Here is a 115,092-nt window from a genome sequence, read left to right on the forward strand (position 1 = left end):
GATAACACCTGAGCATATCCGTCGACGGTTCAGAGCCCTAAAGTGGAAACCGGATGTGGCATTTTCCTGACACGCCTATCACATTGAAAAAAATTGGGATGCCTGGATGTCAGGAGCAAGCGTTAAATCTCTGGAATATCTGTCTTTTCTAATGCAAATGGAGCAGTTCCTAGAAGGTGTTCCTGAGGAAATAGAAAGGTGTATCCTAGATGGGAAGCCCAAAACTGTAATTGAGGCAGGGGAGATTGGAGCCAAATGGGTAGAGGTGGCAGAAAAGAAAAAAACTAGTAGCAGTTGGAGCAGATATCAGAAGGGGCAACCCAAAACAAAACCCTATCACCGGGGACAACCCAAGGCCCCACCTACATCCCAAGGAAAGCCCCAGACATCTTATCGTCCCACCACACCAGTCTCCAGCAACCCACCTCGCCCCAGTGACCAGTCAGCTGGGCAATGTTTTAAATGTAATGAGCGGGAGCATTTGAAGGCCAACTGCCCCAAGAACCCCAACAGACTGCAGTTCATTTCACCGGAGTCACACCCAAGGTCCTCAGGCCCAGATGCCTCTCAGGTACCCTGAGAGCAAAGGCAAACTATGAGTGTGGGCAGGAAGAAGGTGACAGCATGGAGGGACACTGGAGCACAGGTGTCAGCTTTCCACCAATCCTTAGTGGACCCCAAATTCGTCAGCCCAGAGGTCCAAGTGACGATTCAACTATTCATGTCAAAATCTTTAAACTTGCCTACAGCTGAGTTCCTGTCCAGTACAAGGGCTGGTCAGGAATATGGACTTTTGCACTCTATGATGATGATCCCATTCCCATGCTGCTGGGGAAAGATTTGGCCAACCATGGGAAGCTAGCCAAGAGGGTGGGAACGGTCACCCGCAGCCAGGCTAATCAAGCTTCCACACCTATCCCTGTTCCTGAGCCTTCCACCAGGGCCCCGTCTGTGTTACCAGAGACCCAGACAGAGCCAGTCCCAAAAACAGACCTGGCGAAGCAACCAGCCCCAGAACCATTGCCAGCACTGAGTCCAGTGCTTGCAAACCCATCTACAACTTCAACACCAGAGGGCACCACCAAGCCTGCACTGGCAGCAGCAGCAGATAACTGTATGCAAGAAGCTCAGCCAGAGCCTGAAATACCACATTGTGCACCAGCAGAGAGCGGTTCACAGTCAACGAAAACAGCCCCATCACCTGCATTGCTTCCAGAGGGACCAAGCCCAGGTCCACAATCCAGTGAGGAACTGATGTCTCCAGCATCAAGGGAACAGTTCCAGGTGAACAGGAAGCAGATGAAAGCCTCCAGGGAGCTTGGATGGCGGCATGGAGCAACCCACCACCTCTCAGCTCATCTAATCAATCCTAGAAAAAGGACTTTTATACAAGGAAACTCTTTCTGGTGGGCATCAGGAAGATTGGCATCCTCAGAGACAGTTGGTAGTTCCAACTAAGTACTGGGTAAAGCTCTTGAGCTTAGCCCACTATCATCCTAGTGGCCATGCTGGGGTGAACAGGACCAAAGACCGTTTGGGGAGGTCATTCCACTGGGAGGGAATGGGCAAGGCTGTTTCTACTTATGTCCGGTCTTGTGAGGTGTGCCAAAGAGTGGGAAAGCCCCTCGACCAAGTCAAAGCCCCTCTCCAGCCACTCCCCATAATTGAGGTCTCATTTCAGCGAGTAGCTGTGGCTATTATGGGTCCTTTCCCAAAGAACACACCCAGAGGAAAGCAGTACATACTGACTTTCATGGATTTTGCTACCTGATGGCCGGAAGCAGTAGCTCTAAGCAACACCAGGGCTAAAAGTGTGTGCCAGGCACTAACAGACATTTTTGCCAAGGTAGGTTGGCCCTTTGACATCCTTACGGATTCAGGAACTAATTTCCTGGCAGGGACCATGAAAAGCCTGTGGGAGGCTCATGGGGTGAACCACTTGGTTGCCACCCCTTACCACCATCAAACAAACGGCCTGGTGGAGAAGTTTAATGGAACTTTGGGGGACATGATATGTAAATTCGTAAATGAGCACTCCAATGATTGGGACCTAATGTTTCAGCAGTTGCTCTTTGCCTACAGAGCTGTACCGCCTCCCAGTTTAGGGTTTTCACCATTTGAACTTGTGTATGGCTGCGAGGTTAAGGGGCCATTATAGTTGGTGAAGCAGCAATGGGAGGGTTCTATGCTTTCTCCAGGAACTAACATTCTGGACTTTGTAAGCAACCTACAAAACACCCTCCGAGACTCTTTAGCCCTTGCTAGAGAAAACCTAAAAAAGGCTCAGGAAGAGAGAAAAGCCTGGTATGATAAACATGCCAGAGAGCGTTCCTTCAAAGTAGGGGACCAGGTTATGGTCTCGAAGGCTCTCCAGACCCATAAGATGGAAGCGTCATGGGAAGGGCCATTCACAGTCCAAGAGCGCCTGGGAACTGTTAACTATTTCATAGCATCCCCACCTCAAACCTAAAGCCTAAAGTGTACCATGTTAATTCTCTAAAGCCCTTTTATTCCAGAGAATTAAAGGTTTGTCAGTTTACAGCCCAGGGAGGAGATGACGCTGAGTGGCCTGAAGGTGTCTACTATGAAGGAAAAAGTGATGGTGGTGTGGAAGAGGTGAACCTCTCCATGACCCTTGGACGTATGCAGCGACAGCAAATCAAGGAGCTGTGTACTAGCTTCGCGCCGATATTCTCAGCCACCCCAGGATGGTCCGAATGGGCATACCATTCCACTGACATAGGAAATGCTCACCCAATTAGAGCCCAACCTTACAGGCTGTCTCCTCATGTCAAACTGCTATAGAATGAGAAATCAAGGATATGCTACAGAGGGGTGTAATCTGCTTCTCTGACAGTTCATGGGCATCTACAGTCAGGGCCGGTGCAAGGATATTTTGCACCCTAGTTGAAACTTCCACCTTGCGCCACCCCTCCCCCCCCGATAACATCGGTTCATTGAGGGACAAGTCCCAACGAGCCTTTATAGACCCCAGGGGCCAGCCTGCCCAGGGGTCAGCTATGCCCAGAGGCTGCTCCCCAGACCAGGTTCCCCCACCCCCTGAACTCCCCTGGAGGGTGCACAGCCCCGCCACCATGAGCCCTCCCTTCCCCACCCCGGCGGCCCCCACCCCTAATCTGCTCACTGGTTTTGCTGGGCTTGGGCCGCTGCAGCAGCTCGGCACAGAGGAGCTGCCTTCTGGGAGCTCCTGCAGCGGATGCATGCTGGCAGAGGCCCCTGTGCGCCCCCCCCCAGCTTCCCCCTTTGCCACGCTCGGGCTCTGTGGCTCCTGGGAGTGTGAGCCGCTGCCCCTCCCGGAGCAGGATCAGGGCCCCTTCCCCGGCAGTGACTCACATGTCCAAGAGCCACAGAGCTCAAGTGTGGTGAGGGGGCAGCTGGGGGGCGCACGGGGGCCTCTGCCCACATGCATCTGCTGGAGCCTGCAGGAGCCCCCCAGGGGGGCGCCAGGCCGCAGCCTGGGCAGGAGGGGCGGGGGGCATGGCTGCTCCCTGTTAGCGGCGCTGCCGCCTTTGCAGGGTTCCTGCCCCCCTGTGCTGGCCCGGCTCCTCCATGGCTGGGGCTCACCACCCCCTGCAGGCCGACACTCTGGCTCTCCGGTACCTTTGAAAGGCAGCTCCTCCCTGTGGAGCAGGGCCGCCCTTAGGATTTATGGGGCTCTATGCAGTATTATTAAACTGGTGCCCCTATGCCCGATGGCAGCCTGAGCTTGCAGCCCGGCGGGGGGTGGAGGGACAAAGCAGAAAAAATGACAAGATGCCCAGCCCACCTCACGGTGGCGGAGAGTCACAGTTCCCCGCAGAGACCACTGTACCCTCCCCCTCACACGGAATGGACATGTAGAAGGTACCTAATTAAAACCACTAAACTTAATAAAAATGTCAGTCACAGGTTTCTTGATATGCCCTGAAGTTTGTCAGACATTTATTTGCAAAAACTTTGTGGTAAGGGTGAGTCAGCTGTCTTGCTGAATACAAAATTAAATATTATGGAATACATGATGCAGCTCTTCTCTGTTTTCCAGATTACTACATAATTAACTCACTGAAACAGACATTAATTTAAATTAATCAGTTACAGAGATTTAGTGTGTTCATAACAATGTTCATTGCTTTTAGAAAAAGGGAACACTAATTTACTGTGTGTGATCTCCATAACAATACTCATGTTTATGAAATTTCACCAACTTTAAAAAATATGTTTCCAAAGATTTTAGGCATAACAAAGGATTTTATATCATACTAAGGTACTGATTTTGCTTAAAGCTAGTTCATCAAATAGTCAAGTAAAGAAAGGGAAACTCTTTGTCCAGCTATTTGGAAGCAAAGGGCTGTTGCTTCCTTCACTAGGGGGTGAAGGGAGAAATGGGTGGACAGAAAGGACAGGAAGACTTTGGAAGTAAGTTTTTTTTACTATAGTAATTAAAATATGTATTTTAGATAAGGGTGGCCTTTTGAAGAATTTATTTAAAAAACCATATGTCTGAAGATCCAAGCCTTTAAGGCTAAAGATGATTGTGCATCTAAAAATCTATGCAAGGTGTGCAGATGTGATTTTATAATCTTCACCAACTCACTAATGAAATATTTTTAAAGCAAATTTTAAACTAAGGTCCTGTAGACTGACATGTTCTGAGTAAATATTACAGTCGTGCACAACTGTTTGTAGTACATTCAGAAATTGACAGAAGATAACTGGGGGTTGCCAAATGCCTGTTAAATGTCTTCATTACCCCTTGAATGGCTCTTCAACAGTTTGTGTTGTACTAATAGGTCTGGCAGGCTGGAGACTTTTTCTCAATTTTAACTACAGGAAGACTCAGAGCCTGCAGTATGTGATGGGCTCTCTCTCCCTGGTATGTAGGTGACCTACCTGTGCACTTTCCTTTGACAGCCTCCTGCTTTTTATGTACTTATAAACCATTTAACTTGTTCCTTTTGCTCACACCCCCTCATTTTGTGCCTTTACCTTCCTGACGTCACTTCTGAACCTCTCTACTCTTTGCAATTCCCTTTCCCCATTATTTTATATCTACTGTTCCTTTTTTCAGTGTCAGGGCTCTAAAGTGCTTCTGGTGAAGTCACACTGCGCTTTCCCAGGTGCAGAAGGAGAGAGCTGTCTCAGGGGTGTCAAAAGAACTGCCGTCCCAAGTCTGTATAGTCAACTACCTGATAAACCTGGAGAGGGAGAAGGATGTCCCAGAGTCACTGACTAGGATGGCTCTGCCTCAGGTGTGCAGGGGAGAACTGAAGAGTGCATTGTCCCAGGTGTGAAGAGAAGCCACCTCAGAAACAAGAGGGGGAATCACTCCAGAATGGAAAGGCGATATCCTTTCCCATATACTTTACAAGTGGTTTTCCTTCTCTGTGGTTATGAGCACTTCCTTGGCTGATGGGCATGAGATCCTGTATTCTGCTTCGGGGCTCTCCAATGGTTCAGACGCTCTAGCCCAGTGCTTCTTTGGCTGAGGCAAGTCCTCCGCTGGGGAAGTAAGTTGCTTTAGCCTCTGCAGCGAGACAGGCAGACAGAGGGAATCTCTGTTAATTAAACTGATAAACAAACTGACACCCAATAGCAATCCACAGTAATTGCTGTGGGCAAAGGCATTTCAGAGAGCTAATCCTCTCCACTTTCCATTCCTCCCTCCCTCCCACCCACACAGGCTCTAGTTTTTTTGCTACCCCAAGCAAAAACATTTTTGCCTGCCCTCCCCCACTTGTATTGGCTTTTACATGTTTGCACTTTGCAGTTTTGTTTTGACTGTTTAAACTTTTAAAAAAATGAAAACAGAATTTGTAGTTAGTGAAATAAAACAATTTACTAGTGTAATTTTAACAAAAATACAATTACAAACAATTTGAGTTCAGCTATATACTGTAATGAAAAACATTAGTGTCTTCCAGTTTCTCATAAATTAAAAGAATTTATATGAACTGATTTTTTCTGGTTTTTATACTTGTGCAGTATTTTAACAAGTCAGTGAAATTAAATTTTTTTGCAAAAGTCCTGACATACGATTTTGAGACATGGTGGACCTCAAATAATTTAGTAATCTCAATTTTGAGAAACCGTGCTCACCAGAAGCCACTGATACTGGTAATGTTAAAAGAATGCGTAATGCTATAGCAGTATTTGGAGTGAAAAAATCATTTCTTGCTATAAATTCTAATACTTTTAGAGGAGAAGTTTTAGGACTTATTAGCTCAGATAAAGCTATTAATTCATCATACAATTCTACTGTATCAATGTCAGCAGCGTTATCAGTACTGAGCACTAAATGTAGGTCTTGGCACTGCTTCATGAGGTCTTCTTTGGAAAACTGATTTTTAATATTTCCAATATCGTATAAAAATTCAAAAGTTTCACAATGACCATGCAACTGACAATCTTTCTTCAATGGAAGTTATAGCTACATACAAAATACAACAGAAACATTCAATTTTAAACCTTTTGTTTGGATTGAGAATAGGATCATCATGAGCCTCAGAACAAAACTGTCTTGTTTTTTCCTCGAGGACGAATGAGTTGTTGAGGTGCAAACATTGGTTCAAAATTAACATCCTCTGCTATTGTTGTTGCTTCTTTGACAGTTTCTTCAAATCCTTCATCTGAATGGTACTTTTTAAAATATTCCAGCATTTTATTCAAAATCGTCTTTGTCTCGGATATGTCTATGGTTATGTTCTGCATAACTTTGCTGGTCAAATTAATTTGATTTAGAATATTGTGCCAAATAACCTTGCAACATGAAAATTGAAACGGCATCATTTTTTGAGCCAATGTTTCAGCTTTATGTAGAAATGAAGGTTCATATGACAAGTCCTGGCTTATTTCGAATAGTGCATCGTAAATCTCTCCTGATGAATATCGGAATGGTCTAATAGCGTCTATCCTGCTTTCCCATCTAGTTTGACTTAGAGGTTTAAGTATGAGTTTTTGTTCAAGATGCTTCTTCAAGACTACCCAACGGTGTGTGGAAGCACTAAAAAAGTTGTCAATTGCTTGCACTTTGGTAAGATATGAAAAACGGCATCTTTATATGATTTGGCGGCATCACTGACAACTAGATTGAGCGAATGCGCACGGCAAGGAATGAAAAAAGCTCTATTGTTTAAATTCAATATTCTTTGCTGTACACGTGCATGTCATCCTTGCATGTTTTAAGCTGTTATCATATCCTTGGCTGTGCATATTTTCTAAAGGTATTCCATAGTGTTCCAGTTTCTGTAGAATTACATCTGTGAGGGCTTTCCCAGGAGTTTCATTCACTGGTATAAATTCTAGAAAGTGTTCACAAATTTTCACTTCTGCATTTTCATCAATTTTCAGAAATTGTAAAACTATTGACATTTGCTCAGTTTTGCTCAGATCTTGAGTACAATCAACTATAATTGAGTAATATTTGGCATGTTTCAAATTCGATAAACTTCATTATGCACTCCATTAGAAATTAATTCTATTATCTCATTTTGTATATTTTTACCCAAAAATGGGTGTGACTCTCTCCATCTTTCACTCTTCGAACATGCTCAGCCATAACATTATCAAATTTTGCCAATAACTCAACCAATTTTAAGAAATTTCCATTGTTATTCTCATTTAAAATATCCAAGGATCCACGGAATGCGAGGCACTGTTCGGCTAGGAAATTAATGATTGCCAGTAAATGTTCCAATATCACTTGCCAACGTTGAATTTCTGAATTTAGCTGATGTTGCTGTACCGCATCGATTGTTGTACTGGAATGTAATCTGTTTGACAGCTCAATACAATTTGTCAATGAGCGTAAATGATTTTTTCATGTTCTTTCAAATGCCGATGCAAATTTCGCTAGTCATTAAAACCTGCAGTTGCCAGAAGAATGTCCAAGTTACAGAACAGTTTGCAGCAAAAACAGAAAACTACATCTTTGGTCTGTGAATACACTAACCACGATCTATTAATCTGTTCCCTATTTTTCATTTTTTTCTTCATACTGAATGGCATAAATCGACGATTCGACTCATTCAATGGATATTCAAATGTAGGATCTAGTTTTGAAGGACCTTTTTTCATAATAAGTCGCACTGTATCAGTAATTGTTGGCCATGTACTTGGATCTGATCCTATGTCAGTCTCTCCACCTTCCAATAATTGTTCTTCAGTTTTAGATTTGGATAACAGTTCTTGATTTCTGGACTCTTCAGCTGAAGTAGTAAATCTTTGGATGGATTGTGATTGTTCGTCTTTATCGGTTAGTGAAGATAATCTTTGGTCAGATTGTTGTTCATCTTTATCAGTTGATAAAGGTAATCTTTGGTTTGATTGGTCTTCATCAGTTGATGAATAATCACTTTCAATGAATTGCTTAGAGCTTTCTCCTTGATTGACTTTTTTAAAATACTTTTTTGAAGTACAAGATAGTTTTTCTAATTCTTTTTGCTGTTTCTCTCTCTGTTGCTGGTAAGCAGCACCGGAAAGTCATTTTTGTTTTTGTCCTGGCACTTTAGCCCTATAACCACTGGCACTGACATGAAATGGAAATTAGCGCAAATGGCACTGATAGGGCAGCACAGTACACACACGTAATCATGATTTGAGTGACCGTGTCACAACATGACATTTTTCACATCACACTCCGATTGCTCTACTGTACTTGCTATAGGTAAGGTGCTAGTCATTGGGGAGAGAGAGCTCCCCACGAGCTCGGATACACATTGGACCCAGCCCTGCTGACATTTTCCCAGTGCTGAGACTACCCAGCTGGGAGCCCGAGGGGCATGCAATGGAGAGAGCTCTGGGGCTGGAGGAGCCAAGGAAGAGGTGCTGGGCTTGCTGGACAGATGCTGCCCCTCTCTGCCAGATCACTCACCCTCTGCAGGAGGGGAGGCAGAAGGAGACTCCAGGCACTGGAGTGCTGTGAGGGGTTGGGGAGGGAGGCAGCAGCCTCTGGGGCTCCAGCAGGCAGAAGCTCCCCAGGGGTCCCAGGGACCCTCCCACCCAGCCCAACTCTTACCTTGCTGTGGATCTGGCCTGAGGAGGATTCATCTCCCATCACCAACACTCCCAGGGCCAGGGATTGGGACTGCTGCTGGATCCCAGCCCCACTCATCCTTGGCCCCAGCCAGGACCGGCGCTAGGGGTTTGAGCGCCCTAGGCGGATGGCAATTTCGGCGCTCCGCGCGCTGGTCCCGCAGCTCCGGTAGAGCTGCCGCAGTGGTGCCTGTGGGAGGTCCACTGGAGCCGTGCGAGCAGCCGACCGTCCGTTCGCAGGCGCGACTGTGGCAGCTCCACTGGAGCCGCGGACCAGCGGACCCTCTGCAGGCACCACTGCGGCAGCTCCACCAGAGCCGCCTGCCACCCCCTCCGGCAAAACGGCGCCCACCAATTATTCTGGCGCCCTAGGCGATTCCCTAGGCCGCCTAAATGGTAGCGCTGGCCCTGGCCCCGGCACAAGCTGGGCTCAGCCCAGGCTGCCGCTCTGCTCCCCTATTCCCTCCCCTGGCAGGAGGCAGCGCAGAGGGGATGAGGAGGAGGCAGAGGCAGGGACAAGCCAAGAAGGAGCAGCCTGCCCGGGTGCCATGTTCCCCTGTCCTCTGCAGCCGGAGCAGGGCCGTGATACCGGCTCCCGCCTGAGGGATGGGGGGTGGCTGCTGACCGCGGGAAAGCAGTGTGAACAAGCTGAGGAGCGACCCGTCCTCTGCAGCTGGGGCAGGGCTGCGCTATTGGCTCCTGCCTGAGGGGTCGGGGATGGCTGCTGCCCATAGGAGAGCAGCAGGGATATGCTCCCCACTTAGCCGGCTCCCTGCCCCGCCTCACCCAGTGACAGAACAACAGGCTGGTTTCTGCCCATGGGACGGTCAGGATCCTGCCCAGGATGCCACTTCAGGTATAAGCTGGGGCCCCAGCATTATACCGCTCCGTATATTTTGCTGCCCTAGGCACCTGCTTGTTTAGCTGGTGCCTAGGGCCGCCGCTGCTCGCGCACTCTCTCTCTCTCCTTTTCTTTATCTTTAGCCAGTTCTCATCCATGATTATTCAACATCCAGGCTTACAATGTTACTATTTGTTTACATTTTGGGACACGTATCACAAGGCACATTAGAGATGTATTTATGGGAGGAGGGACGATCTTCTGTTTAAGGCACAGGAGTGGGAATCAGTACACAAGGGTTCTATTCCTGGTTCTGCCTCACATCTCCAGTGGCCTCAGACAAGCCCCTTGTGACTTAATTTGTGGTGCAGAGTAGTCACACCTTCCGCTGCCTTCAATGGGAGTTGTGGCTCCTCTGAACTCATCCGATTCGGAGGGCTGATAATAAAGAAGTGCTGCTTAGTTCCAGTTCCAGTTCATGTCAATAGAAAAATCAGCATCTTCAGCTCTTTGTACCCGTGTCATCAACTGTAAAACAGGGTTACTAATACTGCCCTCCTTACAGGGGTCCTGGGTGGCTTTCATTAGAGGCTGTGCCATGCTTTGTGATCATTGGATGGAAAACGCTAGGTAATATTATCATCCCACTGCACACACCTACCCACAGAGTAGTGCCATAGAGAGAGATGCTTTTAGCTATAGATCTCTCCCACTTCCATGTTTCTAGCATTTGTCTCACACCCTATACCCTCCTAAGACCCTGCACTCCCTGGGACTACCACAAAGTGGTTTTCAGACTCATTGAGCATCAAAACACTTCTCTAACAGACATTGAAATTCATAGCTACATGTGTCTTTCTACTCAGACTGTCTGGCTCAGCACACACCACTCATCTGATCACATGCTTACAGACTACATCACAAACAAGGCCGAGCAATTACCTCATTTATATAATTAATTTTCAAGTATCAGAGGGGTAGCTGTGTTAGTCTGGATTTGTAAAAGCAGCAGAGAGTCCTGTGGCACCTTATAGACTAAGAGACATATTGGAGCATGAGCTGTCGTGGGTGCATCTGACGAAGTGGGTATTCACACATGAAAGCTCATAAGCCAATATGTCTGTTAGTCTATAAGGTGCCATAGGACTCTTCGCTGCTATAACTAATTTTGACTCTCTCTCTCACTTTCTGTTTGTGAATTGCCTGCCAACAGATTGTCTTCTCTAATTTATTCAAAAATATTCATCCAGTAATTTCTGGCATAGTTCTTGGCCAGTAGCTTGTTTGTGATTCCATGTTTGGAATTTGAGCTGTTTTTAACTGGACACATAATGTAACAATGTTTGTGTTTATTGATTGGCCCAATAGAATTTTGGGAGTCAGCTTGCTGGTGTGAATAGTCACAATTACCAATTAGAAATGTGCTTTCCATGAATATACTGCAATATTCACTTTAAATACAGCATGCTGTTCCTTGGAGCTTTGCTGCCAGTACATGCATTGCTTAAAATATTCATAGGCAGTGAATGAAAGAGGGGCACAAGCACACTCAGGGAGACTCTGTTTCAAAATCAGAACAAATATTCATTGAGGACTTTTCTTTGTGTGTATGGGAGGGAGATGGGGGTGGACAGACCCCTTCCTGTATTTCTAATCCATGTCCTTGGAAGCTTCTTTATAAAGAGAAAGTTAAAAAGTCCATGGAAGTTATGTCTGACATTTTATAAAGTGAGAGGTAAACAAAATAATCCCTTAGCTGTACTTGACTAAATCAGTCACTTGAGCACACTACAAATTAGCACTAACACATCATAATAAAATATTTGGCACCTACAGGAACTTTTTGGCTGTAGATCTCAAAATGCTTACCAAAGGTGGATAAGTATCATTCCCATTTTACAGCTAGGAAAGTTAAGTCACAAAGGTCCCCATCTGCTTTTAAGAGCAGATAGTTTAACCTCTTTCAGCTGTGTAAGCTGGTTGTGTTCTAGACTAGGTAGCTGAAGTCTTGTCTACACACAAGTTCTACCACTTTAATTATATCGGTCTCATTAATGCAATAACCACTCCTCCAGTGTGAGGCCAGCTATAGTTTCCCCAGCGACTGCACCTTGATGTGATGTGTATGCTTGTGTGCTCCCAATACCCTGAGAGTTATGTTGGCAGGTGTAGAACTCCTGGTAGGGTCATCCAAGACAGAAAGGTCAAAGGGTAGGAGTCAAATTAAAGGCAGTGCACTGGTCTCACAAAAATGCTCTCCGTTACAGAAACATCTCGGAGACATGATGAATCTATCACAGATTTGCAAATACAAATATCAACTGTGGATAACCATCATGTGCTGGATGTAAGACAAAATAGTACTTATCAACCAGCAAATCCGTCTGACATTCTGATGCTGGAGAATCAAATCCGCAAGGAAGTTGTTAATCTGAAATGGGGTATTTTCACAGCTAAAACTAAGTCAAGAATTGGAAGTTGAAATGGTAGATCACTTCAGAGCACAGGCAGACTGACACAAGTTATCAGAGAAATGAAAATCTCTGGTCCAAGTATACTTGGACTGACTGAGATGAGGTGGACTGGACCCATCTAATTATCACTGGAAGGCATGATTGAAGAGAAGATTATAAACATTGGGAAGGTTAAATCTAGCAAGGAAGCTACTACAGCACTGAAGGAATGAGTATCTGCACGTTCAAGAATACTGACCACTTGTTTTATGACGAACCAAGCAAAAGTCACACTTGTTCAGTGTTACGTACTTAACAAATGATTGCGATGAACAAGGCAAAGATTGTTTCTATTAAAGGTGCAGAGCGTCCTTGGCAAGATCAATAAATATGATATTATCTCTATGGGAGATCTAAATACACAGGCTGGCGATGCTAATACTGGATCTGAGCACATTATGGGCAGAAATGGCATATTAGAACAGACTGACAATGGAAAATGTTTTTATAATTCTGTGTCCTATGCAGTCTATGCATTTTCACACAAGGAAAGACAAACTGACGTGGAGATGAAATGATGGCTTCACCCAGAAACAGCTTGATCATGTTGCCTTTAGCAGGTGCTAGAGAAGATCATAGTTGAACACCAGGCTGTATAGGAGTGCTAGTATCAGAAGTGACCACCATCTTGTTTTTGGGACAATCAAAATAAAACAATAACAAAACAAAACAAAAAAAACACACTCAAGGCAGAAGGAATGTGATACTAGAAAGTTAGGAGATCCAACAGTGAAGGCACATTTCAAGATGCAATTTAGCAATAGATTTGAAGAGATAAAGACACAGATGGATGACAGAAAAACAATGGGAGTTTTTCAAAGAGGCAAGTGAGGATGCATCCAGGACTACCATGTGGGATGAGACTATCTAAGAAAGAAGAATGGCTCCAACCAAATACGTGGAAGCTAGTTGAAGAGGGAAAGAATTAAAGAAGAGAAAGCAACAAGAACGAGACAGCAGTAAAAGAACTATTCTGCAACAAGAATATGTGGACAGAGACAAGGAAGGTAAAAGATTAGCCAGTAGAGATCTTAGAGAACGGATGGAAAATAAAGCAAGAGACACTGTGGAGGCACATAGGAGAGAGGATTCTAAAAATCTCTCTCTAATATCTAAACAATTGACATCACAATGCTCTAACCTTTGTAGAATTGTGTAGAAAAGCTCAAGATTGTACAATTTCAACCACAAAGGATGGACAGAGTGCCCATTGGATGGTACATTTCCAGGCTGTGCTAAACCAGCCAGAACCATTAACACATACTAAGAAATGTGAAGACATAGTGGTCTTATCTATATCATTACAAGTAATTGCCTCGGAGGAAGGAACTAAGGCTATGAACCAGCTGAAGAGAGTTAAAGCACCAGGGTAGGATAAAACAAATGCTGAAATGTTAAATGCTGAGTAGGAAATAATGGTGAATTACACGCACAGGCAGTTGGAGTGGTCTGGAGATGGGACACCCGTCCAAAGGTTGGAGAAGAGGTTTTATCTGCAAAATCCCTGAAAAGGTAGAACAGCTTATTTGTGATAACTAGAGAAGGGTGATACTCCTAGCTGTACCTGGGAAAGTTTTTTGTATTATCATTTTGAATGGGATGAAAACTGCTATTGATAAAGTATTCAGAGAAGAACAGGCTGGATTTCAATCTGGTAGGTCATGTTCGGAACAGATTTTCACCTTGAGAAGACTCAGTGAGAGAGGCTTAGAATACCAGAAGAATGTAGTTTTAAACATCCTTGATTTTACTGAAGTATTTGATAGCATGCACAGAGATGCCCTCTGGAACATCTTGAGACACTATGAAGTTCCAGCAACGACTGTTAATTTGATAAAAGCTTTGTATGATGAGATTGCATCAGGACCAAAAGTAGAGACACAGAATGGTTTAAGAGTGTTACTGGTGTAAGGCAAGGTTGCATATTTTCTCTACTTGGCTTCTGTATTGTCATAGATTTTTTGATGATAAGACTGATAGCTAATGGCGAGAACACTGGTATTGTTTAGGCAAGAAATAGGCTGCAAGACTTAGATTTTGCAGACAATATAATAAGACTGGATACCAACCGGGATGGAATGAAAGGACTCTTTATGAATCTAAAAGCAGAAGCAGCCAAATTGGGACTTTGTATCTGTATACTGAAGACCAAAATCATGGAGATAGGAGAGAATGCTATCAACACGGGCAGATGTGTGATTGATGGATAAGAGTACAAAAGAATTAATGACTTATTCTATTTTGGAAGTACAATATCTGCTAATGCCCATCTCACTAAAGATGTGAAGGTAAGAACTGGCAAAACTAGTGGATCATTTTCCCATGCGTCAAACATCTGGAAGAGTAAGACACATCTACACACAAAAATGAGATTGTATAGTTCTATTGTGCGCCCAGGAACATGGCAGATGGCAGAAGTACGCAAGAGGATGCTGAAAGCATTCCACAAGCATTGCTTAAAAAGAATTTAAGAAACTCACTAGAAAGATCATGTAACCAATGTGGAAGTGAGGAGTCAGTGATTCATAGATGCCAAGGGCAGAAGAGACTATTGTGATCATCTAATCTGACTTCCTGTATAACACAGGCCATAGAACTTATATTTTAGAAAAACATCCAATCTTGAATTAAAAATTGTCAATGATGGAGAATCCACCAGGACCTTTGTGATCAGACAAAGACAGCTACGGTGGTTTGGCCTTACCATCAGGTAACCCCGTGGCATAAGCGCAAGGTATGTCTTAAATTGAATTCTTCCTGGGGAAAAAGAAGGCACAGAGGACAATGAATGACTTATTGCAGGATGACTGAAAATGATGTTGCCATCATGGAGACTACAAACATCTTGCTCTGGACAGACGGCAGTGGGGAAAATGAGTTGCCTCATGCGTCACTAGGCTCAGGAGATTCCACAACTAAAAGCTAAGAACAGTTCCACTAGTATAAAAGTGCTTATACCAGTCTATCTTATTCCAGTGTGGGAAGGGGATTAAGGTATACCCACAAAAGGCAACTTTATACCAATATAACTGCATCCACATTAAGGGTTGTACCAGTATAACCATTCCAGTTAAAAACAACAACCCTAACTAAAATAGCAATACTGCCTACAAAATCAGTGTAGACTAGGCCCAGGTGTTAAGGACCTTTCCAACTGCATAAAGCTGGTCCAGCTGATAAAAGCACCTTTTCCCCTGTGCAGAGAGGGCCAGTAAGGCCAAGTCACTTGCCTAAGAGCACAGATGTAGTCAATACTAGAAGGCAGGTCTCCTGACTCCCAGTGCTGTTTCCAACCCAGAGGCTGCATTCCTTGACTTCCTCCCTTCCCCATTTGCTCAAGGCTTTTCTCCCCCTCTCCTCTGAATGGGGCTTTGCCTTGCAACTCATTAGGCACCTGAGGTGGGCACTAATCAGCACTCCACACAGCCTGTCACTTCTAATTAAGTTAGAGTTCCTAGCCAGGAAATAAGAGCCTCATGGGCACAGACTCACTTTCCCTGAGGTGGCGGAGCTGGAAAGGACATTGTGAGTCCAGTTTTTTCCCTGATGCAATAGTACTGCAGGGTTCTCCTCTCCACTCATCTCATGGAGCGAGATTTGAATAACTCCCCCCAGCTCCCTAGAGTTACATTCCACCCTCCCCAATTCATTTACGTTTCCATCAGCCTGAGCTGTCATTCAAACTGGGACAAATGGGGAGAGATTGTGCTTCCCCAGGTCTATACAAGGAAGTAACCCAGTGTGTGTGTGGGCCTTGGAATGGGGGTGGCCACCTGCATGGTCCCATTCCCCCCCTTCCCCGCCCTCACAGACATCTTAGAACCTTGCATAAGGCTCTCCACAGGTTTAGGATCCCTGTGGTGGAAGAAGAGGGGACTAGGCAGTGAAAAGGCAGCTTTGTATAGACTGGGAGCAAGTCATATGTCCTGCCCATACTGACCCTGGTGAGACTGCCTAGCCCAGGGCAGGGTTAGGTAATACACCTTGTGAAGAGTTATCTGGGGTAGCCCTGGCCAGGGGAGACACTGGTAAGAAGAAAGGGGAAGATAGAGGTAAAGAACCAGTGTCTGATCCAGGACTTGCATTTGGCACAATTCAGGAAGGTGCTTTATGCACCTTCACTCCCTCAGTCCTGGAGGCAGCTAATCTCCATTGGAAATTAAGCCCACAAGCCTGTGTCTCATAGACTTTAAGGTCAGAAGGGACCATTATGATCATCTAGTCTGACCCCATGCACAATGCAGGCCACAGAAACTAACCCATCCACTTCTAAAACAAACCCCTAACCTGAGTTACTGAAGTCCTCAAATTGTGGTTTGAAGACCTCGAGCTGCAAAGAATCCTCCTTCAAGTGACCCGTGCCCCATGCTGCAGGGGAAGGTGAAAAACCTCCAGGGCCTCTGCCAATCTGGCCTGGAGGAAAATTCCTTCCCGACTCCAAATATGGTGATCATTTAAACCCTGCGCATGTGGGCAAGACTCACCAGCCAGCACCCAGGAAAGAATTCTCTGTAGTAACTCAGATCCCATCCCGTCACAGACTACTGGGCATACTTACTTGCTGATAATCAAAGATCAATTGCCAAATTAATTGCCAAAATTAGGCTATCCCATCATACCATCCCTTCCATAAACTTATTAAGCTTAGTCTTAAAGCCAGATATGTCTTCTGCCCTCACTACTCCCCTTGGAAGGCTGTAACTTCACTCCTCTAATGGTTAGAAACCTTCATCTAATTTCAAGTCTAAACTTCCTAGTGTCCAGTTTTTATCCATTTGTTCTTGTGTCCACATTGGTACTAAGCTTAAATAATTCCTCTCTCCCCCTAATATTTATCCCTCTGATATATTTATAAAGAGCAATCATATCCCCTCTCAACCTTCTTTTGGTTAGGCTAAACAAGCCAAGCTCTTTGAGTCTCAGGGGGCCTTTCTGAGAGCCAGAGATTGACAGAGTATAGAGTTGCCTCAGTCAAACTCCCTTTTCCATCGACACTCTCTGCACCAGGGAGTGAGAGAGAGGTAGAGAGAGATGCTGGTATGAGAGTGCCACATTGGGGAAATCCTCCACTAGCTCGTTAAGTCAGCATTATGGTTGTCTTACATCATCATAGTCATGCATATCAGTTGCACATAGAACTGCAGATCTGGCCCGCTCCAGGAAGGCCAAGGTGCTTGTTGGTCCCCTGGGAGCTGAGCAAATTCGCGAGAACCTTCCCAGTGTAGCGACGGCCGCTGCAGGTCATTCTGCAGTAGGCAAATGCCAGGCCACCCAGACCGAATGATCAGGGGAGGACTTAGCCAAGGAGGTCCTCACTGAGATGTCCTCCTCTAAGCCCCATCCTGTGAGAGGCGATCCTGACCATTGACCATGGATTCATAACTCCTTATACAGGCATATCTTCCAATGAAGTCACTGGGAGTTTTGCCTGAGTAAGGGCTTCAGGATTTGGACTCCCATAAACTGGCAGCTACCAAATTAAGGTACCTTTGTTCCACAAAGCCTCAACACATCACCTTCAGCCACAGCTTAAAATGACCCTGCTGCTTCCCCATTTTCTCCAGCATCCAGTCCAAAACGTTCCTCTTTCTTTTTAAAACTCTCCATGGACTTGTTCCACTCAAATGCACAATTCCGGTTTCTCTCTGCACTCCTTCCAAATCCCTCCATTGATCTACACTGGCCTCTTCCCTACCCTTTCATGGTCTCAAATGATATTGCCGAGAGAGCCTTCTCTTACACAGCTCCTTCCATTCTCATCACATCACAACACTCAGCTAGAGAATAAAGGGCTGACAGGAAAAGGGATGCATTGGAAAGAACTGACAGATATGGTCACGTGCCTGTAGAGGAGAGGTAGATGACAGGAGACATTTCTACTTGGTCACACCATTGATTCACTATATTCTTTTGGAAGCACTTCCAAACAGTTTGGGCCAGATTCTCCATTTCCCTGCATCTCGGTCATCATTTTACACTACTGCAAATTGCTCCCATTCTAACTTATGCTGACTCTACACAGATGTAACCAACGAACATGGTGCCAGGCCTCACTGAACCAGGCCCTCCTCCATGGCTAGCTCTTTAAAGAAATGCTACTCATTGAATTGTTTGAATGACATTCACTATCATGAAAACTGCTGTACTGACAGTGCCACAGATCAAGGACAGCACGGACAGCATAAGGACTATCTTCATCCACTGTCCCAGTCATGTGTCTCAAATGTGATCCACAGTGTCCACCTCGGGGAGCAGGAAGGTACTTTATTCTCCACACCTCTATTCATCTGTGGCCTCTCTTCTAAGCCTCTCCAATAAGAGGTTCAATTATGGCCAGTTGCAGAGATGGTTTCATACTAGTAGAGTAGAACCTCAGAGTTACGGACATCAGAGTTATGAACTGACTGGTCAACTACACACCTCATTTGGAACGGGAAGTATGCAAACAGGCATCAGCAGAGACAAAAAAACCAAAACCCAAATACAGTGCAGTTCTGTGCTAAATGTAAACTACTAAAAAAAATAAAGGGAAAGCAGCATTCTTCTTCTGTATTAAGTGAACGTTAATTCTAATCTTTTGAAAGAACCATGCTTTGTTCAAAGTTACAAATGTTCTCAGAGTTATGAACAACCACCATTCCCAAGGGTTCATAACTCTGAGGTTCTGTTGCACTGGATGGAGACCATCTATTCATTTCACACAAGCCAATGGGAAGCACTCACACAGTGTTTAGTCACTGATGACCTGGGCTGGATTTGAATTTGGGACCTAGAAGTTCTAGGCCTTCTTTTACCTTCTTTAGTGATCCTCCGGTTTTCAGCAGAATGAAAATGATGTAGAGTGGAATGCAGATCATGGAAGAGAGAGCCATCAACCAGCCCAGAATGTAGCCCCAGGGAGAGTACACGTACCAGTTGTTGTATTTGAGGGGGGTGTACTTGATCAGTGAAAATAGGAAGGTCGCCCGAGGAATGAAGAACATAAAAGTCAGAATAGCAGGTGGGTACATGGTGAGTCAGAAACAGATGGTGAGAGACAGTTCCTGACAAGGGATGTATAAGCAGTAGAAGATTTGTGATCTCCTCACTTAGTTATATACTTGTTCCTAAGTGTTTGGGGGTTGGAAATATTGTGATGGGTATGTACACTGCTGTTACTTACCAGCCTTAACTGAGTTTTGAAACATTTTTTGATTTTGGAATTTTCCCTTCCCCCTGTGCTGTTTTCCATTCACCAACCCCCCCACTGCCCTGAACCTTTAGGATGTGAGTCTCAGTGCTCTTCTACCTCCTATCCCCCACCTTTCCAGCCCCTACCCAGATCCTTACCTCGCCTTGCCCTCTCCAACATGGATCCTTTAAACTTTCAGGAAATTCCCTCTCTCTCCAATGTATGTGTAGGAGGAAGGTCCTTATTTGTAAGCTCTCTGGAGCAGCCAATCAGGGGCTGCAGTTTGGGCACCTTTTCTGGTGATTCCTGACTTAGTCATGCCTCTGACAGGACTGACTTTTCAGCTCTGGGAACAGCCCTGGGGCAGTCAAGGCCCCCTCTGAAAATATTCATTGAAAGATGCTCTCTCAGCCTGCACCCAGCCCTATAGAGCACTCAAACCATTGCGCTCTCAGCAACTCATGCATGACCAAGCAGCAGCTCTGAAAACTCCCTGATTGTTTTCAACTCCCATTGGAGCCCTTAGGTGGCAGCTGCAAAAGCTATTTGTGCCTATCCAAGCTGTTGAAGATTTTGGTCATAGTGCCTGATCCTGATCCCATTGAGGTCAATGGCAAACAAATGTCATGACGGTCACGGGAGCAGGATTAGGCCCATACCATCTGCTGAAATCAATGGAAACAGAACTGGGCACGAGACAAAAATAGTTAATATCTTTCCTTAATTACAAACTGTTTTCTTCAAACATAGTCGGTGGGTGCATTTTCAAGGTGATTTGACTTTATGGAAAGCAAGGGGCAGAAACAAGATGTTTTTGAACTAGCAGGAGTCATAGAAATGTAGACAGAAGAGAACATTTCAGAACAAGGGTAATTCTTTAATGGGCTGAAATTCAAAAATGATTTGATCAATTCCCTTCAGGCTTTGCAGATACATTCTCCTTTGCCTGCAGAATAAATATGCCAATTTTCAGGCTAAATGAAATTTCCAGACCTAAGACAAGGCTTTACAATGGAAATTGATTCCAGTTTCAACTATGGAGAAGCTACTGCTCCTCCACAGCAATTCTATGAAACACTAGTGCCCCTCTCAAATTCTCTTCTTCACTCAGATTCTAGGATCCCTGTACAAACATGCCTCACCATAGTTTGTACCTACCAGGCAAACATCAGGGGTGACAACCTGCCAACACATCTTAAACAGCGGCCATTGCCGATAACCAATCATGTCCTCAATGTTGTTATAGAAACGGTCCGCACCTTGACCATCAGAGGAAGGGACAGAGAAAGAGAGAGGTAAAGGGGGCGGGGGGAGAATTTTTGTTCTTCAGAAATTACTCATGCCAAGTCCAGGTTTAGTTAGGCTTTACAAAAATGGAAGCTGTAATTCTATACAGCAGGGATGTATTTGATCCTCCAGGTGCTCAGAATTTCTGGAATTCAGGCCACTTATTTAGATGCCTAAATATAGAGAGAGGTGCAGGAGCGTTATTTGCTATGGGGCAAGAGGGGCAGTCATCCCTTGCTAGACCTTGGTTTTCACCCTCACCCATGCTCCATTATGTCTTCCTCTTTTTGCCCTCCCCTTCTCTCCCCCTCGCCTTGGGATGTGGTCATCAGGAAAGCACATTTTGCCTGCCTGAATTTTTCTGAAATGACCCCTATGGCTAGGTGTCTCACTTTAGGCACCCACTCTTAACAATTTGGGACTAAAAGAACTCCCTAACCTGGCTGACACCTCCCCCGCCCCCAGAATAAACCTGTGGGTATACATAGGCTTTGTAATGTGCTCCGTAGGTCAACAAGAGACAGTTCTGTTACATTAATTGTGTGGCTGTGGGTGGAGGGGCTCTCTGAAGAATATTCTGCCCTAGTAACCAGATGGATCCATCTGCAGCTTTCAGCTTAATTGTCCTAGCTGATATCTAGGGCTAATCCAATATTTTCCCTCAAAATGTTTAAGACAAATTGGGTTTTTGACAAAGCAAAATTTTCCATGAAGTGTCAATTTTCCATAGAAAACTTTGACCTTTTTTGTTTAAAATTTGAAAGCTTGGAAATCAAAACTTTTTGCTGAAATAAAAAAAAATTCAATTTGCAAATGCTGACATGGTGCTTAATGGGAGTTGAAGTGGAGGGTCATGCCCGCATTCTCTGTGGCTGGGTTCCTCAGCTGTATTACATCTTCCATGGTGCACCACATCCATGTGATTCCCATGATGCACTGCAGTGGCTCAGTAAACACGGGAGATTGGGGGCATATCAAGGGATATATAGTCTGGCCAGGGAGCCCACTGTCTACCCCTAGAGGACTTTGGACATAAGGCACCAGAAAACTTCCATGAGGCAGCATTTCTGAATTTCTGACTTTGGCTAGAAATATTCAGTGTGGTGGGTTTCTTTTTTCTTCTGAAAAGCTGAAATTTTCCATACTGGGGAAAAAGCGTTTTTTGGACCAGCTTTACTGATATCACTTTCCAGGTTCCAACAGGCCCATGGAATAGTCTGTGTGACATTGCACAATCTTTCCAAAGGAACATATTGTGATGTTAAATACAGCATGGGCAAATTCATCCCTGGTGTAAATCTGCTGAAGTCAATAGAGTATCATGAACATAACATAAGAACAGCCATACTGGGTCAGACCAAAGGTCCATCTAGCCCAGTACCCTGTCTTCTGACAGTGACCAATGCCATGTGACTCTGAGGGAATGAACAGAACAGGTAATCATCAAGTGGATCCATCCCATCACCCATTCCCAGCTTCTGGCAAACAGAGTCTAGGCCAGTGGTCCCTAACCTTTTTGTGGCCAGTAGCACATTCATGTTTTCAGAAGAGTGTGGCAGGCACCAACAATTTTTCAAGGCTTATTTTGTATTTGTACATTAAATAATATGAAAATCATCATATTTAATATTACATAATATATGAATCCATATGATAAAAAGGGTAATTTGCTCTTTTTTTATCTACCTGTAAGAAAAATTGAGTTTTTACAAAATAAATCTCATAACCAGTTTTCATGTTATTTATTTTTAAAAAGTAAAACATTGTTGAACTGCTGGTCCAAATATATTTTTTATTCTTACTTTAACATAGAATGAAGCCTGCAGCCCCGGAGTTCTCTGTCTCCGGCAGGCGCAGGGCCACAGTTTCTCTCCGGCTTAAGCCACAGCCTGACGCCTACCGGGGACCAAGAACAATGGTGCCCGCAGCCTGCGGCACCAGAGAAGCTGGAGAGAAGCCACAGTCCTGTGCCTGTCAGAGACAGAGAACACCGGTGCCCGCATCCTGCAGCCCCGGAGTTCTCTGTCCCCAGCAGGTGCGGGGCCCCAGCTTCTCTCCCCTGCTGGGCACTAGGCGGGCCCCGCGCCTGCTGGGGACAGAAAACATGGTGCCTGCAGCCCACAGCCTGCAGCCCCAGTGTTCTCTGTCCCTGACCGTGACTTCTCTCCGGCTTAAGCTGTGGCTTCTCTCCGGCTTAAGCCACGGCCCTGCGCCTGCCGGGGACCGAGAACATCGGTGTCCGCAGCCTGCAGCCTCGGAGTTCTCTGTCTCCAGCGGGGCAAGAGGCGGGCACATATAAATGCCCTAGCAGGTGCCACATTGGAGACCTCTGGTCTAGGGACACCATCCCTGCACATCCTGGCTAAAAGCCATTGATGGACCTATCCTCCATGAATTTATCTAGTTCTTTTTTGAACTCTGTTATAGTCTTGGCCTTCTCAACATCTGCTGGCAAAGAGTTCCACACACTGTGCATTGCGTGAAGAAAAACTTTCATCCTGGATTTCTCTACAGGATCAAGTGCAAGGGAAATCCTGGATGACTGGGGAAAGAGCTCTTTTTTAAAAGCAAATATACCAAACAATAGCAAGGAGAACACAGAAGACACCTCTGCACAGGAATCCATATTCTACTAATTATATTTAGTAGCAGTATCATTAATGTTTCCTTTTCCAAATGTGTTCCAGATAAACACCATTTTCTGTGGTTCCAGCACGCCCATTGCAAGCAGTGGATGATGTAGTGGAACACGGTGGGACCTGACATGAATGGATTCAGCGTGCCCTTGAACATGATCTACTTTTCACAAGCAAATGACAAAGTACTCAGGCTGAAGAAGTTATCAGTTCCACCCAGTCACCATTGCTTTCTAGCTAAGAAGAAGCTAGAGGCACAGCATGTGTTGCCCTTTCTCCCCACTACAGATTTGGAAGGATTATATGCATTACGGGAAGGAATGCCTTAAAGATTTCCCCAGAGCGATCTTTGCTGGAAGGAACAGACGTGTCTGCTTTTATCCTGCTCATCCTAAGAGTTGCCATACTGGAACAAAACAATAGTCCATGAATCCTAATATCTCCTCTGCAAGTGACCCTGTCATAAACAGATTGCTAAGGGTTAATGTCTCTTGTACCTGTAAAGGGTTACAAGCAGGGAACTGGACACCTAATCAGAAGACAAGATACTTTTAAATTTGGGTAGACGGAAGCTTTTGTGTGTGTTTTTTTGTCCGTTGTGTGGTGTTCTCTCAGAGGGTCTGACAGAGACCAGACATTACTACAGGCTCTCTAAGTTTCTTTTCAAATAGTAAGTAAAAACAGGTGGGTTAGGCTTTTTGATTGTTTTACTCTATTTGCAATTGTGGATCTGGCTGGTTAACTTTTATATGTGTAGTTGCTGGGAATATTTTGATCTGTATTGGTACTGGGGGGAAGTCTCTTTCTGGTGTCTGTAAGCTATAGGACCCTGTAATATTTACATCTTGAAGTTACAGAGATAATTCTTTACTTTTTCCTTTCTTTTATTAAAAGGTTTCTTTTTAGAGAACCTGATTGATTTTTTTTCTTGTCTCCTTTGTTTTATTCCAGTGGATTGGGATAACTCACCAGGACGGGTGGGGGAGACGGGAGTGGGAGAGAGAGAATCTCTCTCTGTTTTCCTTGAATCTGTTTGCCTCTTTGTGGAAGGTAAGGGAGATGCTTCTCTGTATGGTGATTTAGAGGTTGGATCAGTATCTCTCAGGATAGCCCAGAGAGGGAAATTCTGAGAGGGGGAAAGGTGGGGGGAATGGTTTATTTCTCCTTGTTTTAAGAACCCAAGGGATCTGGATTCTTGGGGTCCCCAGGGAAGGTTGGGGAGGTCAGAGTGCCCCAAAACACTATATTTTTGGGTGGTGGCAGTGCTATTAGATCTAAGTTGGTAATTAAGCTTAGAGGATTCAGGCGCTAGTATCTCATTTTCTGAACTCTAAGGTTCAGATCTGAGAAGGAATGCTATGACAGACCCATGTTGGATGTTTTAGAAGACATAAAAACCCCATTGACAGTTCCTCTAATTTTGCAAACCTATACCCAGAGAGGAAGTTTCTTTCTGAACCCAACTGGAGATCTGTTTATGCCCTGAAGCATCAGGATGTAGAGCCCTTATAATGATTTATCTAGCCTATAAGAACTGCAAATGCTATTAAAGTTCAAATGTGTCTAATCCATTTTTGAAGTTATTAAATTTTGGTTTTCTCAAGACTATCTAGCAATGGTGAGTTCCTCAGGTTAATTATACAGTGCATGAGGGAAAAAAAGATTTTCTTCAATCCATTTTACATTTGTTGCTCTCTGTCTCCCCTTGTTCTTGTATTATGAGAAAAGATTAAAAGGTGCAATTGGTCTACTCATACAGTAACTACCATCCTCAGTTTGATTGCCCTTCTTTCTCTAATTTGAGATGAACTCACCAAAGCCGAAAGCAGAATTCAACTATACAACCCATTCATAGGGTAGCATAATGGTCATTTGCAGCCCTATAGAACCTTGCATTTGAGGATCTCAAAGCACTTTACAGAAGTAGATATTATTGTCCCTATTCTACCGAGGAGTGAGCTGAGGCACAGAGAGGCTAAGTAACTTGTCCAAGATCTGCTCAGCTAAGCAATAAGAAAGCCCAGAATGGAAACCATGGCCCACATCCTTAGCTGGTGCACACTGGCATAGCTCCAGTTGAGGATCTGGCCCAAGTTCTTCAGACTCTCAGTTCTCTGAGCTATCCACTAAACAGCAGTGTTGTCTGTTTTATTCTCTTTTCTTAATGCAGCCTCAATCGCATCGTCAACTAGTTCCACACACTGAGCAGACATCTTCACTGACCTGACCATAGCGATACCTAGATCTCTTTTTTGAGAGGATGAAACAAATTCAGAAGCCATCAGAACATGTGTGTTGTGATGGGTTGGATCACAGAACCCCCCTGGGAGCTGCCACCCTATGTGCCACGACTACTTCTATTCTTGTTTTCCCTGCCAGCTCAGGACTCCAGCAACCTGTCTTGCTGAGCCAGACATTCATGTCTGCTCCAACACAGACCCAGGGTCTGAACAGGTACTTGTGATTTCCCTGCCGCCCACTCCCATAAAAGGATCTCCTCTCCTCTCTCCCTCTTACTAAAAAGGGAATGGATCTGGGGCCCAATCCCTGTGTGACTCTGTATCTCCACCAGGAAAAGGTCTGTTTGAGGGATGCATCCTAAAGGTGAAGCTCCCCAGGTGATCTTGTGGAAGAAAACCGAGGCTGTGTTTAAATTCTAGGAGGGAGGATTCCATTCATTTTATGGCAATGAGATTTCATTCCCCCTATTGCAGGTCTTCTCAAACACTGCCAGGGCATGGACGACATTTACAGACAGAGGGCCTCGAGCATCACGCCTTCCTGTTCACAATTGCACAGGCCACATCCCTTCCCAACTGTGATCATATAACATCCTGGTGACAACCTCACCGATTGCTCATGTAGAAAAGAATTACTAGCAATGAAGTCAGTGCACTCTTAGCTGTTTGTAATGGGACATAGCAGCTGGGAACAAAGAAGAAAGCCAGCCCTGTTGGGAGCCCCTATCCTGCTGAGTGTTAGCATGCATGCTTATTCATAGATATGTGAGGTGGGAAGGGACTTCAAGAGGTCATCAAGTTCAGCCCCTGCTCAGTGGCAGGACCAAGTGAACCTAGACCATCCCTAATAGGTGTTTATCTAACCTGTTTTTAACCTCCAGTGATAGGGATTCCACAACCTCCCTTGGAAGACTATTCCAGTGCTTAACTACTATTTATAGTTAGACAGTATTTACTCATATCTAACCCAAATCTCCCTTATTTTACATTAAGCCAATTATGTCTTGTCCGACCTTCAGTGGACCTGGAGAACAATTGATCCTCAACTTCTTTAGAACAGCCCTTAATATATTTGAAGACTTCTCATCCTTCCCCCATCTTCTGTTCTCAAGACTAAACATGCCCAGTTTTGTTCTGTTTTTTTTTAACATTTCCTCATAGGTCAGGACAGGACAATACATGTTGTGATTGTAATGGCTTTACTCTAATTTGCACTTGCTGGCTTCATTTCTAAGAGTGTTGAAATAGAGTCAGTAGAAAAAAATGGGGGAGTTAGTTAAAAAAAAGTGACTAATGCCAGTTAATGGATTTTCCCCTTCCTATGGGTTGGCAGCACTGATTCTCTGGCTTACACTGCAAAATATTACAGCAGTGGCACTGGCACTAACACAAACACTCATTCCAAGCTTCCCTATTGCCAGCAATTATGATGCCATCCACCACTAGGTAGCTTACTCCTGCCTGTCAGCAAGACATTGTTACAAGGATTTCAGATTTCCGGTGCACAGCTTTAGTCCTGTAAACAGACCAGGCTGCGTCAAACCCACTGATGGCATTTGCCAAAGGGGAAGCACTAATGTAATTTTTTCCCAGCTCTGAAAATCGAGTGTAGAATAAACTGATAAGTTTTCAGAGCTCTGGATTTGCAGGCTGATGCCCCAATAACATGCTGCAGGGAGCATTCTCCAAACAACAGCGTACACACCAGGATTAACTGCTCCAGAAGAGCACTCACATACAGTCCTCTCGCTGCATCAGAGCTGAGATTGAAACCATGAGGACTGTTTTAGATAACCAGAGCAGATACAAGATGAAGTGATGCCCTAAGGCAGTATTTTGGGTGGTCCTGCAATGAATCCATGCTCTGTTTTTTGCATTTGTATAAATCTCTCTCACACAGACACATGCACACACAGAGGGAGCAGGCACAAGAAATTTGTGCTTTTGGGGTCCAACCTTGCTCCTCTTGAAGTCATTGGGAGTCTTGCTATTGATTTCACTGGCCACTAGATCAGCCTTTAATTTCATTTGTAACTGTGGCCAGACACTATGCAAATGAGTTTTATTCACAGCATGTATGTATATGGAATTTTAGATTAAATAAATTGTCAGGATTAAATTAACAGAAAGATGGAGGGAGATCACATGACAGATCAGCCATAAAATGGCAGCCAGTGCCACTCCTATGTGGAGAATCCTCTTCTGCTCTAAATGAGCATAGTCTGTGTCAGCCAGAAAGGACTAGAGGTCCACTGGTAGAACAGCACAGTGCATGGGAGACAGAACCTCTGCCTGAATGAGCAGGAACACTGAATTCACTTCTGTTCCTGGGAAAATCCCTTTCAAAGCAGAGATAAGAATCATTCCCACACAGTGTATGGGGACTGAGGAATCCCGTGGGTGAACAGATTAAATCAGTAGCACAGGCACTCATGCTTTTCCCTGGGGCTGACATGGCTATTCCCATCTCTCCCATAGCAGCCTGGGTCCTTGTGTTCCACTTACCATATACCCAGCCAACACAGATGGCTTCAAAGATGGCCAGGAACAGTAGGCATGTACCACTGGCAGCATAATAATCAAACAGCTGGAAGATGTACATTCCACCCTGTGTCAAGCAGAGAAAGGGGAGACATGGAGGGCTCAGCAAAAGGGTATGTGCAAGAGAAAATGGCTCAGCTGGAATTTGGACAAATACAAAAACAAGGCTGAGGGAGGGGGGAACTGCACACAGAGCCAAGTGGCATAGGAGGAGGGATCTCTCTCTAGGCCTGTCCACACTAGGAAATTATACTAGGTACCAACTTGCACTAAAATGATTGTCAGGCATGGGGCCAGGATGATATTTGAAATCATGCTATGAAATGATTGTGAGGGTCCACAGCGACCAGGGATTTGGGTTTTTTTAAACGCTGCTATAGACCATTCTCCCTAGCAAGTTTCTAGCATTGTTTCTGAATGTGGTCCTTGGCTATGTTGAGCTTTGAGCATAAGCCGTAAAGTTTAGATCCAGGTGTGAACTACCCTGAAGTTCAGTATGTTTAGATGCTGGGTTTCTAGATCAAGCCCATCTCTACATGTTGCAAGGGTCCCAAGCATAGTTGGAAGCCCTAGGGGGGCAACGGTCTTTGACTCTCTGTTGTGCAATGACAGTACAATGGACTGAGCATTTGTTCTACTCTCAGGAGAGCTATTTGTACAATCTGACTCTCTCTTGTGTTCTCACAACTTGTCTTGATAAGACAATAGCACCTCCAAGAAAAGAAAAAAGTGGAGCAGATACATTGAAAAATTATTCAACCCCTTGAATGGCCCTGAGACAGAAGAAAAACTTTCCTATTAATCCCACCAAACACTCAGCCAGATTTGTGCAGTGTTTAGATTATCCCGCAGATGATGGGCAATGTATAAAAGCCCCAGGGATGTTAGATAGGTCCTGAAGTCCTAATGCAGTTTTCACCCAGTTCTTACTCAGGCAAAGCTCCTATTGCCTTCTGTGGGAATTCTCCCAAGTAAAATCTGAGCAAGGACCTCTGACTTTTCAGATGACTGCAGGAATGCCAACTAAGAGAGGTTAAGGGTTGTATCAGATAGCAAGATCCTGCTGTCTCCAGAGTGTGGGGAGCAGCTATCAATGACTTCTTTCCTCTAAATCAGTCATTCTCAATCAGGGGTACATGAACCTCTGGGATACTCCAAGGTTTTCCATGGGGTGCATCAACTCATCTCGATATTTGCCTAGTTTTACAACAGGCTACATAAAAAGCACTAGCGAAGTCAGTACAAATTAAAATTTCATACAGACAATTACTTGTTTATATTGTCCTATATACTACACACTGAAATGTAAGTACGATATTTATATTCTCATTAATTTATTTTATAATTACATGGTAAAAATAAGAACATAAGCCATTTTTTCAGTAACAGCATGCTGCGACACTTGTGTAATTTTATGTCTGATTTTGTAAGCAAGTTGTTTTTAAGTGAGGTGAAACTTGGGGGTACACAAGACAAATCAGACTCCTGAAAAGGGTACAGTAGACTGGAAAAGTTGAAAGCCACTGGTCTAACTTAGTCTAGGACCTGCTATCAACAGCCTTCATACCCCCAGTCCTGTTTTCCACAGATGACAGGCAGCCAACTGTGCCTTCCCTTGGAAGGCCTTCACCATGGCAAAGACTGGCTGCATTCACATCTCATGTGTAGCTCCTCTACTTTTGACCTGAGAGCCATCAAGACTGGAGTTTGGACAGAAAGTTCCTTTCAGGTGGCCCTTCCCTGGTGCTAGGTTCAGGAGTAGGCAACCTAGGGCACATGTGCCAAAGGCAGCACGAGAGCTGATTTTCAGTGGCACTCAAACTGCCTGGGTCCCGGCCACCGGTATGGGGGGCTCTGCATTTTAACTTAATTTTAAATGAAGCTTCTTAAACATTTTAAAAATCTTATTTACCTTACATACAACAATAGTTTAGCTGTATATTATAGAACAAGACCTTCTAAAAACATTAAATTGTATCACTGGCCTGCAAAACCTCAAGTTACAGTGAATAAATGTAGACTCAGCACACCACTGCTGAAAGGTTGCTGGCTCCTGTGCTAGGTTCTCTCTGAGGCATACCCCAGAGGAAGGCTCAGCTATACAGTATGACAACAACTCACCTGGCACTATATAAGAAAGAACTACTGGTTCTGATATGCAGCAGCTAATAAACTAAGCTAAAGAGAGAGAGAATAGCTAACAGTGTGAGATACAAACTTGCTGCAGATAATACTGCTCCAAATGAGTCTATATCCCTCTCCCCCACCATGTACTTCCCTTCTTACCTCAGTGACTAGCATCAGCCCAAGCAGGTAGCATATGACTGCAATGACCAGGGTCAGCAGCTCCCGGTGCCCTTTCCTCTGGAGAACTTTTGGGTACATGTCGACAATGGTCGTCACTAGGCTCTCAAAGCAGACGAACTGCAGAAGAATTCATGTCAAGAAACCAAAGACCTAATGTCTCTCTTTTCCTACCCATCCTCTTTCCCAATTCCATTCTTCCACTCAGTCCCTCTCCTCTTTTTCCTACACCTGAATCATGAACTGCCTGGAAACAGGGAGGTGTAGCTGCATCCGAGTCCCAAAGGAAGTGGCGTTACCACTAGTGCAACAACAAGAATTGAGCACGCTGGAGGAGTGACTGGAACCACATCTGGAACTGAGTGAGATTATCACAAGCCTTGCACCTAGAGTAGGGAGGATGTTCAGGTACAACAGAAATGACACAAGAAACATGGAGACAATAAGGGAATTGCATCTCATCCAAGGCTGGCTTTAGGCCAATTCCGCCAATTCCCCCGAAGCGGGTCCCGCCCCTAAGAGGGCCCCAACCCCAGTGAGAATCTCTTCCCTGGCTAGAGGCGCCTTTTTAATTTTTACTCACCTAGCAGCGCTCCCGGTCTTTGGCAGCACTTCAGCGGTGGGTCCTTCATTTGTTCTGGGTCTTCGCCGGCAGGTCCTTCAGTGCCGCCGAAGATCTGGAGCGAGTGAAGGACCTGCTGCCAAAGTGCCACCAAAGACTTGGAGCACTGCCCAGTGAGTACAAGCCCCATGTGTTTTTTTTACTTTTTTTTTTTTTCTTCCCTGCCGGGATCCCGTCAAAACTGTTCAAATTGGGCCCCGCACTTCCTAAAGCCGGCCCTGACCTCACCACAAAGGATTATCAAGAAATAAATTGTGTGTCACAAGGAACCACTGTGGTATAAAAGAAGTTACTGCCAGGAAGCAGCTACTCTGGAGCCAGGAAACAGTGAGGGTCACAAGTCACACTTGGAATCAAGAACACTCGTAGTACAGTCAGAGCTGCCACCAAACTACAGTTACATATGGGGCTTGTCACAATACAAAGGGAGTCCTAGTGAACTTAGAGGAGATTACTACACATTTTGTGTCAAAGTGCCTGGTTCATGAGGGATGACTACTAGCCCCTAAGGGCTGACTTGGTGGGAAGGACAAAGAAGTGTGGCTGCTGATTGTCACTGGATTGTCAGAGACTTATGCTGGAAAGTACAGGTGTTTCAGGTCACTGTTAAGGAGTAACACCTAACACCAGCTGGCTGCTGGGATGTACTGGCCAGCTCTAAGTATTATCATTCTGAAGTAGTAACATGGATGTGTGACAGGTGTTCCAGATGGCTGAGACACACATCACCGTTTCCCACCCAGAGCCAGCTCTAGCTTCTTTGCCACCTCAAGCAAAAAAAAAATTGGCTGCCCCCTTCCCCACCCTTTTTTGGCTTTTACACGTTTACACTTTGCAACTTTTTTTTGTTTTGTTTTTGATGGTTTAAAATTTAAAAAAAGATGAAAACAGAGAATTTGTAGTTAGTGAAATAAAACAATTTCCTACTAGTGTACTCATTTACTCACTAGGCCAGCCATGGAGTGAGCTGGGCTGTGTTTGCCTGGGCAGAGTTAGGGCTGCCCCTGTGTCGGAGGCCTTGGCATAGGCAGGAAGTCAGCACCGACCCCATGTGGTCCGTGCGGGTCAGATCAAGCCATGCTGCTGGCGGGCTATGCAGCCTGGCTGTCACTGCCGAGTAGCCCCAGAGGGGCCCGGAGCTGCGTGGGAGACACTGAACAGCTCTGCCTCCTGTCTGTCCTTCCCCTCGAGCACGCTCGGGGGCTTGGCGCTGCCCTCTGGACCTGGGCGTCACAGCCCTGTGCCAGTGCCAGCAGGAGCAAGCAGCAGGTGTGTGGGGGTGGGGGTGGGGGCTGCCTGGTCCCTCCAGCCACGGCACAATCACCTCCGCTCCCCCGGCACCAATCCCAGTCTGAAATGGCTGTAGCAGCCTCGCCCACAGTCCCATGTCTTACTATGCAGCGCGGGGAGGGGAGGAGGCTCTGAGAGCAGACCTGCGGCCAGGCTTCCACACTGGCCTAGGGCCCCCGTGGCTGGAGGGGCAGCCAACCCCGGGAAGCCTGGCTTGGGCCAGCCTCAGCAACACTCCAGAGTCCTGGGCGGTCACCCTGCAGCGTGGCTGGGAACAGAGCCAGCTGGCCGGGGGACATGGCCTGTAGCTCTCACGAGGAGCGAGCTGAGGCGGCTGCAGGGTTCAGCTGATGGGGCCCGGGTCAGAGCAGCCAGTGGCTGGTGACGGCATGGCAGCATGCCTGTGCCTCCCGCTCCCTGGGACCCCCACGAGCCGGCTGTGGGCTTGGCCTGAGCAGCGGCACGAGCTTGGCTCAGCCCGGACTGCCACTCCACTCCCCTCCCTGGGCAGGAGGTGATGCAGGGAGGAGGAGGAGGAGGTGGCAGTGGAGGTGGAGGTGGGGACAAGCCTAGGAGGAGCCCGCAGCTGGTGCTGGAGGAGCGGCTCCCCCACCGCCACGTTCTGCCGCCACCCCCTGTGCTCCGCGGGGCAGGGCTGCACTACTGGCTCCTGCCTGAGGGGGGCTGGCCGCTGCCCGTAGGAGAGCAGCAGGGACACACTCCCCCCCGAGCTGGCTCACCCTACCCCTCCGCACAGCCCCAGTGGCACCCAGTCAGAGAGCAACAGGGCGGTCAGGATCCAGTCCAGGACACTGCTTCAGGTCAGAGCTGGGGCCCCACTGTTATGATGCCCCTGGTAATTTGCCTCCCCAAGCACCTACTTGTTTTGCTGCTGCCTAGAGCTGCCCCTGTTCCCACCCACGAGTTATGATCTACATGAGGCTCTCAAACATGTGACAGACACCTTGGAGTTTGAGGGAAAGAGGAGCGTTATTTACTGTACCTGGCTGTCCAGTCCCAGGAAGATCAGCATAAGGAAGAATAGGCAGGACCAGACCTGAGACACACCGTTACAGCCTTTGGATATGCAGTGAATGGTAGGCCAGCACCTGCCAGTCAGAGAGCTGAGTAAGGATGAGGTTTCCCCAACACAACCCAGCAACACAGAGACCAGTTTGATGTACTGTTCAAAAAACTTAGCCTGCCAAGACCTCGCTTTCCCAGAATGTATTGTGCAATGGTCACTGACACAGGATAATAACTGCTGACATGAGCTGAGCAGCTGGTTTTGGAAAGAAGAATCAGGGATTTCAAAACAAGGGGGAATGCAGCTCTGCTTCTGGACAGTGGCACTAAGTACATCAGGATAGCAGAGAATCCTGATAGCAGGTTCTGGACGACAGGGCCTCTGAGTCAACAGAATAGGCAGAGGCTGTTCTGGGCAACTGGACTGGGAAGACAAGCAATTACAGAGGATGTAGGATTGGTTCAAGGTAGCAGCTCTGCTAACCTCATGGGCTGGCTTCATATTCAAAGGTGTCAGTTCCTAAAAAGTCCACCCATGCTTTAAGTTTTCTTTTTGGCCCTACCACATTTAGAAAGCACCTACCTGACTCACCCACTTCTGAAATGGGCACACCCTGTTCTTGTGCCATGAAGCCCAGCACAGAGAAGATAGCAAAGCCGGCCACAAAGCTGGTGGCACTATTCAGGAAACATAGCATGAAGCAGTCCCTGTTGGGGCAGAACCAAAGAGAGAGAGCGAGCGCGAACATTATTTTCCTCTGCAAATTTACCACTCTGGGCAATTGCTTTATGCTCAGCTTTCTGAATGGGACATGAATCCATGCACTTGCTTACACTAACACTAGCCTGAGACTCCTACAGAGGCCATCAGCCCAAAACAAAACTCGGCAGCCTACGGCCTTGAACCCGGCACCACAAGAACTATACGATTATATTTGGCAATAAAAATGACTAGGGGCTGCAGCCATATATTGTAAGCAGGATGCCTCAGTGAAGGCACTAGGGACTTGGCACAACAAGGGGCAACAGGAATCATCATATGAGGGTAGAGCAATAGAACAAATATTGAGAGAAAAAGGATCTTAAATCACAAGGGACCTGATCCAAAGCACTCTGAAACCAATCGAAAGACTCCCATTGACTTGAATGGGCTGGGGATCAGGCCTGAGAGGAAAAGAGAACTAGAAGCAATAAGCACTGGATGAAAAAGAACCTGTCATGCCAGACAAACCTTTCTGTTGTCCGTTCGGATTGAATTAAAACACACGCAGGGCGCACTAAAGGGGCTGGGATTTTAATAAGGCATTTGATGCCATGGGGCAGATTCTCCTCTTCTTTAGATCACTGTGAATCTGGCTAATTCCCCTGAGATCAGACCTAGGTAACTGAACTGAATTTGGCCACATGCATTACTAAATCTTATTTCCATATCAGGTAACATTTACAATACCCACATCAACTCAACAGTGGCACTTCCAGGAGTCCCATGCCCCCTCTCCCTGTCCAGGTGGCAGAGTGCCACCAGCAGAGCCACTAAGGGCATTTCTTGTAGCCCCTGGGTTTTCCGGGGTAGTCTCCTACCCAGTCGCTGAGCCCTGCTTAGCTTGTAAGAGCTGCCAAGAGCATAGGATAAAATGACATGGGCCCCACGTGTGATTTCGAAGCAGTGAGTGCCACAGCTCCAACTACATTCTGCTCACCTGCCCACACGGCCCTCAGCCGGATGTGAGAAAGAGAGAGAGGCCCAGGCTGCTCCTACCTGTAACAGTTGTTATTGTACTTGTTGTAGCTGCCCAAAGCTGTCAGGCACCCCTGGCAGATAGCATAAGAGAAGAAGATCTGAGTGCCTGCATCCATCCACACCTAGAACAGAAAAGGACAGTGATTTCCAGCCATGGCTAAGGAAATAAATGGTAAAGTCCTGTCAGGGTACACACACTTTGGGGCGGCAGCTTGTCAGTCATGGAGAAATCCACATCAGGCAGAGAAGGGAAGAATCCATACAGGGTGTGACATGTCTTTGGATTGATTGTCCCAACTTGGGGGACTGGAGTGAAGATTCCACCATGAAAAAGGAGGGTGCATGGGGATCTGGCATGGTATAAAGACTGTACCAGCACAGGTTGGAGATCACGTAGCCACTTGGTAGTGAAAAAACTATGAGTATCTCACAAAGCCATCCAAAACAAGTGCCAATAAAACCTCTATATGACACCACGCAGCCTCATATTCCCTACACATGAGGATGGAGGAAGATCAGGACAACGGGAACAGCCAGGAGATGTTGGGTTCATAGTATCTCATCATCACCGTGGTTTTCATTAACTCATCCCGGCACCCATTGAGAGCAGCAGAGTTTGTTGTTTATTTCAGCCTTCAGCCACTGGCTCCTCCTCCACTGTGGTGGATAGTGATGCTAGAATGCTAGTATACAGAGCCACAAGAGATGGGCTGCAGTGCTCTAAATCTTCCACACAGCCAGGGAAGGATATTAGTAGCAAGTTAACAGCCAGGAAGGAACACCTTGTCCACTATCCTTGCTGTCCCCTAAATGGTGCCCAGCAGGCTTCCAAGTGGCTGCAAATTGGCAGGCCTTCAAATACATGCAGCCAGCCACTGCTGTTTGGATTAACTGAGATCCCTCATGGATCCAGACCTACAGATTCACCCAGATTCACCCCTGCTTCTCTTCTCCCCCACCCCCCACATTATAATCAAGGTCCAAACTTCTCCACAGCAAACTGGACTCAAATTCCGCAGCAAGATGTCTGGCTCCTGCATTTCTCCCACGTGGCAGACCAGAAATTCCATATCAACTTCATTTAGATTAGAAAATGGAGGTTTTTAATGAATGAACACAAATAAAACACTCAGCCCGTGTTGTTTATTTTCATATTAAAATTCCATTTAACTTAAGCTGTCTCCATGTTTTCAACATATCACCAATTTTTGTGTTGACAAAACGTAACTGTATCTGAAAGTCATTGAGGGAAGCTGGAGGTGTTAGCAGCTGGGTAGGGAGCAGTTGGGCCTTTCGCCATCCAGGAAGATGTGGGAGACAGTTTGAGATTGTGGGAAAAGCACATTAGCTGATTGCTTCTGCTACAATAATCAGCAGTGAAATAATTAACATTTAAATACTCTTCGTTAGGTCTCAGAATTAACACCCTATTGGGATGCATGGAACAATAGTTTGGAGATCTGCAAACTCAGGGAACTAACACTGAATGCAAGTTACACAGTGCAAAGCTTTTACCCCTCATACAGATAAGGGCTAGAAACAATGTTTTTTAAATTAAAGCTAAGATTTTGGAGTACAATTCTGTAAGAAGGTGCTGCTTTTACAGCAAATTCCAGAAATGCCAAATCTCAGAATAAAGGGGCTCCTGTTTATAAAAACTGGCCATTTGTAGCTCCAATAGTTACTTACACACCTACTACAGTTTGTCTTATACTAGGAAACTCGTCTCCCTGAGGAAGATCCAGCCTCTTCCAAGAAAAGCTCAAGCTGGGCCAGAGAGCATGAAGAGAGAGGCTTTTTCTCCTTTTGTTCATCATCATTTCACTTAAGGCTCAACAAAACCATCTATCATACACTGAATATTTAATAGATGCTTCTGCATTTGCCAAGCCCCTAAATGGCAATGACCTAACACATCCATATGTTTAAAATACACTGACAAAAAAGGCTATATTTGTGCTGGGCTGAGATTCCCCCATCAACCCTTTTAAAGAGGCCTCAGTATTTTGTCGGTCTCTTAGGGGAGGGAAGTCCAACCTGATTTAGATAACAGTCAATTAAGGCCTGATCCTGCAAGGTGCTGAACCTCTGCTTTTCCGGTCACCACTTTGTTGGAGTCTCTCCACTCCTCACAGTATCAGGCTGTATTCACTCACTTGTGGGTCTGCAAGCCTGGAAATGTCTGGCTTCAGGTAGAACGTGATCCCCTCAGCAGCAGAGGGTGACCCCTCTAATCAGCAAGACAAAAAGCATCAAGCAGGGAAATGTGGCAGTGAAGTAAACAACCTGGAAGCAGAGAGAAGGATAAAAAGGAAATGTTGTCACCCTATAGATTATACATCCAAAGCAAATCCTCTATTATTAACAACTGAGTCTTTAAATCCCCAAAGCCTCTGCTTTCACTGAATTCTAATTAAAGGTCACAAAAATATTTCTGTTCATGACCAACATTTCCAAAAGTGAGCAGTGAATTTGAGGGAGGCAAGGTAGCAATTTGAGACACCCGGCAGAGGCCTGATTTTCAAAGAGTGATTGCTCAACACACTGAAAAATTCAGCCTCTTTAAGGCATCTCAACTTGAATCTGAGAGCTCCAAAAATCTTGATGTATTTTTGAAAGCCTTGACCACAGTTTTTGTAAAGCTCTCCTGTCCTCTCTTTTGTGTGGGAAACTAAATGTATTGTGATTGGTCAAATAAGTCAGATGGTGCTGTTTCTGTTCCCTGATTGGAGGAGCACACAAGCACTTCTGGCACTAAAATTTGTCTCTGAAATTCACTTTTTTGAACATTTATGCTAGTAAACCAGATTTATTTGAACTATGAGGATAGTGAACACAAAAGGAACACAAATGTGGCCAAAGTGAACTGGTTTTAAAAAACTACTCATTCAGACTTTTCATATGAATTATTCTCCCAGATCTGGTATGTGGTACCGGGCCTTTAAATATTGACTATTAAAAATTAACTTTCAGTCAAGAGTTGACTTCCTGTTAACTACAAAGTGATGGGAGCTTCATGGATGGAGAGAGAGCAAATCGTGGGAAACATCTTTTATGGAAGAAGGGGATTGAAGAAACTGGCCACTCACCCCTCAGCAATTGTCACAGGTCCTCAAGAAATGTGCAAGACTAACCCTGAGTTGTATAACACCCCCAAGCAGCAGCTAGGGTGGGTTATACTCCAGCCCTGCACCACTGAAGCCTGAGTGGCTTCTTTAAGCCTCCTATGTGAAATGTTATGCTCATCCAATCCAGGAATAGAAACAGTAACATGTGACTTATGCAATCACAACCAGCCAGCCCAGCTCACATTTTCAGTATTGAGTGTAGAAGGCTCACAGCAGCGCCCTGTTTGTGAGCAATCCATTGGGTTAAAGAAAAAAGACAGAAAACCGCCAAACTGAGCAATTACAAATAATGAGGAAGTGGGAGGTAACCGCGATGAACCCCCTAAGGAGATTATTTCTAGTGGGATAATCACTCAGCTCTGGTGTTTAATTATTATTGGTGACTGGAGATTTGACACTAAAACAGGCCAATGTTGCAAAAGTCACCAGACCACTTGGGGACTGTGCATCAGCAACTGGATGATTGTGTGTTGCTAATGGTGAAGCAGTGTTTTTCACAAGGTTTCCCTATTACAGTGGGCCATGCTGGTCTAGGGCTTCACCATTTCCTCTAAGATCTTTTCCTTGTCTCCCCTCTGATTGACTTTCTTTGCTCTTCTCATAATGGACTAAATTCAGACCCAGCGTAAGCAGCTGTGACTTCAATGCAGTTGCACCCACCCATGCCAATCTGAGTACAGCCCTATGTCTTGTGTGTTCCCTGCCTCCTTTCTTCTTCTCCTCTCTCTGTAGCATGGAGAAGGCTAAGAAGGTGGAAAAGAGATATAATGGCAGCTAGGAGGAGGTTTAGGGACTAAGGATGCAGAGTTTGCTCTTACTTTGCCTGTGGACTTGACTCCTTTCCAGATGCAGAAGTAGCAGATGACCCAGGCGAACAGGAGGCAGAGAGCCAGCTCCCAGCGCACAGTGCCCAGATTGTGAATACCGTCTGTGAGTCCCAGGACTCGCTTCCTGACAGTGCAGGAGGTGAGAGAGGTTAACATCCCAGACTTGACTCTTCCAGCCGCCCCTCGCACAGAGTTTTCATACACATCCCATAGCACAGCTGCTCAATCTCCCCCATCACTCCTGCTTCCAGTCACCCTAGTCCTGACAGCAATACTGTCTTCTTGGTCACCATAATGCCTTAGATGTCTCTGGGATCCCCTCACAGCCTGGCCCCTGCAGTTCCACCTCACCCTTTAATCAGTCTGGGCTCTCCAACTCTCCCAAAGCCCTCAATATCCCCACTGCAGCCCCCAATCATTCACAGCACAGTCACTCCCGATCTCACATCACTGCCATCCCTTTGGCTGCCTCACAGGCCACACTCCATCAGCAGCTGCCACTACAGCCCTCCCGGTAGCATCAAAAGCTTCTAATCACCTGCTGGCTACTTTGTTTCCTCCAACCACCCCATGTTCTATGGCTCTCTCCGGGAACTGTTATGGTTATGGCCCTCATTCATCCCTACAGGTTCCCTTCAGCACCCAGTGCTCCCTAAGGCTAGGTCTACATGATGAGTAGGGGAGGGAGGGGGTGATTCCCACTTCACCCAGCCATACTCGCCCTCCCCCTCACCTGAGTTAGCATACTGACAATAGCAGTGTAGTCATGGTAGCATGGGCAGACGTGGCTTGTGCTAGCAGCCCCCACTACGTGGCCATGGAGTTTAGGAGGGATTGTACTCAGGGCATCCAGCACGGTGCTGTCTGTGCCCATACTACCATGGCTACACTGCTATTTCTACTCTTTTAAGCATGCTAGCTCAGATGAGAGCTGGCATCAGTATATTTACAAGAGCTGGGATCACACACTCACATTCATAGTGTAGACTTAGTGTAACAGGGACCATGTGAGCCTGCAGCCTAATATCTATGACAACTCTATGTCCTCCCGGCCAAACCTCCCCCCAGAACTCTAGGGGCTCCCTTGTAGCCAGCAATGTTGTACTGAAATCACAATGGTTTTGGTAGCTATTGGTGGATGGGCCCAGGGAATGGGAGCCTGACACAGCTCTTCCTCTGACTCATCCTGTGGCATTCTATAAGTCACTTCACCAATGGGGAAGCTGAGACACAGCAAAGAAAAACCCACAGCTGGCCTGTGCCAGCTGAGTCAGGCTCGTGGCGGGTGGGCTGTGGGGCTTTTTCATTGCAATGTAGATTCCTGAGCTTGGGCTGGAGCCCAGAATCAGGGACCCTCCCACCCGGAACGGTTCTAGACGTCCAGGCTTGGGCTGGAGCCTGGCTTCTACACAGCAATGAAACAGACCCGCAAGCCCGAGTCTCCTGGCACAGGCCAGCCGTGAGTGTCTAGTTGCTGTGTAGACATACCCAGGTAGGCTGAGTGGGATAATGGATACTGATCACCTTTGCAAAGCACTTTGAAAGCAATGGATGAAAACATGCTATTGTGATTGAGCCCCTGATTCCCACTTGCTTCCTGTCACTTCCCTAGATTGGGAGGGGGCACGGTTGTGAGTGCCAGTCCTTAGAATTACAACTCCCATATTGTTCAAGCCCCCTAAGGGCCGGTACTGGACGATTCCCTACAGTGTATTCTGCAGCATTACTCGTGTTAGCACTGCTGTTTGCCTTCTGGGTGTTTTCATGGGGTGCATAGGTGCCCAGCAGTAAAGAATCACAGAAAAAGTTGCTTTCCTCTAACACTGAACAAGGAACTGAATTAGAATAAGGGGAAAAGCTACTTTGTCTCTTCCTGCTTCACCGCAGAGCATCTTTGCAGAATCTCTTCCAGCCCCCTCCCACCTGGCCTCCTGCTCTAGATAGATCATCACACTTGGTGTGCGTACATGCGTGCCCGCTAGGTGTCTGCAGGGTAGCCCTGCCAACATGTGTTCAGGCCCTGTGTATCCACAGCCTGCGGGTGCTGAGTGCATCTGCCATGTCAGAAAGAAGTGTCTGTGTGCGTACATGCATGTGTTCTCAGTAAGGGTCAATGTCCAACCTCTGGGGCTCTGTGGTGCATGGGGTGAGACAGCTTGTGTCTTGAGAGTGCCCATGTGCCCCATGGATTTCTGTCAGTTAGTGTGCCCCGTCAGTATGCAAGTTTGCATGTGCAGGGCATGTGCTCATATGCCCCATAATGTGCGATGTGCCACAGTCCTGGGCTCCGAGATATGGCCTTTCAGAGACTCCATTTGGAGTATTCACACACTGCAGTGACCTCTCGAGAAGAAAAGAGTCTGAAACTGGGGTACGTACTCCGAGAACTCAGTAATGGGGGAGGTGGCATTAGCAGGTGCTGTCCAGTTCTCCATGTTAGAGTGATTCAGAAAGTCCACGCAGCGATCTACAGAGGAGGAAGCAAGTCGGTGAGCCTGGAGAATTCTCGTGCTTCTCAGCCTTTGTGCTCCCTCCCGCCTCCTCCCTGTTCACTCCAGCTGCAAACAAACACTTCATGTTGCCCTGTAAAACATCACTCTCCTCCTACCCCTGCCAGAATCCTAGGCCAGGAACAGTAAGAGGGATGGGGAAAGTCGAGGCTTCTTACTGAATAGAACCCAGATGGCTGTGGAATGCAGGGTACTGTGGGGCAGCGACGATGGTTACCCAGGCTGGGAAGTTACTTCATGTTAAGAGATAGCTCAGAGAGGAGTTTCCCTGGCTTTCCCCACAGATAAAGCTCTGCTTGTGAAGCTGTGAGAGTCGGATCCTCCTTTGGGGAAGGCAGTGACCCTTGTCAGGGGTATGGCAAGGGAAGGACTGTGAGTCGACTGAACATGGAGAAGGGAACTTTCATAAATCCACAGATTCCATGGGCAGAAGGGACCACTGCGACCATCCAGTCTGGCCTCCTGGATGGCACAGGCCATAGACTGTCCCCAAAATAATCCCCAGAGCAAATCTTTCAGAAAAACATCCAACCTTGATTTGAGACTAAGAGTTTTGCCAGGAAAGCTTATTTTACTCAGGGAACAAGGAGTGGAATAAGCGATAATGGACAAAGCACAATTTTGCCAGTATAAGCTGCAACCACATGAGATGTGCTTTGCCTGTACAGTACACTGGTGCAGCTATACCGACCATGGACTCCTAGCAGAGACCTGGCCTGAGTAAGCCAAAGACTGACTGAACAAACAGTTCTCTGCTGTGACGGAGGCTGGCCCAGATGCTTGAGGGTCTGAGGTGCAGTGAGTGGTTTGTGCTGTACCCCATTACACTAGATAAGGGCAGTGCCAGCTCCAGTGAAAAGCTCCTTCCATGGCTTAGAGTGAGGTGAGGACTCCAGACTAAAGCTGGTCTGAAAATGGGTTTTTGCTGCTGAAAAGTTTTGAATTTCCCATGAAAAATCAAAACCCAAAACATTTTGGTTCAGAAATGCTGCCATAGGAGCAGGGGCGACTCTAGGTATTTTGCTGCCCCAAGCATGGCAGGCAGGCTGCCTTTGGTGGCTTGCCTGCGGGAGGTCCCAGGTCCCGCAGATTTGGCGGCAGTCTGTGGTAGGGCCACTGAAGCTGTGGGACCAGCGGACCCTCCGCAGGCAGGCTGCCGAAGGCAGCCTGCCTGCTGCCCTTGTGGCAACCAGCAGAGCGCCCCCCATGGCTTGCTGCCCTAGGCACACGCTTGGCGTGCTGGTGCTTGAAGCTGTCCCTGCATAGGAGTTGTAGTTTGGCTGCCACACGCTCCCACTATGAGCTGAGTTCCCCAGTCTGACTGCCTGACTCATGATGCACCATGGTCTCTCCTCATGGTGGCAGGAGGCTGTTGCATCCTGGCCATGGTGCATCATGAGAGAAGTAGTCTAGCTGGGTGTCATAACTGTCCTACTCAGATCTGAACCTTAGAGTTCAGAACATGAGAAGCTAGCATGAAACCTCCAAAGCTTAATTACCAGCTTAGATCTGATAGCGCTGCCACCAATCAGGAATTTTAGGGCCTGATACCCTCTGGTCCCCCCAAACCTTCCCAGGGGACCCCAAGACCCAGATTCCTTGAGTCTCACAACAAAGGGGAATAAACCATTTCCCTTCCCCCTCTTTACCTCCTCCCAGATTTCCCCGCCCTGGGGACCCTAGGATACTCCCTGCTTCAAGTCCTTGAAACACAAGTACGGAGAGATCAAATCTCTCTCTCCCCTCACCCAGAGGGTATGCAAAGTCAGGCTTTGTAACTCTAACACAAAGAGATGTTCCCCCTCCCTTCGTTTCTTAGCCTTAACCAGTGAAAAACACTTAAACAGGTCTTAAAAAGAAAGCTTTATATAAAAAGAAAGAAAAAGACATAAAATGGTCTCTGTATCAAGGTGACAATATACAGGGTCAATTGCTTAAAGGACAAAAATGAATAAACAGCCTTATCCAAAAAGAATACAATTTAACACATTCCAGCAACTACACACATGTAAATACAAAAAAACCCAATATAAACCTATTGTCTTACTATCCTTGTACTTACAACTTGGAAACAGAAGATTAGAAAGCATGGAGATTCCCGGGGTCACTCTCAGAGCCCAGAAAGAGAACAGACCAAGAGCAAAGGACTCACACCCAAAACTTCCCTCCACCCAGATTTGAAAAAGTCTTGTTTCCTGATTGGTCCTCTGGTCAGGTGTTTGGTTCCCTTTGTTAACCCTTTACAGGTAAAAGAACATTAATCCTTAGCTATCTGTTTATGACACTGGGGAGCCCAGCCCATAGAGAAGAATGGGCACATGAGCAGGGCTAGATTTCCCATTAGGCTCAGTAGGCACATAACTAGGGATGCCTAAAAATTAAATTTTTATCACTCCCAGGTCCCAGCATGGGTGGGGCCAGAGTTGGCTGAGCGAGAGACAGCCATGCAGCTCTGCTGGATCACTCCTCACTCAGCCCAGCAGACACAGTCACCTCCTAGTGGGGCTGGTGAGTGCAGTCGGGGGGCAGAGCAGGTCTCTGGGGGGTCGTGGAGAGGCTCTGGGTAGTGGGGGGATTGTGGAGGGGCGCTGGGCAGTGGGAGGGTGAGGGAGGTATGTATGTGTTGGGGCAGTGCGGGGTCTGTGGTGGAGGGATGCCTAAAAGTTAAAGTGACAATACCCTCACTGCCCACAATGGTTAGGCGCTCCAAGCCACTGTGGGGGTACCCCACAGTTCCCATCTGCTGCCAAGCAGTGGGGACCCCTGGAGCTCCCGCCCAGAAGTGGATAAGGGGTTTGTGGGGCTATGGGCCAGAGCAAGTGGGGGATACGCCCCACCCCTTACACCTGCAGTCCCTCCCACTCCCACCCCTGCACTCCTGCTGGGGAAATGGGGTCAGAGTACAGGGACTTACCCCGCTACTCCTGTTGGGGAGAGGGGTCAGGATGCAGGGGGCTTCTCTTGCTCCCCATCAAGAGCACCAGCTGGGTACAGGGAGTGGGTCAAGCCCCTGCGCCCTGACCCGGCTCCCGGGCAGGAGCGCCGGGGCAGGCAGCAGAACAGGTCAGGGCACCGGAGTACCCATTTTTCCGGGGGCCCCCAGTTGATCAGCACCCCTGGACATGGGTCCCGTTGGCCCAGTGGCTGATCTGCCACAGCTCCCAGCTGCCGCGGGTTGCTGGGGATCACCCCACAGCTCCCAGGTGCTGCCTGACAATGGGGGCTTTCCCCGCCTCCCCCCGCCTCGCTACTCCTGCTGGGGAGAGGAGTCTGGGTGCAGGGGGCTTCTCTCACTCCCCATAAAGAGTGCTGGGTGGGTGGGGGCAGTGGGGCAAGCCCCTGCGCCCTGACCCCACTCCCGGGCAGGAATGCTGGGGCAGGCATTAGAACAGGTCAGGGCACCGGAATGCCCATTTTTCCAGGGGCCCCCAGTTGATCAGGACCCCTGGACATGGGTCCCGTAGGCCCAATAGCTAATTTGCCACAGCTTCCAACTGCTGCGGGTGGCTGGGAATCACCCCACAGCTCCCAGATTCTTCCTGGCAATGGGGGCTCCGGATCTCCGAGCTGCCACAAATGGTTAGGGGACCCTGCTGCTCCTGGCTGCCATGGGGGGGGCGCTGGGGTACCCCAGAGGGCCAAGTCCTGGGTGGCAGGAGACTCTGGAGCTCCAAGCCCCTGCAGGCAGGGGTAGGGAGCTTGGAGCTAGGGGGACCCGCAGCTGCCTAGACACCAGGGAAGGTGTGCAGACCCTGCCTAGGGACATGCAAGGTGTAAATCCAGCCCTGCACATGAGGAAACCAAACAACACCCATTTGGCCCACAACTGCATATTGAAATCAAAATATTGTAGTTTTCAGTTGAATATTTCAATGAAAATTCAAAATTTTCCACATAAAGCAAACAGTGCAAAAAAATACATTTAGTCAAATACCCAATTTTCTGTCAAAAAGCAGTTTTGATGGAAAGTTTTCAAACCCAGATCCTCTTTCCAGAAGCAGACTAGCTGAAGCTGTACCTGAGTTCCAAGGATTATTACAAGTGGCCCAGGGAAGCACAGCAGTAAAGGAGCTGAACAGGTAGAAGATAGCCCAGGATGACGATGTAGTAGATATTCAGATAGGATTCGATGACTTGTGAGGCGTATCCAATTCCTAAGAGGAAAAGGGAAATGGCCCCAGGCTAGCCCCAAATAGATCAGACTTTAGCTTCAAATAGTGCCATAGGCCATCCCACTGGAGTTGCAGGCGGGGCAGATTAATGAGCAATTTGGTTCATCAAAGAATCCTGTAAGACTCAGGTTGAGGGTGGGCGATCCAGATGTGGTTCATCATCATGGAGAAATCAGAAATAAAAAGGGTTTTCACTGCTAATTACATCCCATGCCCAAACAGTGGGGCCAGAGCAAAAGCATAGGGGTCAGGAAGATGGTGGAATCTCCATCCTTATTGTTTTTTAAGGCCCAGCTTGACAAACCCCTGGCTGGGATGATTTAGCTGGGGTCGGTCCTGCTTTGAGCAGGGGGTTGGACTAGATGACTTCCTGAGGTCCCTTCCAACCCTAATCTTCTATGATTCTAGGAGGTAGCTTCTAATCCTGGCTCTGCCAATATCAGCAAATGCCACTCTGAGCAAATTACTTAATCTTTCTGTGCCTCAGTTTCCCTCTCTGTAAAATGGAGATCATAAAACTTCAGGATAGTTGTGATATTAATTGTCTGCAGTTTTAAAGTAGAGCTGTCCAGAAAACAAGAATTCCATTTCACAAAAAAAGTCCAGGTTTTATCATTTGTTTTTGTTCTGCTTCAGAACAAGAAATAGATGTTTTGAAATTTTTCACACAAAAACCCATGAGACCCAGAAATTCCATCGTGGACCCGAGAAACCCATTCATTGACTCACCTTCAAAGAGAGGGCAGATCTTCCGCCAGGCGGTGACCCCTCCCTGGCTGGTGTACTGTCCTAGCGCTGTCTCCAGGAAGAACACTGGGATCCCACAGGGGAGAGGAAGATGAGATAGAGATAGGGGATGAAGAAGGCACCTGCAGAGAGAGAGAGAGAGAGAGAGAGAGGGTAGCAAATGGAGGAATCTTTACTACTCGACATTATCATAATCACCCATTACCAGGCACACTAAGAAGCGAGATGTACCATCAAGGCTCAGGTAAACACCCTTCAATGTAAATGCCTATCCGAACTAAATGGACCTGGCGGGCCTGCAAAACTGTGCAGATCTTGCAAGAGAACAGCCTCTCGGCTTTCTTCTTCTTGTCCTGGAAATACCCCATCATCCCTGTTCTCATGCTATTTCAGCAGTGCCACATCTGGTCCTGGCCAAAACCTGGAAGAGGAGAACGGCAAGAAGACCAAAAAAGCCACAGAAAATAAATGTTAACTATATTTTTCAGCCTTTAAAACCAGTTTGAGCAAAGACTTGGGAAGATAAGAGGAAATCTTATTGTATCCAAACTGGGTCCTCCTTACCAAGCCGTCACAGGACAGCTCTCTCCAGTTGATTCTAAACCGCTGCCAGGATCTCGTTTAAACTCCAGCCTTTCCTTCGCCCATCTCCTAATTTGCCTTTCCAAAGAGAGCAGCTGGACTCCACACTTCAGACCCTACCCACCCCAGTCTAATGGCAGATATACGGCAAGCAAATGCCATTCTCCTCCTGGTTGAAACAACAGCCCTCAGGGCCTCAGACACAAGGAACAAGTGATAAGTGAATATATTCTCATCCTTTGCCCCAGTCCTCTGACAAAATCACAGATGTTTGGAATAAAGATTTGGGCTCCTTCTCTCAAAAGCAAATCTGGTTCTTCTTAGATCTGTTTCTCCCTTGTCAAAAACAGTCATGGAGACCCACATTCCTTCCCATGAAGGATAATTAACAATTGGGTCTAAATAAAGAACATTTCTCCTTGTTCTTATGCCAGTAATGTTAAAATAAAGAGCAACATCAAAATGTTCCCTAAACACGGATGTATTATAGTTGCAGGGGATGTAGGGCCAGTAGATCCTTCATATCTAGGATCAGTTCAAGTTCATGAAGTAGGAAACATAGATCCTGTACGTATTCAGCTAAAGGCAGCTGCTCCTTTTACAGCCACATAAAAGACCTTCAGTCAGAGTTCTTTGGAGACAACAGTATTATCCAGTAGTTGATTAGATGAATCCTTCGGGAGATCCCATACCCTGTGTTCTGATTCTGATCGTCCTAGTGGTGGATCAATTTAATCAATAATCATTTCTAAGAGTGCCATCTTACATTTATAAAGCTTCTTTCTGTTCTGAAGTTCCTAAAGTGCTAGCCAGGATACCAGGGTTAACATCTATTTTTGAAAAAAATGACATGGAAGCTTTCGTGACTGTACAAGTGATCAGCCGCCCCCTCAACACAGTTCTGAGCCATTGGTTCTCAACGAGAAGGGTGCTTTGTACTAGAACATGAAAACCACTTTCTGTAGCTTCTTGAATTTTCTGTGGTAGTCTCCCAGCCAAATTTTGCCCAGACCTAGCTGTGGCCAGCTTGAGAGATCTAACAAGATCACAGCCTGATATGTTACAGCTATATTAGAAATAACCATTGAGGCAAATAATTTAATAATTTTTAATGCAACAGAATGTATGCAAGTAGCTTTTTCAGTTACACTGGTCAGGATAGAGACTGCAAGGATTATCAGTCCTGATACTCCTGCTTCATCTGGCAGAAGAGACCCAAATGCAAGGTCACTGTAACCTGGCCTTTACTGAATGGGAAGTCAAAGGGGGAGTGGTATATAGGACTGTAAACATTATCTCAGGACCTGCCCATGGAATGGGAGAACAAGGTGTGCTCCTAATACCTTGCAGGACTATATTATTTTAGTTTTTCTTAATAAACCAAAGTCCAACCATTTTTATAAACAAACTCGTGATGTTCAGTTATCTCCCCCTCACTCTGTTTCATTTTACGGTCACTAGAAAATCTCATTTTTAACCATGTAAAAGAACTTACTGCAGTTTTACTGGAATAAGGAATTAAGCAAGTCACACTAGGAGCAGCAGTAAAGGGGGATGGACTCTCTCTGTGGGAATTGGTTTCAGAGTGGTAGCTGTGTTAGTCTGCATCTGCAAAAAGAACAGGAGTACTTGTTCTTAGAGACTAACCTTAGAGACTAACAAATTAATTTGAGCATAAGCTCATCCGATGAAGTGAGTTTTAGCCCATGAAAGCTTATGCTCAAATAAATCTGTTAGTCTCTAAGGTGCCACAAGTACTCCTGTTCTTTTTCTGTAGGAATGTTCCCCTGGCCAGGGGTTAGCTACTTATAGATCTATCATTGGGGAAGAGGTAGAGGTAGTGCTGTCCTTTCCTTTCTCATCCTCCCAGGCACACCCTCCTGAAGCTCCTCAAATTCATCTTTATCCCCAGGACAAGTGCCTTGCCCTTTAGCTTTGAAAATCCAGTGACCTTACTCCGCTTTAGAATTCACTGGGGACAACATACCTCTGTTTGGATAAGTTTTTCCTGATCCCTGATTACCAGAAATACCAAAGTACTGGGAGAAAGGCTACAATCATGGGCCAGTCAGGCCTGAAGGGTGAGTTTAGTGTGGACGGGAGCATCACCTGGGTCACAGAACATACAGGATAGGGGGCAGTTGTCCAGGTGCCCTTGAGGAGGAGCCCAAGCCCTGAAAGAGATCATAGAATATCAGAGATGGAAGGGACCTAAGGAGGTCATCTAGTCCAACCCCCTGCTCAAAGCTGGACACATCCCAACTAAATCATCCCAGCCAGGGCTTTATCAAGCCTAGTTGAAAGCAGCTATCCAGATCCCCCCTCATTCTTCTCTTTTGCAGACTAAACAATCCCAGTTCCCTCAGCCTCTCCTCATAAGCCATGTGCTCCAGCCCCCTAATCATTTTTGTTGCTCTCCGCTGGATTCTTTCCAATTTTTCCACATCCTTCTTGTAGTGTAGGGCCCAAAACTGGACATGGTACTTCAGATGAGGCCTCATCAACGTTGAAAAGAAGGGTACGATCACATCTCTCGATCTGCGGGCAATGCCCCTTCTTATACAGCCCAAAATGCAGTTAGCCTTCTTGGCAACAAGGGCACACTGTTGACTCATATCCAGCTTCTCATCCACTGTAACCCCTAGGTCCTTTTCTGCGGAACTGCTATTAGCTATTTGGTCCCTAGTCTGTAGCAGTGCATGGGATTCTTCTGTCCTAAGTGCAAGACTCTGCACTTGTCCTTGTTAATAACAGCAAGGAAGTGTTTTCTCCTGCCAGAAGATCAGCTGTGATCAGAGAGAGCTTGGGAATAGCTGGGAGGAGGAGGAGGAGGAATGGAGGCTGGGGAGGAAGGGTCCCAGGGACTGTTGGGTGGGGGAACTGACAGAGTGGGTTCCCTGGCGGAGGGAGCCCCCAAAGGTCCTGATAATTCAGCTGTGTTTTAGATAAGCATCTCACCTGTTGGCTGCCTATACAAATGGTAAACCTAGAGGTTCATCCATTATTAAAATGGGAAGCCTACTGAAAGCTGGAATGCTCCTCTCCATCCAGCAGAGCTACTCTGAGCATCCACTCTGAGTGAGATTGTCTCCCACAGTCCAGCTTAACTCACTGTGTGATTGCTTCACTGGAGGTATGAGGGGTGGACGTGCTCTCTATGTATGGATGTGTATATATGAACGGATGAAAGTGCCTGCTCTGGTGCTCATATTCCTGGGCCAACATCTCACACAGCCGGGGCTTTATGGACTAACCACCTCCATTTTTGTAACAGAGATAAGGGAATCTCCAGACATTGCCCAGGCTGATGATCTCCCCAGCCATGGAGAGCATAAACTCCATTTTATTACTCCACTGGCCTCTTGGCTCCATTTCCGGCTTCTCCTTTTTGAGCAGCACCATGCAGCCATTGGGATCAGCCTCCACAGGTGCTTTACTCTCCGTGGCCCAACGCAGCAGGGAAAACAGAGCACAGACTGTAAAAAGCTGTTAAAAGACACACAGGAGTAGTATATCCCTCGATAATATTCATCACTGTGCATTTTGACAGGTTTCCACGCCCTATTTGGGACTTTTGTCCTGCCTTCCCACCCCATTTCCATTGGCACTGAAGTTTGGCAGTTGGCCATTTTGAAATTTGCGTGTGTGCGTGTGAATAGGGGAAGTGCTGTGTATGTTTGTGTTGGAAACATTGAGAGAAAAAGGTTGAAAGACTAGAGTGAGAGACTTTAAAGATAAAAAAGAAAGTTTGAAAGAAGAGAGGTAAGTTATTCAAGAAAAGAGATGATGGTAAAGGCCTAGTTTGGTATGCTATTAAAGAATAGAAAATTTTGAGATAAATATAAAAGGTGTATTAACTATCAGGGTGGATTAAGAAAAAAGTTTAAAAAAACATTGAAAACTAGGTTTAAAAAGGAAATTTACTAAGGCAAAGCCTGTTTAGTAAGCACCTGGTAAAAACTATAAAGAGTGACTAAGAAAAACACAATTAAACTATGTACTATTAGAGTAGGTTAAGAAAAAAGCCTTTAAAACATTAAATAATATTAAAAAAAATAAAATAGGTTTTAAAAGGGAATTTACTAAGGCAAAGTCTGGTAAAGTCAAAGCACCTGGTAAAAAAAGTGAATTAAAAAAAAAAAGCATTCAATACCAATGTAGGTTAAAAAAAGCATTTAAAAACAACATTAAAAATTAGATTTAAAAAGAAAATGTACTAGGGCGAAGCCTGTTTAGTAAGCACATGGTAAAAACTATCAAGGTGGCTAAGAAAAAAACACTGCTAAAAAAAGGAAATTTACAAAGGCAGAGCCTGTTTAGTAAGCACATGGTAAAAAGAAGTGACTAAAAAAGCACTCAATACCAGTGTAGGTATTTAAAAAAAAAAGGTAAGAGAGAGAAAGAACAGGGCAAGAAAAGGGAAAAGAAATCCCCCTTTGCAAAGGGCAAAGATTGAGAGCACATGGTTGAATCAGAGAGAGACAGAATCTTTAGCTTTCCTGTCTTTCTGTAGAATGAGGCAACTACTCAGTTCAGAAACTTTCAGGCTTGTTATCAGCGCCATTGGATTGGACCAATCAGAGTTTGTTCTACAGCAGCCTCATATAATTCATTTTCCTGAACCAATCCTATAGTCCCAAGATTTTAAACAAGAGCCAACTCTCTTCTCTCCCCCTCCCCTCCCCTCCCCTGTGTCTTATTCTTATCTAAAGAAACAGACCCCTCAGCATTTTTTTCACCATGTAGCCCTTTTACATTGGGCTTTTTATAAAAGTTAAAACCATAAGCTTTTAGTAACAGACAATTTTTAAAAGTTTTCCTGTAGACACATCCCTTTTGCATGTGTTTCAATAAAAAATCATGCAGAAGCACCTCAGGTTTAAAGCCACAGGTTTTTAGTGACAGTTTATATTTTCCTTATTTTGTAAAACACTGGATCAGAGAGAAGAAGTTTGTTGTCCATCCCCCCCCCCTTTTTTTTTCTTAACAAATAGAGGTGAAAGTTTTGGAAAGGAATAAACACTTGAAAAGACAAGCCTATCTGAAGACACATTCCTTTGTATAAGTGTTTTAATAACATGTTAGTTTGCAGAAACAGTCCAGGGTTAAAAACAGAAAGCCTGTTTATAAAAGTAATGTATAGTCATAACGTTTTTCCCTAGGTTTTAGACTAACGTGGTTATTTTTTAGTAAGTCCAATATGAAACAACAGGCTTTTTCAGCAAAGCCATTGTTAGCAAAAACAACCTCTGTGATTAGAGATAAGAAGGCCAGAACATAACAAGAAAGCCCTAGGCCTGCTTTTAAAACAAAATTATACCAAAAACTTGTACTAAAAAGAATAGTAACTTTAACTGTAAATAAGCTTACTATATAAAATAAAAACTTTTTACAATAAATGTTTTAAAAAGCTAAAGTATGTAGCTAGAGGCCCTTTGTGTTTTTTTCAGGAAAAGCCCCCCTGCTTTGTTCTTATCTAAACAACGAGGACCCTGTAACAAAAGCTGACCAACACATACTATAAACAAATTTTAAAATGTGTTTTTTAAAGTAATGTTGTCATAGTATAATTCCCAATTCTGAACCTTAGCATCCAAAATATGGGTACTAGCATGAATTCCTCTAAGCTTAATTACCAGCTTAGATTCCGTAGTGCTGCCACCAATCAGGACTTAGAGTAGAGTGCCTGATAAACTCTGGTCTCCCCCAAAACCTTCCCTGGGGACCCCCAAGACCCAAATTCCTTGAGTCTCACAACTTCCCTTCCTCCCAGCTCTTTCCCGCCCTGGGTACACTAGGAGATCACCCTGATTCAAGCTCCTTGAATCACCACACAGAGAGGAATGTTACCTCCCACCCCATCTTTTCCCCTCACCCAGAGGCAACACAGATTCAAACTTCGTGAATCTAAAACAAAGGGATTCCACCCATCTCCCTCTCTGTTAAGTACAGACTCAATTCCCTTGAGCCTCAACAAGGGGAAAAAAAATCAGATAGGTCTTAAAGGCAAAACTTTTAATAAAAGAAAAAAAGAAAAGAAAATCACTGTAAATTCAAGAAGGAATATTACAGGGTCTGTCAGCTTCTAGAAACTGGAGAAAAAGCCTCCTCCAGCAGAAATACAATTTAAAATACTTCCAGCCAAACACACATTTGCAAATAAAGAAAAATAAATAAAAAGACTATAACGCCTTTCTACCTTTGTAGTTACAAAATTGGAATAGAAGATCAGAGAGCCTGTAGGTACCTGTGGTCACTCTCAGAGCCCAGAGAGAACAAAGCCAAACCCAAAAAACACAAACAAAGGCTTCCCTCCACTGAGATTTGAAAGTATCTTGTCTCCTAATTGATCCCCTGGTCAGGTGTTTGGTTCCCTGTTTGTTAACCCTTTACAGGTAAAAGAGTCATTAACCCTTAACTATCTGTTTATGACAAATGTCTAAACCCTCCTCTTTTTAACTTATTAAATAAACAAATGAAAAAACAATCCTACCTGAAGACACTTCCTTTTGCATATGTTTTAATAAAATAGAGCAGGCAATAGCACCCCAGACCTAAACCCACAAAACCTTTACTAAGAAAAAGTTTTTCCTCAAGGTTTTTAGTGAGAACCATTAGAAACAGCTTTTTGAAGGTAGTGGATTAGAAAAGAAGAAGACTCCTTTGAAAAACAGGCTAGCTGAAGACACGTTTCTTTATATGGTACCCTTGGCATAAGTGTTTTAATAAAATGTAAGTCTGCAGAAACACTTCAGGGTTAAAAACCTGTTTACAAAAGTAATAAAAAAGTTTTTTCCTAGGTTTTAGGCTAAGGTGGTTATTTTTTAGTAAGCGCAATGTGAAAACAGCAGGCTTTTGCAACTGTCAGCAAAAACAGCCTCTGTAACCAGAGAGAAGGCGGCCCTAGGCCTGTTTTTAAAACAAAATTATGCCAAATACTTGTATTAGAAAGAATAGCAACTTTAACTGTAAATAAGCTTACTACATAAAATAAAAATTTTTTAACCATTAACATTTAAAGAAGTTAAAGTATGTAGCCAGAGGATTTCTGCCTTTTTTTCCCCCCAAAGAAAACAAGTAAAGAGGCCCCTGCTCTGCTCTTATCTAAATAACCAGGACCTTCTTTTTCTCCCACACTGTAAGGAAAGCTGCCCAACATATACTATAAACAATTTTAAAATGTGTTTTTTAAAGTAATGTCTAAAACCCTCTTTTGTAGCTTATTAAATAAACACTTAAAAGACAAACCTACCTAAAGACACAGCCCTTTGTTTACAGGAGTGTTTCAATTAAAAAAAAAAAAGCATGCAGAAACACCTCTGGCCTAAACCCTGACTAAGGGCTTGTCTACATCAGAAAGTTGCAGCGCTGGTGAGGGAGTTACAGCGCTGCAACTTTGAAGGTGTACACATCTGCAGGGCACCACCAGCGCTGCAACTCCCTGTTTGCAGCGCTGGCCATACTCCCGTTTTGTCTCGGGTGTAGAGGATCCAGCGCTGGTGATCCAGCGCTGGTAATCCAATGTAGACACTTACCAGCGCTTTTCTTGACCTCCGTGGAAGGAGGAAGCCTCTGGTAATCAAGCTGGTCTCCTTTCCCGGTTTGCTCTCTCGTTCCCGGAACCCCGAGCAAGCAGGTCTCCTTCCCTGCGGTTTGCTGGGTGGCTCCGGGAACGCGAGAGCAAACCGCAGCGAAGCTGGTCTCCTTTCCCGGTTTGCTCTCTCGTTCCCGGAACCCCGAGCAAGCAGGTCTCCTTCCCTGCGGTTTGCTGGGTGGCTCCGGGAATGCGAGAGCAAACCACGGCGAAGCTGGTCTCCTTTCCCGGTTTGCTCTCGCGTTCCCGGAACCCCCCTTGAAGCCGCCCAACAGCGCTGCAGTGTGGCCACATCTAACACCACTTGCAGCGCTGGTTGCTGTAAGTGTGGCCACTCTGCAGCGCTGGCCCTATACAGCTGTACTAATACAGCTGTAACAACCAGCGCTGCAAAATTGTAGATGTAGACATGGCCTAAGAAAAAGGTTTTAAAAGTTTTTCCCAATGTTTTTAGGGAGAACAACTTGAAACAGCCCTTTGAAGGTAGTGGATTAGAAAAGAAGACCCCTTTGAAAAACAGGCTACCTGAAGACATTTTTTTTTATTTAGTTCCATTGGCATAAGTGTTTCAATAAAAATGTAAGTTTGCAAAAACAACCTAGGGTTAAACACACAGAAAACCTGTTTATAAAAGTAATGTATAATGATAAAAAAGTTTTGTCCTAGATTTTAGGCTCGCATTGGTAATTTTTTTTTTAGTCAGGACACTTTGAAACAGTAGGCTTTTGCAGCAAGAATAGCCTCTGTAAACCAATAGATTAGAGATAATAAGGCTGTTTCTTTGCCTGCTTTTTAACAAATACAAGTGAAAGTTATATTAAGTTTTGTAAAGGAATAAATACTTTAAAGGACAAGTCTATATGAAGAAAGAGCCCTTTATTTAACATTTTTACAAGTGTTTCAATTAAAAAAAATTGAGCATGCAGAAAACACCCCCGAAGTGAAAACCACAGAACCTTAGTAACAGATAGTTTATATGCCCCTTATTCTGTAATCCCATGGATTAGAGAGAAGTTTATTTTCCTCCCCACTTTTAAACAAATTCCTATGAAAGTTATAGTAAGCTTTTATTTTCCTAGGGCTTTTAGGTTTAGGTATGAATTTTTTGTTGCATTATCAGAATGTTTTTGTTTTTAAATGTTTGTAACCAATGTGCTGAGATACAGGTACAAGCTCCTGTGTTTGTTTTGGGTCCATAGATTTTATTAAAATAATACAACACAGGCTGGAACTGGAACTGGAGCTTTCTCTACATTTTAAAAACAGATAAGACTAATTAGGCTAGCTAGTGCTCCATGCACTATAGTCTGTATTAGCAAGTCTCTAGGTGTCACTCCTTCAGTTTGCTTGTTTTTTTTACACAGACTGCTTTCCTAACTTTTTTAATACTGTTAAAGTTTTAAAAAATTGTGAGATTGCATTGAAAGATACTTTATGAAAATTATAACAAGAATTTTATTCCATTTATTGATTGTAAAAGACAAAAACCACTGCTTTGTAACTGCCTGAAGCTTAGAGATAGCCTATCTGAAAAAATACCTCACCCCCTGACTCCCCCCCCCACATGCTCTTAACACTTGCTAAACATGCAGTGTTTTATTATATAAAAGTTTTTAACATTTAACATGAAAATACAGAATTGTATGAGATGTAACTTAACATGAACTTTTTAAAGGATATTCTGTATGCAGTGAGACCTATTTGAAGCATTATGTCTTTTTGTAAAGTTTATTATGAAAAAGAAGTATTGATTGAGCTGTAACAAAACAAGGCACCTCTTAGGGATATTTTGTAGATGTTTAGTGAACTAAAAAGGTTTAAGATACTATTCTGTCCTTTTAAAAATAGTGTTTTTAAAGTATCAAAACAACAACTGGGTAAGAATATGAAAATTGGCAATTGAGGGGAGTTTACATATGTGTTTTAATAAAAAAAAAGATTGCTTTTTAAAGTTTGGATTTATACAAAAAACAGAAGAAAAAATAACTTATGTAAAAAAATTAGCTGTTTTTTTTTAACCAGAGATAAGGAGCCTTCCTCCCTCCCAACCCCACCCCTCCTCTGCTTTTTTTCTTCTTCTTTTTTAATGTTTTTTTTTCTTAATTTAAACCAAGGACAAACAATTTTTTTAAAAAGCCAGAGCCACAGAGATTAGGCCCTGGTGGTAAGAAAGCTGTCCTGAGTTTTAGGGGGCATGTTGATAACTCTTTCAGTGAAACGCTTTTACAGGCAGCCTGTCTGTATTAGTTGTTATGCTTTAGCATGGGCAAGCGTTTATTATTCAGAAGCACTTTCCCACTTTATTAGGTATTATCTCCCTCATTTTACGGCCTATCAGAAATATTAACAAAAACAAGCTTAAAGATACTTTATAGCAAGATCTGCAAAGCAATAATTACTATCTTGTCTAAGCCCCTAGAGAATATATTTTGTTTTGTTTTTATAAAATACTTTTATGCAAACTGTAACCCCAGATGATGTACAGCATTAAATATGAAACAGTAGATGAGAGACCTGAGACATTGTTGAAATGAGAGGGGCTATGATTAAGTCCTAATGCAGAGGGCCTTGGGGTGGAAAATGAAAAGGTACGGCCGAAGCAGAAGATAGTTTATTTAAGAGGGGTTCTGGGGCTGCTTTGCAGCAGTCCATAGGGAGCCTGTAACCCTCACGCACAAACACCAGGGCTGGGTGAGGTGGGTGGGCCTTTGTTAGAGGATCAGGCCATTCATATACCTTTTGTTATTGTTGACAAACTGTAACCTACTGGTGCATATGCTACGGGGGCAACCTCCTGCCCTTTTGAGAAACCCCACACCCCTTGAACTCCATAAAAATACGCTTTACACAGTTATTTTTAACTGACATCTTATCTTACAACACACCCCTTTTTGTTTCCCAAACATGCTCTGTTAGTGTTTCTTCTTAGCAAGATTTTGTAATTTGTTGAACCTTCAGATGTCCTGATATTATTGAGACTGTTCCGATATTAGGAGCTTTGTCTTATATAGGACCCTATTGTCCCCTGATAGGACCCTGTTGTGACATACTGTACCTTAAAATAGCACCCTGTAACCCCAGTACTCATCATTTGTAACTGGCTGTGGTATTTCATACACAGCATGCCTTGTAAGGTATCATATGAGAGGTCATGAGCTGCTGAAACTCCTTGTTCTGTCAAAATATGTATATCGGTAGTGTGTAGGAAGTTATAAGATTTTGCCATGTGGTTGTTATTGAAATATGTTGTGAGGCTGGGAGGCACCTACAGCTAGCTCCCCACTGGCAACAAAAGAGGGGACCCACACTCAGGTGAGCGTTAAATGATCATCACAAGCCATTCACCAGCAGGGGAGCTGTAAATAAGGGATTTACAATTCAGTAAAACACAGTCCTGCAAACACCACACAATGGGGATTACTCAACTCTGTAATTTAGCAAGGCCCACCGGGACATGCCTGGGCCAGTATCTTCCCTGGGACATGAATTGAGAATATAAAATACTGGATGGTGGCATCATACAATCTCCTCTGTCCTCCCCCACCTGCACTGAAGGCAACAGGAACACTGGAAAGACAAAGACTTTGAACTGGGGAGATTGGTCTCAGGCTGAGCAGAGAATTCAGACTGTGTATTAAGAACCATAACCTGCCTGCAATATCCAGTGGAGCAAGAAAAGCTGCTTGATTTAAAACTTACTGAGTTTGATAACATTTAGGATGTGGAATGTGTTTATTTTTATTTCTTAGGTAACTATTCCTCACCTTTATGCCTACCACTTATCACTTAAAACCTATCTTTCTGTAGTTAATAAACTTATTTTAATGTTTTTATCTTAACCAGGGAGTATGTCTGAAGAGCTTGGGGAATCTGCTCAGATTACAGGCTAAGGGTATGGCTACATTTGCAGCTCTACAGCGCTGCCGCAGGAGCGCTCCTGTGGCAGCGCTTTGGAGTGCGAGTGTGGTTGCGGGACAGGGGAGATTTACTGATTTTTCCCTGGGTATGTTTCGTGAATGGCATAGAGAGCATTCATGCAATTTAGCTGAGTGTGTCCCTGCATGTTGTTGACTAAGTGATCACAGTGCCTGGAGGGATTTGCTGCTTGTCACTAGCAAAGCATTGTAAGAGACAGCCCAGGCTGGAGAGCTAAGGGGGCACAGTGATCCCACAGTCCCAAGCTTCCCTCTGGGGGTCCCATCACACCTATTCCCCTCCCCCCCAGCTCCCAACTCAATTTTTCACACTTGCTATCTGGTCACCCTAGTTCAGTTCTGATTCAGTAGGTAGGACAAAATTATGGGTCAGGTTTGTTTCCAGTTCAAATAAAAATAGCAGTTCAAAATGGTTCTCTAGTTTCAGTTAGTTCTGGTCCCTCTCCCAGTGGTGCTGGAACATTTTTAATAGTTGGGGTGCAAAAAGCCAGTCCCTTACCCCTGTCTGCACCCTGACCCCCAGAGCTGGGGCTGGGAGGAGGGCTGTCGCTACAGGAGCAGGGGAATCGGATAGGGATAAGGGGGCTGAATCTGGGGCCAGCACCTGAGACCCCAGGCGCGGGGCCAGCAGCTGGGACCTCCTGGCATGGGGCCATAACACTGCATGGGGGCCCAGGAGCGGAGCCCAGGTGTGGAGATGGGAGCCAGAACCCTGCGTGCGGGGCAGGGAGCAGAGCCCCACGTAAAACCTAGAGGTGCTGCAGCACCATCATACCCATAGTTCCTGCCCCTATGCCCATTCTCTGACCACAAACTACCCTGAATCTCAGAGACATCAGGACATGGAGCTGGATTTGCAGGTGGCCATTCTCTCTGTAATAGGCCAAACCAAATTGCAGTAACTCTGAGGTAGTGTATACAATAGCAAGCATGGGATAAACACATAGGCAGACAGATGGCAAGGAGTGCTGTCTACTAACAGCAAATCACTGTGCCTTTGTGGCCTAATTTTCCTATAAAAAAGATGAGATTAAAAATATATCCGTTATGTCAGATGGCATCCAGGCTCTCTTCTTGGGTCCCCAAGTAACTGGCAGGGCTGCAAGTGACACAGATGCTCAAGGTTTTGTAGCTTACTCAGTAACAGCTTCTCTCTCTCACCAGTCACACTATCACGCAGCACAAGAGTTATGCAGCCTTTGCTCAGTTCACCACCTTTGCCTTGCCTGTTGCTTCTAAGAAAAAAATCTCTGCACAACCCACAGACGTGAGGTCCTATTTCATTCCTTTCCCTCGTGCTTTCACGTCAGAGGAGATCCTGGATAGTTTCTTGTTTCCTTTTAACAGTGTCCACTCTCAGGGACCAGCGGCAGCCTCGCCACGTCATTTTCAGACACAAAGCGTACTGCATTCAGTATCTCCTAAGAGGCTAGTTTTTCCCATCTTCACCTGTTTTGCTATCTCAAATACAGAGGTGCAAGTAGAAATCATGTCTTGCTGGTATGCTGCACTCATGGGAGGGACACAAAGGGGTGGCATGTGATCTCCCCAAGTGACCCCTCCCTGCCCTGCCCCCAGCCCAGGGCCCCCATGGTCTCCCCGTCCGTCCCCTTCCCATGATCCACATCTGTCCCACATTAGCTAGGAGGGGATGGGCTCTGTCTTCCTCCCACCGTGCTGGAGGATTCAGACAATGCAGTTGCGTGGAAGGGCTGGGGGTGCTATAGCCGCACCAGAGGAGCTGCCAGTGTGGGTCCTGGAAGTCCCATGTTCTGCTTCTTTTGCTGTTGTGATTCCCAGGAACTCAGGGCTCTCTGGAACCGCAGCGGGGAAAGGAGCAGAATATGGAGCCGCCAGGCAGCCCCACACTGGCAGCTCCTCTGGCACAGCTGCTGTACCATACTCCGCCTCCTCCCCCCCCCCCACTCCCCTGTCCTCTGGCAGTGTTGCTGTACAGACCTCAGGCAGGAGGACTCAGGAAATGCATCTGCGTGGAAAGGCTGGGGATGAGGCTGGTGGCGGGCTCCTCCTGTGTCTTTCTGCTACAACTACCAGCTATACATATCTTACTGGTACAGCATACCGTACCGTACCACCATACTTACACCACTGCTCAAATACCTCGAACTGGAGTAAAAGTCACTTGATAGGAGCATTCTGCAGTCTATTAACATAAAGATGCTCCCAGTCAGTACCATCATTCTCAGTCTCTTTCCTTCTTCGCCAAGCACCTTCACTAGTAAAGTTTTCCTTCCATTTAAATTAAAAAGATTCTATGCTCCATAAAAAATATTCTGGCTCTGTGTTACTGCCACCTCTTCTGTTCTGTTCCTGATTCTCTGACCACGCTTGCTGACAGGGCCGGCTTTAGGAAGTGGGGGCCCAATTCGAACATTTTCAGCGTGGCCCTGGCAGGGATGACTGACAAAAAAAAAAAGTTAAAAAAAAGCCTTTCATTTCTTAGCAACTGGTTTCCTATAAAAAGTTCTGATTTAAGGGATGTGCCACAGTATGTATTTTTTGTACCAATAGCGTTACCATATGTCCGTATTTTCCCAGGACGAATTTTTAAAATTTAGCCTGACATGTCCGGGAAAATACAGATGTATGTTAACCCTTCCTAAAGTTCTTTTTGAGTGAGCTCCATTTCACATGTGTGGGTCCCTGCCACTCTCTGGGGGTGTGCAAGGGTGACCAGATGTCCCAATTTTATAGAGACAGTCACGATTTTTGGATCTGTTTTTTATATAGGATCCTATTACCCCCTGCCCCATCCTGATTTTTCACATTTGCTGTTTGGTCACCCTAGGGTGCGCACATGTGTGGGTCCCAGCTGCTCCCTGCCCCCCTCATTGAAGCAGGTATGCAGGGTTACTGCCCTGGGAACTGCAGGGCACCAGTGGACATGGGGCTGGCTGGAGGCAGGGCAGGGGCTGACTGGAGGTAGGATCTGGCTGCAGGCAGGGCAAGGGATGTGGGGCTGGTTGGAGACAGGGGTGTGTGGGGTGGGCTGGCTGGCTTCAGGCAGGGCCGCGGTGGGTGCAGCATGGGTTGGCCGGGCTGGAGACAGGGCAGAGGGTGTAGGGCTGGTGCGGGAAGGGTAGGGGGTGCTGCAGGGGCTGGCTGGAGACAGGCTGGCTGTGCGCAGGGGCTGCAGGACTAGCTGGAGACGGGATGGCTGCGGGCAGAGGGTTCAGGGCTGGTTGCAGACAGGGGCTGGCTGCAGGCAGGGCATGGGGTGTGGGTACAGGGGGTACAGCCCACCCTGTATGGTGAGTGCCCCCTCCTCCTTCTCTCTCCCCCACATGGGTAGCAGCAGTAGCCCAGGGCTCAGGGGTATTTAAAGGGCCTGGGGCTCCCCAGCTTCCACCACCCCAGCCCTGTAAATAGCTGAGGGAGCGCTAGGGGAGGCGGCGAGGCTCCGGCAGCTATTTAAAGGACCGAGGCGGCAGAGGCAGCTGGAGCCCTGGCCCTTTAAATAGCTCCCGGAACCCCGTGCTACCACAGGGCTCTGGGGACTATTTAAAGGGCCCAGGGCTCCCCTGCTTCTACTGCCCTGTGCTTTAAATAGCTGTGGGAGCCCTAGGGAAGCAGTGGGGCTCCCACAGCTATTTAAAGGACTGGGGTGGCAGAGGCAGCTGGAGACCCCCTGCTACCCCAGGGCTCCTGCTGCTATTTAAAGGGCCAGGGCAGTAGAAGTAATGGGAGCCCTGGACTTTTTAAATAGCCTCCAGAGCCCTGCAGCCCTAACCTAGGGCTCCAGCAGTGGGGATCTGGTGGCAATTTAAAGGGCCTGGGGCTCCAGGCCCTTTAAATTGCCCCCTGGGGAAGCCAGGCCACCCCGGTAACACACTGGCTCTTGCCCATACGCCCTACTGGGGCTTGGGCTTGGGCCCTCTTAGGGGCAGGCCCCAATTCAGGGGAATTGGTTGAACTAGCCTAAAGCCGGTTCTGCTCGCTGATGCCTTTTATTTAGGGTGACCAGACGTCCCGATTTTAGGGGACTTGTCCCGCATCCCGACCTTCCATCGGTCGGAACGCACTTTGTCTGGATATTGGGGGACCATCTGGTGGAGGACGCAAGCCGATGCTGCCGGCGCCGCTCACCTCTTCTTCCTGGGCCCTGAAGCGGCACAGCTGAGCTCCCGGTGCCTGCCCGCCGGCAGGAGCCTGCAGAGTGTTGCAGCCCCACTCCCCAGGCATGCACAGAGGTGGCGAGGAGGTCTCTGCTGTGTGCTGCAGGGGTGGGGCTTGTAGATGCCAGCAGCGAGCCCCTTCCGCCTCCCTCGACCTGACCCGACCTTAGGAGCCAGGCAGGACCAGCATTAGGGGTTTGAGTGTCCTAGGCGGACGGCAATTTCGGCGCTCCGCACGCTAGTCCCGCAGCTCTGGTAGAGCTGCCACAGTGGTGCCTGCGGAGGGTCTGGTGCTCCATGGCTCCGGTGGAGCTGCCGCAGTGATGCCTGCGGGAGGTCCACCGGAGCTGCGCGAGCAGCCGACCGTCCACAGGCGCGACTGCGGCAGCTCCACCAGAGCCACGGACCAGCGGACCCTCTGCAGGCTCCACTGCTGCAGCTCCACCGGAGCCGCCTGCCGCCCCCTCTGGCAAAACGGCGCCCACCAATTATTCTGGCGCCCTAGGCGATTGCCTAGGCTGCCTAAATGGCCCTGGCCGGCCCTGGAGCCAGGGGGATGGGGGACCTGCCTGCTTCCTGGAAGCCGCTCCAGGTAAGGCTAGCACTGCTGGGACTCACCTGGTCCCCTGGCAGGTCCCTCTGTCTGGGGGTGGGGGGCTCTGTGTGCTGCCTCCCTCCCTCCCAGAGGGGACAGGTGGAGACGGAGCGGAGGCAAGCTGGAGCAGGACGTGGAGCTGCCAGTAAGTTCTCAGCCCCCACCAATTTTTCCTGTGCTCCAGCGGGTTTTTTTTTGTTCTTTGTTTCGTTCCGCCGCCGACTTCTTTTTTTTTTTTTTGCTCGCCTTGCCCCCCGCCCCCACTCGCGTCCCAATATTTCACCTCTGTCATCTGGTCACCCTACTTTTATTGCAGCTTTCCAAACTCAACACTTCTATCTGGTGCCTTTATCTGCACTTGCAGGCAGCTTGTCTGTGTGCAACAACCAGTTTGTCAGCTTCCAGGGCAAGTGGGCAGTTTCAGCATGCAGCCTGAAACACTGTTTGCAGGTGGCCACTTTTCATAGGAGGGACTTCGTGTGGGAGAAATAGGGAACCACCATGGGGACTGAAATTCAGACAGCCACTAAAACAAACCACCACAACCTGGAGGTAGCAGTAAGTACAGGCTACACCATTCAGCAGGTGGCACTTCTATACAGCTTCTCTTCTTCAAAGTCCAGTACTAGAATGAGCTGTTCTGTTCTCTCACTGGCCACATTTTTGTTCTATATGTGTACAGCCCCTAGCACAATGGGGCCCTAGTCCTAGGCACTATTGCAATAATTAATAATACTAACCCCACACAGAACTAAACAGAGCTTACCTCTCCCAGACCAGACACTGAAGGGTGCATCTGAAAAGAACTAGGAAATTATTACATACATTTATAACAGTGCCTGATGTTGTAGCATTTGATATACCACACTATTTAACAAACACTTCATTAGATTTACTTATAGGATAACGGGAAAGTGGGAAGATCATTCATAAGTACCTAAAAGACACGACATGGAAAACTGTTTTATCATCATCTCTATAAACTTGTGTTCAATTCTCCCCTTCTTCTCCTCAATATGTTTCTAAAGTTTTTCTATCAGTTCAAGTGCTGATGAAGTGGTTGTTCTGTCCCAGCAGGTTGCCATGAGATGTTTGCAGAAGCATCTTCAGTGACTTTCAGTCAGGCTGAGCAAGACACAGGGAAAAAGCGTCACGTGATAGTGACCGTGAGGGTTTGAAAATCTGAGTGGCAGTATGCCCCCCTGAGCCTGAGCACCGGGACAGCTTGAGCAACCAGTCCTGAGAGCAGATTTTCAAAGGACAAGTGCCACCCACTCTCTCTTTTGAATATCACCCTTGTTGGTTGAGGGTAAGATTTCCAAAGGCACTGAGCACCTGCAGCTCACATTGACTTCAACTGGAGCTATGGGTGCTGTCTCCACTGAACATCAGAATCTGAGAGCCCAAGAGAGGGCATCCAAGTCCTCTGCTGAACAACCAAAAAAGGAAGATGCTCCTCCATATATTTTCTCCCTCACCCTGCAGCAAACAAGGTGATTGTTTTTGTTAATGCTCTAGGACGAGGGGGATTCTGCTGTCTTAAAGTTCACATCTATATTTGACCATTTCAGCCACATTATCTCGAGGTACATGAGACCCTGACATATCTTAACACTGAGCAAGGCAATGGCAGATGAAACTTACCATTGAAAAGTACAAGGTAATTCTTATTGGAAGAAGCCATTTAAAGCACCCTCCTGCCCACTGTCAATTCTGAATGAGCTGTAATCTTACAGCAGAGTAATCTAGTTGACCCTGTGGACAGCTGGATCGCAGTTTCTCAGCATCACTTTATTTGCATCACAGCAGCATCCAAAGTGAGGATGAGGGATACAAACAGTCAAAGACATTTCCTTTCACAAGGAACATACACGCTAAACAGGCACAAGAGGCAACAGGGACCGTAAAACACAATTGAATGGGGCAAGGGAGGAGTCAAAGAGTGAATAGGATGTCGACCTGTAAGAAAGGAATAGAATAACCTGGAAATGCTACAATACTGTTACATAAAGTGGCAATATCTGGTCAGCTAAAATACTGCATTATGTTTTGATCACTGACACACAAAACAGTGTGGAAAGGGCGGTTAAGCCATCCTGTAGTGGTTCAAAAGCCTGATTACCACGCTCAGGGCAGACTATTGGGGAGCAGGGCACAACCCCCAAATTGGTTGTGAGCTCTATACTTATTGCTCACTAACCAGTTATAGGTCAGTGGTTTGAGCATTGATCGCCTAAACCCAGGGTTCTGAGTTCAATCCTTGAGGGGGCTATTTAGGGATCTGGGGCAAAAATCTATTTGGGGATTGATCCTACTTTGAGGAGAGGGCTGGACTAAATGACCTTCCAACCCTAAGAATCTAAGTATACAACAACCTTAACATGGAGGCCCAGGTAGTCCCCTTGGATACCCCAATCTACTTTTCTATCCAGGTAAGCTTGTCTTTGTAATAGACATAATAGATGTAAAAGCAGAAAAGAGTCCTGTGGCACCTTATAGACTAACAGACATTTTGGAGCATGAGCTTTCGTGGGTGAATACCCACTTCATCGGATGCATCCAACGAAGTGGGTATTCACCCGCGAAAGCTCATGCTCCAAAACGTCTGTTAGTCTATAAGGTGCCACAGGACTCTTTGCTGCTTTTACAGATCCAGACTAACACGGCTACCCCTCTGATACTTTGTAATAGATGGTCCCTTAGAATTCAGGTTACTCCCAGTCCCAAAGGACTAGTCAGATCAATTGCACATTAACTTTCACACCAAAGACAAGGCTTGTAGCCAATCCTGTAATAAAATAACTAGCTATTCATCATAGAGGAAAATGACATGAGTTATTTACAAGGTTAAAGCAGGTAAATATACGTACACACAAATGAGTTCCAATGTTAAGTTTCAAAAAAAATATTGAAGCATGGGTGGTGGGTAGAAGAGGCTTGGGGAGGCTGAGGCAAGAAATGCCAAAAGTGACACTTCCCTTTGGAGGCACGCCGGCCCACTCTCTTTGGAGCGCCACTGCCAGAAGCTCCTGAAAAGAGTGGGGGCCAGAGCCCAGACTAAGGTTCTTCCCCCATGGCCCTGCCCATACTGCACCTCTTCTCCCTGACGCCGCACCATCGCTCCCCCAAGGCCCTCCCTGCCCACTCCTCCCCCCTGTGAGGCCTTCCCCAACCGTGTCTCTCCGCCCCCTGCCCCGAGGCCCTCCCCACCCACTACTCACTCTTTTCTGCCCCTTCCCCCACCTCCCATTGCTCACCCTTAAGGTGAGGAAAAAAGGGGAAGGGCAAAAAAAAAGAAGCATAGAGGAGCGAGCGGCAGTTGCGGAGGTCTCAGGGGAAGAGGTTGAGCCACAGTGGGGCCTCAGGGTGGAGGGCGGTGGAGCACGGGCAGGGCCTTGTGGGGAGGAAGTCAAGCAAGGGTGGGGCCTTGGGCAAAGTGGGGGGACAGAGCCACAGTCCAGCTGCCAGTTCCCCCCGCACACACTTCTAGAGACCTTCTGACGCTCACACCCAGCCAGACACATGCCACCGATGAATAGAAGCTTCCATAGTGAGCAAACTCTATGAGTCCTGTAGGGCTGACCCAGGTTGAGCACTGGGGCTCTTTTGCTTATCCTTAGCATTTCTTGCCCCTCACTGTCCAAGCAGCATAATAACATAGTTCCTCCTTGTTAGGGGTTTTTATCCTTGCCCCCTTCTGCTGCAAGTTGCAAATTTAGCTGATGGGTAGAATTCACTTGCATGTCTGCTCTTCACTGGGGGTGCAAGGTGGGGGGAGAGCCAGCAGCAATATTTTTTGTCCTCTGATGTTCCATAATGGTTTGCCTGGTATCAGAGGGACTTCGTCCGGCAGGACATCGCCCGTCTATTGGAGAGTAGTAGTTCACACTAGTTAATGCTTCTCTCCTGGCTGGTGATTTATGCAGTGACAAAGGTTTACAATGCAAATGTTCAATTATCACCTTACGATATGGGATAGAGATGTTAGACGTGAGATTGATGCTTGCAGGAACTTACAAGCATTCAATGCAGTCTAACACAAAGCGCATCATTATTAATCTAATACTAATTTGACCAATAGTAATACCCAGGGTAGCCAGACTGCTTCCACCTATGGATTTGTCAGTGTTCCACTGAGGCCTGGGGTCCTTAGCATAAGCTGGCACCTGATTGGCCAGCATCACAAGCGCAACAACAATGGGGAGAGATACCGGGGGAAGGAAATCCATAGAAGGAAATATTAAAAACCAGGATTATTTAGTGCTGGCTGACAGACAGATTCCGCACCACTAGTACTGTATTGGTATAGAAGGAGGTATAGTTAAAGCGGTACAGAAGTGCCTCTACTGGTACTGTTTATGCCTGTAAATTTACAGGAAAGCTATAGCATTGAAAGTGTCTTTGTACCCATATAACTACATCCACATTAGGGGGTTGTACTGCTTTAACTATATCTGGTCCTAGAGCAATGTATTACGAGCAGTACCAAACTGTGCAGGCCAGCTCCCAGTGTAGAAAGGAGAATGGCAAAGAGGATGAGGATGGGGATGGGGGCAGGGAGCATGCGCTCAACATACCTATTTACCCTGGCCTACAAGACAGCACTCAAACGTCAAGAGCTGCTCGTTTGAGACTGAAAAGAGGAAATTTTTTTTTTACTCCTCTTATAATTGATTTGTGAGAGTTGTTGCTGCAGGGTATTTTCAAGGTGTCTGCTCAGGGAGATTCATGGAGGCCAGTAGCAGTGATGAGAAGTTGAACAATGGCCCAGATGCTGCTCTCATACTCACTAGTGTTAAACCAGAGTAACTCTACTGAAATCAGTTTAGTGGTTCTGGATTTACACACGTGTGGGTGAGATCAAAATCTGACTCTGCATCTGCAACACAGTAACTAGGATTTTAATTACAAGGATTATTGATCCTCACACTTCAGGGAACAGGCACCCTGCTGAGTTCAGAAAGGAACTTCTCCTCCTCAGCCCCGTTTGCTTCATTATTGCACAAAGGTCAGGCAAGGTTCACATTGCATCTACTGTACAGAGAGAGAGCCAGATTCTGCTCAACTCCCAGGCTGGTCCTACCTGCTACCAGAGAACAAAGAGCTCCCAGCACATTGCAAAGTAACAGGGAGCTGCACCTCACAGAAACACCACGGCTCACATTCTTCCAGGTACATGCCACACACAAATACCCCTGACCAACATAAGTTTTGCTGGCATAAGCGCCTTTGTGCACAGCACTATGTTAGTGAAAGGTGCTTTCCCACCAACATAGCTACCGTCGCTCATTAGGTGGTTTTAGTATGTCAATGAGAGAGCTCTCTCCCGTCGGCATACAGCAGCCACATCAGCAATCTTACAGCAGCACAGTTGTGCCACTGTAAGCTTGCTAGTGTAGACATGGAGACTTCAAGAGAGACAAGTAGGTGAATAGCAAGAACCTTACCTCCCAGACTTGGAACAAATATATACTTGTTACTCACCAGCCACTCAGTCCCAGACACCATCTCAACTATACCAGGATGTGAGAGGAAGGCCAATAAGTGACAATGGGGAGAGGACTCCTGCCTGGAACCACATCAGCTTGGCTGTTTCCACTGATCCAGGCCAGCATCTAACAAAGGGCTGCACAGATAGGTGCTGGAACTAAGCATACTAGGGTTCTGCTGCACCCTCTGGCTTGAAGTGGTGTTCATAATATACAGTGTTTACAGTTCGATTCAATGGCTCTCAGCATCCCCCACTATACACATTGTTGAATGGGTTCTTAAAGCCTGGCTGGGGATTAGAGGAACTATCCTGCCAAAACAGAGATGGGCCCAAACCAAAAATTCCTAGATCCCAACACCTCTGCATTTTGGAGTATTGGAAATCTGGATCTGAATTTTGCTGCTGGGGCTGATCTCCACTTTCAAAGTCTCACATGTGAGGCCACTGCTTTGGGGGCAGACTCAGAGCCTCAGAGGTCACTGGTGGCCAAAGAAGCCAGTGCCTCCAGTTCTCTAAAATGAGACCTGTGACTCCTAAAGTTCTTTAGCAAGGTTCAGGGAAGACCTAGTCTCAGAGGGCTGGTCTACACTAGGGAAGGAAATTGATCTAAGATTCGCAACTTCAGCAACATGAATAGCGTAGCTGAAGTCGAAGCATCTTAGATCAAGTTACCTACCGTCCTCATGGCACGGGATCGACGTCCACGGCTCCCCTTGTCGACTCCGCTACCGCTGTTCGCGTTGGTGGAGTTCTGGAGTCGACAGGAGCTCATTCGGGGATCGATTGCTACCCGCCGACACTGCCGGTAGTGAAGACGTAGCCTAAGATAGGGTCACAGGGATAGCACCTTGGTGTGGGGGAACCTGCCTCTGAATCTGGGCCAAAAGGTGTGCTTGACAGGTGGTGCCAGAATCTCCAGTTCTGTACTGTTCTAGACATGTTTCTACCAAACCCTCCCAAACTTGCCTGTGCTTTATGGAGTCTAATCTCTCCTGAAGACACAGAGCAGGATACACATGGTCAGAGCCAGCCCTATGTCCTGCAAGGCCCTGTGCAAAGATTGGAATGGGGCAGTGTGGGGAAGGAAGAATTAGGCAAGATTTTCATAAGCCAGGGAAAGGGTTTGCCAGCTAGAGGGAGAATTGGGTCCCTGTCTTATCCCTTTACACCTATCAAAAGTATCAGTCTATGCAAGTGCACACTTGGCAGCCACCGAGGGTCAGCCCTGCTCTCTACAGCTGGAACAGTGCTCTAGGGGCCTTCTGCAGGACTCCTGGCACCTCAGGCAGTGTCCCTGGATAGTCTGGGCAATTCATCAAGCAGTACAAAGTGAGCACTGCCTGCTGTCCCCAGGAAGTCATTAACCTCATCCCTCTAACCACAGCGAGTGCACTGACCCTGAACTCCTGGTCACATGCAGCACTGTCAGGAGCTGCCTTCTCTGCTGACAGACAGCCCCATTCTGTTGGCAGGTAGGACAGATATACTGCAAGAACAGAGCAGCCGTGCTCTCAGTCTCTGTGGGTCCCACGACTGGAACAGAAGAGGATGCTACAGGCTACTACAGAGCAGCACTGGCAGAGATGTGTGTGATCCAGGACTGGAATATCAAGGGGGCAGACAGTCGCAGTTGGCGGAGCTATGTAGGGGAAGCCAGCATGGTACTCATCGAAGCTGTGCTCAGCACTGCCAAGGTTACAGCTTGATTCGCTGTCATAAAGCACTGAAATTCCCTTCCCAAGTACAGATGCACACAAACCAACAGCAGCTTTCAGTTGCAGGCTTCCCCCAGCGCATCTCTTTAGCCTGCACCCACCCATCAGGTTTGGACTGTGTCCCTGCCAGTTCAGGGAAATCTGGCTGTTACATCCAAGGTTATGCTAAAGTCCATGGCTTACTCATCCACTGTCAGAAGCTGCTGACTGGAGAATTGGAGCAAAGATATTTCCAGTGGGATTGGCAGTGACCATCCATGACTACACTGAAAGCTCTGCTCATTCAAAGGAGATATGGAATATCTTTCATGAACTTTTAATATGACCTGTTGCATGTACACTCCTCCAACAGGCCTGTGCGAACATAGTAAGCCCTATGAATGTTCATGTGTGCGTAGATGTGTACTTGCAGACAGACTGGCACACAGGCACAGACACACAGACCAGTTCCCTCCAGGACCACACCACCTATAAATGATGGGAGCAACTCCTATGAAGTCACTGGAGTTGGACCAGCTGAGGATCTGGCCTACAGATATGCCTGTTGGTGCATAGGTGTGTTACTTGATCACTCTCACCAGCGGACAGACAAAACTCCTTCTTCCTAAAGACATCTTAGCACCACCCATTTTCTCTCACTCTCAGCAAGGGATTCACAATTAGAGCTTGGCACATTTTTTCAGGTGAAGAGTTTTTCTGATGAACACTATTCAGTCAGTCTGGAACTATTCATGAATCTAATACAAATTTGCTGACTAGTTTCAGCCAAAGAGAAATTTCCAGGCTAGATTCACAAAACAGCAGGAGGAGCTAGAGGTTGGGGACTTTATAGCTTTTAGCCCAGTGCACTCAGCAAGGATGTGGGAGACCTAGGTCTGAATTCCTGCTCTGGAGCAGGGACTTAAACCCAGGTGTCCCCGAAGCTCTGGAACAGGGATTTGAACCCAGCTCTGCCCTAACCAGCAGACTCTTGGCTCTTCTGAGGTGGGTCTCTCTCTCCATCTCTCCTGTTGAAATTGTTGTGCTTTGTATAAAATACTTGAATAGTCATTAGGCCAGCGAGCGAGACACAATGAGAATAGCTCTATAGTCTGGAGATTAGGGCACTCCCCTGGAATGCGGGAGATCCAACTTCTAGTCCCTGTACCAATGAACATTCAGTCAGGGGCATGAAAGGAAACACCCCTGACTGACATAAGTTGCACTGACGGAACCATCAGCGTGGACAGTGCTATTTTGGTAGGAGAGATTCTCCCACCGACATAACTAATGCTACTTCGTGGGGGTGGTGTAATTATGCCAAGCGGAGAGCTCTCTTCCGTCAGCATAGAGCAGCTACACAGGAAACCTTACAGCAGAACACTGGCATTGGTACAGCTGTGCCACAGGAAGGTCTCTAGCGTAGACATGGCCTAAAAGTTACAGGGGGCCCACCACCTTCGTTCAACTCAGCACAGACTTCGTCAACTCACTGATATTTTCCACAATGTTCAGATCCGGGTCAATCAAAACCCATATTTTCTCCAGTACCAGCAAACCAAAAGAAAGTGCAGTTCTTCACACTACCCTATTCGCAGTGCTTCCCCCGCCCCTCCGCAGATTCCTTGGAGCAGAACATTCCCCAGCAAACACACACCCCGGGAGACCAGTAAAGTTCTTCTCACAGAGCAGCAGCCTGCAGGTGCCCAAGTACAAGTCAGGACACTGTTCTCCCCGGGGAGATGGTGTTTGAAGAGAAGGAATTTCTATACTTTGCTTACACCAAATGAAATTCCTGAAGCTTGTCCCACTGAGTCCTCCCTCCCATTCCCCATACACCCTCTCTTCCCATCCCTGCTTTACAACCCCGTCACTGCCTGCTCCCCTCAGTGCGTGTCCTTCTCACAGCCCATAACTGTCTCTGCCCATCCCTTTTGCTACCTGACCCATGCACTCCCTAACCCTAATGGTACCTGTTGCCTGTCCCTCTCACAGCCCTGTTCTCGCCGCCCCACTAGCAATCCCTCGGTGCCCATTCCCTTTGCTATTTATTCATCTCTCTGCCAATCTCTCTAGCAGCTCTTGCTGGACATCCTCTCACTACCCATTTCCCCCTCTGGTGTCCCTACCTTCTCACCTCAGAATTTCCATTGGAAATCAATAAGGAATGTTCCCTTCAGTTGGTCCCTCAAAATGAATTCCTTTACATTCTTCAGGTCCCTCTTCCTAGCCTAAGAGCAGTGGGGGCTTCTCCCTCTCACAGACTCCTGTGCCCATCCATCAAAATACTCCTTGCACCCCTGGACGCCAGCAAGCACTTCTGTTGAAATGTTCGTGACACCTGCAGGGTCACTGCCTAAGAGACAATCAGGGTTGTGGAGTTCCCTATGGCTCCAGCATGCAGAGGTGGCTCCAGGCATCAGCGCACCAAAAGCATGCCTGGGGCAGCAAGCCGCAGGGGTGGCCTGCCAGTCTCCATGAGGGCGGCAGTCAGGCTGCCTTCGGTGACATGCCTGTGGGAGGTCCACCATTCCCATGGCTTCAGCGGCAATTCGGCAGTGGGTACGCCAAAGAGGCGGGACCAGCAAACCTCCCGCAGGCGTGCTGCTGAAAGCAGCATGACTGCCATGCTTGGGGCAGCAAAATACATAAAGCCACACCTGCCAGCACGGGCAGCATGACGTACAGACTCAGATGGACACATGGACAGAACAATTACCCAGTTCATCTGATTCTAGCTCAGGTCCCCACAGGCAGCGCAGTACTGTCCCATTGAGTCACTGGGTGGCCAACGGGCAACTCATTATATGCAAGAAGAGGCAAGTCAAGGGGCCTGCAACTCTGGGAGAAAGGGAGTTGGGAAAAAGATCCCTCCCTCTTTCCCCCCCTCCATCAGATCTCCTTGTTAAATTATTATCAGGTTCACTTGTGGGTGGAGTGGGAGAGAGGGGGAGTGTGTGTGAGCAATGGAAATTTCTCCGTACCTCCCTTCCAATACTTCTGTGGAAGCAGGGAAAGAAAGAGAGGGTTTAAGTGCAGCCAATTAAGTGTCAGAGACAGAGCAACTGTTCTGTCAAGTCTTAGCCTAATATCACGAGATCTGTAGAAGCAGGGTTCACATCAGAAGCGAGTGGAAAACAGAAGAATAGTCAGTGTGATTGTCATGGTATGAACCCCCACTCTGAACCTTAGCGTCCAAAAGATGTGGTACCAGCATGAATTCCTCTAAGCTTAATTACTCGCTTAGAAGTGATAGAGCTGCCACCATCCAAAAATATAGCGTTTTGGGGCACTTTCTGGCCTTCAAACCCTTCCCTGGAGACCCCAACACCCAAAACCCCTTGGGTCTCACAACAAAGGGAAATAAACCATTCCCCCCTCCTTTCTTCCTCCCAGATTCCCCCCCCCCCCCCGGTAACACTGGGAGATCCCTGTGATTCAACTCCTTGAATCTTAAAACAGAGAGGAAATTCACCTTCCCTGCCCTCTCTCCCCCTCCTAGACTCTCCCTGAGAGAGAGACAGTAATTTTAACATAGAGAGAAATCAAGCTTTTCCTCCCCCCTTCTCTCCTTCCTCCCACCAATTCCCTGGTGACTGCAGACTCCCTCCCCTTGGGTCTTACACAAGATAACCAAAAAGTCAATCAGGTTCTTAAAAAGAAAAGCTTTTAATAAAAGAAAGAAAAAAGTAAAAGTCGTCTCTGTAAAATCAAGATGGAAAATGTTACAGGGTCTTTCAGCTTATAGACACTAGAGAGAATCCTCCCCCCAGCACAAATACACATTGCAGCAAATAGAGATACAATTCTTCCAGCAAATACACATTTGAAAATAAAGAAAACAAACAAAAAGACTAAACCACCTTTCTAACTGGTACTTACTAAATTGAACAGAAGAGGTTGTTTCAGAAACTTGAAGATATCTGCTTACATGTCTGGTCCCTCTCAGAACCCAGAGAGAACAAAGAAAAACCCCAGAAAGCACAAACAAAGGCTTCCCTCTACCGAGATTTGAAGGTATCTTGTCTCCTGATTGGTCCTCTGGTCAGGTGTTCCAGGTTTACTGCTAGTTAGGCCTTTACAGGAAAAAGAGACATTAACCCTTAACCATCTGTTTATGACAGTGATCTAGCCTTGAGATAACGATGTTTGATAAGAGAAAGTGAGAAAATACTGGAATAGATAGCAAATAGTCTAAATAAAATGCAGATTTTTTTAATTAATGTATGTCACAAAGAGGTATAAATGCTTGTGTGATTTTGCTTGTACTTTGGAGAAACTGAGGCAGAGATGCTCTCTGTCAGCTGTATTCTTCCCTTGCAGTTGCATATCCTGAATAAAGCTGTCTCTGATTTTGTTGCTTCCAACCTGAGAGTGGAGTTCGTTTCTTCCACACTTCCCTCTCCAGACCTTTAACTGTAATAGGAAGAACTGACAGAGAGAGAACATGGGAAATAGAGGCCATGCCAGGCAGAATTAAGGCCAGAAGTTTGCAGGCAGCAGTTACAACATTCAGTGGAACTAATCCAAGTCTTTTTACACCCACTGGAATGAAGCAAACTCTCCTCTCACACACAGTTTGATAAAGCCTAACCAGACCACCTCACATTCCCAGCTCTGTAAACTGTGGAATCCCCTTACAGTGCCCTGGGACATGGAATGAATCGCCTCAGACTCCACCAGGAATGATTACGCTAAACCTGTTTCAGTGCTTGAGCTCAGCACAGAATAACAAGAATGAAGAATCCAGCTGTCTACCTGCAAAATGCAATGGAGGAACTGGGAGCTGTGCAAGGGGGATATATATTTATTCTACCGCACTCAGGGCAACATATTAAAATATCTGTGTTTCTACCATGCACACACATGTACACCCAGTCTGAGTTCACGGCTTGTGTAATACTATTGTTGGCCAGGATCAGCATGCCCCAAGCCTTTATTTTGGCACATGCCCACTCGGTTGTTTTCACGTGATGCCATGTCTAATTTAAAGGAACACTCTCCGTGTGTGTTTCATAAATGCTCCTGTCAGGGTTCCTTCCCCACTCTGAACTCTAGAGTACAGATGTGGGGACCCGCATGAAAGCCCCCTGAGCTTATTTCTACCAGCTTAGGTTAAAACCCAGTACTCTGACACCACCAAGTGCTTTAACACGAAACAAGGAAAGGACCACTTGGAGTTCCTCTTCCCCTAGAATATCCCCCTAAACCCTTACACCCCTTTTCCTGGGGAGGTTTGAGAATAATATCCTAACCAATTGGTTACAAAAGTGATCAATGACCCAAACCCCTGGATCTGTGGAAAATAGAAAAATCAGTCCGGTTCTTAAAAGAAGGGTTTTATTAAAAAGAAATGGTAAAAATCATCTCTGTAAAATCAGGATGGAAAATAACTTTACAGGATAATCAGATTCAAAGAGCCCAGAGGAACCCCCTCTAGCCTTAGTTTCAAAGTTACAGCAAAACAGGGATACCTCCCTCTTGCAAAGGAACATTCACAAGTTGAGAAAAACAAAGATAAACTAATACGCTTTGCCTGGCAGTTACTTACAAATTGAAATATGAAAGACTTGTTCAGACAGATTTGGAGAGTATGGATTGATGTCCGGTCCCTCTAAGTTCCAAGAGCGAAAACAAAGAGCACACAACCAAAGGCCTCTCCCCTCCTCTCCCCCCCAAGATTTGAAAGTATCTTGTCCCCTTATTGGTCCTTTGGGTCAGGTGTCAGCCAGGTTACCTGAGCTTCTTAACCTTTTATAGGTAAAAGGATTTTGATGCCTCTGGCCAGGTGGGATTTTATAGTATTGTATACAGGAGGGTTGTTACCTTTCCCTTTATAGTTATGACACGCTCCCTCAAATCACAGATAGTGTTGGACAGCCGGTTCCACACTGGCTGTGATTTCTTCCTGGAGCTCTAGGAGAAAACAGAGTTAATAAAACACATGCACCTTTAGACATACTACTGATTATGTAAAAACTAACAATATGTTCCACATTTTAAGAACAATTTAACCAGTTGATTCTGGGAAACTTTCACGGGAGAGCGCATCAGCCACTTTTTTAGACATTCCTGAAATATGTTGTATTTCAAAATCAAAATCTTGGAAAGCTAAACTCCACCGAAGACGTTTTTTTGTTATTTCCCTTGGCGGAATGAAGCCACTTTAGCGCAGCATGGTCGGTTTGTAGTTGGAATCGCCATCCCCAAACATATGGGCGTAGCTTTTCCAGCACGTACACAATGGCGTAGCATTCCCTTTCACTGATTGACCAATGGCTTTCCCTCTCAGACAGTTTCTTGCTGAGAAACATGACAGGATGGAATTCTTGATTCGGTCTTCCTGCATTAAAACTGCTCCCACACCACGCTCGGATGCATTTGTGGTTACTTGGAATGGTTTGTCAAAGTCTGGGCCCTTAGTACAGGGTCAGACATGAATGTTGCTTTAAGCTGGTTAAAGGCCTTCTGACACTTGTCAGTCCACTGAACTGCATTTGGCTGTTTCTTTTTGGTTAGGTCTGTTAGTGGAGCAGCTATTTGGCTGTTGTGTGGTACAAATCTCCTGTAATATCCAGCCAAACCTAAGAAGGATTGTACCTGTTTCCTTGACTTTGGGACAGGCCACTTTTGGATAGCATCCACTTTGGCCTGTAGGGGGTTTATAGTTCCTTGACCCACCTGGTGTCCAAGGTAAATCACTCTGTTTAGGCCTATTTGGCAGTTTTTAGTCTTAACAGTTAGTCCTGCCTGCCTTATGAGCTCAAAGACTTTTTCCAGGTGCTCCAGGTGTTCTGCCCATGAATCAGAAAAGATGGCCACATCATCAAGGTAGGCATTGGCAGATTCTCCCAATCCTGCTGGGAGACCATCTACAAGTTTTTGAAAGGTGGTGGGTGCATTTTGCAGCCTAAAAGGGAGCACATTAAATTTATACAGACCAACATGGGTGATGAAGGCTGACCTTTCTTTGGCGGATTCATCTAGCAGTACCTGCCAGTACCTCTTGGTTAAGTCTAAGGTAGAGATGAACTGGGCACATCCCAGTTCATCCAATAGCTCATCTGTGCGTGGCACTGGATAATTATCTGGGCGAGTTACAGCATTTAGCTTACGGTAGTCCACGCAAAAACGTATCTCCCCATCTGGTTTGGGAACTAGAACCACTGGAGACAGGGCTGGTGCAACCACTAGGCGAACTAGGCAGTCGCCTAGAGCAGCAAGTGGTTGGGGGCCCCCAGGGCCATCCTCAGGCATAGGCAGCTGAGTAAGGCACCTGAAAATTTGAGGCACCACTGGGTCTTAGTGTCCAGCCTACTGGTTTTCCTATCCCTGTTCTGATCCTTCCTGCAGGCTCTGAGTCTTCTTGAGAAGGGGATCTAGTAGTTAAAAGAGAAAAAGTCTCCAGCCTGCCAGACCTATTAGCACAACACTGAAGCTGTTAAAGGGCTTGTCTACATCAGAAAGTTGCAGCGCTGGTGAGGGAGTTACAGCGCTGCAACTTAGGAGGTGTACACATCTGCAGGGCACCACCAGCGCTGCAACTCCCTGTTTGCAGCGCTGGCCGTACTCCCGTTTTGTCTCGGGTGTAGAGGATCCAGCGCTGGTGATCCAGCGCTGGTAATCAAGTATAGACACTTACCAGCGCTTTTCTTGACCTCCGTGGAATAAGCAGGTATCCCAGCATACCTGAGGAAGCCTCTGGTAATCAAGCTGGTCTCCTTCCCCGGCTTGCTCTCGCGTTCTCCGAACCCCGAGCAAGCAGGTCTCCTTCCCTGAGGTTTGCTGGGTGGTTCCGGGAACGCGAGAGCAAACCGCGGCGAAGCTGGTCTCCTTTCCCGGTTTGCTCTCTCGTTCCCCGAACCCCCGAGCAAGCAGGTCTCCTTCCCTGCGGTTTGCAGGGTGGTTTGGGGAACGCGAGAGCAAACCGCGGCGAAGCTGGTCTCCTTTCCCGGTTTGCTCTCTCGTTCCCCGAACCCCGGAGCAAGCAGGTCTCCTTCCCTGCGGTTTGCAGGGTGGTTCGGGAAACGCGAGAGCAAACCGCAGCGAAGCTGGTCTCCTTTCCCGGTTTGCTCTCTCGTTCCCCGAACCCCCAAGCAAGCAGGTCTCCTTCCCTGCGGTTTGCAGGGGGGTTCGGGGAACGCGAGAGCAAACCGCGGCGAAGCTGGTCTCCTTTCCCGGTTTGCTCTCGCGTTCCCCGAACCCCCCTTGAAGCCGCCCAACAGCGCTGCAGTGTGGCCACATCTAACACCACTTGCAGCGCTGGTTGCTGTAAGTGTGGCCACTCTGCAGCGCTGGCCCTATACAGCTGTACTAATACAGCTGTAACAACCAGCGCTGCAAAATTTTAGATGTAGACATGGCCAAAGAGTCATTCAAGAGGCAATGAAGACATTTAATAGGCATTTGCCAACCCCAGGTATCTACTGTCAGTTTCTGAATGAACTGACAAAAAGAACAGGAGTACTTGTGGCACCTTAGAGACTAACCATTTTATTTGAGCATAAGCTTTCACGGGCTACAGACCACTTCATCGGATGCATGCAGTGGAAAATACAGTAGGAACATGAAACAATGAGTCTTACCATACACACTCCAACGAGTGTTAAGTTAAGGTGAGCTATTAACAGCAGGAGAGAAAAGAACTTTTTGTAGTGGACCATTTTGATTACCACTACAAAAATATCCTTGTACTGGCCTTGCAGGGACAGGGCCATCCTTAGGATTTACGAGGCTCTATGCAGTATTATTAAACTAGTGCCCCTTTGCCTGACTTGGGGCACAGCCACCACCCCTGCCCGTGGACCCCCAGAACTGCACTCCCTCTCCCCTCCCCTCATTGCTGACACACATCGAGCTTCATATGCAGCAGATGCTGCAGCAGCCTGGGCTCGCAATCTGGTGGGGGAGGGACAAGGCAGCAAAGGATACAGAGCGGCCTGGCCTGCCTCACAGCGGCAGAGAGTCACAGTTCCCAGCCCTGTATCCTCTCCCTCACAGAATGCACTGTGCCGGTGCATTCGGCTCTGTGAATATGGCCCCTGCCTATGGAGTTTAGTTTCCTTTTCTTTTAAAAAAAGAAAGAAAGATTGATTGCTGGTGCAAGTAATATTTAAATGGCCCCAGTTAAGTGTCAACATTCACACTTCTAAATTTTTTTTTTCCTAAAATGGAAATATACCTATCTCTGAGAACCAGAAGGGACCCTGAAGGGTCATTGAATCCAGCCCCCTGCCTTCACTAGCAGAACCAAGTACTGATTTTGCCCCCATCCCTAAGTGGCCCTCTCAAGGGTTGAATGCACAACCTTGGGTTTAGCAGGCTAATGCTCAAACCACTGAGCTATCCCTCCCTCTCTTCATGGAGTTGAATGGTTGGAAGATGTAGAAATTTGGTTGGAGACAATTTTTGGTGAGTCCGGGTGGTTAGCAGGCCAGCATTGCATATGGTTCATTGCAAAAGTACAGCCATCGCAAAGAAAACAGGTCTTGTTTTTAAAAAGAAACTTTAGAATGAGCAGAAGGCAGCAAAGTTGTGGAATGGCCTGAAAATTATGATGAATTGTTTCTTGTGTCCATTATTTTCTCCTTCCCTTGTGTTAATACTGATGTGGCTTTTACTTGGAGGGTTGCTGTATGAGTTTCAATACGACAAATGTTGCCTCAGACAATGTTCCTCATACAGATTGCACTAGCAACAGCCTGAGTGCGGCAGCTGTGGCCAGCCTGGAAGTCTGTGCAAATGTGCAATGTAAAGGCAGCAGAGCTTTATAAGACTGCTAAAATTTGAGCAGATGCCCACTGAGCATGCTCAGAAGTGAATTTTTCAATTGCTTATAACTGCTCTATAATTTCCACTACAACCTCTCTCCCATCCCCACCCCAGGAGGAGCACAAGTGCTCACAGGATTATGCCTAGGCCGATTTTGTTTTTTAATTCTAAGTTTTAGGCTTCAGCAGTTTTTCTCGCATCCTTGCTCGAAAAAGTGTGGTACAGTATTAGAGGGGGAGTGTGTATTTTAATCTCTCTCCAGTAATTCAAGTGGCAGAAGGAGATGGTTGGTTTTGTAGCTCAGGCACTGGAGTAAGACTCAGGGTATTGGAGTTCACTTCCAGACTGTGACACAGATTCCTTCTGTGTCCAGGGGCAAGTCACTTAAAGTTTCTGGCTTCATTTTGTAAAATACTAGAGATAATAATACTTACAACCTCCCTGATATGTTGGGAGGATAAATTCATTCGTGTTTGTGAGGTGCTCAGATCTGATGGTGAGGGGACTGTGGAAACACTTGATAAATGATAATCTTTGCACCGAGGCTAAAGGTCAGATTCTGATCTGAGACTTGTTGGCTCATGTGAAAACTGCGACCCTGTTTATGACACTGTTTACCTGGAGAGAAGACAATGGACAGAGGCGGGGCTTGGGGCCGGTGATCTCAGATGCCCAGCTGAGAAGCAGGGGGGCTCTGGGCTGGAGAGAGGGAGCAGGCAGAGCCCACCGGGATGCAGGGGAGACTGAGATGTGCTGTGCTGAGGGAGGCCAGGCCTGAGGCCCTGAGAGTTTCTTGTGCAGTGTTCAATGCTCAATAAACCCTCCTGTTTTACGCTGCCTGATAGTCGCTCTGGTCTAGAGAATAGGATTGCATCAACCCCTTCAGGGGTGGTGGCCCTGGGGGTTGAGAGCGAGTGGACTCCCTGAGAGGGCCCATGGCAAGATACAGACATGCTAAGGCTCAGAGGTGTGGCTCCAGGAGGTGGAGGGGCCTAACCCCGAGAGAGAGTGGACACCCAGGAAAAGGGTTATCTCATTGAAAGGGGCATCCCCCACAGACCACACGGGGCCAAGAGTGGGCACAAACTGTGAATTCATGACACTCACACACTCATCTGTTCATGGGACATCTGTTATGAGGTTACATCTGGGATCTTGTCTTCACCACGAGAAAAAGGTATGTTCTTAACTTGAGTGAACTAAGTCAAGGTAAAATCCTAGTGTGGACAAAGAAGTCTGTGGTATTCCCATGATCTAGCAGGTTAAGTTAAAAACTAACCTCCCCCCATAGTCTTTACCTAGGCCTGCTATCTCATGTGAAAACTGCAAACTGGCTATTCACTAGGCTATTACAGTGTGCCAGTTATCACCTTTTAGCTAACTTGAGTTAACACACCTTTCTTCCTACTGCAAAGGGTATGTCTACACTACGGGATTATTCTGATTTTATGGAAACTGATTTTCGGAAACAGATTGTATAAAGTCGAGTGCACGCGGCCACACTAAGCACATTAAATTGGCAGTGTGTGTCCATGTACCGAGGCTGGCGTCGATTTCCGGAGCGTTGCACTGTGGGTAGCTATCCTATAGCTATCCCATAGTTTCTGCTTCTCTCCCACCCATTGGAATTCTGGTTTGAGATCCCAAAGCCTGATGGGGCAAAAAACATTGTCGCAGGTGGTTCTGGGTACAGCCTCACCCCTCCCTCCGTGAAAGCAACGGCAGATAACCGTTTTGCGCCTCTTTTCCTGGGTGAACTGTGCAGATGCCATACCACAGCAAGCATGGAGCCCGCTCAGTTCAAGACAGCAGTCATGAACATTGTAAACACCTCGTGCATTCTCGTGCAGTTTATGCTGAACCAGGACCTGCAAAACCAGGCAAGGAGGAGGCAACTATGGCATGAGCCAACGAGAGTGATGAGGACATGCACATGGACACAGACTTCTCTCAAACCGCGGGCCACGGCACTTTGGAGATCATGCTGTTAATGGCGCAGGTTCCAGCCGTGGAACACCGATTCTGGGCCCAGGAAACAAGCACAGACTGTTGGGACCGCATAGTGTTGCAGGTGTAGGATGATTCCCAGTGGCTGCGAAACTTTCACATGCGTAAGGGCACTTTCATGGAACTCTGTGACTTCCTTTGCCCTGCCCTGAAGCGCCAGAATACCAAAATGAGAGCAGCCCTCACAGTTGAAGCGAGTGGCGATAGCCCTGTAAAAGCTTGCAACGCCAGACAGCTACCAGTCAGTCAGGAATCAATTTGGAGTGGGGAAATCTACTGTGGGGGCTGCTGTGATGCAAGTAGCCAAAGCAATCACTGAGCTGCTGCTACCAAAGGTACTGACTCTGGGAAATGTGCAGGTCATAGTAGATGGCTTTGCTGCAATGGGATTCCCTAACTGTGGTGGGGCAATAGATGGAACCCATATTCCTATCTTGGCACCGGAGCACCAGGGCACCCAGTACATAAACCGCAAGGGGTACTTTTCAATGGTGCTGCAAGCACTGGTGGATCACAAGGGACATTTCACCAACATCAACATGGGATGGCCAGGAAGGGTCCATGACACTCGTGTCTTCAGGAACACTAGTCTGTTTAAATGGCTGCAGCAAGGGAATTACTCCCCAGACCAGAAAATAACAGTTGGGGATGTTGACATGCCTATAGTTATCCTTGGGGACCCAGCCTACCCCTTAATGCCATGGCTCATGAAGCCATACACAGGCAGCTGGACAGTAGTCAGGACCTGTTCAACTACAGGCTGAGCAAGTGCAGAATGGTGGTAGAATGTGCATTTGGAAGTTTAAAGGGATGCTGGCGCACGTTACTGACTCGCTCAGACCTCAGCCAAACCAATATACGCATTGTTATTGCTGCTTGCTGTGTGCTCCACAATCTCTGTGAGAGTAAGGGGGGAGATGTTTATGGAGGGGTGGGAGGCTGAGGCAAATCACCTGGCTGCTGATTACTCACAGCCAGACACCAGGGCGATTAGAAGAGCACACCAGGAAGTGCTGCGCATCAAAGAAGCTTTGAAAACCAGTTTCATGACTGGCCAGGCTACAGTGTGAAAGTTCTGTTTGTTTCACCTTGATGAAAACCTGCCCCCTTGATTGATTCATTCTTTGTAAGCAACCCACCCTCCCCTTCGATCACAGCTTGCTTTCTAAGGAAATAAAGCCACTATCATTTAAAAATAATGTATTCTTTATTAACTGCTTATAAAAAGAGTGAGAGAACTGACAAGGTAGCCCAGGTGGGGTTTGGGAGGATAGGAGAGAAGGAAAAAGCCACTTCAGAAGTTCAAAATAATGACAGCCTTTTGCTTCAGCTGTCCACTGGGGTGGAGTGGGTGGGTGCACGGAGCCTCGTCTCACCCCCCACCCATGTTCTTACACGTCTGGCTGAGGAGGCTGTGGAACTTGGGGAAGTGGGAGGGAGGTTATACAGGGGCTGTAGTGGCACTCTGTGATCCTGCTGCCATTCTTGAAGCTCCACTAGATGCCGGAGCATGTCAGTTTGATCACGCAGCAGCCCCAGCGTTGTATCCCACCACCGCTGATCTTCCTGCCGACACTGTTGATCTTCCTGCCACCATCTCTGATCTTCCTTCCGCCACCTCTCATCTTGAGCATCCCTCCTGTCCTCACGTTCACTGGCATCTTTCCTGTACTTTGATACCATGTCCTTCCACTCATTCAGATGAGCTCTTTCATTGTGGGTCGATTCTAGAGAACATTTTGTCTCACGTCCTTTTTTTCTGCCGCCTTATCTGAGATAGCCTTTGGGACGGAGGAGGGAGGCTTGAAAAATTTGCAGCTGCGGGAGCGAGGGGAAAAAAGGGAGAGAAGTATTTAAAAATATACTTTTCACAGAACAATGCTTATACTCTTTCATGATGAACAACACTATTCACATTACATAGCACATGTGATTTGAGTACAAGGTCGCATTTTGCATCTTAATGTTGAGTGCCTGTGCCTTTGGTATTAGAGATCACAGACGCAGGTCCGGGCAACAGAATTTGGCTTGCATGTAGCCATGGTAAGCCATTGTCTTTCGGCTCCTGCAGCCTTCATAAAATCAGCACTCTCCTTTCCCACATACCAAGCAAATCCCATTGAGTGCTGCGGCTTTCCTGTTAATGTGCAGCAGCAGAAACTAAACTAATCCCGCCCACCCCATCCAATTATCTGGGATGATCGTTCCCACCCCTCCCCCCCACCGCATGGCTGGTATCAGGGAAGATCCCTTGCTAGCCAAACATGAAAAAGCTAAGTGCCAATCCCCTCCCATCCCCACTTGGCTAACTGCAGGAAAGGATTTCTTTTCAGACACAGGTAAAGAGCCCAGTAGGAACAGCCACCTCTGTCCCCTTAATTAAATTCCTGTATTCCAACCAGGTTACCATGAATGATATCACTCTCCTGAGGATAACACAGCGAGATAAAGAACGGATGTTGCTTGAATGCCAGCAAACACTGGGACCATGCACTGCCAGGCTTTGTCGTGCAATGATACCAGATTACTTGCTACTAGCATGGTGTGGTCAAGTATCCTACCATGGAGGATGGAATAAGGCTGCACTGCCCAGAAACCTTCTGGAAAGGCTTTTGGAGTACCTCCAGGAGAGCTTCATGGAGATGTCCCTGAAGGATTCCTGCTCCATCCCCAGACACGTTAACAGACTTTTCCAGTAGCTGTACTGGCTGCGAATGCATCCCAAGTCCTCAGGGCAAACTAATCATTAAAAAAAAGCTTGCTTTTAAACCATGTTTTATATTTACAAAGGTACACTCACCAGAGGTCCCTTCCATGGCTTCATGGTCAGGGATAATGCCTTGGGAGGGTTGGGAGGGTACTTCAGTCAGGATGAGAAAAAGATCCTGGCTGTTGGGGAGAATGGAGTGCTGTGTGCTCTCCGCAAGCTCATTGTCCTCCTCCTCCTCCTCCTCCTCTTCCCTGTCTGCAGAATCCTCAGGCATGGCTGAGATTACCCCCTCCTCAGAATCCACGGTCAGAGGTAGGATAGTGGTGGCGGCCCTCCCTAGAATTGCATGCAGCTCAGCTTAGAAGCAGCATGTCTGCGGCTCTGCCCTAGACCTTCCATTTGTTTCTTTAGTTTTCTGGTAGGCTTGTCTGAGCACCTTAACTTTCACGTGGCACTGTAGTGAGTCCCTATTGTGGCCTCTCTCCATCATGCCCTTTGAGATTTTTTCAAATGTTTTGGCATTTCGTCTTTTGGAACGTAGTTCGGCTAGCACGGAATCCTCTCCCCATACAGCAGTCAGATCCAGTACCTCCCGTATGGTCCATGCTGGAGCTCTTTTTCGATTCTCAGACTGCATGGTTACCTGTGCTGATGAGCTCTGTATGGTCACCTGTGCTGATCAGCTCTTCACGTGGGGCAAACAGGAAATGAAATTCAAAAGTTCACGGGGCTTTTCCTGTCTACCTGGTCAGTGCATCCAAGTTCAGATTGCTGTCCAGAAAGGTCACAATGGTGCACTGTGGGATAGCTCCTGGATGCCAATACCGTCGAATTGTGGCCACATTAACCTTTATCTGAAACGGCAATACTGATTTCAGCACTACTCCCCTCGTCGGGGAGGAGTACAGATATCGATATTAAGAGCCCTTTATAGCCATTTAAAGAGCTTCGTTGTGTGGACGGGTGTAGCATTAATTTGGTTTAAGGCTGCTAAATTTGAAATAAACTCGTAGTGTAGACTAGGCCTTAGATGGAACCTGTAAGTCTAAGGACCCAGCTAACAGGGTATTCTGGAGCAGAAGGCAAGAATCCATTGGCAGGGGCAGCTGAGGGAGAAGTGGGCACTGCTATACATTTGACATGTCATCTGCTGAATATAGGGAGTTCTGGGTCCATGCTCTACTGTCAGAGGGGACCATGGGAAGAGAGGAACCCAGTGACAGAGCAGGCTGTTTGGTAGGGATCCACCTGTCAGGAGGCTGGCTACTCCTCATTTCCATCCAGTTACTCCAGAAGTGCTGGGGAAAGGGCCCCAAATTTCAGAGTTTTGGTGGGGGGTGTTTGTTATCTGTTCAAATAGGTAGGTAAGTGGGAGGGTTTAGTCTCCAGATAGTAGAAAGAACAGGTGTACTTGTGGCACCTTAGAGACTAACAAATTTATTTCAGCATAAGCTTTCATGGGCTACAACTCACTTTTTCGGATGCATAGAACGGAACACACAGACAGAAGATATTTATACATATAGAGAACATGAAAAGGTGGAAGTACCCATACTAACTAAGTGGCCAATCAATTGAGATGAGCTATCAGCAGCCGGAGGAAAAAAACCTTTGAAGTGATAATCGAGATGACCCATAGAAGGTGTGAGGAGAACTTAACAGGGGTAAATAGATTCAATTAGTGTAATGACCCAACCATTCCCAGTCTCTGTTTAAACCTAAGTTAATTGTATCTAATGTGCATATTAATTTGAGTTCAGCAGTCTCTCTTTGGAGTCTGTTTCTGAAGTTTTTTTGTTGCAAAATTGCCACCTTCAAGTCTGTCACTGAGTGGTTAGAGAGGTTGAAATGTTCTCCCACTGGTTTTTGAATGTTATTATTCCTGATGTCAGATTTGTGTCCATTTATTCTTTTGTGTAGAGACTGTCCAGTCTGGCCAATGTACATGGCAGAGGGGCATTGCTGGCACATGATGGCATATATCACATTGGTAGAGGGTGAACGAACCCCTGATGGTGTGGCTGATGTGATTAGGTCCTATGATGGTGTCACTTGAATAGATATGTGGACAGAGCTGGCATCGGGCTTTGTTGTAAAGCTAGGTTCCTGGGTTAGTGTTTATGTTGTATGGTGTGTGGTTGCTGGTGAGTATTTGCTTCAGGTTGGGAGGCTGTCTGTATGCGAGGACTGGTCTGTCTCCCAAGATCTGTGAGAGTGAGAGATCATCTTTCAGGATAGGTTGTAGATCTTTGATGATACACTGGAGAGGTTTTAGTTGGGGGCTGAAGCTGACGGCTAGTGGAGTTCTGTTATTTTCTTTGTTGGGCCTGTCCTGTGTAGGTGGCTTCTGGTTACTCCTCTGGCTCTGTCAATCTGTTTTTTCACTTCAGCAGGTGGGTATTGTAGTTTTAAGAATGCTTGATAGAGATCTTGTAGGTGTTTATCTCTGTATGAGGGATTGGAGCAAATGCGATTGTATCTTAGCACTTGGCTGTAGACAATGGATCGTGTGGTGTGTCCTGGATGGAAGCTGGAGGCATGTAGGTAAGTATAGCGGTCAGTGGATTTCCGGTATAGGGTGGTGTTTATCTGACCATCGCTTATTAGCACAGTAGTGTCTAGGAAATGGACCGCTTGTGTGGATTGCTCTAGGCTGAGGTTGGTGGTGGGATGGACATTGTTAAAATCATGGTGGAATTCCTCGAGGGCTTCTTTTCCATGAGTCCAGATGATGAAGATGTTATCAATGTAGCGCAAGTAGAGTAGGAGCGTTAGAGGATGAGCGCTAAGGAAGCGTTGTTCTAAGTCAGCCATGTTGGCATAGTGTGGGGCCATGTGGGTACCCATAGCAGTGCCACTGACTTGAGGTATATATTGTCCCCAAATGTGAAATAGTTGTGGGTGAGGACAAAGTCACAAAGTTCAGCCACCAGGTTAGCCATGATATTATCAGGGATACTGTTCCTGATGGCTTGTAGTCCATCTTTGTGTGGAATGTTGGTGTAGAGGGCTTCTACATCCATAGTGGCCAGGATGGTGTTTTCTGGAAGATCACTGATGGATTGTAGTTTCCTCAGGAAGTCAGTGGTGTCTTGAAGATAGCTGGGAGTCACGGCAGCGTAGGGCCTGAGGAAAGAGTCCACATAGCCAGACAATCCTGATGTTAAGGTGCCAATTCTTGAGATGATGGGGCTTCCAGGATTTCCAGGTTTATAAAAGTGGCTGGAGAGGGGTGGAGAACTGAGTTCAGTCCCTAGCTCATCAGGCACCAGGATAGAGCCAGGAGGCCTGGGCTCAATACCTGTAGTTGGTGAAACCCCTGAGTGACAATCTGAGGGGTTAAGGTTAATCAGGTGAAATGCCTGATTGGTTACGTTTTAAGTTAGTTTTTATTAGCCACTCTTCACTGGCCATAGGACACAACCTATAGATGAGACTTCTCTTCTCAGCCTATGAAGAAAACTGCAGTTTGTTGTCCTGGGCATTGGAAGGAGGTGTGACCTTTTACTAATTCCTGGTACTGGTTTCCTACTGAATTTTGCTGTCATTTTATGCTTCATTTGCCATAGCACCAGTTGTCAAGGAAGCAGAATTCACCCTGGGGAGAAGGGAGCAGCAGGACAGATTCTTGCAACATTTAAAAAAAAACAAAAAACAAGAGATCCTAACCCCTCAATTGCTTTGGAGTACTGGCACTATTCTGTATCCCCTACCTGTGAGCCTTTTCTGCAAAGGAGGACATTTATTTTTGGAGCTGTCTGTTCTGGTTTGTCAAGCCTCAGCATGGAGAGTTATATAGAAAGGAAAGGAATTCCCCCAGAGAAATGGATGCAGTTCCCCTGCAAAGTCAGCCATGGGCTGTTCAGTATTACCCTCCCTCGTAACATGCTGTAAAACAGTGGTCTCCAACCTTTTTATGCACAGGATCACTTTTTGAATTTAAGTGCAATCCAGGATGTAACCCCCACTTCGCTGAGGCTTGCCCCTTCCCCGAGGGCCCATCCTTTCTCACTCAATTCCCCCACCTCCATCGCTCGCTCATCTCCCTCACTCACTTTCACCGGGCTGGGGCAAGAGTTTGGAGTTTGGGAGGGGGTGCAGGCTCAGGGCTGGGGACGAGGGGGTTGAAATGTGGGAGGGGGCTCTGGGCTGAGCCAGGGGTTAGAGTGCAGGAGTGGCTGAGGGATGCAAGCTCTGGGAGGGAGTTTGGATGTAGGAGGGGGCTCTTGGCTGGGGCAGAGTGTTGGGATGAAGGAGCGAGTATGGGATGTGGGGTCTGAGAGGAGGATCAGGGCTGGGGCAGGGGGTTGGGGTGCAGGAAGAAAGCGGGCTTCCTCCAGGTGGCACTTTCCTCGGGTGGCTTCTGGTTGGGAGTGCAGTGGGGCTAAGGCAGGGTCCCTGCTTGCCCTGGCCCCACACTGCTCCTGGAAGTGGCCAGAATGCCCCTGCGGCCACTGGGATATGGGCATGTGGCTCAGTTCATTACTCCTGCCTGCAAGCACCGCCCCCACAGCTCCCATTGGCCACAGTTCCCCCTTCTCAGCCAATGGGAACTGCGGGGGTGGTGCTTGCAGGCAGGAGCAGCATTCAGAGACCTCTGCCCTCCCAGGGGCTGCAGGGACATGCTGACCACTTCCTGGAGTGGCATGGGGCCGGAGCTGCCTTAGCCCAGCTGCACTGCTGGACTTTTAGTGGTCGGAGATTGCGATCGACTGTCAGAGGCTCCAGGATTGACCAGTTCATAGCATTGGTGACCACTGCTGTAGAAGCTATGAGTGCGCTTATGAAATGCAGTCACTGTACTTTCCCCTCCTGCAGACTCTCATAACTACAGTAGTTTCCACTATAGGGCTTGGTTGCATCCAATGCAGGGGCAGGGAGGCTACTCCCTTTTAGGAAGAGAGAAATTGCCAGGCTGGAGCAGAACAGTGGTCCATCTATTCCATGTGCCAGTCTCTGCCAGTGAGCAGCACTAGATGCTACAGAGAAGACACATTGCAGTACATGAGAGTGTGGCACACCCCTCAGTGCCACTGGCTGAAATGGGTCAGCGAGCTACTGAGTTTGGTCATGTTCACAAGCTCACGCTTTATTAGTAGCTGGCACAAAGTTTTAGCTCTCGCAGTGAAATGTCCAAAAATCCTAACTCCTGTGCTTTCTTGAAGGTGCCAGTTATGCTCTTGTTGGTCTCCTTTGAGGCTACCTCCCCTTTCTGTGTCCCAGGCCTGGTCTGTATTACAAAGATGGGTTGATGTAAGTTGTCTTCCATTGACCTCTTTGTATGTGTGTCTGTGCTCAAATTTGTCTCTGATCGATGTAAATGCTTCCTGATGGTGATGCAGTATAGCCACCTCCCCTAACAGCGTGCAGCCATGGTTGACCTGCTGAGGTCAATGCAGTGCAAGAGTAAACACTGTATGATCTGTGTCAACCCTAACAGTCCCCCAGCAACCATCCCACAATGCCCCACTGTGACAGTGGCCATTCTGATCACAATTTTAAACTCCAATGTTCCCCACCTGAAAGTCCCCTGTGTGTTTTTGAAATGCTTTTTCCTGCTTGCCCACCTTGGTGAACACACCTAGCAACTCCCACCGGTTGTGTGCAATGACACAGCCAACATGCTGGCTGCAGACACTAGACGCAATCCTGCCTAGAGTAAACAAGAGATGGTGAATCTCCTGCGCCTGTAGGAAGAAGAGGCTGTGCAAGCACAACCATAGCACCATGGACATCTACAAGCAGATAGCACAAGGGAATGAAGACATATAACGGATCAGCATCAGTGCCACATGAGAACAAAGGAACTTTGCCAGGAATACCAAAAGGCCAGGGAGGTCTCTAATAAATCTGGTGGAGCTCTGCAGATCTGCTACTTTTTTTTTTGAACTGCCTGTCGTACTTGGAATAGACCCCACCAGAAACCCATAGGCCACTGTGGATACCTCGGAGGAGCCTGAGCTACAGACCCCGGCCATGACAAGTGAGGAGAAGGAGCAGAGAGACTTAGGGCTTGGCTACACTGGAGAGCTGCAGCGCTGTAAACCCACCACCAGCGCTGCAACTTACTCACCGTCCACACTTGCAAGGCACATACAGTGCTGCATCTCCCTGGCTGAAGTGCTGGTTGTACTCCTGCTCTGCCTCGGGTATAAGGATTGCAGCGCTGGTGGTGCAGCGCTGCTCCGCAAGTGTGGCCACCAAAAGAGCTGTAATTGGCCTCAGAGGTATTCGGAGGTATCCCAGAATGCCTGTTCAGCCACTCTGCTCATCAGTTCGCACTCTACTGCCCTGGCCTCAGGTGACCCGCCCTTTAAATGCCCTGGGAATTTAAAAAATCCCTTCCTGTTTGCTCAGCCAGGTGTGGAGTGCAATCAATCAGTGAATCTTTCCAGGTGACCATGCCTCCACACGCCAAACGAGCCCCAGCATGGAGCAATGGCGAGTTGCTGGACCTCATCAGTGTTTGGGGGGAGGAAGCTGTGCAGTCACAGCTGCGCTCCAGCTGTAGGAATTACGATACCTATGGGCAGATCTCAAGGGCCATGCTGGAAAGGGGCTATGACCGGGATGCGGTGCAGTGCAGAGTTAAAGTAAAGGAGCTGCGGAGTGCCTACTGCAAAGCCCGCTAGGGAAACCGCTGCTCCGATGCTGCCCCCACGACCTGCCGTTTTTACAAGGAGCTTGATGCCATACTTGGGGGTGACCCCACTGCCAATCCGACGACCATGATGGACAGTTCAGAGCGGGGACAGGAGGAGGAAGTGGAGGGGGAGAGGAAACCGAGAGTGAGGCTACTGGAGTGGGGGGAGACACCCTGGAGTCCCAGGAGGCATGCAGCCAGGAGCTCTTCTCAAGCCAGGAGGAAGGTAGCCAGTCACAGCAGCTGGAACTTATTGTTGAAGGAGAAGCAGAGGAGCGGGTTCCCGATAAGCAGCTTTTATTTTCAGGATGGAAATGTTTCGGGAGAGGAGGGGGGGGTTATGGCTGCATGCATGCCTAGATATGGAATAGCCCATTGATGTGGTCTATCACGTCGTGGTAATCGGCCTCGGTAATCTCTCCAAAAGTTTCTGCCAGAGTGTGGGCAATGCGCTTGTGCAAGTTTATAGGGAGAGCCACTGTGGTCCTTGTCCCAGTCAGGCTAACGCGTCCGCGCCACTGTGCCGCGAGGGGTGGGGGACCATTGCTGCACACAGGCAAGCTGCATAGGGGCCAGGGCGGAATCCGCATTGCTGTAGAAGACCCTCCCTTGCTTCCCAGGTGACCCGCAGCAGCGAGATATCTTCCAGGATAAACTCCTGTGGAAAATGTTGGGAGAGTGTTCACTGCCCTCTGCACTCAACCCCCATCACCATGCAGTATTTTCATCCTGAAGTGCAGCAGTCATTGCACAGCACTCTAGACAGGACCTCTGACTGTACCGTTCACCAGCTTACCCCCCTGCCCTTTTAGTTATTTTCTTTTCAATGAATGAATTCTTGGCTTTTAAAACAGTTTTTTTAATCGGAGAAAGTGAAAGATACCATAGCCCAGGAAAAAGACAGGCACTGCAAATCATTGTAACCACTGCACTTCACTCCCGTGCCAGGCACCAAACATTACTGTTGGCTTTCAGCCTCAAATTCCTCCCTCAAGGCATCCCTAATCCTTGTAGCCCTGTGCTGGGCCTCTCTAGTAGCCCTGCTCTCTGGCTGTGCAAATTCAGCCTCCAGGCGTTGAACCTCGGAGGTCCATTTCTAACTGAATGTTTCACCCTTCCCTCCACAAATATTACAGAGGGTACAGCACGCGGACATAACTGCAGGGATGCTGCTTTCCCCCAAGTCTAGCTTCCCATAAAGAGATCTCCAGCGTCCTTTTAAAAGGCCAAAAGCACACTCCACAGTCATTCTGCACCGGCTCAGCCTGTAGTTGAACCGGTCCTTGCTCCTGTCAAGCTTCCCTGTATACGGTTTCATGAGCCAAGGCAGTAACGGGTAAGCCGGTCTCCAAGGATCACAATGGGCATTTTGACTCCCCTCCTGTGATCTTCCGGTCTGGGAAAAAAGTCCCGGCCTGCAGCTTCTTGAACAGGCCACTGTTCCGAAAGATGCGTGCATCATGCACCCTTTCCAGGCCAGCCTGCGTAAATGTCAATGAAATGCCCATGATGATCCACAAGTGCTTGGAGAACCATAGAGAAATACTCCTTCCAATTAATGTACTCGGATGCTAGGTGGGGTGGTGCCAGAATAGGAATATGCGTCCTATCTATCGCCCCTCCACAGTTAGGGAAACCCATTTGTGCAAAGCCATCCAGAATGTCCTGCACGTTCCCCAGAGTCATGGTTCTTCTTAGCAGGATGCGATTAATGGCCCTGCAAACTTGCATTAACACTATTCCAACAGTCGACTTTCCCACTCCAAGCTGGTTCGCAACCGATCAGTAGCTGTCTGGAGTTGCCCGCTTCCAGGCTGCAATAGCCACCTGCTTCTCCACTGACAGGGCAGCTCTCAATCTTGTGTCCTTGGACCGCAGGGTGGGGGCGAGCTCAGCACACAGTCCCATGAAAGTGGCTTTTCTCATCTGAAAGTTCTGCAGTCACTGCTCGTCATCCCAGACTGACATGACGATGTGATCCCACCACTCAGTGCTTGTTTCCCAAGCCCAAAAGCGGTGTTCCACGGTGCTGAGCATTTCCGTTAATGCCACAAGCAATTTAGTGTCATAAGCGTCAGGTGACTCGATATCATCGTCGGACTCCTCACTGTCCCTTTGGAGCTGAAGGAATAGCTCAACTGCCAAACGTGATGTGCTGGCGACACTCATCAGCAAAGTCCTCAGCAGTTCGGGCTCCATTTCCCAAAGAAATTGCGCTGCACAGAGACCGTTGGGAGACTCACAATGACGCCAAATGTGGATGGAAAAACAGTGACAGAAGGGCTTTGAAGCCATGCACCATGGGGCACTGGGACAGGAAGCGGAATGACCCGCACCCTTCCGTCCCCTTCCCACAACCCACAGCGCCAAAATGGGACAAGGTGCTCTGTGGGATAGCTGCCCACAATGCACTACTCCCAACAGTGCTGCAAATGCTGCAAATGTGGCCACACTGCAGCGCTGGTAGCTGTCAGTGTGGCCACACTGAGCGCTTTCCCTACACAGCTGTACAAAGACAGCTGTAACTCCCAGCGCTGCACACTTGCAAGTGTAGCCAAGCCCTCAGCGAGAAACTCCAGAGAGCCTGTGAGCCAGGGCCTGTTTGAGACTCCATCAGCATGCTGATCCTGGCCAACAATAGTATTACACAAGCCGTGAACTCAGACTGGGTGTACGTGTGTGTGCATGGTAGAACACAGACATTTCAATATGTTGCCCTGGGTGCAGTAGAATAAATATATATCCCCCTTGCACAGCTCCCAGGTCCTCCCTTGCATTTTGCAGGTAGACAGCTGGATTCTTCATTCTTGTTATTCTGTGCTGAGCTCAAGCACTGAAACAGGTTTAGCGTAATCATTCCTGGTGGAGTCTGAGGCGATTCATTCCATGTCCCAGGGCACTGTAAGGGGATTCCACAGTTTTCAGAGCTGGGAATGTGAGGCGGTCTGGTTAGGCTTTATCAAACTGTGTGTGAGAGGAGAGTTTGCTTCATTCCAGTGAGCGTAAAGAGACTTGGATTAGTTCCACTGAATGTTGTAACTGCTGCCTGCAAACTTCTGGCCTTAGTTCTGCCTGGCATGGCCTCTATTTCCCGTGTTCTCTCTCTGCCAGTGCTTCCTATTACAGTTACAGGTCTGGAGAGGGAAGTATTGGAAGGGAGGTGAGGAGAAATTTCCATTGCTCATACACACTCCCCCTCTCTCCCACTCCACCCACAAGTGAACTTGATAATAATTTAACAGGGAGATCTGATGAAGGGGGGAAAGAGGGAGGGGAGAAGAAGGAGAGAGGGAGGGATCTTTTTCCCAATTCCGTTTCTCCCAGAGTTGTAGGCACCTTGACTTGCCTCTTCTTGCATATAATGAGTTGCCGGTTGGCCACCCAGTGACTCAGCAGGACAGTACTGAGCTGCCTGTGGACACTTGAGGTGGATTCAGGTAAGCTGGGTATTTGTTCTGTCCATGTGTCTGTCTGAGTCTGTACATCATGCTGCCTGTGCTGGGGCCATAGGGAACTCCACAAGACCCTGTCTGTCGCTTAGGCAGTGACCCTGCAGGCGTCATGAACATTTCAACAGAAGAGCTTGCTGGCGTCCAGGGGTTCATGGAGTATTTTGGTGGGCAGGTAAAGGAATCTGTGAGAGGGAGAAGCCCCCACTGTTGTTAGGCTAGGAAGAGGGGCCTGAAGAAAGTAAAGGAATTCATTTTGAGGGACCAACTGAAGGGAACTTTCCGTATTGATTTCCAATGGAAATTCTGAGGTGAGAAGGTAGAGACACCAGAGGGGGAAATGGGTAGTGAGGGGACGTGGCAGCAAGAGCTGCTAGAGAGATTGGCAGAGAGGTGGATGGATAGCAAAGGAAATGGGCACTGAAGGATTGCTAGTGGGGTGGAGAGCACAGGGCTGTGAGAGGGACAGGCAACAGGTACCATTAGGGTTAGGGAGTGCATGGGCCAGGTAGCAAAAGGGATGGGCAGAGACAGTTATGGGCTGTGAGAAGGACTCACACTGAGGGGAGCAGGCAGTGATGGGGTTGTAAAGCAGGGATGCGTAGAGAGGGTGTATGGGGAGTGGGAGGGAGGACTCAGTGGGACAGGCTTCAGAAATTTCATTTGGTGTAAGCAAAGTATAGAAATTCCTTCTCTTCAAACACCATCTCCCTGGGGAGAACAGTGTCCTGATGTGCATTTGGGCGCCTGCAGGCTGCTGCTCTGTGAGAAGAACTTTACTGGTCTCCCGGGGTGTGTGTTTGCTGGGGAATGTCCTGATCCAAGGATTCTGCAGGGGGTGGGGGGGAAGTGCTGCGAATAGGGTAGTGTGAAGAACTGCACTTTCTTTTGGTTTGCTGGTACTGGAGAAAATAAGGGTTTTGGTTGACCTGGATCTGAACATTGTGGAAAATATCAGTGAGTTGAAGAAGTCTGTGCTGGCTTGAACGAAGGTGGTGGGGCCCCTGTAACTTTTAGGCCATGTCTACACTAGAGACCTTCCTGTGGCACAGCTGCACCGATGCCAGTGTTCTGCTGTAAGGTTTCCTGTGTAGCTGCTCTATGCTGATGGAAGAGAGCTCTCCGCTTGGCATAATTAAACCACCCCCACCAAGTGGCATTAGATATGTCGGTGGGAGAATCTCTCCCACCGAAATAGCACTATCCACGCTGACGCTTCCGTCAGTGCAACTTATGTCAGTCAGGGGTGTGTCTTTTCACCCCCTTGACTGAACGTTCATTGGCACAGGGACTTGAAGTTGGATCTCCCACATTTCAGGGGAGTGCCCTAATTTCCAGACTATAGAGCTATTCTCATTGTGTCTTGCTTGCCGGCCCAATGACTATTCAAGTATTTTATACAAAGCACAACAATTTCAACAGGAGATATGGAGAGAGAGACCCACCTCAGAAGAGCCAAGAGTCTGCTGGTTAGGGCAGAGCTGGGTTCAAATCCCTGTTCCAGAGCTTCGGGGACACCTGGGTTTAAGTCCCTGCTCCAGAGCAGGAATTCAGACCTAGGTCTCCCACATCCTTGCTGAGTGCACTGGGCTAAAAGCTATAAAGTCCCCAACCTCTGGCTCCTCCTGCTGTTTTGTGAATCTAGCCTGGAAATTTCTCTTTGGCTGAAACTAGTCAGCAAATTTGTATTAGATTCATGAATAGTTCCAGGTTGACTGAATAGTGTTCATCAGAAAAACTCTTCACCTGAAAAAATGTGCCAAGCTCTAATTGTGAATCCCTTGCTGAGAGTGAGAGAAAATGGGTGGTGCTAAGATGTCTTTAGGAAGAAGGAGTTTTGTCTGTCCGCTGGTGAGAGTGATCAAGTAACACACCTATGCACCAACAGGCATATCTGTAGGCCAGATCCTCAGCTGGTCCAACTCCAGTGACTTCATAGGAGTTGCTCCCATCATTTATAGGTGGTGTGGTCCTGGAGGGCACTGGTCTGTGTGTCTGTGCCTGTGTGCCAGTCTGTCTGCAAGTACACATCTACGCACACATGAACATTCATAGGGCTTACTATGTTCGCACAGGCCTGTTGGAGGAGTGTACATGCAACAGGTCATATTAAAAGTTCATGAAAGATATTCCATATCTCCTTTGAATGAGCAGAGCTTTCAGTGTAGTCATGGATGGTCACTGCCAATCCCACTGGAAATATCTTTGCTCCAATTCTCCAGTCAGCAGCTTCTGACAGTGGATGAGTAAGCCGTGGACTTTAGCATAACCTTGGATGTAACAGCCAGATCTCCCTGAACTGGCAGGGACACAGTCCAAACCTGATACTGGGTGCAGGCTAAAGAGATACTCTGGGGGAAAGCTTGCAATTGAAAGCCGCTGTTGGTTTGTGTGCATGTGTACTTGGGAAGGGAATTTCAGTGCTTTGTGAGAGCGTATCGAACTGTAACCTTGGCCGTGCTGAGCACAGCTTCGACGAGTGCCATGCTGGCTTCCCCTACGTAGCTCTGCCAACTGCGACTGTCTACCCCTTTGATATTCCAGTCCTGGGCCACACACATCTTTGCCAGTGCTCCTCTGTCATAGCCTGTAGCACCCCCTTCTGTTCCAGTTGTGGGACCCATGGAGACTGAGGCTACATCTTCACTACCCGCCGTATCGGCAGGTAGCAATCCATTTCTCGGGGATCGATATATCGCGTCTCATCTGGACGCGATATATCTATCCCCGAACGTGTTTCTGTCGACTCCGGAACTCCACCTTAGCGAGCGGCAGTAGCGGAGTCAACAGGAGGAGCTGTGGACGTCGATCCTGCGCTGTGAGGACGGTAGGTAATTCGATCTAAGATACTTCGACTTCAGCTACGTTATTCACGTAGCTGAAGTTGCGTATCTTAGATCGATCCCCTCCCCTAATGTAGACCAGCCCTGAGAGCACAGCAGCTCTGTTCTCGCAGTATGTCTGTTCTACCTGCCAGCAGAAGATGGGACTGTTTGTCAGCAGGGAAGGCAGCTCCTGACAGTGCTGCACGTGACCAGGAGTTCAGGGTGAGTGCACTCGCTGTGGTTAGAAGGACGAGGTTAATGACTTCCTGGGGACAGCAGGCAGTGCTCACTTTGTACTGCTGGATGTATTGCCTGGACTGTCCAGGGACACTGCCTGAGGTGCCAGGAGTCCTGCAAAAGACCTCTAGAGCACTGTTCCAGCTGTAGAGAGCAGGGCTGACCCTCGGTGGCTGCGAAGTGTGCACTTGCATAGGCTGATACATTTGTTAGGTGTAAAGGGATAAGACAGGGACCCAATTCTCCCTCTAGCTGGCAAACCCTTTCCCTGGCTTATGAATATCTTGCCTAATTCTTCCTTCCCTACACTGCCCCTTGCAATCTTTGCACAGGGCCTTGCAGGACATAGGGCTGGCTCTGACCATGTGTGTCCTGCTCTGTGACTTCAGGAGAGATTAGACTCCATAAAGCACAGGCAAGTTTGGGAGGGTTTGGTAGAAATGTGTCTAGAATGGTACGGAACTGGAGGCTCTGGCACCATCTATCAAGCACACCTTTTGGCCCAGATTCAGAGGCAGGCTCCCCTACACCAAGGTGCTATCCCTGTGACCCTATGTTAGAGACTAATTCTCCCCTGAACCTTGCTAAAGAACCATGGGAGTCACTGGTCTCATTTTAGAGAACTGGAGGCACTGGCTCCTTTGGCCACCAGTGACCTCTGAAGCTCTGAGTCTGCCCCCAAAGCAGTGGCCTCACATGTGAGACTTTGGAAGTGGAGATCGGCCCCAGCGGCAAAATTCAGATCCAGATTTCCGATACTCTAAAATGCAGAGATGTTGGGATCTAGGAATTTTTGGTTTGGGCCCATCTCTGTCTTGGCAGGGTAGTTCCTCTAATCCCCAGCCAGGCTTTAAGAACCCATTCAACAATGTGTATAGTGGGGAATGCTGAAAGCCATTGAATCAAACTGTAAACACTGTATATGATGAACACCACTTCAAACCAGGGGATGCGGCAGAACCCCCAATACCCCTAGTTCCAGCACCTATCTGTGCAGCCCCGTGTTAGATCCTGGCCTGGATCAGTGGAAAGCAGCCAAGCTGATGTGGTTCCAGGGAGGAGTCTTCTCCCCTTTGTCACTTATTGGCCTTCCTCTCCCATCCTGGTATATTTGAAATGGGGTCTGGGATTGAGTGGCTGGTGAGTATCAACTATATATTTATTCCACGTCTGGGAGGTAAGGTTCTTGCAATTCACCTTCTTGTCTCTCTCGAAGTCTCCATGTCTACACTAGCAAGCTTACAGCAGCACAGCTGTACTGATACAGCTGTGCTGCTGTAAGATTGCTGATGTGGCCGCTCTATGCTGACAGGAGAGAGCTCTCTCACTGACATACTAAAACCACCTAAAGAGCGACGGTAGCTATGTTGGTGGGAAAGCACCTTTCACTAACATAGTGCTGTGCACATAGGCGCTTATGCCAGCAAAACTTATGTTGGTCAGGGGTATTTGTGAGTGGCATGTACCTGGAAGAATGAGAGCCGTGGTGTTTCTGTGAGGTGCAGCTCCCTGTTACTTTGCAATGCGCTGGGAGCTCTTTGTTCTCTGGTAGCAGGTAGAACCAGCCTGGGAGTTGAGCAGTAATTGTTTCTATAACTTACTTGGATTAAAGCAGTTACTTTCTTTAATAGAAAGGCAGAGGGAGCTGATTCTGCTCTTGCTTATACTAATGTAACGCTGGTAACTTCACCAGTTCCTGCTAATTTACCCTGGTCTATGTGAGAGCAGAATCTGGCTCTCTCTCTGTACAGTAGATGCAATGTGAACCTTGCCTGACCTGTGTGCAGTAATGAAGCAAACGGGGCCCGGGAGGAGAAGTTCCTTTCTGAACTCAGCAGGGTGCCCGTTCCCTGAAGTCTGCGGATCAATAATCCTTGTAATTAAAATCCTAGTTACTATGTTTGCAGATGCAGAGTCAGATTTTGATCTCACCCCACCCCACCCCCATCCCCAGCCTCATCCTCTTTGCCATTCTCCTTTCTACACTTGGAGCTGGCCTGCACAGTTTGGTACTCGTAATACATTGCTTTAGGACCAGATATAGTTAAAGCAGTACAACCCCCTAATGTGGATGTAGTTATATGGGTACAAAGACACTTTCAATGCTATAGCTTTCCTGTAAATTTACAGGCATAAACAGTACCAGTAGAGGCACTTCTGTACCGCTTTAACTGTACCTCCTTCTATACCAATACAGTACTAGTGGTGTGGAATCTGTCTGTCGGCCAGCACTAAATAATCCTGGTTCTTATATTTCCTTCTATGGATTTTCTTTCCCCGGTATCTCTCCCCATTGTTGTTGCGCTTGTGATGCTGGCCAATCAGGTGCCAGCTTATGCTAAGGACCCCAGGCCTCAGTGGAACACTGACAAATCCATAGGTGGAACCAGTCTGGCTACCCTGGGTATTACTATTGGTCAAATTAGTATTAGATTAATAATGATGCGCTTTGTGTTAGACTGCATTGAATGCTTGTAAGTTCCTGCAAGCATCAATCTCACGTCTAACATCTCTATCCCATATCGTAAGGTGATAATTGAACATTTGCATTGTAAGCCTTTGTCACTGCATAAATCACCAGCCAGGAGAGAAGCATTAACTAGTGTGAACTACTACTCTTCAAGGCCATGGCTACACTGGCACTTTACAGCACTGCAACTTTCGTGCTCAGGGGTGTGAAAAAACACATCCCTGAGCGCTGCAAGATACAGCGCTGTAAACCTCAGTGTAATCAGTGCTGCAGCGCTGGGAGCGCGGCTCCCGGCGCTGCAAGCTACACCCGTAAGGGATGTAGTTTACGTGCAGCGCTGGGAGAGCTTTCTCCCAGCGCTGGCGCTCCGACTACACTCAGCGCTTTGAAATTTCAAGTGTAGCCATACCCTTCAGACAGTCCCTCTGATAACAGGCAAACGATTATGGAACATCAGAGGACAAAAAATATTGCTGCTGGCTCTCCCCCCCCACCCTGCACCCCCAGTGTAGAGCAGACATGCAAGTGAATTCTACCCATCAGCTAAATTTGCAACTTGCAGTAGAAGGGGGCAAGGATAAAAACCCCTAACAAGGAGGAACTATATTATTATGCTGCTTGGACAGTGAGGGGCAAGAAGTGCTAAGGATAAGCAAAAGAGCCCCAGTGCTCAGCCTGGGTCAGCCCTACAGGACACATAGAGTTTGCTCACTATGGAAACTTCTATTCATCGTGGCATGTGTCTGGCTGGGTGTGAGTGCCAAAAGGTCTCTAGAAGTGTGGGGGGGGGCACCCGGAAGCTGGACTGTGGCTCTGTCCCCCCACTTTGCCCGAAGCGCCGCACTTGCTCAACTTCCTCCCCCCACAAGGCCCTGCCCGTGCTCCACCTTCCCTCTGCTCTGAGGCCCCAGCGAGGCTCGAGGCTCGACCTCTTCTCCCACATTAAGTCCTACCCTTGAAAAGTAACCACCTGCAAACAGTGTTTCAGGCCACATGCTGACCCACCCAGCTGCAGTTCTTTTGTACAGTGTCATTGGGACAGCAGCCAAATAGGAAAACCGCCCACCTGCCCTGGAAGCTGACAAACTGGTTGTTGCACACAGACAAGCTGCCTGCAGGTGCAGATAAAGGCACCAGACAGAGCGCTGAGTTTGGAAAGCTGCAATAAAAGGCATCAGCGAGCATGGTCAGAGAATCAGGAACAGAACAGACGAGGTGGCTGTAACACAGAGCCAGGATATTTTTACAGAACATAGAATCTTTTTAATGTCAATGGGAGGAAAACTTTACTGATGAAGGTGCTTTCTGAAGAAAGAATGAGACGGAGAATGATGGTCTCTGAGAAGTACCGACTGGGATCATCTTTATGTTCATAGACTGCAGAATGCTCCTATCAAATGACTTATACTCCAGTTCGAGGTATTTGAGCAGTGGTGTAAGTATGGTGGTATGGTACGGTATGCTGTACCAGTAAGATATGTATAGCTGGTAGGGTGTAGCAGAAAGACACAGGAGGAGCCCGCCACCAGCCCCATCCCCAGCCCTTCCACGCAGATGCATCTCCTGAGTCCTCCTGCCTGAGGTCTGTACAGCAGCACTGCCAGAGGACAGGGCGAATGGGGCGGGTCGAGGCTGAGGGTGGTACAGCAGCTGTACCGGAGGAGCTGCTGGTGTGGGGCTGCCTGGCAGCTCCATATTCTGCTCCTTTCCCTGCTGCTGTTCCAGAGAGCCCTGAGCTCCTGGGAATCACAACAGCAAAAGAAGCAGAACATGGGACTGCCAGGACCCACACTGGCAGCTCCTCTGGGATAGCTGTACTGCCCCAGCCCTTCCACACAGCTGCATCTCCTGAATCCTCCAGCGCAGTGGGAGGAGGACAGACCCCCCCACCCCAGCTAATGTGAGATGTATGTGGATCATGGGAAGGGGATAGATAGGGAGACCGTGGGGGCCCCTTGCAGGGCAGGGAGGAGTCACCTGACGAAGTCACACACCACCCCTTTGTGTCCCTCCCATGAGTGCAGCGTACCAGCAAGATACAATTTCTGCTTGCACCTCTGTATTTGAGATAGCAAAACAGGTGGAGATGGGAAACACTAGCCTCTTAGGAGATGCTGAATGCATAACACTTTGTGTCTGAAAATGACGTGGCGAAGCTGCTGCTGGTCCCTGAGAGTGGACACTGTTAAAAGGAAACAAGAAACTAGCCAGGATCTCCTCTGACGTGAAAGCACGAGGGAAAGGAATGAAATAGGGCCTCACGTCTGTGGGTTGTGCAGAGATTTTTTTCTTAGGGCTTGGCTACACTCACACTTTACAGCGCTGCAACTGGGGTGTGAAAAAACACCCTCCTGAGCGCTGCAAGATACAGCGCTGTAAAGCGTCAGTGTAATCAGAGCAGCAGCGCTGGAAGCGCGGCTCCCAGCGCTGCACGCTACACCCGTAAGGGATGTGGTTTACATGCAGCGCTGGGAGAGCTCTCTCCCAGCGCTGCCGCTCTGACTACACTCACACTTCAAAGCGCTGCCGCGGCAGCGCTTTGAAATTCCAAATGTAGCCATACCCTTAGAAGCAACAGGCAAAACAAAGGTGGTGAAGTGACCAAAGGCTGCATAACTCTTGTGCTGAGTGATAGTGTGACTGGTGAGAGAGAGAAGCTGTTACTGAGAAAGCCACAAAACCTTGAGCATCTGTGTCACTTGCAGCCCTGCCAGTTACTTGGGGACCCAAGAAGAGAGCCTGGATGCCATCTGACATAACGGATATATTTTTAATCTCATCTTTTTTATAGGAAAATTAGACTACAAAGGCACAGTGATTTGCTGTTAGAAGACAGCACTCCTTGCCATCTGTCTGCCTAGGTGTTTATCCCATGCTTGCTATTGTATACACTACCTCAGAGTCACTGCAGTTTGATTTGGCCTATTATAGAGAGAATAGCCATCTGCAAAGTCCAGCTCCACGTCTTGATGTCTCTGAGATCAGGGTAGTTTGTGGTCAGGGAATGGGCATAGGGGCAGGAGCTATGGGTATGGTGGTGCTGCAGCACCTCCAGGTTTTACGTGGGGCTCTGCTCCCTGCCCCGCATGCGGGGTCCTGGCTCCCATTTCCACACCTGGGCTCCGCTTCTGGGCCCCCACGCAGGGTTATGGCCCCATGCCAGGAGGTCCCGGCTGCTGGCCCTGCACCTGGGATCTCGGCTGCTGGCCCCAGACTCACCCCCCTTATCCCTGTCCGATTCCCCTGCTCCTGTAGCGACAGCTCTGCTACCAGCCCCAGCTCTGGGGGGCAGGGCACAGACAGGGGTAAGGGGGCTGGCTCTTTGCACCTCAACTATTAAAAATGTTCCAGTGCCACTGGGAGAGGGACAAGAAGTAACTGAAACTAGAGAACCACTTTGAATCGCTATTTTTATTTGAACTGGAACAGAACCTGACCCATAACTTTGTCCTGTCTACTGAACTAGGGTGACCAGATAGCAAGTGTGAAAAATTGGGATGGGAGCTGGGGGAGGGGATAGATGTGAAGGGACCCCCAGTGGACAGCTTGGGACTGTGGGATCACTGTGACCCCTTAATTCTCCAGCCTGGGCTGTCTCTCACAATGCTTTGCTAATGACAAGCAGCAAACCCCTCCAGGCACTGTGATCACTTAGTCAACAACATGCAGGGACACACCCAGCTAAATTGCATGAATGCTCTCTATGCCATTCACGAAACATACCCAGGGACAAACCAGTAAATCTCCTCCGCCCCAGTGCAAGCTCATTAATTAGTTCGCCATTCCTTCAAAGGGTGGTGGACATGCCTCAGCCTGTAATCTGAGCAGATTCCCCACGCTCTTCAGACAAACTCCCTGGTTAAGATAAACATTAAAATAAGTTTAACAACTACAGAAAGATAGGTTTTAAGTGATAAGTGGTAGACATAAAGGTCAGAAATAGTTACCTAAGAAATAAAAATAAACACACATTCCACATCCTAAATGTTATCAGACTCAGTAAGTTTTGAATCAAGCAGCTTTTCTTGCCCCACCGGATATTGCAGGCAGGTTATAGTTCTTAATACACAGTCTGAATTCTCTGCTCAGCCTGAGACCAGTCTTCCCAGTTCAAAGTCTTTGTCTTTCCAGTGTTCCTGTTGCCTTCAGTGCAGGTGGGGGAGGAGAGAGGAGATTGTATGATGCCACCATCCATTATTTTATATTCTCTATTCATGTCCCAGGGAAGATACTGGCCCAGGCATGTCCCGGTGGGCCTTGCTAAGTTACAGAGTTGAGTAATCCCCATTGTGCGGTGTTTGCAGGACTGTGTCTTATTGAATTGTAAATCCCTTGTTTACAATTCCCCTGCTGGTGAATGGCTGGTGATGATCATTTAACGCTCACCTGGGTGTGGGTCCCCTCTTTTGTTGCCAGTGGGGAGCTAGCTGTAAGTGCCTCCCAGCCTCACAACATATTTCAATAACAACCACATGCAAAATCTTATAACTTTCTACACACTATCGATATACATATTTTGACAGAACAATGAGTTTCAGCAGCTCATGACCTCTCATATGATACCTTACAAGGCATGCTGTGTATGAAATACCACAACCAGCAACAAATTTAAACTACTGCGATCTTATTTTCAAACGAGACAACACAATAACATATAGGCTTGTGATTGCTACAGCAAGGCTGGTGCCAGTAGAATGAGATGAGAATACAAGGATGCCAGCCCACAAGAGTGGGGAGGGAGAGAGAAGCTTAGGAGCAGTCTGCCCAACCATGAATCGTCTCTGAGATTCCCCCTGGGGAGAGAAGAGGTGGAATGTTACCTTGTCCCAGAAGTTAACAATAACAATAACAGAAATTAACAAGCAAAGGTATTGGCACCCCAACTCTTCTCCCACTTAGGCAGGGCTCCTCCCTCCCATCCCCAACCCCTGGGGAAGCCCGTCCCTCCAGTTGCTCTCCCTGAGCTAAAGCCCATGCCCCAAACTCAAATGTATCCTGTCACTGCAGAGGTCCAATATTATGCAGCAAATATTAGATGTTATTTTAGTTCACGCAAACAAATTATTCATGAAGAAATGTGTTTATTTGACAACACAAAACCAAAAAGTTAAATGGTGATAAATAAAAATAGTTTCAATTTCAAGTTTCAACTCTTTTTTTTAATTTACCTCACTAAGATTGAAATTTGATCTGAACTGGTGTTTAATTTTTTTTTTTGAGTGGCTGGAACCAAAACTGAACCCGAACACAAAGAATACAATTGGACCTGAACCAAACCAAAATAAATACCAGTTTGACTCCCTGCCAGGTTAAGGTACTGGGCTATGACTCAGGAGATCTGAGTTCCAGTCCTGGTTCTACCACAGACTTCTTGTGTGACCTTCAGCAAGTGACTGAATCTCTCTGCCTCATTCACTATCTGTAGAAGGGAGATAAGCCTGCTTTTCTCCCACCCATGGCCTTGTCCATGTAGAGACTCTCTCTTTCTATGGTGTATGTGCAGCATCTAGCACAATGAGGCCCTGATTTAACCAGAGTCCCCTAGGGGTTTCCATAATACAAAGAGATATGAATAAAAGGAAGCTGACTCTGTGGTTTTGCTTCAGGTCCATCTCAAATAAATGAAGTTAAGCTACCTGCTCCAAGCATCAAACAACATCTCCAATCAACACAGATAAAAGCATCATCCTGCCTGATGATGTGCACTGGGCCACAGCAAATCGGAGCGTAGTGAAGATTGTGACAGATCAAACGAGAAGCATCTAAACTTCCTTTCTCCTTCCTTGTTCTTGTGCAGAAGCATTGCAGTGAAATCATTAGCTGGGTGGCCTATCTGCTGCAGATGAGGTGGCAGTGAAAGACACTTTGCCTGCCTTGGAAGCTTAGAGAAGGCTGTCAGGAGAAAGCTTTCAGAAGTGGCTAGAATTCAGAATTACATGTTGGTAGGAGATCTGGCTGACGGTGACAGTGTGGGAGTCTGAGGGTACGTCTACACTACGGGATTATTCTGATTTTACATAAACTGGTTTTATAAAACAGATTGTATAAAGTAGAGTGCACGCGGCCACACTAAGCACATTAATTCGGCGGTGTGCGTCCATGGTCCGAGGCTAGCGTCGATTTCCAGAGCGTTGCACTGTGGGTAGCTATTCCATAGCTATCCCATAGTTCCCGCAGTCTCCTCCGCCCCTTAGAATTCTGGGTTGAGAGCCCAGTGGCTGATGGGGCAAAAATCATTGTCGCGGGTGGTTCTGGGTAAATGTCGTCAGTCATTCCTTCCTCCGGGAAAGCAACGGCAGACAATCATTTTGCGCCCTTTTTCCCTGGATTGCCCTGGCAGACGCCATAGCACAGCAACCATGGAGCCTGTTCAGCTTTTTTTTTTTTTTACAGTCACCGTATGTGTACTGGATGCCGCGGACAGAGGCGATACTCCAGCTCTACACAGCAGCATTCATTTGCTTTTGCATGATAGCAGAGATGGTTACCAGTTCTGTACCGTCTGCTGCCAGTGTAATTTGGCAATGAGATGACGGTTATCTGTCCTTCTGTGCTGTCTGCTGCTATCATGGGTGTTCCTGGCTGAGATTGGCCGGGGGCGCAAAAACAAAACTGGGAATGACTCCCTGAGTCAATCCCTCCTTTATGGTTTCTAAAAATAGAGTCAGTCCTGCCTAGAATATGGGGCAAATGTACTAGAGAAGCAGTGTATCAGAGAGTACAGCTGCTCGGTGTAAGATGCCACATAAATGATGAGCTACATGCCATTCATGGGGGATGCCCCTGCAACAACCCCACCCGTTGCTTCCCTTCTTCCCCAACCTTCCTGGGCTACCCTGGCAGTGTCCCCCCATTTGTGTCATGAAGTTATAAAGAATGCAGGAATAAGAAACACTGAGTTTTTAGTGAGATAAAATGAGGGGGAGGCAGCCTCCCGGTGCTATGATAGTTCAGGCAGGACATTAAGCAGTGTGGGGGAAAGGAACCCAGCATCCCACTGCTATGATAGTCCAGGCAGTACAGAATCTTTTCTTTTCACATGAAAGGGAGGGGGCTGATTGAAGCTCAGCCCCCAGTTGCTATGATGAAGACGGTTACCAGCCGTTCTGTACTATCTACTGGGAATGACCAGGAGTCATTCCTATTTTCACCCAGGCATCCCCGGCCAGTCTCACCTGAAGCCAGCCAGGAGCACTCACGGGTTGATAAGAAGGACAGTTACCAGTCCTACTGCACCGTCTGCCACCGGGGAGGGGAGAGGAGAAGATACTTCTCTTCACTGCTGCAGCATCGCGTCTACCAGCAGCATTCAGAAGACATAGGGTGACATTGAAAGAAGTCAAGAAATGATTTTTTTCCCTTTTCTTTCATGTGGGCGGGGGGGAGTAAATTGACGAGCTATTCTCTGAACCACGCCAGACAATGTGTTTGAACCTACAGGCACTGGGAGCTCAGCCAAGAATGCAAATACTTTTCAGAGACTGCTGTGGACTGTGGGATAGCTGGAGTCCTCAGTACCCCCTCCCTCCCTCCATGAGCGTCCATTTGAGTCTCTGGCTTCCCGTTACGCTTGTCACGCAGCACTGTGTAGCCTGTAGATTTTTTTTTCAAACGCTTTGGCATTTTGTCTTCTGTAACGGAGCTTTGATAGAACAGATTTGTCTCCCCATACAGCAATCAGATTCAGTATCTCCCGTATGGTCCATGCTGGAGCTCTTTTTGGATTTGGGACTGCATTGCCACCCGTGCTAATCAGAGCTCCACGCTGGGCAAACAGGAAATGAAAATCAAAATTTTGCGGGGCTTTTCCTGTTTACCTGGCCACTGCATCCGAGTTCAGATTGCTGTCCAGAACGGTCACAGTGGCACACTGTGGGATACCGCCCGGAGGCCAATACCGTCGATTTGCGGCCACACTAACCCTAATCCGACATGGCAATACTGATTTCAGCGCTACTCCCCTTGTCGGGGAGGAGTACAGAAATCGGTTTAAAGAGCCCTTTACATCGATATAAAGGGCCTCGCAGTGTGGACGGGTACAGCGTTAAATTGGTTTAACGCTCCTAAAATTGGTTTAAACGCGTAGTGTAGACCAGGCCTGACAGGTTCCCCACCCCACTGAGCCAGAGGGAAACACACTTGTGCTTCAGCAGTCAACCACCTGGGACAGTTTAGGGATTTCTGTAGATAACAAAAGTTTATTATGAAAAAGCAGTATTGACTGAGCTGTAACAAAATGAGACCCCTCGTAGGGATATTTTGTAGAAGTTTAGTGAACTAAAAAGGCTTAAGATACTAGACTGTCCTTTTAAAAATAGTGTTTTTAAAGTATCAAAACAACTACTGGGTAAGAATATGAAAACTGGCAATTGAGGGGAGTATACATGTGTTTTAATAAAAAAACAAGATTGCTTTTTAAAGTTTGGATTTATACAAAAAACGAGAAAAAAATAGCTTATGTAAGAAAAGTTAGCTTTTTTTTTTATACCAGAGATATGGAGCCTTCCTCCCTCACCTTTTCTTCTTCTTTTTTAATTTTTTTTTTTAATTTAAACCAAGGACAAATACATTTTAAAAAAGCCAGAGACACAGAGATTAGGCCCTGGGGGTAAAAAAACTTTCCTGAGTTTTAGGGAGCATGTTGATAACTCTTTTAGTGAAATGGTTTTGCAGGCAGCTGTCTGTGTTAGTTGTTATGCTTTAGCATGGGAAAGCGTTTATTATTTAGAAGCACTTTCCCACTTTGAGGTATTATCTCCCCCATCTTACGGCCCATCAGAAATATTAACAAAAACAAGCTTAAAGATACTTTGTAGCAAGGTTTGCAAAGCAATAATTACAATTTTGTTGATCATTATCTTGTCTAAGCCCCTAGAGAATATATTTTGTTTTGTTTTTATAAAACACTTCTATGCAAACTATGAAATAGTAGATGAGAGACCTGAGACATTGTTGAAATGAGAGGGGCTATGATTAAGTCCTAATGCAGAGGGCCTTGGGGTGGAAAATGAAAAGGTGCAGCCGAAGCGGAAGATGGTATGTTTAAGAGGGGTTCTGGGGCTGCTTTGCAGCAGTCCATAGGGAGCCTATAACCCTCACTCACAAACACCAGGGCTGGGTGAGGTGGGTGGGCCTTTGTTAGAGGATCAGGCCGTTCATATACCTTTTGTTGTTGTTGACAAACTGTAACCTACTGGCACCTTTGCTACGGGGGCAACCTCCTGCCCTTTTGACAAACTCCACACTCCTTGAACTCCATAAAAACACGCTTTACAGTTATTTTTAACTGATATCTTATCTTACAACACACCCCGTTTTGTTCCCAAAACACACTCTAATTGTTAGTGTTTTTTCTTAGCAAGATTTTGTAATTTGCTGAACGAAGATGATGTTCAACATTTTGCATTAAACATTTACCTGTCGGTTTGACGATTTCATCTAAAACACTATTTGGGTCCTCGGCCTCTGTCACTTTGTCCACCAATTCTGCCCCTAGAATGTTCCTGGGTTAAACAGAGGGACTGCAGAGCGTACCCCAGCATGATGATGATGATATTTAACACACTCTCCATACACAAACTACCACTAATTTCTTTAATTTTACAATTCACATCGTTTAAAGACCAATACATGCAGGCAGGATGCCGCTGACCGGGGGCATCTATGGCGCACCGAGGACAATCCTTATTTTGTTTCTCTCTCAGGCAGTGCTTGATGATTCCGTGCACAGCTGCTCGCACAATTGCACGCATCCCAGTTTTATGGTTATGAACTAGCTCCGGCTTAATACTGAATTTCTCCCTCAACTTTAGATAGTACAGGCCTATAGAATAAACGTCCCCCACTGTTTCGGCATTCTGTGGAGCATCTGGTTTTGTGTCAGGGCAAAAACAGATTGGGCCCAAACCGCTCAGTCCTTCGGAGCTGTTGGTGTCCAAAAGACCTCTGAAGAACTATCGCTCAGCTGCTGAAAAATTGTCAGTCAGCAATGTGTGTAAGGCATCTTTGTACTTTTTCATAACATGATTTTAAAACCTTTTACACTGTGTATCAAGAGACCCTTTCTGCATGCAGCTTTTAAAAATCAACAACAACTGAAATATGTCTCTGTGCAGGCTTGATCCAAAAGGCTCTAGCCAACCAAGCATCGGTCCCTACCAAACCATCGCTTTGAATGTTCTTACATACAACGTACCTGTGCCTTGTCTCCATACAGACCTTTGTTTGAATCAGTTGGGTTTCTTCTTACAACGGCAGCCAGCCCTAAATTGTCAGCTAAGAGTATCATGTGTCCTACCTCCCTAAGTAAGAAGGAGCACCTCTATTTAAACAGGTCTGCACCTTGAAGGGCCTGGCCAACGCCACTGGTCAAGCTTCTCATGAAGAGACATTATACAGTCGCTGCTATGGGACCTGAAGAAACAAACACACCATTGTGGCAAACAATGTTTGAGACAGGTAATGGGAGCAGGGAGACGGCTAGCTAACGATGCCTGTACCCACAGGAATAATGCGGTGGAGAAACACGAGGCCAGACCTCTGGGCCATGATTTGTTTGAGACTCCAGCCCTTGAAATCAAACAAGCTCCTCCTTACTTAGGGAGGAAGGGCGCATGATACTCTCCAATGGCAACAAAAGAGGAGACCCACACCCAGGCAAGCTTTCAATGATCATCACCAGCCATTCACCAGCAGGGAAACTGTAAACGAGGGATTTAAAATTCAATAAGACACAGTCCTGCAAGCACTGCACAATGAGGATTACTCAACTGTGTAACTCAGCAAAGCCCACCCAGACATGCCTCGGCCAGTACCTTCCTGGACTTAATACTTCTTAGGACTTAATCATAGCCCCTCTCATTTCAACAATGTCTCAGGTCTCTTGTCTACTGTTTTATATTTAATGCTGTACATCATCTAGGGTTACAGTTTGCATAAAAGTGTTTTATAAAAACAAAACAAAATATATTCTCTAGGGGCTTAGACAAGATAGTAATTATTGCTTTGCAGACCTTGCTACAAAGTATCTTTAAGCTTGTTTTTGTTAATATTTCTGATAGGCCGTAAAATGAGGGAGATAATACCTCATAAAGTGAGAAAGTGCTTCTGAATAATAAACGCTTGCCTATGCTAAAGCATAACAACTAATACAGACAGGCTGCCTGTAAAAGCGTTTCACTGAAAGAGTTATCAACATGCCCCCTAAAACTCAGGACAGCTTTCTTACTGCCAGGGCCTAATCTCTGTGGCTCTGGCTTTTTTTTTTAAATCTGTTTGTCCTTGGTTTAAATTAAGAAAAAAAAATATTAAAAAAGAAGAAAAAAGCAGAGGGTGCGGTGGGGGAAGGAGGAAGGTTCCATATCTCTGGTTAAAAAAAACAGCTAACTTTTTTTACATTAGCTATTTTTTCTTGTGTTTTTTGTATAAATCCAAACTTTAAAAAGCAATCTTGTTTTTTTTATTAAAACATATATGTAAACTCCCCTCAATTGCCAGTTTTCATATTCTTACCTAGTTGTTGTTTTGATACTTTAAAAACACTATTTTTAAAAGGACAGGCTAGTAGCTTAAGCCTTTTAAATTCACTAAACTTCTACAAAATATCCCTAGGTGCCTTGTTTTGTTACAGCTCAGTCAATACTGTTTTTTCATAATAAACTTTACAAAAAGACATAATGCTTCAAATAGGTCTCACTGCGTACAGAATATCCTTTAAAAAGGTCAAGTTATGTTACATCTCAGACAATTCTGTATTTTCATGTTAAATGTTAATAGCCTTTATATAATAAAACACTGCATGTTTAGCAAGTGTTAAAAGTATGTGGGGGGAGTCAAAGGGTCAGGGAATTCTTCAGATAGGCTCTCTCTAAGCTTCAGGCAGTTACAAAGCAGTGGTTTTTGTCTTTTACAATCAATAAATGGAATAAAATACTTGTTATAACTTTCATAAAGTATCTTTCAATGCAATCTCACAATTTTTTAAAACTTTAACAGCATTTAAAAAGTTAGGAAAGCAGTCTGTGTAAAAAAAACCAAGCACACTGAAGAAGTGACCCCTAGAGCCTTGCTAAAACAGACTATAGTGCATGGAGCACTGGCTAGCCTAATTAGTCTTAATCTGTTTTTAAAATGTAGAGAAAGCTCCACCTCCAGCCTGTGTTGTATTATTTTAATAAAATCTATGGACCCAAAACAAACACAGGAGCTTGTACCTGTGTCTCAGCACACAGGTTGAAAACATTTAAAAACAAAAACATTCTGATAATGCAACAAAAAAAAATCATACTTAAATCTAAAAGCCCTAGGAAAATAAACAATTACTAAAACTTCCATAGGAATTTGTTTAAAAGTGTGGAGGAAAATAAACTTCTCTCTAATCCATGGGATTACAGAATAAAGGGCATATAAACTAGCTGTTACTAAAGTTCTGTGGTTTTCACTGGGGTGTTTTGGGCATGCTCATTTTTTTTTTTAATTGAAACACTTGTAAAAATGTTAAATAAAGGGCTCTGTCTTCATATAGATTTGTCCTTTAAAGTGTTTATTCCTTTACAAAACTTAATATAACTTTCACTTGTATTTGTTAAAAAGCAGGCAAAGAAGCAACCTTCTTATCTCTAATCTACTGGTTTACAGAGGCTGGTTTTGCTGACAGCTGCTTTGCTGCAAAAGCCTACTGTTTCAAAGTGTCCTTACTTAAAAAAAAAAAAAAATGACCAGTGTGAGCCTAAAACCTAGGGAGAAACTTTATCATTATACATTACTTTTATAAACAGGTTTTCTGTGTGTTTAACCCTGGGTTGTTTCTGCATACTTACATTTTATTGAAACACTTACGCCAATGGGACTAAATAAAAAAAGTGTCTTCAGGTAGCCTGTTTTTCAAAGGGGTCTTCTTTTCTAATCCACTACCTTCAAAGGGCTGTTTCATGTTGTTCTCACTAAAAACATTGGGAAAAAGCTTTTAAAACCTTTTTCTTAGTCAGGGTTTAGGTCAGAGGTGCTTCTGCATGCTTTTTTTTTTTTTTTTAATTGAAACACTCCTGTAAACAAAGGGCTGTGTCTTTAGGTAGGTTTGTCTTTTAAGTGTTTATTTAATAAGTTACAAAAGAGGGTTTTTAGGCATTACTTTAAAAAACACATTTTAAAATTGTTTATAGTATGTGTTGGGCAGCTTTCCTTACAGTGTGGGAGAAAAAGAGAGTCCTGGTTATTTAGATAAGAGCAGAGCAGGGGCCCCTTTACTTGTTTTCTTTGGGGAGAAAAAAAAGGCAGAAATCCTCTGGCTACATACTTTAACTTCTTTAAACGTTAATGGTTAAAAAGTTTTTATTGTATATAGTAAGCTTATTTACAGTTAAAGTTACTATTCTTTCTAATACAGGTATTTGGCATAATTTTGTTTTAAAAACAGGCCTAGGGCCGCCTTCTCTCTGGTCACAGAGGCTGTTTTTGCTGACAGTTGCAAAAGCCTGCTGTTTTCACATTGTGCTTACTAAAAAATAACCACCTTAGCCTAAAACCTAGGCAAAAACTTTTTTATTACTTTTATAAACAGGTTTTTAACCCTGAAGTGTTTCTGCAGACTTACATTTTATTAAAACACTTATGCCAAGGGTGCCATATAAAGAAATGTGTCTTCAGCTAGCCTGTTTTTCAAAGGAGTCTTCTTCTTTTCTAATCCACTACCTTCAAAAAGCTGTTTCAAATGGTTCTCACTAAAAACCTTGAGGAAAAACTTTTTCTTAGGCCTTGGCTACACTGGCACTTTACAGCGCTGCAACTTTCTCGCTCAGGGGTGTGAAAAAACACCCACCCCCCGAGCGCAGCAAGTTAGCTGTAAACTAATCCTCTTGGGGAGGTGGAGTACCTGCAGCGCCGGGACCACACTCGTACTTCAAAGCGCTGCTGTGGGAGTGCTTCCGCAGCAGCGCTTTGGAGTTTCGAGTGTAGCCAAGCCCTTAGTAAAGGTTTTGTGGGTTTAGCTCTGGGGTGCTTCTGCTTGCTCTATTTTATTAAAACATATGTAAAAGGAATGTGTCTTCAGGTAGGTTTGTTTAATAAGTTAAAAAGAGGGAGATTTAGGTATTACTTTAAAAAACACATTTTAAAATGGTTTATGGTATGTGTTGGTCAGCTTTTGTTACAGGGTCCTGGTTGTTTAGATAAGAACAGAGCAGGGGGCCTTTTCATGAAAAAAAAAAAAAAAGTGAAGGGCCTCTGGCTACATACTTTAGCTTTTTTAAACTTTTATTGTAAAAAGTTTTTATTTTATATAGTAAGCCTATTTACAGTTAAAGTTACTATTCTTTTTAGTACAAGTTTTT

The 115,092-nt window shown here is 46.7% G+C and overlaps 1 protein-coding gene across 1 annotated transcript; it reads right to left on the minus strand.

The window, feature by feature from the left end:
- Positions 1–5,327: 5,327 nt before the first annotated feature.
- Positions 5,328–50,685, minus strand: LOC115640431 (sodium- and chloride-dependent betaine transporter-like). The gene is given in 18 exon segments (XM_030543170.1): positions 5,328–5,524; positions 19,179–19,350; positions 20,715–20,814; positions 28,224–28,326; positions 30,546–30,683; positions 33,479–33,543; positions 33,546–33,584; positions 34,085–34,209; positions 35,261–35,364; positions 37,399–37,459; positions 37,461–37,528; positions 39,189–39,321; positions 41,577–41,664; positions 45,726–45,802; positions 45,804–45,861; positions 46,609–46,705; positions 46,708–46,748; positions 50,463–50,685. Coding segments are annotated over 18 exon segments (1,779 nt in total). The 5' UTR covers positions 50,611–50,685; the 3' UTR covers positions 5,328–5,362.
- Between the last annotated feature and the right edge of the window lie 64,407 nt (positions 50,686–115,092).

Source organism: Gopherus evgoodei, chromosome 1 (assembly GCF_007399415.2).
Source record: "Gopherus evgoodei ecotype Sinaloan lineage chromosome 1, rGopEvg1_v1.p, whole genome shotgun sequence".
Classification (NCBI taxonomy): Eukaryota; Metazoa; Chordata; order Testudines; family Testudinidae; genus Gopherus; species Gopherus evgoodei.